Source organism: Loxodonta africana, chromosome 6, assembly GCF_030014295.1.
Source record: "Loxodonta africana isolate mLoxAfr1 chromosome 6, mLoxAfr1.hap2, whole genome shotgun sequence".
Classification (NCBI taxonomy): Eukaryota; Metazoa; Chordata; class Mammalia; order Proboscidea; family Elephantidae; genus Loxodonta; species Loxodonta africana.
In genome coordinates this window covers 1,215,509-1,354,713 of record NC_087347.1, presented here as the reverse complement: position 1 = coordinate 1,354,713, position 139,205 = coordinate 1,215,509, and the positions used below count along the sequence as shown (strand labels likewise).

General features: G+C 51.5%; 5 protein-coding genes across 12 annotated transcripts in view; 4 read left to right on the top strand and 1 right to left on the bottom strand.

Annotated features, from left to right (window-relative positions):
• ING5 (inhibitor of growth family member 5) overlaps window positions 1–17,129 on the top strand; it is a 19,215-nt gene extending 2,086 nt beyond the window's left edge. The window contains exons 2-8 of one of the 2 annotated variants that reach the window (XM_064286354.1): window positions 1,151–1,222; window positions 8,408–8,574; window positions 10,049–10,160; window positions 10,330–10,420; window positions 12,114–12,249; window positions 12,387–12,448; window positions 13,164–17,129. In XM_064286354.1, coding sequence (XP_064142424.1) covers window positions 1,151–1,222; window positions 8,408–8,574; window positions 10,049–10,160; window positions 10,330–10,420; window positions 12,114–12,249; window positions 12,387–12,448; window positions 13,164–13,206 — 683 coding nt within the window. In that variant the 3' untranslated portion in view covers window positions 13,207–17,129. Of the gene's footprint in view, window positions 1–1,150; window positions 1,223–8,407; window positions 8,575–10,048; window positions 10,161–10,326; window positions 10,421–12,113; window positions 12,250–12,386; window positions 12,449–13,163 lie in introns of both variants that reach the window. The other variant, XM_064286353.1, reaches the window with a different exon arrangement.
• A 5,021-nt stretch (window positions 17,130–22,150) lies between these two features.
• On the top strand, window positions 22,151–77,364 carry D2HGDH (D-2-hydroxyglutarate dehydrogenase). Of its 4 annotated transcripts, none has more exons than XM_064286349.1 (11): window positions 22,151–22,229; window positions 22,684–22,782; window positions 24,059–24,467; window positions 27,206–27,263; window positions 30,407–30,546; window positions 31,358–31,551; window positions 33,475–33,643; window positions 55,622–55,765; window positions 58,721–58,863; window positions 65,831–65,996; window positions 74,158–77,362. In XM_064286349.1, the coding sequence occupies exons 3-11, from the start codon at window positions 24,095–24,097 to the stop codon at window positions 74,415–74,417; spliced, it is 1,647 nt and encodes a 548-aa protein (XP_064142419.1). In that variant the 5' UTR covers window positions 22,151–22,229; window positions 22,684–22,782; window positions 24,059–24,094; the 3' UTR covers window positions 74,418–77,362. The 4 variants fall into 4 exon arrangements, with proteins under 4 accessions (XP_064142419.1, XP_064142422.1, XP_064142421.1 ...); XM_064286352.1 differs by having other exon boundaries at window positions 22,157–22,229; window positions 24,086–24,467; window positions 74,158–77,364; XM_064286351.1 differs by lacking the exons at window positions 22,151–22,229; window positions 22,684–22,782 and having other exon boundaries at window positions 23,914–24,467; window positions 65,831–65,932; window positions 74,201–74,357.
• A 23,864-nt stretch (window positions 77,365–101,228) lies between these two features.
• Window positions 101,229–104,621, top strand: GAL3ST2 (galactose-3-O-sulfotransferase 2). The gene is made up of 4 exons (XM_064287377.1): window positions 101,229–101,302; window positions 101,466–101,552; window positions 102,849–103,116; window positions 103,281–104,621. Exons 1-4 carry the CDS (start codon window positions 101,229–101,231, stop codon window positions 104,097–104,099), a joined length of 1,248 nt encoding a protein of 415 aa, XP_064143447.1. The 3' UTR covers window positions 104,100–104,621.
• Window positions 104,622–112,208: 7,587 nt separating this feature from the next.
• NEU4 (neuraminidase 4) lies at window positions 112,209–115,400 on the top strand. The gene is made up of 3 exons (XM_064287374.1): window positions 112,209–112,698; window positions 113,247–113,502; window positions 114,478–115,400. Exons 1-3 carry the CDS (start codon window positions 112,498–112,500, stop codon window positions 115,398–115,400), a joined length of 1,380 nt encoding a protein of 459 aa, XP_064143444.1. The 5' UTR covers window positions 112,209–112,497.
• Window positions 115,401–131,787: 16,387 nt separating this feature from the next.
• Window positions 131,788–139,205, bottom strand: part of PDCD1 (programmed cell death 1) — a 10,731-nt gene continuing 3,313 nt past the window's right edge. Inside the window, exons 2-5 of one of the 4 annotated variants that reach the window (XM_064286345.1) lie at window positions 136,141–136,500; window positions 135,761–135,922; window positions 134,022–134,068; window positions 131,788–132,819 (exon numbers count right to left, since the gene is read on the bottom strand). In XM_064286345.1, the coding sequence (XP_064142415.1) occupies window positions 132,586–132,819; window positions 134,022–134,068; window positions 135,761–135,922; window positions 136,141–136,500 (803 nt within the window). In that variant the 3' untranslated portion in view covers window positions 131,788–132,585. The remainder of the gene's footprint in view (window positions 132,820–134,021; window positions 134,069–135,760; window positions 135,923–136,140; window positions 136,501–139,205) is intronic. The other 3 variants (XM_064286346.1, XM_064286347.1, XM_064286348.1) reach the window with 3 other exon arrangements.

Genomic DNA, 139,205 nt, shown 5'->3' with positions numbered 1-139,205 from the left:
TCAGAGGGCTTGGGGACACGTGTGCCTCCCCTGCGTGGGTACAGGGACAGTTGCCCCTGTTCCCCTCCTGGGCACCATGGTGCGCTGTGCCAGGTGGGGGCCGGGAAGCCCTGAAAACAGACATGGCCTTGTGCTCCTGGAACTTCTCCCACATGGGTAGGACGGGGCTTTAAAATTCGCAGAACCTACAAGGCTACAGGGAACCAGCAGGCGGGAGAGTATGGTGTGGTGGCCCGTCCTGCAGTGTGGAGCTCAGGAGCCTGGGTCGTTGAACAGACTGGTGTGGTGGGAACAGAGGGTGGGATGTAGGGGCATGTTTAGGGAGGATGTGGAGGGGGATATGTAGGTCTGTGGGGGCACTGTGGGAGCAGAGAGGCTGGGGTGGAGGGGGATGTGTAGGGGGGCGTGGAGGGGGACACGTCGGGGGACACGTGGGGGGATGTATATGGGAATGCATAGGCCTGTGGGGGCACAGTGGGAGCAGAGAGGCTGGGGCAGAGGGGGATGCGTCGGGGGGCACACAGGCTGGTGGGCACGCTGGCCCAAAAGCTGAAGAGTGGGGTCCTCTGACCTGCGTGGTCTAGTATTGTAGCCCCCAGCCTCAAGAACCATCTAACCTTAATTATCATTAAGTAAACCTAACGCTTCATTTCCCCAGTGCACTAGCCACATTTTAAGTGCTCAGTAGCTGCTGTGCCAGGCAGTTCAGAGAGAGCATTCCCTCCTTGTAGGAATTCTCTTGGCAGTGGTGGTCTGCACCTGCCTATGCCCAGGGTCTCAGGAAAGTGAAGGCCATATCACGGAGCATGCCGGGTCAGGGGGCGACAGCAGGTCGGGGGGCAATGGCAGGTCCGGGGGCGACGGCCAGGTCCAGGGGTGATGGCAGGTCCATGGGCTGTGATGGGTTTGGCCAATGGGCTGTCTTCCTTGCCCTGCTTTCAACTCGTATCTGCGTCACTGCTAACTTCTCTATTTCTGACAAGTGTCAGCCTCTGCCAGCAGTGTTTGGTGCCTGTTCCTGAAAAAGAGATTTTCATCCTTCTCTTTCCGAAACCCCAACAAAACAGACGGGAATGGCTGTAGAACCTTGTGGGCAGGTCTTGGTCCTGCTATTGAGACTCACACGGAGCCTCCTGTCTTGGTGTTTCAGGTATCGAGAACCTTCCCTGTGAGCTTCAGAGGAACTTCCAGCTGATGCGTGAGCTGGACCAGAGGACGGAAGGTGGGTGCAGGCCTGCTGTGCAGCTGGGAGCTGGACTCTGACAGCTGGGCCTCAAGGCCGCCAAGGCAGCGCACAGAGGCGTAGGGAGGAGACTGGGGATGGCAGAGGGCTTTGGGGGTGGAGCTCAGGGAGGGTGCTGCTGCCTGGCCTAGGCTGTGGGGATGGCACGTACAGGGGCTTAGAGAGCATGCTGATACGTTGTCAATCACCTTTCGCTTCTTGGGTTTTTACTACAAATTTTCATAACCATCATCTGCTCTTTTCTTTTCGAAATACTTGGATACTTTTTTCTTTCCTTTCAAAAAGTGTTCTCATTTTAAATTACGTCCCTAGCTTAGAAATTTAGGTAGTATCTTTGGGCCTCGTGGTGTTGAACTCCCTAACTAAAGAAGAATCTTCTTCTTGCTAGTTTTATTTTTGATTTCCCTTCAGTTTTAGATTTTATCTGTTCGGTGCTGCGACAGGTTGTCAGGCTGAGGGCACATCCTCATGAGACTGCCCTTCTGACGCCAGCCTCCAGGTTGGAGGCTCACAGGGCCACCCTCACACCTGGCCAGCTGGCTACAAATTTGGGGGTCTCCACAATTTGGGGGTCTCCTTCAGGTTCGATAATTGGCCAGAACGACTCACAGAACTCAGGAAGGCACTGTACTGAGGATGGTGGTTTTCTTATAGCAAGGTGACACAGATCAGAGCCGGCCAGAGGGAGAGAGCCGCAGGGTGAGTTTGGAGGCTCCCCGTGTGGAGCTCCCAGCCGTCTTCTCCCTGTGGAGTCAGGATGAGCTACGTCTTCTTGGCCATGATGGGTGACAGCAGGTTCTGGCTGTTGCCAGCAGGGAAGCTCCCTTTAGCTTTGGAGTCCAGAGTTTTTATTGGGTTTTCAGTGCATAGGCATGATTGATTAGATCAGTTCCCCCCATCCCCCCCCCAGCCCTAACCCCCAGTCACGTGGTTGATCTTCCTGGAGTGGCTGTGAGTTACCTGTTAGCATAAAAGATCAGTTATGGGTGGGAAGGTCACTCAGGAAGTTACTTCCAAGGAGCCGGGGGCGAAGGCCGGATAGATCCTTTTTTTTTCTTTTGGTTGTTGTTGTTGTTAGGTTCCGACTCATAGCGACCCTATGTACAACAGAACGAAGTCCCGTCCAGTCCTGTGCCATCAACACAACTGTTGCTGTGTTTGAGTCCATTGTTGCAGCCACTGTGCCGATCCGTCTCATTGAGGGCCTTCTTCTTTTTCGACGACTGTCTGCTTTACCCAGCATGGTATCCTTCTCTAGGGACTGGTCTCTCTGTATACATGTTCAAAGTATGTAAGACGAAGTCTCGCCATCCTCGCTTACAAGGAGCATTCTCACTGTATTTCTTCCAGGACAGATGTGTTTGTTCTGGCATTTCAGGGTATACTGAGTATTCTTCACCAACACCATAATTTAAATAATTTTTCTTCAGTCTCCCTTTTTCATTGTCCAGCTTTCACATGCATATGAGGCTGTCGGAAACAGCATGGCTTGGGTCAGGCCCATCTTAGTCCTTAAAGTGATATCTTTACTTTTCAGTACTTTAAAGAGGTCTCTTACAGCGGATTTGCCCAGTGCAGTAAGTCGTTTGATTTCTTGACTGCTGCTTCCATGGGTGTTGATTGTGGATTGAAGTAAAATGAAATCCTTGACAACTTCAGTCTTTTTCCTGTTTATCACGATGTTGTTTATTGGTGCAGTTGTGAGGATTTTTGTTTTCTTTATGTTGAGGTGTAATCCATACTGAAGGCTGTGGTCTTTGATTTTCATCAATAAGTGCTTCAAGTCCTCTTCACTTTCAGAAATCAAGGTTGTATCATCTGCATATCGCAGGCTGTTAATGGTCTTCCTCCAATTCTTTATTGCACAGTTACACTGTGGAAAGCGATGATTTACCTCTCCAGTGGCATGCCCCCTGCCAGCTTGTGAACCCACCCTCCCCCTCCCCACCTCCCTACCTCATGGGTGTGTCACGTTAGAATTGGTGGTACAACCAGTTATAGTGGCTTCAGCTGGGCAGCCGTGTAGACCTGTACAGACGAGCCACACCAGTGTGTGTGTTTGCATGACCTTTTTCAAATCGCTTTGTGTTTTTCTTGACATAACCAATTGCTTTGTTTGCTCATTGGCTTCCTCGTCCACATTCTAACTCCACCTCTACCCCAAGAGCTCTGGTATGTAGGTTTTTCCTTGGAGACCCCTCTCCTGGAGCCCCTGTCCAGCCTGGATCAGTTGTTTCTAGGTGCTGCCCTGGGATTTTTCTGATGTCCTCCTTCACCTCCCGTCAGTGTTGAACTCTGTTCCTGGGTCTCAGGCGTCCTCTTTCTGGTTTATCCCTTGTCTTTCTGGAGCCTTTCCTCGGTAGTTTGCTGAGAAAAGGGCACGAGGGATGGTGAACTTCTCATAAAGGCGTGTGCCTGGAAATGTGCTTATTCTAGCCACATGTTAGATTGGTGGTTTGTCCGGGTGGAATTCCAGGCTGGTGATCGTGTTCCCCAGGATGTCGAAGGTATGGCTGCATTGTCTTCTAGCTTCTGTGTTGCTTTTGAGAAGTTTGATGCCATTCGGATTTCTGATCTTTTGTATATATTATCTTTTTTTTCCTGCTCTTCTTCAGGAGCTTTTGGGACATTCTCTTTATCCCTGGGGTTTCAGATTTCATGACGATGTGCTTTGCTGTGGGTGGTTTTTCACTTGTGCTGGGTACATGTTTTGCAAGATTGAAATACCTGTGGTTTTTCACTTTGGGATAACGTCTCGACTGTGGAAGACAAAGACTTCTTTTATTGTGAAATACAGCACTACGTCCAGAAACAAGCGTAAGATGTTTGTAGAGAGCGTAATGGTGGTGTTAGGTTAACTGTTTTGCTACCACTGCCAGGGGAGCACCTGGAAGCCTGTGCGACCCTCTGAACCATGACAGGCCCTGCCAGCCACCCTCCTCATTTGGTGACAACCCTGGTCCACCTTCAGCAATAATCTGTCACCTCAGTGGACCACAGGTCAGGTTGTGCCTGTTTCTGTGTTTGAGGTTAATGAGCCCCACAGCATGTTTCCTTGTGTCTTGCTTTTTCTCTCTGTGTTCCTTTCTGTAGGCTCAGTCCATGCTGTCACATGTGGCTGTATTTGCTGTTTCTGCTGCCATGTAAGTGGACCACGGCTTGTTGTTGTTAGGTGCCATGAAGTCAGTTCCAACTCGTAGCGACCCTGTGCACAACAGAACGAAACACTGCCCGGTCCCGTGCCATCCTCACAATCATTGTTATATTTGAGTCCACTGTTGCAGCCACTGTGTTAATCCATCTTGTTGAAGATCTTCCTGTCTTTCACTGACTCTCTGTTTTACCAAGCATGATGTCCTTCTCCAGGGACTGATCCCTCCTGATAACATGTCCAAAGTATGTGAGATAAAGTCTCACCATCTTTTCCTCTAGGGAGCGTTCTGGCTGTACTTCTTCGGAGACATTTGTTTTGGCAGTCCATGGTATATTCGGTATTCTTTGCAAATACCACAATTCAAGGGCCTTAATTTTTCTTCAGCCTTCCTTATTATTCATTGTCTAGCTTTCACATGCATGTGAAGTGGTTGAAAACGCCATGGCTTGGATCAGGTGCACCTTAGTATTCAAGGTGACATCTTTGCTTTTCAACACGTTGAAGTGGTCTTTTACAGCAGATTTGCCTGATATAACATGTCGTTTGATTTCTTGACTGTTGCTTCCGTGGGCGTTGATTGTGGATCCAAGTAAAATGAAATCTTTGACAACTTAAGTCCTTTCTCTCTTTATTACGATGTTGTTTATTGGCTCAGTTGTGAGGATTTTTGTTTTCTTTATGTTGAGGTGTAATCCATACTGAAGGCCATAGTCTTTGATCTTCATCAGTAAGTGCTTCAAGTCCTCTTCACTTTAAGCAAGCGAGGTTGTGTCCTCTGCATAATGCAGGTTAATGAGTCTTCCTCCAATCCTGATGCCCCATTCTTCTTCATATAGTCCAGCTTCTCGGATTATTTGCTCAGCATACAGATTGAATAGGTATGGTGAAAGGATACAACCCTGACACACACCATTCCTGACTTGAGGCCATGTGCTATTACCTTGTTCTGTCTGAACGACTGCTTTTTGGCCTACATATAGGTTCCTCATGAACACAATTAAGTGTTCTGGAATTCCTATTCTTCGCATTGTTATCTGTAGTTTGTTATGATCCACACAGTCGAATGCCTTTGCAGAGTCAATAAAACACAGGTAAAGATCCTTCTGGTATTCTCTGCTTTCAGCCAGGATCCATCTGACATCAGCAATGATATCCCTGGTTCCACGTCCTCTTCTGAATCCAGCTTGAATTTCTGGCAGTTCCCTGTTGATGTACTGCTCCAACTGCTTTTGAATGACCTTGAGCAAAATTTTATTTGCGTGTGATATTAATGATATTGTTCAATAATTTTCATAATCTGTTCGATCACCTTTCTTGGGAATAGGCATAAATATAGGGTCTCTTCCAGTTGGTTGGCCAGGTAGCTGTCTTCCGCATTTCTTGACATAGACGAGTGAGCACCTCCAGTGCTGCATCCATTTGTTGAAACATCTCAGATGGTATTCTGTCAATTCCTGGAGCCTTGTTTTTCGCCAGTGCCTTCAGTGCAGCTTGGACCTTTTCCTTCAGTACCATTAGTTCCCGATCATATGCTACCTCTTGAAATGGTTAAGTGTCGACCAATTCTTTTTGGTATAATGACTGTGTATTCCATTCATCTTCTTTTGATGCTTCCTGTGTCGTTTAATATTTTCCCCATGAAATCCTTCACTATTGCAGCTTAAGGCTTGAATTTTTTCTTCAATTCTTTCAGCTTGAGAAATGCTGAGTGTGTTCTTCCCTTTTGGTTTTTTAACTCTAGATCTTTGCACATGTCATTATAATACTTTAGTTTGTTTTCTCAAGCCGCCTTTTGAAATTTTCTGTTTAGTTCTTTTACTTCATCATTTTTTCTTTTCACTTTAGCTACTTGCGATGTTCAAGAGCAAGTTTTAGAGTTTTATCTGACATCCATTTTGGTCTTTTCTTTCTTTCCTGTCTTTTTAATGACCTTTTGCTTTCTTCATATATGTCCTTGATGTCATTCCATAACTCCTTTGGTTTTTGGTCATTAGCATTCGATGCGTCACATCTATTCTTGAGATGGTTTCCATATTCAGGTGGAATATATTCAAGGTCATGCACCTTGGCTCTCCTGGACTTGTTCTCATTTTCTTCAGCTTCACCTTGAAGTTGCACATGAGCAGTTGATGGTCTGATCTGCAGTTGGCCCCTGGCCTTGTTCTGACTGATAATATTGAGTCTTTTCATCATCTCTTTCCAGAGATATAGTTGATTTGATTCCTGTGTGTTCTATCTGCAAGGTCCGCATGTATAGTCGTTGTTCATGTTGTTGAAGAAAGGTGTTGACTGGTGCTTCCATGGGTGTTGATTATGGATCCAAGTAAAATGAAATCCTTGACAACTTCAGTCCTTTCTCTCTTTATCACGATGTTGTTTATTGGCTCAGTTGTGAGGATTTTTGTTTTCTTTAAGTTGAGGTGCAATCCATACTGAAGGCTGTAGTCTTTGATCTTCATCAATAAGTGCGTCAAGTCCTCTTCACTTTCAGCAAGCAAGGTTGTGTCCTCTGCATAATGCAGGTTATTAATGAGTCTTCCTCCAATTCTGATGCCCCGTTCTTTTTCGTATAGTCCAGCTTCTCGGATTATTTGCTCAGCATACAGATTGAGTAGGTATGGTGAAAGGATACAACCCTGACACACAGCTTTCCTGACTTTAAGCCAAGTCCTTGGTCTTGCAAACTTCTGTCACATGATCTCTGATATCGTTTCTGTCACCAAGGCCACATTTTTCAACTACCAGTCCTTTTTCTTTGTTTCCAATATTCGCATTCCAATCACCAGTAATTACCAGTGCATCCTGATTGCATGTTTGATCAATTCCAGACTGCAGAAGTTGGTAAAAATTCAAATTCTTCATCTTTAGCTTTAGTGGTTGGTGTATAAGTGGAATAATGGTTGTATTATTTGGTCTTCGTTACAGGCATATGGATATTATCCTATTACTGGGAGTGTTGTACTTCAGGATTGATCTCGAAATGTTCTTTTTGACAATGAATACAACGCCATTCCTCTTAAATTTGTTATTCCTGGCATAGTAGATCATATGATTGTCCAATTCAAAATGGCTAGTACAAGTCCATTTCAGTTCACTAATGCCTAGGTTATCGGTGTTTACGCTTTCTATTTCATTTTTGACAATTTCCAATTTTTGTGCATTTCGCGATTCTATCATTAATGGATGTCTGCAGCTGTTTCTTCTCATTTTCAGTGATACCACATCAGCAAATGAAGGTCTTCAAATCTTGACTCCATCCACCTCATTAAGGTCGATTCTACTTTGAGGAGGCAGTCCTTCTCCAGTCATATTTTGGGTACTTTCCAGCCTGAGGGGCTCAACTCTGGCACTGTATCAGACAACGTTCTGCTGCTGTTCATAAGTTTTTTACTGCCTAATTCTTTTCAGAAGTAGACTGCTGGGTTCTTCTTTCTAGTCTGTCTTAGTTTGGAAGCTTTCAGCTGAATCCTGTCCACCATGGGTGACTCTGGTGCTATTTGAATATGGTCACAAAGCTTCCAGCATCACAGCAACATGCAAGCCCCCACAGTATGACTCACTGACAGACACGCGAGGGGGACCATGTTTATTGATCTGTTTTACTGTGGGTTGGACATTTGGTTGTTCCTTATTTTTTGCTGTAATGCACGTTTCCTGACATGTATCTACTCAGATCTTTAGGTGCACACCTTCAAGTAGTGGGCCAGGTCTTAGGAAGGGTGAGCACATAGTTTATTATCCACACAGGGTCCCGTAATAGTCAGAGGGGCACTAGTATACTGATGCTGCATGGCAGGCGGACTGGACTCTCCTGGGCAGCTTGACCCCAGTGACAAGTGTGCACGTCTGAATGATCCCAAGCTGCCCTGCAGAATGGTTGTGGCCGCTGATGTCCATTGGCTGGCATTGTCCATGTCTCTGCCATAGCTTGGTATTGGTGACTTTGTTTTTGCCTCTGTGGGCCTGCAGTGGGATCTCCTTATGGAGGGGCATGTTTCCTCTTTTCTCAGATAAGAAGGCTGAGATCGACATCCTTGCTGCTGAGTACATCTCCACAGTGAAGACCCTCTCCCCAGACCAGCGCGTGGAGCACCTGCAGAAGATCCAGAGCGCCTACAGCAAGTGCAAGGAGTACAGTGATGACAAGGTGCAGCTGGCCATGCAGACCTACGAGATGGTGAGTGCCATGCAGACCTAGGAGATCGTGAGGGCCATGCAGGCCTAGGAGAGGCTAGGGAGCATGCAGACCTAGGAGATGGTGGCGGCCATGCAGACTAGGACAGGCTGGGGGGCATGAGGACCTAGGAAATCGTGGGGGCCATGCAGACCTAGGAGATGGTGGGGGGCAGGGGCCATGCAGACCTAGGAGATGGTGGGGGCCATGCAGACCTAGGAGATTGTGAGGGCCATGCAGACCTAGGAGATCGTGGGGGCCATGCAGACCTAGGAGAGGGAGGGGGGTCATGCAGACCTAGGAGATGGTGGCGGCGACATGCAGACCTAGGAGATGGTGGGGGCCATGCAGACCTAGGAGAGGCTGGGGGGCCATGCAGACCTAGGAGATGGGGGGGGGCCATGCAGACCTAGGAGATGGTGGGGGGCGGGGGCCATGCAGACCTAGGGGATGGTGGGGGCCATGCAGACCTAGAAGAGAGATCGTGAGGGCCATGCAGACCTAGGAGATGGTGGGGGCCATGCAGACCTAGGAGATCGTGGGGGCCATGCAGACCTAGGAGAGGGAGGGGGGCCATGCAGACCTAGGAGATGGTGAGGGGGGCCATGCAGACCTAGGAGAGAGATCGTGAGGGCCATGCAGACCTAGGAGATTGTGAGGGCCATGCAGACCTAGGAGATCGTGGGGGCCGTGCAGACCTAGGAGAGGGAGGGGGGCCATGCAGACCTAGGAGATGGTGAGGGGGGCCATGCAGACCTAGGAGAGAGATCGTGAGGGCCATGCAGACCTAGGAGATTGTGAGGGCCATGCAGACCTAGGAGATGGTGGGGGCCGTGCAGACCTAGGAGAGGGAGGGGGGCCATGCAGACCTAGGAGATGGTGAGGGGGGCCATGCAGACCTAGGAGATGGTGGGGGGAGTGGGGAGGGTGGGGAAGTAGGGTGAAGTGGGGGCAGCAGGGTGCCTTGTTTTGGCAGTTTCGTCAGTTGAAAATTCAATCAAAAGATGAGGATATTTCCTGGTTGGAGTTATATTGCGTCTGTGTTTACTGGTCTTTTTTTGCTGTTGTTTTTATTATTACAGAGTTTTTAGTGTGGAAAATACGTATGATAAAAAACTTGCTGTTTAACCATTTTTAAGCATATGTTTCACTGGCATTAATTACATTCATCATGTTTGCAATCGTCACCATCATCTCTTTCCAAAAGTTTCTCATCTTCCCAAACAGAAACTCTGTTCCCCTTCAGCAGTATCTCCCCACCTGCCTTCTCCCCTTTCTGTCTCTGTGCATTTGCTTGTTCTGGGTATTTCACGTAAGTGGGGCCATACGGTATTGTTCTTTTGTGGCTGACTCACTTCACCCAGCGTAGTGTTTTCTGGGTCATCCGTGTTGTAGCATGTATCAGAGTTTCGTTTCTCTTTAGGGCTGAGTAACGTTTTGCTGTTTTTTATAGTAAGGTCTGTATTCTCCTGTGCAGGTGGACAAGCACATCCGGAGGCTTGATGCAGACCTGGCACGCTTCGAGGCAGACCTCAAGGACAAGATGGAGGGCAGCGACTTTGAGAGTTCTGGAGGACGTGGGTTAAAAAGCAAGTCTGTTGTTCTTTCTTTACGTCATTACTGTTGACTGTGGACTTTGGAAAAAATTTGCCTAGTAAATGTATTAGGGACATTGTGGTAAATATCCTACGTGGGTAAATCCCGCTCTGCTTTAGCGACTAACACAAAAATTGTTTGGTCGTTACTGTTTTTCAGAAGGTCGGGGCCAGAAAGAGAAAAGAGGCTCCCGGGGTCGAGGCAGGAGAACGTCCGAAGAGGATACTCCAAAGAAGAAGAAGCACAAAGGAGGGTACGAAGCTTTTTTTTTTCTTACCGTCTCCTCGTCTCCCCAAAATGACACCACTGATGTTTACTGAGGAGACAGAAACACCAATGAGCGCTAACCCTGAGCGGACCTCAGGAATGGTTCTCAGTGCCTTAGGTATGTTACCTTAGCTGGCCCTCAGCGCAGCCTGGGGGTTAGTGCTGCTGTGAGCTACAGGGAGGGCAGCTTGCCCAGGGCTTGGTAGCTCCTGTGTGGCATGGTTTGGTTTCTACCAGCTGGTTAGAAACCCCGGTGGTGTAGTGTTTAAGACCTATGGCTGCTGACCAAAAGGTCGGCAGTTTGATTCCACCAGGCACTCCTTGGAAACTGTATGGGGCAGTTATTCTCTGTCCTATAGGGTCTCTATGAGTTGGAATCGACTCGACGGCAGCGGGTCTTTTTTCTCAGGTCTGACTCTAGAGCCCACCTCATAGCTGCTGCGTTGTATTGTCTCGAAATATGATGCTGTCTAGGATTTTTATTGACAATTGAACCTAAGTTACTCTTTAGTAGCTGAACTTTTGTGTATCTGTTCATTTTTATACGTGTAGACATAACTTTGGATGTTTGTTGAATTACGTGACTGTATATACTAAACACATGTGTCGTTTAACTTGGACTTGTGTGTATTTCGTTTAAACTGTCCCCCCTGAGGTATTGTAGCCTTGCTTCGTAGAAGTGATCTTTAGACTGAAAAGAAAATGGTGACCTACGAACAGCCTCTGGGGAGGTGCTTGTGACAGTTACGGGGAGCATTGGAGAGTGAACTCTTCTTGGAAGAGGGGGAACTTAGGGTTATTAGACCCAGTGGTTGAGCTCTTATCTCCCCTCAGCCTTTCTGGATTCATCACCCGAGGACACATTTATCTGACGATGGAAACACAGCAAGTCAGAATGTGGCACGTGGGTAGGGGGAGGATGGAGACCGCCACCCAGCTGTGCAATGACTCCAGCAGAAGCCTGATTCCCAAGGGTCTCTGCGGACAGTGCCTCCTGCACCATTCTAGAAATTTCTGTGCTCTTGCAGGCATATATGTGCATGTGTATTCATTTGCTCTCGAGGGTGGGGCAGGGAAGACTTGTTACGTTAGTGGGAATATACTGTCTGCATTACCCTGCAGCTTGCACATTAATTTTTTGAAATAATTGTTTATTTAAAAAATACTGAAAAACACAAAAGGGTAAAATCAAATAGCGTGAGGATGGAAGTGTCAAGTAAGGCCGGCTTAGGGCTGCGATGCCTCCACCTCGCAAGCACCCGATGGCATCCCTCTGAGGGGTGAGGTGTCCTCCCCATCTCCCTTGTTCACGGCTGCCTTGGGCTTTGTGATAATGGTACTGCAGAGACGTCACTCTGTCCCATACTTTGCTGCCGTCCTCCTTGTTTCCTTCTGTGCGTTCTTAGAAAAGAGACTTTGTGGTCAGAGTCGTGGTTTGGATTGAAAATCCCGTGGGACACCTGTGATGAGAGCAGGGCTCCGGTGACAGGCCGTGGAATCGCACGTTTCCAAGGAACGATGAGAACGATGGGAGCGAGTGTGTCACTAATGACTAGGCACACTGTTGGTTTTCCCTTACGAGATGAGATCAGTCTCCACAGTCAGCGTGGGGCACCTGGAGGGCAGGGGCAGTGGCTGGCCCTCGGTGCCCATCGTGCACCGCTGCTGTGCTCCTCCAGGTCCGAGTTTGCGGACACCATCCTGTCGGTGCACCCCTCAGACGTGCTGGATATGCCTGTGGACCCCAATGAGCCCACCTACTGCCTGTGCCATCAGGTGTCCTATGGGGAGATGATCGGCTGTGACAACCCTGATGTGAGTGCCAGTCCCTGGGTGGGCGGGTCTTCCCACCAGGGCACGGGGCACAGGACTGCTGACAGCGCCCAGCCCCAGGGCTGTTGGGTGCCCGTGGAGTGCACAGCTAACTGCCCTCTCTGCTCCTCGACCCACAGTGCCCTATCGAGTGGTTTCACTTCGCGTGCGTGGACCTTACCACGAAGCCAAAAGGAAAATGGTCAGTTTGGGCGCTTAACACTCTTTCCTTCTTTTGCTCGCTGAGTGCCACACTGAGTTGGCACCCACTGCTGCAGAGACTGGGTGTGGTGGCTGGTGCTCTGCGTGGCAGTGGCGTTGCCCTCGGTGTCCAGGGCTGGCTGTGTCCAGTGGGCAGTGCCGCAAACCTTCCCAGGTGGCCTCTATTGGTGCCTTTGTTCCTCGCTCTCCCCTGGCACTCAGTGGTCCTGGGGGACTTGGGGCGCAGGGTGGGCTGGTGGTCCTGGGGGATGTGGGGTGGGTTGGGGCACAGGGTGGGCTGGTGGTCCTGGGGGACGTGGGGCACAGGGTGGGTTGGGGCGTGGGGTGGACTGGTGGTCCTGGGGGACATGGGGCACAGGGTGGGGTGGGACGTGGGGCAGGGTGGCGGTCCTGGAGGACACGGCATGGGGCAGGTCAGCAGTCCTGGGGGACATGGGACGTGGGGTGGTCAGTGGTCTTGGGGCCCACGGGGTGCAGGGTAGGCTGCCGGTTCTGGGGCGTGGGGCGGGATGGAGCGCAGAGTGGGTTGGTAGTCCTGGGGTGGGTTGGGGTGCAGGGCAGGCTGGCCATCCTGGGGGACACGGGGCAGGTTGACGGTCCTGGGGGACATGGGACGTGGGGTGGTTTGGGGCCCGGGTTGGGCTAGTGCTGCTGGCAGCAGGGCAGAGCCTGAGTTCTGTGCCTTTTCTCCACAGGTTCTGTCCACGGTGTGTTCAGGAAAAGAGGAAGAAGAAGTAGGGAGAGGCCGTGTGCCTTGGGTCAGAAGAGCAAGCTAATATTTTCTCCATTCGTGTTACGATATCTTACCTTCATCTGAAAACTACCTTGTTTTGACTGATATTTAATAACTGAGTGGCCAGTTGTCCTTCTCGGTGTTCAAAGCAAACAGGGAATCACCCAAAACTTGTTTACACAGAGGAGTGCTCTCCTGGGAACAGGCCACTGTGACTTTGGTGACGTTTTATGCATCCCTCACCCTGCCCGAGCACGCATGCAGTCACCGCGGCAGCGTGGGCGGTGAGGTCGTCACCTGGTACACTGCCAGCATGCTGCAATCACAGGTGTGAACCTCTGTGGGGTCTGTGTGAGGCTGATAGAACTGTCAAGTGCAGCACAGGGTCCCACACTCCCCACCCCACATGGGGTGTATGTGGGTGCGCATCTGCAGCTTGGCCCTCAACGCAGTGATCGCAGACCCTTGACAAAGACGTGCTTACCAGAGGAGGAACCCTGCGTTCTCGTGCACAACCCCTCAAGTGAGTGTCCACTCCCCATCTGTAGTGAGGAGCGTTGGTCACTGGTGCTGTGTCCCAGGTCTGCTGACCCCGTGTCTCTGGGAACCTTGGTGTTTTTACTGTGAAGGGAGGTGAGTGTGTTGGCATGAAGACAGTTGCCCTGGTGTGTGTTGGAGCCCGGCACCGTGGCCTGGTGTTAGCCATCTGTACGCTCCTTTGTGGAGCAGAAGCTTCCACACAGGAGGCTGTGATTACTTCGTCTGTGACATGGCAGCAGTTCTGGAGCCGCTTTCTGAACCCACTTGCACCAAACTGACTCGGAATGTCTTCGGGGAAGGCTGGGGAGAACCACGTCTGTCTGGCCTGTGCAAGTGTGTGCGACGAAACATGAAGACCAAGTGCAGAGGGCGGTAGCAAGAGCATGCTGGACTGCTGGGAACCCTCCGGCTTGCATCTTGAGAAATGAGAGGACTCCTATCCTCACCCCAGAAAAGAGACCCGTGTGGTGGAATTAAGATATGAAATTCCCACTCTAAGAATTGATGATTTTCTGTGAAAAGGGCAGTAGGGCTGAGCTTGTTGACTTTTTGTTCTGATTTGCCAATGAGGAAGTAAGGGTGATGCTCATGGGGTTGTGTCCAGGCGAGCACCTCTGCGGGGTGAGGGACTGTCCAGTAAGCACCCTCCTCAGGGCAAGCTGGCGCTTGGTGAGGGACTTTGAGTGGGCATCTTCATGGGATGACAGGTTGTGTCCAGTGAGCACCCTCTGAGGGGCTGTGCCTGGGTTACCACCTTGGGTCTGGGCAGTTTAGGGTGGCGCTCAGGGCGAGTTGGCGTTCGGTGAGTGGAAATGAGGTGCCAAGGAACCATCATGTTGGCACCAGCGTAAGAAGGCACCTAGTCTGTGATCCTCATCCAGGGCTTCTCATGGTTGAGACTGGCTCAGTTACGGCAACGAGGCAAAACTGGAACAGACCCGAATTTTTACAATTTAGGTGATATGGAATGGTAACTGGAACGGGAAAAATTACCAGTCAGAGCCCTGGGATGGGAGACTCAGGTGTAGCAAGCCCTTTCGGGGCCTGATGCATGAGATTGGATTATTGGTAGGACAGTGGAGAACAGCACACATTCAGAGCGGGGCACTACTGTTTCTGACTCTGCTTAAAATCTGAGAGCCAAGAGGTTTGGTTGCTATGCAACGCAGATGCTGCCCTTGTTCTCTAGGAGGGAGATGAAGTTTCTAGGAGGGCTTCAACTCAATTTTTCCCATTCTGGTTATTGTTCCAGTTCACCCAAATTTTAAAAATTTGGGTCTGTTCTGGTGTTGCTTCCTTGGCTATGTCTGAACTGGGAAGAACTGGTCTGAAGCCCTGTCCTTAGGAGGTGGTGGACCAAATCCCTTTCTAAATGCCTGTCCTCTGAGAGAAATGAAGAGAGCAGGGTTTGTGCTCAAGTGACTGGCAGGTGTGGGCCAGCTCCAGGTGCTGGCGGGTTCCGGGTGGTTCTGGGTGGGGGTCAGCAGCTGCCGCAGCTCGTCCTGTGCATACCCCTGCCTGAAGGAGCTCCCTGAGAACCGACATACTTCTGACTGCTCAGGGAGTGAATGTGGCCAGCACCCCCATTCCAGTTCGGGCCACATCCACAGAACTGGAGACGCTTGTGACTTACTAACCGGCTTTCTGATAACAGAGGTGTTCAAAGGCTCGGGGATAAACTGTGGGGACATGTGTTTCCCTCACCCTCGTACCAGTTTGTGGAGAGGGATTGGTAAGTACAATAGGTGTTCAATGAGATGATGTATCATGATTCTTTAGAAACTAACTTAAAAATTGTGCTTTGTCTTTGAGCAGATTACACCCAGTGTTATCACTGGAAAAAACTGTGTGGTGTTGTTTCTGATGAATGGTCATGCTTGGTTGTCATTGTGATTCTTGAGGTTGCACAGGTGGACGACGGCTGCCGTGTCTCAGTGTTTTGTGTAAATATGATGGCGTCGTCAGCTTTCCTGTGTAGTGGGTCGCGTGTTGACTTTTTTATGGTTCTGTGGTTATCTGTTTCTAGTGTTTACTTTTGCCAGTTTAAGTAATATCACCAAAACAATACGTATCTAGCTTTGGAGAAAACAGAAAACCTGAGCAAAGTAGGAAAATTCCTTAGAACGTTCCTCGAACAGGACTGCATGCCTTTCTGAGTGTTAACACTGTCAGAGGAGAGCAAGTGGGAAGATGCTGTGGAGAGGCCGTGGCTGGGAGAGTGGCCTGCAGAATGAGCCTGGCTCCTGCTGGGACGCAAGGTGGCTGCGTGGTCAGCACCTTCCAGGGACTGCCTGGAGCCTGGCCACCTTGGGTCTCGACAGCTTAGGATAGTGCTCAGGCCAGAGCCCCCTTGTGCCTGCCCAGTGCCTGAGCTGGGAGCTCGCCAGAGCCGGAGGGACGTCTGGGCTGGACCCGGGGAGACGCGCAGTGCCTCCTGAACCACAGGTACTGGAGCCTCATGTCTTCAGGGTCACCTGTAAGGAAGGAATGTCTGTTCAGGACACAGCCACGCTCCTTGCTCTCAGTGCTGCGGGTCAGAACCAGCAGTTTGAGGGGACCTGCTCCTGTAGGAGAAAACATGCTGCATTTTAGAGTGACACACTCCGCCCAAGTGTGTGCCCAGGTCTGCGCCCCAGTCTCCGCTGTCTCTGGTGGTGTCACTGTCTGGATGTGGACGCTGACAGGCCTGTGTCTGACTGTGCCCCACACTGGCTGGGGTCCTCATGGGCAGGTGGGTCAAGGACTGGCAGTGACTGAGAAGCTGCCCTGTGGCCTGGTCACAGGGGAGGCTTTCTGGGTGGGTGGGGATGATGACAGCCTTACACCCCTTCCCCCCCAAAAGTCCACACTGCGTTTGGCCCTCTGACCCCCCTTTGCCCTCATCAGGGCCTCTGCAGCAATAACTCATCTGCACAGCAACCACTGTGGGCACAGAGCCAGGAGCCTGCAGTGTGGGGGGTGACAGGATGGGGAAGTCCGGGGGGTCAGGCCCACAGTTGTTGCTCAGTGGGGGGGTGGTGTGGGCACTGAAGAGGGGACGTTTTCCTGTGTTTGGTGAACAGCATTGGTCTTCATGACCTGCACTGAGAGGAGCTTTAGAGTGGCAAGTGGGGGGCCAGGAAAGCGTTCCCACTTGAGTGAGTTCTCTTTCCTCACATGTGTGTCGTGTGGTGTCAGCTTTACACATTTCATCCAAAAAGATGGCGCAACTTTAACATGAATGTCATATTTTCTTTTCAAGGAATTGTTATCTATGTTCCCTCTGTAAATGAAAGAGAATATTGTAAATCTTTTTATTAAATAATGTAAAGATGTATATCTGTATTTTTGGATCATGTTATATAGATCATGGATATATTGTAATAAATAAAATATTTTTTGGAGCAAGCGTTGGGAGCGTGTCATTTGGGAAGCTGTTTTAAGTGCCCATGTTGCTCCAGAGATGAGCAGCGGTGCGTCCCATGTCAAGGTTTGAGGGGGATGTGCAGGGTGCAGGAGGGTTGCCGCTCTGGGTGCGAGATGTGCAGGGTGCAGGAGGGTTGCCACTCTGTGCGAGAGTCACTTTGGAGGTGAGATAGTTCTTTAGACCATGCCTTGAGAAGTGTTAACTGTTGGGGCCCAGAAAGTCAACTTGAGTTGCCACAGTGGAGAGCTACAGCCTCTGACTACTGTCTGTGTGTGACTGGTCCACAGACCCAGGTCCTTGGGGGCGAGGTTCCTGAGGAGTCCCTGGTGCCACCCCAGGCACACACAGATGTTCCTCCTGGCTCTGAGGGACCACACAGCTGGAGTGCCTGCAGTGGGGCGTCGTGGGGCAGGGGGAGGAAAGGGCCCATGTGGTGGTGAAGGTTTTGTGTGTCAACTTGGCTGGACCATGATTCTCAGTGATTTGATAGTCGTATGATGGTGTGATCACTTCCATGATGAGATTTGATACTATGTGATGACTTCCATGATGAGATTTGATACTATGTGATCACCTCCATGATGGGATCTGCTATGAGGAGCCAGTCAGTTGAAAGGGAGTTTTCTTGGGTGTGTGGCCTGCATTGAATAAAAGTGGCCCTTCTGGCAAGGCTTGTGGGCTTTTGCTCGTTCTGGACCCTGCAGCTGGCTCCTGTTCATCTGGTCTCTGGTTCTTGGGGCTTGAGCTAGCAGCTTACTTGCGGTCTTGCCTGGTGATCTTTGAGATTCGTCAATCTTCACAGCCTGTGAAGAAGAGCTCTGCTGTCTGACCTGCTGACCTTGGGTTCATCAGCCCCTGTGGCTATGTGCATCAGGAGAAGCCTCTGTTCTGATCCACAGACTTGGGATGTTCCAGCCCCTACAACCACGTGAGCAGTTTCCTTGATATAAATCTACATATTTATATGTTTTACTGGTTTTCCGTCTGTAGAGACCCCAGACTAAGACAGCCCATCTCTACTATATGTGTGTGTGTGATGTTTACGTTCCAGGGATGCAAATGGCCCCTAGTCCACAGTCAGGTGAGGGCTTAGGAAGGTCAGGTGATAAATGACATGTGTCTCAGTGGGTTCACAGGCCCACCGTGGCTATGTTTCCACCTCCATAACATATAACTGAAATGGATATACACTACAACTGGCAGAATTCCCACAAGACTCTGACCTGTGGGCAAGGACCATCTTGGTAGGAAGGGCCATGTGGAAGTCTCTGGAGCTTCGCTCTCTACCGAGATGACAACCCAAAGGCAAAGTCCATCCTTGACTTGGAGGCTTTGGGAGTGGTTTACTTACCTCACCCCCCTTTAATTTCCCTGTGTAGAAGGTGGGTAGATCTTAGATGACATGGCTTATTGAAAATGTAGTCAGGTGATGACCCCACTTGTTCCAGGTATGGTGTCATTACTAGAGCAAGTCAGCACACGTCTGGCATGTAGTATGCTGCTACTCATCTGGAAGATAATTTTTTTTTTCTATACCAGTTTGCAGGGGCCAACAGAATCAGTTTGCTTTTACTTGGCAAAGCCAACACTACACCCTCACAGCCTTGCCTCAGAGTTATGGTAACTCTCCTGCTGTTTGCCATAATCTAGTTTAGAGATCTCCATTATCTTAACATCTGTGTTAGTTCCTTAGGGCTGCCAGGACAAAATATCACAAAGCAGTTGGGTTCATAGAACAGAAATTTATTGTCTCAGTTCTAGGCTCTGAAGGGGCATCTATTCCTGCCTCTCTCCCAGCTTCTGGTGGCTCCAGGTGTTCATTGTCTTGCAGGCGCAGTGTCACATGGCGTCCCTCCTCTGTCTCTGTGTCTCCTCTTTTAAAAGCGTACCACTTGCATGCCACAACATGCATGAATCTTGAAAACATCGTGGTGAGTGAAAAAAGTCACAAAGGGACAAATAATGTATGATCTGACATGAAATCCCCCACGTGTCTGTCAGTTTGTCGTACTGTGGGGGCTTGTGTGTTGTGATGCTGGGTGCTGGACAGTGAATCAGGAAGACCGAAGAATTGATGCCTTTAAATTGTGTTGTTGGTGAAGAATACTGAATATACCATGGACTGTGAGAAGAACGAATAAATCTGTCTTGGAAGAAGTACAACCAGAATGCTCCTTAGAAGCAAGGATGGCGAGACTGTGTCTTACATACTTTGGACATGTTGTCAGGAGGGACCAGTCCCTGGAGAAGGACATCATGCTTCGCAAAATACAGCGTCAGCGGAAAAGAGGAAGACCCTTAAAGAGGTGGATTGACACAGTGGCTGCAACAATGGGCTCAAGCATAAACAACGATTTTAAGGATGGCGCAGGACGAGGTAGTGTTTTGTTCTGTTGTGCATAGGGTCGCTATGAGTCGGAACCGACTCGATGGCACTTAACAACAACAACAACCACCACCACATGAAATGAGCAGATGTATAGAAATCAAAGATTATTTGTGGTTATCAAGGTTGGGAGCCCTGGTGGCACAGTGGTGAAAGTGCTTGGCTGCTAACCAAAAGGTCAGAGGGTCGAACCCACTGGCTGCTCTGAGGGAGAAAGTTGTGGCAGTCTGCTTCCGTAAAGATGACAGCTTTGCGAACCCAATGGGACAGTTCCACCCTGTTGTCTTAGACATCTAGTCCTGCCATAACACAAATACCACATGTGGATGGCTTTAACAAAGAGAAATTTGTTTTCTCACAGTCTAGTAGGTTACAAGTCCAAATTAAGGGGATCAGTTCCAGGGGAAGCCTTTCTCTGTCAGCTCTGTAGGAAGGCTTCTTGTCCTCAATCTTACCCTGGTTGAGGAGCTTCTCAGGCGTGGGGACCCCATGTCCAAAGGACGTGCTCTACTTCTGGTGCTGCTTTCTTGGTGGTATGAGGTCCCCAACTCTCTGCTTGCTTCCCTTTTTCTTTTATCTCTTGAGAGATAAAAGGTGGTGCAGGCCACACCCCAGGGAAACTCCCTTGAATCAGGGAGGTGAGTAAGGGTGGTGTTATAATCCCACCCTAATCCTCTCAACATAAAATTACAATTTACAAAATGGAGGACAACCACACAATACTGAGAATCATGGCCTAACCAAGTTGACACATGTTTTTGGGGGACACAATTCAATCCATGACACCTGTCCTATAGGGTTGCTATGAGTTGGAATCGACTCCATGGCAATGGGTTTTTTTTTTTTAGGGGGGAAGGGGAAGTTTTTGCTTAAGAGGGCAGAGGGTTTATGTTAATGGTGATGGAATAATTTGAAAAAGGATAGCAATGGCTTCACAATTTGAAGGATGTAGTCAACATGACTGAATTATACATGTAGAAATTGTTGAATTGGTGTGTATATATATATATGCTTTGTTGTGTATTATTTCCACTCATGAGATTAGGACTCCTAGTACTCCAGGAGGACCTCATGTTAACTGATAACATCTTCAAAGACCCGAACTCCAAACAAGGTCACATTTACAGGTATCAGGGGTTAGAGCATCAGCACATCTTTTTGGGGATACAATTCAACCCATAACATCCCACAGAATATCACTCCTGTCTACATCACTGATGTTAACGATTGAATTGGACAAGGAGGGGCAAGCACTTTAGATGCCTTGGTAAGACGCATGGGAATCAGCAGGTGGGAAATAAACCCCACACTTCATACCAGTTACTGTGTCAGTGAGGAGAGCAGGAACCATGTTAGTTATTTTAACAATTTAGGGTATTGGAAGGCTGAAGAGGCAAATAACACCCAGGTTTTTTTTTTTAGTGACTGCAGGAAGTGGAGACCACACTGAGGCTGGGGGACAAAAGGAAGATGCTGGAGGAGGAGGGCCCATGAGCTGGGATACAGCACTGAGGAGGGAGAGCAGTGAGGGGTCCCTGGAACCTCTGAGCGGTGTGTGTGCCTGGAGTATCCATGTCTCAGGGGCTCGGGGGAGGGGGCGCTCCACGGGGCTGGGACTCGGAGGTCTGAGGAGAGGGCACTACTGTGGCCACGACAGCTGCTACCAGAGCTCCAGACGGAGCTGGGGGCCAGGTCTCCAGGCTGCGCTGTCTCCTGAGGGGGTGTGATGGTGCTGGTTATGGGGTGTGGATTGGGCTGGGCGGGGGAACCATTGGTACTGGGTGCAGGAGCCCCTCGGCGGCAGGAGCACCCAGCAGGAGTAGCAGGAGGGGCGGCAGAAGGCAGCAGTGGTCGCCTCCCATCGCAGGCCAGTCTGGACAGAGGCAGGAGCACTGCCCGGCCCACGGAGGGGAGTTCGAAGGTGTCGGGGGGAGGGCAGTCCAAGGCGACCCTGGGGCCTGGGCCGGAGGTGAATCCCCGAGTGCAAGCTCGGTCCCTGCTCGGGAGGACGTGCCGCTGCGGGGGCGGTCACAGGTGCGCCCACCAGCCTGCTGGTCCGCCCGTGGGGCCAGAGCCCGTGGGGCCGCACTGGGTGGCCACAGGACGGGGGTGGGGAGGCTCCTCGAGCCCGGTCAGGTGCACACGGGGTCAGCAGAAAAAGGGGTCTGGGTCAAGGTCGCGATGTCCGGACAGGACAAATCCCAGCGCAGGCCGGGCAGAGGGTGGGTGGCGCTGGATGCGAGCCTGGCCGGACTGGGCGGGGCCCGGATCAGAGGGCGGGGCCCGAATCAGGGGGCGGGGCTCAGCGCCCCGGCTCAGTCCGCTCCCAGGCTCTCTGTGGTCCCGGCCGCCCGAGGCCTGCGGCGCTGTTGAAGACTGGGCGGGGCCCGGGCCAGGGGCGGGGCCTGCGACGGGAGGCGGGCCAGGGGCGGGGCCCGCGTCAGCAGGCTCTCTGTGGTCCCGGCCGCCCGAGGCCTGCGGCGCTGTTGAAGACTGGGCGGGGCCCGGGCCAGGGGCGGGGCCTGCGACGGGAGGCGGGCCAGGGGCGGGGCCCGGGCCAGGGGCGGGGCCCGGGCCAGGGGGCGGGGCCTGTGGCGGGAGGCGGGCCAGGGGCGGGGCCCGCGTCAGCAGGCTCGCTGTGGTCCCGGCCGCCCGAGGTCTGCGGCGCCGCGGAGGACGGGGACGGGGACGCGGACGTGAGTGCGTGCGCGCGGGCCCTGGGGCGCGGGCCGTGGGGCCGCGGGCCGAGGGGCAGAGGGCGCGATCGCGGCTGGGGCGTCGGTGTCTCCCCCGGGGAAGCCAGTGCGGCCCGAGCAGCCGGCCGCGTCCCCACGTGACCGCGCAGGACGTGCGCACGCCCGCGGCCTGGGGCACGAGCCTGGGGTCCCCGCGCCCTGTGCCCCACGCGGCGCGCCCTGGCTCTGCGTGGCCCCTGCTCCCCGACAGGCACCCAGGGCCCGGTGGTGTGGGAGTCCCCAGCAGGGCGGCAGCTCGAGCGCCTCCCCGCTGCCCACCTTTTCGGACTCGGCTGTGAGCCGGAGGCGGGAAGGTCCAGTGGGGTCACGGGGCGTCGGGGCGGCCAGGTCCCGCGGTGGGCGCCCTGCGAGCTTCCTTTCCCCACCGCACTCAAATCCCAGCTTTGTCCTGAAGGGAGAAGTGGTGCTTAGGTCGGTTCCGGCTGTTGGCGACCGTGTGTACAGCAGAAGGAAATATTGCCGGCCCTGCGCAATCTTGGAGATCATTGAGGAGGTGTTTGTAAACATTAAAACGTAACCCGAGAGAACGCGCCGGTCACGGGTGTACAGGGCGCTCTCTGAAGTGGATACCGCAACCGCGCGAACCAAGAGCAGATCCTCCCCGGACCCGGTGGCCCCAGGACCCCGCGCCCCCCAGGACCCCGCGCCCCCCAGGCCCCCGCGCCCCCCCAGGACCCCGCGCCCCCCCAGGATCCTGCGCCCATAGGATCCCGCGCTCCTCAGAATTCCGAGCACCTCGGGTCCCCGCGCCCCCCGAGGATCCAGCGCCTCCAGGACCCTGAGCCTCCCCAGGACACCCACGCCCCCCGGAGTCCCGAGCACCCCCGGACCCGGCGTACCCCAGGGCCGCGAGCTTCCCCAGGTTCCCGAGCTTCCCCAGGACCCAGTGTCCCCCCAGGACCCCCGTGCCCCCCGCAGTCCTGAGCACCCCAGGACCCCGTGCCCCCCCGGACCCCGCTCCCCCCCCGGACTCCGCGCCCACCAGGACCCCGCGCCCACCAAGACCCCACTCCCTCCCCAGAGCTCCGACCTTCCCCAGGACCCTGCGCCCATAGGACCCCGCGCTCCTCGGAATTCCGAGCACCTCAGGTCCCCGCGTCCCCCGAGGATCCTGCGCCTCCAGGGCCCCCGCGCCCCCCGGAGTCCCGAGCACCCCAGGACCTGGCCTACCCCAGGGCCGCGAGGTTCCCCAGGTTCCCGAGCTTCCCCAGGTTCCCGAGCTTCCCCAGGACCCCGCGCCCCCCCCAGGACCCTGCGGTCCCCCAGGACCCCGCGCCCCCCCAGGACCCCGCACCCACCAAGACCCGGCTCCTTCCCCAGAGCTCCGACCTTCCCCAGGACCCTGCGCCCATAGGACCCCGCTCCCCTCAGAATTTCGAGCACCTCGGGTCCCCGCTTCCCCCAAGGATCCCGCGCCTCCAGGACCCCGAGCCCCCTAGGACCCCCGCGCCCCCCGGAGTCCTGAGCACCCCAGGACCCGAGGTACCCCAGGGCCGCGAGCTTCCCCAGGACCCAGCGTCCCCCCAGGACCCCCGTGCCCCCCGCAGTCCTGAGCACCCCAGGACCCCACGTCCCCCAAGACCCCACGCCCCACGGATCCCGCCCCCTCCCGGACCCTAAGTCCCGGGAGCTCCTGGCCACCCCTCTAGCCCCACCCGCACGGCCACAGCTCTGCATTCGGTTCTTTCCGAACTCGAGAAGTGAGGTCTGCTGGGGCGCACACCTTGGGTTTGGCTCACCAGTGGATCGGGCTCCGTATCTCGTTACAGAGTGACAATTCCTGATCACGTTTTTAGGACGGATCCATGGGGCCCGGTCTCTTGCCCAGGTGGCCGGCCTGGCTGTTTAAGGTCGCTCCAGGATGGTGGTGGAAGGGCTACTCCCACGCCCTGGTGAGGACCGCGTGCACGCCCGGGGGCACAGTGGAGCAGAGGAGGCGGCCAGGCGGCTCTAGGTGGGTTCGGAGGGCCAGCCCCCTCGCCTGCAGGAGCTTCTCTGCTTCCAAGCACCCATCCGAGGTGATGCTGACCCAGGAGCGCTACCCCGTGCGGCGGCTGCCCTTTGCCGTTGTGTCTGAGGAGGACCTGGCCACCTTTGAGGGCATCCTTCCGGGCAGGGTTGTCACCAGCCCCGAGGAGCTGGCAGCGGTGAACGTGGACTGGCTGAGAACCGTCCGAGGTAGGTCAGGACTGCAGGCCTGTCCTGTGTTGTCGCTGGAGGAAGATGAGGCCAGGAAAAAGTAAGCTTTGAGGGGAGGAGTTGGAGGTAAAGGTGGTGTTTTGGCTTAGCTGAAGAGCTCTTTCTGCCTGGGCCTTTCCTAGACCTTTGAAGAAAAGCAGTGTCCTGGTGATTTACAGTGTTCAGAAAATAAAACTGACCATTGTTTATTGGTGGTGCACCATACCCGCAAGTTAAAAGAAAGGCAGTATGGTGGTTATTCAGTCTTCAGAAAATAAAACTGACTGTTGTTTATTGGTGGTGTACCATACCCGAAAGTTAAAAGACAACTTTTCCGGCTGTGCTGTGGTGTGTGTGTGTGCTGGCTACCACACATACTTCTCAGCTTCTCTTAGGCCGCCCTAATAAGTGACCACAGACAGGGTGGTTTAAACAAATCTATCCCCTTGTAGTTTTGGAGGCTAAAACCAAAACCAACCAACCCAACCAACCAACCCATTGCTGCGAAGTCAATTACAACTCATAGTGACCCTGTAGGACAGAGTGGGACTGCCCCATAGGGTTTCCAAGACTGTAATCCTTACGGAAGCAGACTGCCACATCTTTCTCCCTGGGAGCGGCTAGTGAGTTCGAACTGCCAGCTTTCTGGTTAGCAGCTGAGCACTTAACCACTGTGCCACCCACTGCCGTTGAGTCAATCCTGACTCATAGCAACCCTATAGGGCTTCTAAGACTTGAAGTCTCTATCAAAACTGATTGCCACATCTTTGTCCCTTGGCGCTGCTGGTGGTTTCACACTGTTGACCTTTCAGTTAGCAGTTTCTCGCTTTAACCACTATACCACCAGATCCTTTAACCACTGTGTCAGATGTGAAATCATTCACTACAGATTAGTAAGTAAACACAAATAAGCTGGTGCATACCTTGCTAACTGGTTAATCCGCCCTTGCCTCCTCCCTCTTTTCCACCCTGTGTCCTCTCCTCAGACGGTATTCACAGGGAATACGTACTGCTCACACAATTTCAAAAATCAATGCAGTGTTCTTGCTGTAACGTAGAGGAGAGATAAAAAGCAAGCAGTTTATGACAAAGTAATGTATTTAAACATGGAGTTCCTGGGCATGGCTGGACACCCAGGTCCTTGAACTGGACCTAAATCCCCCAGTAACCACTCAGCAAAAGAGAGAAGTGGGTTGAGGCCTCTTGGTGACTCAGATCCCGCAAGGGCTGTTAGGCTGGTGACAAGACCTTCAGAGGCCGTGGAAAGCTCTAAGTGAAGTTCCAAACCAAAGAGAATATAGCCTGGAAGCGCTACAGTGCACGTTAAAACTGCAGAAATCTGGAACAAATGGAATTTGGATCTCGCTGAGGTAGTGAGGCAGGTTCTTCACCTGCGGAAGGCAGGAGACCCTCGAGGTTGGTCTTCATTATGCTGGCGTCCTTCTGTGAGGGGGCGGTCCCTCCCCGCTCTGCCCCCTAAGTGAAGCCCCGTGGAGAGCCCGCCACCCTCGCACTGGGCTTTGTAGTGTTGTGTGCACAAGGCTGGTGTCCACCAGGGTCAGCCTCACTGGGTCCCAGTCCTGGCTCGGCCGCTGCTGCTGCGTGATTGTACGCAGAAGGACCTCAGTGCCCACACCCCACAATGGGGACCACAGCCCCCATCACTGAGGGATGCTATGCGAGCTAAACGCAGTAAAAGCCTGGGAAACCAGGGCTCAAGTTTTGGATTCTGTCCTCCCACCTGCCCACCATTCTGCTGACACCCAGAAACAACCAGCTGTTGCCCCAAGGCAGGGGGCTTCTGGGAGTGGGGAAGCTGCAGTTGTGTTGGGACTGGCTGTCCATGACTCCTGCCCTCCGCTGCCCGTCCCCTGGAGGCAGTCAGCTTCCCCACAGTGTGGCGGCTGAGCCCGTCCCCTGGAGGCAGTCAGCTTCCCCACAGTGTGGCGGCTGAGCCCGTCCCCTGGAGGCAGTCAGCTTCCCCACAGTGTGGCGGCTGACGACTGCAGGAGAGATTCTCCCAGAGTGCGTAGTGGCTATGTTTTTGTAACACCCTGCCTGCTGTCCTCCAGTGGTTAAATCGGGGCAAAAGTCCCTGCCTCTAGAAGGGAAGAGTTTCAGCGTTGCATTGTGACCAGAGCACGTGGGTGGACGATGCCTTGGTGGCCAGATTGGAAGACGTTCCTGCACAGTGCCCAGCCCTTCATCTCTGTTTATTGATGATTTGTCCTGGGATGAAAGGCTTTTTTTTTTTTTTATTAACATAACCTCAACATTTTATTGCCTTCATAATACAACCAAAGATGAAGTTTAGAACTGGGTCACTTGGCCCTTTCTCTTCTCAGCCCTTGTCAGTTCAAAATCTCTTAATAGTCAACATTCTCTCAGACCTGCAGTTGGTTTCACCTCATTTGAGCCTCAAAACAGTCTTCTTTGTAGTCTTAGCCTTCTTCCGGAAAGTCAGCTTAGTCTGCCCACCAATCCCCCCTGCTTCCTGTCATGACGCTGCTTTCCCTGGGCACACAAGGCACACAGGGCACACTTGCCCTTCTTTGTACTGTGTCACTTTGTGGGGTTGGTGCTTGCCACACTTTCCACGACACTCCTTCCTTCCTCTGGAGAGGGCCCTGCCGTCTGGGCAAGGGTGGGCAGGCGGGCGAGGAGTCCAGGTCCTGGGTTTATCCTTCAGTATCGTCAGCGTGCCTGTGGCTCCTTACTGACTGGCCTTTCTGTCACAGGCTGCAGCAAGGTGCTGCTGAAGCCCCAGACAACAGAGGAGGTGTCGCAGATACTCAGGTAACTGGGGTGGGGGGGGACTCCCAGCCCCACTGTACCCCGCCCTTGAGGCTGGTCCTGTGGCCTTGGCTTCAAGGCTTCCTGTGTCACAGCCATGTGGGTGGACACAGACAGCAGGGTTGGCTTCACGAAAAGACAGGAAGGGTGCCCCAGAGCAGCTGCTTCCCTGAGGCCGTACTGGACAGCCTACCATCTCCAGGGGTGGCTCCAGTCCTACCCCTCCCAACCTGAAAGTGACTCCGAGCAGACTTTTTTTCAGTGAAGGAAAACAGACCTTTTCTTTAAGGGGTCATTTTTCCCTGATTGTTGTAGAAAATTTGGAAACCACATTGTTGCTGTTGGGTGCCATCTAGTTGATTCCGACTCATAGCGACCCCATGTGACAGAGTAGAACTGCCCCATAGGATTTCCTAGGCTGTAATCTTTGCAGGAGCAGATCGCCAGGCTTTCTCTGTCGAAGCTGCTGGGTGGGTTCAAACCAACCTTTAGGTTAGTAGCCAAGTACTTAGCTATTGAGCCACCAGGGCTCCTTTCGAAACCGTAGAAAATTATAAAGAAAAATGTCGGGGTAACCTGTAGTCTCACACCAAAGAGAACCACTGAGAGCATTTGGATTTTGGTTAGCTTCGTATTTTTTCTGAGTATTGGTGTTTTTTAGATGTCATCACTGTATGTCCTATGCTGTGGTCTTTTTTTCTTTTTAATAGACTTCATCTTTATTTTAGGAAATCCTGGTGGTGTAGTGGTTAAGAGCTACGGCTGTTAATCAAAAGGTCAGCCGTCGAATCCACCAGGCGCTCCTTGGAAACCCTGTGGGGCAGCTCTACTCTGTCCCATAGGGTCGCTATGAGTTAGAATCAACTTTACAGCAACTGGTTTGGTTTTTGGTTTATTTTAATTTAATTTTATTTATTTTGTTGTTGTTAGGTGTCATTGAGTTGGTTCTGACTCATAGCGACCCTATAGGACAGGGTAGAACTGCCCCGTAGGGTTTTCCAAGGAGCTGCTGGTGGATTTGAACTGCTGACCTTTTGGTTAGCAGCCGAGTTCTTAACCACTGTGCCACCAGGGCTCCCTTATTAATTTTAATAGGTCTTATTTTTAGAGCAGTTTTAGGTTTACAGAAAAATTGTACAGAAAATACACGGAGTTCCCGTATACCCCCTCATCCCTGGACACTGCTCTCCTGTTGTTAAGGCCTTGCGTTTTTGTGGTACGTTTGTTACAGCTGGTGAACAGGTACTGATACATCATTGTTACTGGAGTCCGTGGTTTACATTAGGGCTCATTCTTGGTGTCCTAGAGTTCTATGGGTTTTGACAAATGTGCAACGTCCTGTGCCCACTGTGACAGTATCATGCAGAATAGTTTCACTGCCCTGAAAATGCCCCGTGCTCCCCCTGTTCAACCCTCTCCTTCCCCGTGAACCCCAGGCAACCACTGCTATAGTTTTGATTTTTTTTCTTTCTTTTTCATTTAAATTAAAAAAAAAAAATTACCGTAGAGTCAATTCCTACTCACAGCGACCCTATAGAACGGAGTAGAACTGCCCCATACGGTTTCCAAGGAGCAGCTGGTGAATTGGAATTGCCGACAGGACAGTTGGGTCAGCAGAGGAATGCTTAACCACTGGCCACCAGGGCTCCTCATTTAGCAGTACACGTGTCCCTTTGTTGCTGTTAAGTACTCTTCTTCAGCATTTTTAACGCACCTAAAAAAATTTTTTATAAGTTACTCCACCCCAGGAAGGCACTGTAATCTCCTAGGCCCCCAGCCGTGTCCACCAAGGCTTTCTGGTGCACATGATGCTTTATGACCACCTCGGTGGGTAAATGTGGGGGCACCCTCTCACTTACCATATCAGAGCCTGTTCCCAGAGGTTCTTTTGATGCACACTGAGGCTTGCCCTCCAGGGCCTCAGAGGGCTGGCTCCCTGAATTCTCTTGGGTCAGGGCTGTCTCCCCTTCAGTCTTTGCAAAGTTAGAACCTGGTTGTGGGGACGGGCACCATGGGATGACGTGATGCACTATCCAAGGGTCTGGGAGGAGGTGAAGGACAAGAACACGCAGCCAGCCAGCCAGCCAGGGACTAACAGGAGAGGGGAGTGAGGGGGAAGGGGACTAGTGGGAGAGGGGAGTGATGGGGAGGGGGCTGATGGGGGAGGGAGTGATGGGGAGGGGAGTGATGAGGAGGGGACTGATGGGGGAGAGGAGTGAGGGGGGAGTGATGGGAGGGGGCTGGTGGGGGAGGGGACTGATGGGGAGAGGAGTGAGGGGGAGGGGCTGATACGGAGGGGAGTGATGGGGAGGGGAGTGATGGGGAGGGGAGTGATGGGGAGGGGAGTGATGGGGAGGGGAGTGATGGGGAGTGACGAGGAGGGGGCTGATGGGGGAGGGGGCTGGTGGGGAGAGGAGTGGGGGAGGGGGCTGATGGGGGAGGGGACTGATGGGTAAGGGGACTGATGGGGAGGGGACTGATGGGGAGGGGACTGATGGGGAGGGGGCTGATGGGAGAGGGGATTGATGGAGGAGGGGAAGGGAGGAGTGGGATGAAGGGGTATACTTGGACCTTTGTGCCTGGCCCCAGCAGGGCCTGTGCTTGCCCTGCCATGCTCGTTGAGAGCAACAGAAAGGGCCGTAGCTGGTCTCAGAAATTGTGCACTTAAAAGATAAAAACTGCTTTCGAGTCGACCCTGACCTGTAGTGACCCCACTGTGTGTCAGAGCATACGTGTGCTCCATAGGTTTTCCAATGGCTGATTTTTCCAAGGTAGATTGCCAGGCCTGCCTTCTGAGGCACCTCTGGGTGGATTCGAACCTCCAACCTTTTGGTTAGCAGCTGAGCGCTTAACCCAGGGACTCCACTTAGAGCATGGGCCTCTTCAGCGGTAGCATCGGTGACCTCCTCTGAGACCTAGGGGAGAATTTCGGCTTCATCTCTCTCTCTCTCTGACGACCACCTGGCCTTCCTGAGAACCTCCTCACACACTGGGCTCAGGGGAATCAGGGTGGGATGGGAGCCAGCTGCTCGGGGCGGCTGGCGCCTCAGCACCAGGGGTCCACTGGTCCCTCAGCTTCAGCCCCTCCCGTGAACGCACATCCCATGCGAGGGGGCCGAGAGCCCTGACGTCCCTGTGCTCCCCAGGTACTGCCATGAGAGGAACCTGGCGGTGACCCCGCAGGGGGGGAACACAAGCATGGTGGGGGGCAGCGTCCCCGTCTTTGATGAGGTCGTTCTCTCCACCGCCCTCATGAACCAGGTGGTCAGCTTCCACAGCGTGTCTGGTAAGCCTGCTCCTGCCTGCATATGCTGACGGTGGTGGGGCAGCAGCTGGGTGTGGGGGGCCTGGACCTGGAAGGAGCCGGTAGCTGCCGTGCCGTGTGCCCAGCTCTGGACGGTGTGTACGTGCGTGTGTGTGCGGGTGTGTGTATGTGTGTGTATGTGTGTGTTTTGCATAGTTGGCTGTTTGGGTGATTTATACTCTGGGCTTGGTGTGAGGGGGATGGGCCAGCTTGTGGCCAAGGTCCCTTCCAATTCAGGCATTTTCTATCTGTCACAGTCCTTTCTGGAGGGGTGCGAGCTATAAACAAATAACCACTGCAGAAGGGGGGGCTTCCAGTCCAAGCAACATAACCACGTTTTCACCTACTTCTCAGCCTCAGCACTGTTGACATTTGGGGCCTGATAATTCTTTGTTATGGGGCTGCCCCGTGAGCTGTAAGGTGTTAAGCAGCAACCCAGGCCTCTACCCACTAGATGGCAGTAGTACCCCCCGTTGTGAAACCAAAAATGTCTCCAGACGTGGCCCAGTGTCCCCGGGTCAGGATGGCCCCTGGGTAAGGAAGGACCTCTGCTCTGTAGCAGTGTGTCTGTCTCTCTTCTCCCTTCTGTAAGCACCTGTGTAAGGTTTTCTCTTCCCTATTGTCACTTTACCATCGTTTTCTTTTTCATTCCTATAAGATAAGTGCAGATGGTTTTGTTCTGGGCGAGGGGTGGCACGCACCCCCTGCTCCCCTGCCGGGTTCCTCAGGTGAACGCTGTCCTTGGGGTCTACACCCGAGGTGTGTGCCCACAGTGGCCCTGGTGCTGTTGCAGGGATCCTGGTGTGCCAGGCTGGGTGCATCCTGGAGGACCTCAGCCAGTATCTGGAGGATCGCGACTTTGTCATGCCTCTGGACCTGGGCGCCAAGGGCAGCTGCCACATCGGGGGGAACGTGGCCACCAACGCGGGTGGCCTGCGAGTCCTGCGGTATGGCTCACTGCACGGGACGGTCCTGGGCCTGGAGGTGGTGAGTGCTGGGCCAAGGCCAGCGCCAGCTGTGCATGGGGCTGGCTGGCTCCTCCCTCACCCTGGCCCATGTCCCGCGTGAAGGGCTTTCTGGACTTCCCAGCCTCTTCTGGTGGCTGTGGACCATCAGAGGCCCCGGGTGGGATGAGTCCTGATTTGACTACCAGCTGCGAGCCTTCGGTGGGTCTCATCTGGACATTGTCTGCCCTTGGGCGGTACAGTGCCTACCCCAGGGTCTCCCTAGGTACAGCCAGACCTAGGTACAACACCAGTTGAGGCCAAAGGATGCGGTGGGGGGGCTGGGCACTGGGGAGGGGACAGACATGGGGAGCGTCCTCTCTGCAGTCCACGGGTGGCTCCCAGGCTCCAGGGGGACGTGTGGCCGAGAGGACCTGAATTCACCTCAGGAGGTCACCTTGGGGGTCTCCCTTGTAGTTGGGGGCCGTATTGCCACTTGGTGTTTGTCTTAGTCATCTAGTACTGCCATAACAGAAATACCATAAGTGGATGGCTTTAACAAAGAGAAATTTATTTCCTCACAGTAAAGTAGGCTGAAAGTCCAAATTCAGGGTGTCAGCTCCAGGGGAGGGCTTTCTCTCTCTGTCGGCTCTGGAGAAAGGTCCTTGACCTCAATCTTCCCATGGCCGAGAAGCTTCTCAGGCAGAGGGACCCCGGGTCCAAAGGACGTGCTCTGCTCCTGGCGCTGCTTTCTTGGTGCTATGAGGTCCCCAACTCTCTGTTTGCTTCCCTTTCTCTCTGTTTGCTTTCCCTATCTCTTGCTTCCCTTTCTCTCTGTTTGCTTTCCCTATCTCTCAAGAGATAAAAGGTGGTGCAGGCCATACCCCAGGGAAACTCCCTTTACCTTGGATTAGGGAGGTGACCTGAGTAAGGGTGGTGTTACAATCCCACCCTAATCCTCTCAACATAAAATTACAATCACAAAATGGAGGACAACCACAGAATACTGGGAATCATGGCCTAACCAAGTTGATACATCATTTTTGAGGGGACATAATTCAACCTATGACAGTGTTCTCAGCCCCTATTGTTACAGCCCCAAGCCTGGGCTCCCGGCCACCTAGGGCAGGCGGTCACAGCGCTGTCTCCCACGAGACTGTGACATCACCCTTGGTGCCCACCCAGTTGGGGCGTATCACCATGGCAGGTCCCCCAACACTGCCAGATCTAAGGGGACCAGAGCGCGAAGGTCAGCCCAAGGTCACACTTGTTCACAGAGGAGGCGCAGGGTCCAGTTAGCCATAGGTGACCATGCCCCTGAACCCCCTCCCAGATGCATGGTGTCCATCCCGGACCTTGACACACCAGGTGCTGCCCAGGAGGATGTGTGATGAGAGGTGTTTTGGGGTTTTGGGTGCAGAGCTTTTGCCTGCTGGCCAGAGTGGCTGGGCCTGGACAGAGCTGCCTGCTTCCTCCTCCTGCCACATCACAGGGTTCCAGTAGCCCGTTTTCTGGCCAGCTGCCACTTCTTTTCACTTGAGTCTGTTCCGTCTTACGAGCTGTATCAGCAAGTCTTCCGGCAAAGGAATAGCAAGTGAGATTCAGGTTCCAGACCAAGAAAGCACCCTGCTGATTGAGGGACGAGGAGTTCAGGGTGGGGGGCACTGTGGGTCTCTTCCCTCTGTTCTGCCCCTCCCCCTCCAGTGTCTGCCTTGTTTCAGGTGCTTCCTTCTGCAGAGGGGGTGGGGCTGGGGAGCTTTGCTCTAGCCAGGAATGAAACACCCTTCCTTCAGCCTGATCGGTGACCCTGGCCCTGTTGCATTTCTGAAGCAAACACTGGGGGTCAGTGGCTCAGGGTGCCCTGGGGCTGGGCTGGGGCCAGAGGAGCCAGGGGTGTGTCTGAAGGAAGATGGCCAGCAGACACCCAGCATCAGACCTGAGACGCCTTCTCCTCTTCCCTTGCCAGGTGCTTGCAGATGGCACCGTCCTGAACTGCTTGACCTCCCTGAGGAAGGACAACACAGGCTATGACCTGAAGCAGCTCTTCATTGGGTCAGAGGGCACGCTGGGGGTCATCACTGCTGTGTCTATTCTGTGTCCAACGAAGCCCAAGGCTGTGAACGTGGCTTTCCTCGGTAGGCTTGGTCGCTTGACCTCCGGAGATGGCCAGGTGTGGGAGGGCCAGACAGCTTTCTGATGGGGACTGCTGGGAGCATGGTGCTCTTGGCTGCTCTGGGTCAGAGGTGGACCTGGTGAGGGCGGGGACAGAGGGAGCGTCGTCGCAGGAGAACACGTCTGCTCCCGTTGCTCCTGGCTTCCTGCTTTGCTTTGGTGTTCGCAGAGGAGAGGCTTGGAGTCACATGCTTTGCCTGTTTGTGCTCAGAACGTACTTTATTCTGGAACAAAACTGAGGTTTCAGTCACCTCTTCCAATCCATTTAATTATTGAAGTAGCTTGCAGGGTAAGACTCTGAGAGAAATGATATCATTTGGCCTAAGACCAAGGGCACCAACCTGTTGACTTCTGTGGGAGTAATTAGCAGGCACCTCCAAAGGCGATGGGACCCACACATCCACCCCGTCTGCCTCTCCTGGGTCGATATCTCGGCAAGCAGCCCTGCTGCAGTATCGCTCGTCTGGAAAGGGGCTCTCCCGATCTCACACCCCTCTGCAGCTTTCCTTCAATCCCTCCACTTCCCTCTACCGCTGATTTTTAAAGAGGAGCTTCTCCTCAGGCTCTTCAGTTCTTCTCCTGCCACAGTCTGTTTTCATCTCCTTTCTCGCCTTTGTTTGGATCGATTAGGTTCAGATGTTGTGCAAACCACCATTATTTTGGGAATGTCAACAGCAGACTTAACTTAAAACCCAGGTGCCATCAAGTTGACTCCAGCTCTTGGTGACCCCATGTATGTCAGAGTAGAACTGTGTTCCATAAAAAAAAAAAAAAAAAATTAAACCCTCTTTATTTTATTTCATTAGTATTTTTTTATATTTATTATTTTTATTGTGCTTTAAGTGAAAGCTTACAAATCAAGTCAGTCTCCCACACAAAAACTTATATACACCTTGCTACATACTCCCAATTACTCTCCCCCTAATGAGACAGCCCACTCTCTCTCTCCACTCTCTCTTTTCATGTCCATTTCAGCAGCTTCTAACCCCCTCCACCCTCTCATCTCCCCTCCAGGCAGGAGATGCCAAGATAGTCTAAAGTGTCCACCTGATCCAAGAAGCTCACTTCTCACCAGCGCCCCTCTCTAACCCGTTGTCCAGTCCAATCCATGCCTGCAGAGTTGGCTTCAGGAATGGTTCCTGTCTTGGGCAAACAGAAGGTCTGGGGGCCATGACCACCGGGGTCCTTCTAGTCTCAGTCAGACCATTAAGTCTGACCTTTTTATGAGAATTTGGGGTCTGCATCCCACTGCTCTCCTGCTCCCTCAGGGGTTCTCTGTTGTGGTCCCTGTCAGGGCAGTCATCGGCTGTAGCCGGGCACCCTCTAGTTCTTCTGGTCTCAGGTTGATGTAGTCTCTGGTTCATGTGGCCCTTTCTGTCTCTTGGGCTGGTAATTACCTTGTGTCCTTGGTGGTCTTCATCCTCCTTTGATCCAGGTGGGTTGAGACCAATCGATGCATCTTGGATAGCTGCTTCCTAGCATTTAAGATCTCAGACGCCACTCTTCAAAGTGGGATGCAGAATGCTTTAATAGATTTTATTATGCCAGTTGACTTAGATGTCCCCTGAAACCATGATCTCCAAACCCCTGCCCCTGCTATGCTGGCCTTCGAAGCATTCAGTTTATTCAGGAAACTTCTTTGCTTTTGGTTTAATCCAGTTGTGCTGACCTCCCTTGTATTGTGTGTTGTCTTTCCCTTTACCTAAAGTAGTTCTTATCTACTATCTATTTAGTGAATATCCCTCTCCCACCCTCCCTCCCCCCTCGTAACCACAAAAGAATGTTTTCGTCTCTGTTTAAACTGTTTCTCAGGTTCTTATAATAGTGGTCTTATAGAATATTTGTCCTTTAAACTGACTAATTTCACTCAGCATAATGCCTTCCAGGTTCCTCCATATTATGAAATGTCTCACAGATTCCTCACTGCTCTTTATCGATGCGTAGTATTCCATTGTGTGAATATACCATTATTTATCCATTCATCCGTTGATGGGCACCTTGGTTGCTTCCATCTTTTTGCTATTGTAAACAGTGCTATTTTATTTTTATTATGCTTTAGGTGAAAGTTTACGGCTCAAGTTAATTTCTCATACAAAAATTTATATACATATTGTTTTGTGACATTAATTGCAATCCCCACACTCCCCTCTTCTACCCTGGGTTCCCTGTGTCCATTCAACTAGTTCCTGTATCTTCCTGCTTTCTCATCCTGCCTCTGGACAGGGGCTACCCATTTGGTCTTGTGTATCTGATTAAACTAACAAGCACAGTCCTCATGTGTATTATTTTTTATTTTATAGCCCTGTCTAACCTTTGTTTGAAGAGTGGGCTTTGGGAATGGTTTCAGTTCTGGGTTAATAGAGCGTCTGGGTGCTATGGCTTGGGGCCTCCTCCAGTCTCTGTGAGATTGTTAAGCCTGGTCTTGTAAAGTCAATTTGAGTTCTGCTCCATATTTTTCTCCCGCTCCATCCGGGACTCTCTGTTGCGTTTTCTGTCAGGGTGGTCATTGGTGGTAGCTGGGCACCATCTAGCTCTTCTGGTCTCAGGCTGGTGGAGTCTCTGGTTTATGTGATCCTTTAGTCTCTTGGACTAGTGTGTGTCTTTGGTGTTCTTCATTCTCTGTCTCTCCAAGTGGGATGGAACCAATTGATGCATTTAGGTGGCTGCTTGCAAGCTTTTAAGACCCCAGACACTACTCACCAAAGCGGGGTGCAGAACATTTTCTTAATAGACACTGTTATGCCAATTGATCTAGATGTTCCCCGAAACTATGGCCCCCAGGCCCCAGCCCCAGCTACTCTGTCCCTTAAAGTGTTTGGATGTGTCCAGGAAACTTCTTAACTTTTGTTTTGGTCCAGTTGTGCTAAGTTCCCCTGTATAGTGTGTTGTTTTTCCTTTCACCAGGGTTGATCCTTGTCCCCTATCTAGTTCCTAAATTTCCCTCATCCTCCTTCCCCACTATCATAACCATCAAAGAATACTTTCTTCTATGTTTAAACCTTTTCTTGAGTTCCTATAATATTTTAATGTTTTGGATTCTGCTAAGTCTTGACCTAATATGTGGTCTATTCTAGAGAATGTTCCATGCGCACTACAAAAGAAAGTATACTTGACTTCTGTTGGGTGGAGTGTTCTGTATATGTCTATGAGGTCAAGTTGGTTGATTGTGGCATTTAGATCTTACATGTCTTTATTGAGCTTCTTTCTGGATGTCCTGTCCTTCACCAAAAGTGGTGTGTTGAAGTCTCCTACTATTATTGTGGAGCCGTCTATCTCATTTTTCAATGCTGATAGAATTTGTTTTATGTAGCTTGCAGCCCTGTCATTGGGTGCATAAATATTTAATATGGTTATATCCTCCTGGTATATTGTCCCTTTAATCATTATATAGTGTCCTTCCTTATCCTTTATGATGGATTTAGCTTTAAAGTCTATTTTGTCAGAAATTAATATTGCCGCTCCTGCTCTTTTTTGATTGTTGTTTACTTGATGTACTTTTTCCCATCTTTTGAGTTTTAGTTTGTGTCTCTAAGTCTAAGGCGTGTCTCTTGTAGGCAGCATGTAGATGGATCGTGTTTTTTAATCCATTCTGCCACGCTCTGTCTCTTTGTTGGTACATTTAGTCCATTTACATTTGGTGTAGTTATGGATAGATATGAATTTAGCGCTATCATTTTGATGTCTTTTTTTGGTGTGTTGTTGAGTTTCTTTTTCCCACTTAATTTTTGCGCTGAGTAGTTTATTTTTAAATATTGTCTTTTCCTCATATTCATCGTTGATTTTGTTTCTGGTGAGTCTCTATTTTTTTCTTATAGTTTATTTTGATGTGTAGGATAGTTCGTCTCCTTTGTGGTTACCTTAATACTTACCCCTATTTTTCTAAATTTAAACCTAACTTTTATTTCTTTGTATCACCTTGTCTTCTTCTCCATATGAGAGATCTATGACTACATTTCTTAGTCCCTTTTTATTGTTTTAATGTTGTCTTCTTTTACATAATAACAATGCTGTTTCCCTTTTTTGAGTGTTTTTTTTATCTTGGTTTATTTTTGTGATTTCCCTGTCTGGGTTGACATCTGATTGCTCTGTCCAGTGTTCTAGTCTTGGGCTGATACCTGATATTATTGATTTTCTAACCAAAGAACTCCCTTTAGTATTTCTTGTAGTTTTGGTTTGGTTTTTGCGAATTCCCTGAGCTTCTGTTTATCTGGAAATGTCCTAATTTCACCTTCATATTTGAGAGACAGTTTTGCTGGATATATGATTCTTGGCTGGCAATTTTTTTCCTTCAAAGCTTTATAGAAGTCATCCCATTGCCTTCTTGCCTGCATGGTTTCTGTCGAGTAGTCCAAGCTTATTCTTATTCATTCTCCTTTGTAGGTGACTTTTCGTTTATCCCTAGCTGCTCTTAAAATTATCTCTTTATCTTTGGTTTTGGCAAGTTTGATTATAATATGTCTTGGTGACTTTCTTTTAAAATCTACTTTATGTGGAGTTCGATGAGCATCTTGGATAGATACCTTCTCATCTTTCATGATATCAGGGAAGTTTTCTGCCAACATATCTTCAACAATTCTCTCTCTTTTCTGTTATCCCTCCCTGTTGTGGTACTCCAGTCACTCGTAGGTTATTTCTCTTGATAGAGTCCTACATGATTCTTAAGGTTTCTTCATTTTTTTTAATTCTTTTATCTGATTTTTCTTCAAATATATTGGTGCCAAGTGCTTTATGTTCAGGTGCAGAAATTCTGCCTTCCACTTGCTCAGTTCTGCTCCTCTGACTTTCTATTGAGTTGTCTACTTATGTAATTTTTTTGTTAATCTTCTGAATTTCTGATTGCTGTCTGTCTATGGATTTTTCCAGCTTATTAAATTTTTCATTATGTTCTTGAATAACCTTTTTAATTTCTTCAAGTGCTTTATCTGTGTGTTCCTTGGCTTGTTCTGCATATTGCCTCATTTCCTTCTTGATGTCTTGAAGGGTTCTGTATATTAATCTTTTGTATTCCACCTCTGGTAATTCCAGGAAGGCACTTTCATCTAGAAGATCCCTTGATTCTTTATTTTGAGAGCTTGTTGAGGCGATCATCGTCTGTTTCTTTATGTGACTTAATATCGACTGTTGTCTCTGAGCCATCTATGTTATTGTATTAATTTATTTTATGTTTGCTTACTGTATCTTAGCTTCTTGCTTTGTTTTGTTTTGATATGCCCAGATGGGTTACCTGAGTGAGCTAGCTTGATTATTTTTTCCTTTGGAGCTCTGATGTCCTGCCCCCAGCTGGCTAGAGCTGTTATCAGGTATATCAGTCTAGGAGTCCATTCACTTTTCTTGTATGAATTCAGCTTAGGTGTCCAGATAGCTTATCATCAAGTGTGTGGTATAGGCTCTGTCCTACAGTCTTAGAGGGGCAGGGGTGATTGGTGTAGGTATCAGTATCTGGTTGCAGCAGGGGATCATGCTTTGAACAAGGCAGTGGGCTGAGAACCATCCCCCAAGTGTCTCTGAGGACAGTGTGTCCTTCTTCCCCAGAGCATACAGGTGGGTGGGTTCTGTGGACCGACCAAGGGCACCCAGCGTTTTTGGTTCTAAGGATTGGGAGGTACCAGTTATCCTTGGACCCCTGTCGTGGGTGGCTGGGTGACCTGAGTGAAGCCACCAGTCCTTAGGCTCCTGATGTGGGTAGGTGAGGACCCCATTTAAAAGGCAAAGCAATGTCAAACATCAAACACCCACCTCTCCACACACAGCTGAAACAGTTGTAGTCTGCCAACAAGGGCCTATTCTCCTGAAATAGGCCCACACAGGTCCATGCAGAGGGAAAAGGTACTCAAAGAAGACCTCAGACTGTTTATGCCTGGCCAGGAGCTGCTTCTGTCCTGAGCTGCCCTGGTTAGTGGAGCTGGCAAATTATCTTTTCCCCCAATTGTGAATTTATTCCTTCTGCAAGGCTGGGAGGATGGCTCTAGGTGCTCAACAGGGCCTACCTCCAAAAAAAAAAAAAAAAAAAAAAACCAAACCCAGTGCCGTTGAGTCGATTCTGACTTATAGCGACCGTGTAGGACAGAGTAGAACTGCCCCATAGAGTTTCCAAGGAGCACCTGGCGGATTCGAACTGCCGAACCTTTGGTTGGCAGCTGTAGCACTTAACCACTATGCTACCAGGGTTTCTGGGCCTACCTCTGGCCTAGGGAAATCAACAGCCACCTGGTTGAGGGTGGGGTGGTGGGGGCACAGTAAAATATATGCAAGTACTTAGTTTTTGCCAAGAGAGAGCGCTGAGAGTTGTGAGTAGGCTGTGCAGCTGGCTGCTTCTGCCTGAGGAAACTGCAGCCAAATGCTGGTATCAGCCCACCGCAGCCGCTCCTGGGAATAGTGCCTGAGGGCTCCTAGTGATTCAGGTCTGGTAACTCCTCTCCACTTCTGAACCGTTTTTTCCTCCCCTGCCATTCAGTTTGTTTTCTAACTTTGCCTTTGATGTTCAGGGCTCCTAGCTTGTCATAAATATACTCATTTCACTTGTGTTTTTTGGTCTTTGTTGTAAGAGGGCTCACTGGAAGCATTTGTCTTTTCTGCCATCTCGGCCCCGCCTCTTGAGTTCTTAAAATAGTGGTCTCATACAAAATTTGTCCTTTTGTGATTGAGTAATTTCACTCAGCATAACGCCCTCCAGATTCATCTGTGTTATGGAAAGTTTCGAGAGTTCTTCATTGTTCATGACCGTTGTGTAGTATTCCATTCTGTGTATGTACCGTAATTTGTTTATCCATTCGTCTGTTAGTGAGCACCTAGGTTGTTTCCACCTTTTTGCTATTGTGAATAATGCTGCAACGAACATAGATGTGCATCTGTTTATTCATGTGACAGCTCTTATTCCTCTAGAATATATTCCTGCAGTGGGATTGCTGAATCATATGGTACTTCTTTTCTAGCTTTTTAAGGAAGCACCAAATTGTTTTCCAAAGTGGTTGTACCATTTTACATTCCCACCAGCAGTGCATAAGGTTCTAGTCGCTGTACAACCTCTCCAACGTTTATTATTTTGTGTTTTTAGATTAGTGCCAGCCTTGTTGGGATGAGATGTTATCTCATGGTAGTTTTGATTTGCATTTCTCTAATGGTTCGTGATCATGAGCATTTCCTCGTATGTCTGTTAGCTTCCTGAACGTCTTTGGTAACGTGTCTGTTCATATCCTTTGCCTATTTTTTAATTGCATTATTTGTCTTTTTGTTGTTGAGGTGTTGCAGTATCTTGTAAGATTTTAGAGGTTAGGCACTTATCAGATATGTCATAGCTGAAAATTTTTTCCCAGTTTGTAGGTCATCTTTTTACTCTTTTGGTGAAATCTTTCGATGAGCATAAGTGTTTGATTTTTAGGAGTTTTTCAGTTATCTAGTTTCTCTTCTGGTATTTGTGCATTGTTAGTTATGGTTCGTATACTATTTATGCCATGTGTTAGGGCTCCCGGTGCCCTGTTTTTTCTTCCATGATCTTTACCATTTTAGATTTTATATTTAGGTCTTTGATCCATTTTGAGTTAGTTTTTGTGCATGGTGTGAGGGATCGGTCTTGTTTCATTCTTTTACTGATGGATATTCAGTTATACCAGCACCATTTGTTAAAGAGACTGTCTTTTCTCCGTTTAATGGACATTGGCCCTTGGTCAAATACCATCTGCTCATAGGTGGATGGATTTAAGTACGGGTTCTCAATTCTGTTCCATTGGTCTATGTATCTGTTGTTGTACCAGTACCAGGCTGTTTTGACTACTCTGGCGGTATAATAGGTTCTAAAATCAGGTAGTGTGAGGCCTCCCAGTTTGTTCTTCTTAAGTAATGCTTATTCGAGGCCTATTTCTTTTCCATATGAAGTTGCTGATTTGTTTCTCCATCTCTTTGAAAAATGTAGTTTGAATTTGAATCAAGATTGCATTGTATCTGTAGATCACTTTGGGTAGAGTTGACATTTTCACAATGTTGAGTCTTCCTATTCATGAACATGGTATGTTTTCCACTTACTTGGGTTTCTTTCTTTTTCTTTTTTTTTTTTTGCGGTAGTGTCTTGTAGTTTTCTTTGTATAGGTCTCTTATGTCTCTGGTTAGATTTATTCCTAAGCACTTGATCTTCTTGGGGGCTATTGTAGATGATATTGATTTGGTGATTTCCTTTTCAAAGTTCTATTTGTTAGTCTAGAGAAATTCAACTGATTTTTCTATGTTTATCTTTATCCTGATACTTTGCTGATATCTTGTATTAGTTCCAGTAGTTTTCTTGTGGATCCTTTGGGGTTTTCTGTGTATAAGATCATATCATCTGCAAATAGGAATACTTTTACTTCCTTACCAATTTGGATGCCCTTTTTTACTTTTTCTTGCCTTATTTCTCCGGCTAGGACCCCCCGCACAGTGTTGAATAAGGGTGGTGATAAAGGGCATCCTTGTCTGGTTCCTGTCCTCAAAGGGAATGCTTTCAGTCTCTTTCCATTTAGGATGATGTTGGCTGTTGGCCTTGTATAAATACCTTTTATTATGTTGAGGAATTGCCCTTCTATTCCTATTTTGCTGAGGTTTTTTTTTAAATCAGGAATGGGTACTGGACTTTGCCAAATGCCTTTTCTGCATCAATTGATAAGATCGTATGGTTCTTATTTTTGTTTTATTTATGTGATGGATTGCATTGATTGATTTTCTAATGTTTATCCATCCCTGCATAATAAACCAGGTATCCTTCCCTGCATACCTGGTTTGAATCCCCCTTGGTCATGATGAGTTATTTTTTTGATATGCTGCTGAATTCTATTGGTTACAATTTTGTTGAGGATGTTTTGCGTCTATGTTCATGAGGGATATTGGTCTGCAATTTTCTTTTTTTTCTGGCGTCTTTACCTGGCTTTGGTATCAAGATTATGCTGGCTTCGTAGAATGAGTTCAGGAATATTCCTTTCCTATGCTCTGAAATACCTTTAGTAGTACTGGTGTTAACTCTTCTCTGAAAGTTTGGTAGAATTCTCCAGTGAAGCCATTCAGGCCAGGGCTTTTTTTTGTTGGAAGTTTTTTTAATTACCACTTCAATCTCTTCTTTCGTTAGGGGTTTAGTTTTTCTACCTCGGTTTGTGTTAGTTTAGGCACGTAGTGTGTTTCTAGAAATTTGTCCATTTCATCTAGGTTTTCAAATTTGTCTCCATAAAGTTTTCAATGGTTCAATTTTCAGAAGTAGATCCTGAGGACTTTCATCCAAGGTGCTTGTTGCTGTTGTTGTTAGGTGCCATCGAGTCAGTTCCAGCTCGTAGTGATGCTATGTACAACAGAATGAAACACTGCCGAGTCCTGTGCCGTCCCCACAATCGTTGCAGCCCATTGTTGCAGCCACTGTGTCAATCCATCCCATCGAGGGTCTTCCTCTTTTTCACTGACCGTCTACTTTACCAAGCATGGTGTCCTTCTCCAGGGACTGGTCCCTCCAGATTAATATGCCCAAAGTGTGTGAGACAAAGTCTCACCATCCTTGCTTCTAAGGAGCATTCTGGCTGTACTTCTTCCAAGACAGGTTTGTTTGCACTTCTGGCAGTCCTGGTGTATTCAGTATTCTTCACCAACACCAAAATCAAAAGCGTCCCTTCTTCTTTGGTCTTCCTTGTTCATTGTCCAGCTTTCATATGCATATGAGGAGATCGAAAACACCATAGCTTGGGTCAGGTGCACCTAAGTCCTCAAAGTGACACCTTGGTTTTTGAACACATTAAAGAGGTCTTTTGCAGCAGATTTGCCCAATGCAATATGTTGTTTGATTTCTTGACAGCTGCTACCATAGGTTTTGATTGTGGATCCAAGCGAAATGAAATCCTTGACAACTTCACTCTTTTCTCTGTTTATCATGATGTTGCTTATTGGTCTAGTTGTGAGGATTTTTGTTTTCTTTATGTTGAGATGTAATCCATACTGAAGACTGTAGTCTTTGATCTTCATCAGTAAATGCTTCAAGACCTCTTCACTTTCAGCAAGCAAGGTTGTGTCATCTGCATAATGCAGGTTGTTAATGAGTCTTCCTCCAATCCTGATGCCCCATTCTTCTTCATACAGTCCAGCTTCTTGGATTATTTGTTTAGCATACAGATTGAATCCAAAAACCTCTTGCCACTGAGTCGGTTTTGACTCATAGTGACCCTACAGATTGAATAAGTATGGTGAAAGGATACAGCCCTGATGCACACCTTTCTTGACTTTAAACCACGCAGTTATCCCCTTGTTCTATTTGAATGACTGCCCCTTGGTCTAAGTACAGGTTCCTCATAAGCACAATTAAGTGTTCTGGAATTCCCATTCTTCATATGTTACCCATAATTTGTAATGACCCATACAGTCGAATGCCTTTGCATAGTCAAAGAAACACAGGCAAACATCTTTCTGGTGCTCTGTGCTTTCAGCCAGGATCTGTCTGACGTCAGCAATGCTATCCCTTGTTCCACGTCCCTTTCTGAATCTGGCTTAAATTTCTGGCAGTTCCCTGTTGATGTACTGCTGCCACCACTTTTGAATGATCTTCAGCAAAATTTTGCTTGTATGTGATGTCAATGATATAGTTTGATAATTTCCACATTCTTTTGGATCACCTGTCTTTGGAATGGATACAGATATGGATCTCTTCCAGTTGGTTGGTCAGGTAGCTGTCTTCCAAATTCCTTAGCGTAGGTGAGTGAGTGCTTCCGGCTCTGCATCCGTTCGTTGAAACATCTCAATTGGTATTCCTTCAGTTCCTGGAGACTTATTTTTCCCCAATGCCTTCAGTGCACCTTGGACTTCTTCCTTCAGTACCATTGGTTCTTGACCATATGCTACCTCTTGAAATGGTTGAATGTCGACCAATTCTTTTTGGTAGAGTGACTCTGTGTATCCCTTTCATCTTCTTTTGATGCTTCTTGTGTCATTTAATATTTTCGCTGTAGAATCCTTCAATATTGAAATTCAAGGCTTGAATTTTTTCTCCATTTCTTTCAGCTTGAGAAATGTTGAGCGTGTTCTTCCCTTTTGATTTTCTATCTCCCAGTCTTTGTGCATTTGATTTTAATACTTTGTCTTCTTGAGCCACCCATTGAAGTCTTTTGTTCAGTTCCTTTACTTTATCATTTCTTCCTTTCGCTTTAGTTACGCTACATTCAAGTGCAACTTTCAGAGCCTCTCCTGACACCCATTTTGGTCTTTTCTTTCTTTCCTGTCTTTTTAATAACCTCTTGGTTCTTCATGTATGATGTCTTTATGTCATTCTACAACTCATCTAGTCTTCAGTCATTAGTGTTTGATGCATCAAATTTATTCTTGAGATGGTCTCTAAATTCAGGTGGAATATACTCAAGGTCATACTTTGGCTCTCATGGACTTGTTCTAATTTTGTTAAGTTTCAACTTGAACTTGGTCATGAGCAATTGGTGTTATGTTCCAGTTGGCCCCTGGCCATGTCCTGACTGTGATATTGAACTTTTCCATTCTCTCTTCCCACAGATGTAGTGGATTTGATTCCTGTGTATTCCGTCTGGCAAGGTCCACGTGTATAGTTGCCGTTTACGTTATTGAAAAAAGGTATTTGCAGTGAAGAAGTCATTGGTCTTGCAAAATTCTGTCATGCAATCTCCGACATCCTTTCTATCACCAAGGCTGTATTTTCCAACTACCAATCCTTCTTCTTTGCAGCTTTCACATTCCAGTCACCAGTAATTTACTGTTGCATCCTGATTGCATGTTCGATCAATTTCAGGCTGCAGAAGTTGGTAAAAATCTTCAATTTCTTCATCTTTGGCCTTGGTAGTTGGTGCATAAATTTGAATAATAGTCATATTAACTGGTCTTGCTTATAGGTATATGGGTATTTTCCTATCACTGACAGCATTGTACTTCAGGATAGATCTTGAAATGTTCTTTTTGACGATGAATGCAACACCATTCCTCTTCAACTTGCCATTCCTGGCATAGTAGACCGTATGATTGTCCAATTCAAAATGGCCAATACCAGCCCACTTCAGCTCACTAATGCATAGTATATTGATGTTTATGCATTCCACTTCATTACCGTTAACATTAAACATCTACATATATGTATACATATAGAGGCAGTCTCTGGGTTGGGGGCATCCAGCTTACCTACAACCCATGGTTATGAACCAACCCCCATAAAAAAAAAAAAATACAACCTAGTATATTAAAAATTACAGACACATAGAATGATTCAGGAGCCCTGGTGGTGCAGTGGTTAAGAGCTCAGCTGCTAACCAAAAGGTCGATAGTTCCTGCCCACCAGCGGCTCCTCAGAAACCCTATGGGGCAGTTCTACTCTGTCCTACAGGGCCAATATGAGTCAGAATCGACTCGATGGCTAGAGGTTTGGTTTTTTTGTGTGTGTGGTTTACAATGGTTAATAATAAACTGGTACTACTTGGCGATGCCCATCAAAACATTATTACTATTACTGTATAATTATGTTAACTATGTTTTAGTGTATCTGAAATTATTTCTTTAATTTTTTTGTGCATAGAAAGGTACAGCATATTCTGTATACTAAGACAAACATTTGACTGACTGGTGTTAGATACGGACTATACCTAACTGTTCTGACTTAGGTACAAATTTGACTTAAAGACAGACTTAGGAACAGAACTCATTTGTAATCTGGGGACTGCCTGTATTTTACTTTCTGAACAATTAGAAAATAAGTTCCAGACCGTATGTCATTTCACCCCTAATGATTTTAGCATGTGTCCTATAAAAAGCAAGGGTATTCTCCTACAGAACTAAAATACCACTATCATTTGTCGTTGTTGTTGGTAGTTGCCATCAAGTCGGTTCTGACTCATAGTGACCCTGTGTACAACAGAACGAAACCCTGCCCCGTCCTGTGCCATCCTCACAATTGTTGCTGTGTTTGAGCCCATTGTCACAACCACTGTGTCAATCCATCTCATTCAGGGTTTTCCTCTTTTTCGCTGACCCTCCACTTTATCAAGCATGATGTCCTTCTCCAAGGATTGGTCCCTTCTGATAACATGTCCAAAGTATGTGAGACGAAGTCTTGCCATCCTCGCTTCTAAGGAGCATTCTGGGTGCACCACTGTCATATATGAGCAATTTCACATTGATTGAAAAATGTCAGATACACAGTCTACATTCAAACATACTCAATCTGTAAGTGGTAATTAAGGTCGACCTTCATTTGCAAATTCACCTCCTCACTAAAATTTGTCACCCCAAAATCCATACTAGCCGCACTTTTGGGGTCATTCATGTGCAAGGCCAGAGCAGTAAAAAACTTGAGACACCTGGCTGAGATGGAACAAGGCGGCGCTCTGCCTTCTTGCTTCAGCTCTCGTGCTGCAAACAAGCATCCTGTTCTCCACCTATTTAGTGCTGCGTTTTTCACATTTTTGTGCTTTTTGGTGGTGGTTTTGCTGCTTAAATAAACCCTGAGCGTAGCACTGAGGTGCTGTCTAGTGTTCCTGAGCACAGGAAGGCTGCGATGTGCCTTAAGGAGAAAATACCCGTGTTAGATAACCCTCCTCCAGGCCTGAGTTATGGCACTGTTGGCTGTGAGTCCAGTGTTAACCAATCAACAGTATATATTAAATAAGGTGTCATAAACAGAAATCCACATAAACGAGGTTCCATGTTGGGCGACCGATGAGAATGTTGTGACCAGAGACTCGCAGGAACCTACCTGCATTTCCCCTGGAGCAGTGGACCAGCACTCGCTAATTCAGTGTTTGCCATGACTTTATGGGACATAACTGCCACAAATAACGAGAAACAAATGTGTAACTTTTTGGGTCCAAGACCCAAATGATGTTCGCACACAGCATTTGATTGCCGTCTCTCTTTAATCTCCGTGAACCTCCAACCTTTCAGTTAGCAGCCGAGCATTTTCACGGGTTGCACCACCCAGGGACACCTAGAGATAGAAATAGAGATTATGTATGTATTATGAGTGTGTGTGTACACACATATGTACTCAATATATATACACACGCATAAGGCGCCCTGGCGATGCAGTTGTTAAGTGTTTGGCTGCTAAACAAAAGGTTGTGGTTCAAACCCACCAGCGACTCTGCAGAAGGAACACCTGGAGATCTATTTCTGTAAAGGTTACAACCAAGAAAACCCAGGGGGGCAGTTCCACTCTGTCACATGGGGGTGTTAGGAGTTAGAATCCACTCAACGTCACCCAACAACAACAACAATTATATATATATAAACGATATGGGTGTATGTGCATATACAGAGGAAGAGAGACTGATTTTAAGGAATTGTCTCATATGAGTGTGGGTCCTGGCACGTCCAGCATTCACAGTTCAGAAGGCAGGCTAGAAACACCAGTGGTCTTGAGTCCAAAGTCCATAGCCATGCTGCTGTCGTTGTTAGGTGCCGCTGCATTGGTTCCATAGCGACCCCGATGTACAAGAGAATGAAACACTGCCTGGTCCTGTGCCATCCTCACAATCGTAATGCTTGAGCATTGTTGAAGCCACTGTGTCAATCCATCTCTTTGGAGGTCTTCTTCTTTTTCGCTGGCCCTCTACAGACAATGTTCTGCTGCTATTCATAAGGTTTTCACTGGTTAATTCTTTTCAGAATGAGACCAATGGGCCCTTCTTCCTAGTCTGTCTTAGTCTGGAGGCTCAGCTGAAACCTCTTCTCCATGGATGAGACTGCTGATATTTGAATACCAGAGGCATATCTTCCACCTTCACAGCAACACACAAGCCCCCACAGTATGACAAACTGACAGACGCATGGGGTAGGCAGTGGGCTGGAAACTGGCAGGGTTTCTGTGTCACAGTCTTGAGGCAGAATTCCTTCTCAGTGGGACCTCAGTTTTTGCTCTTAAGGCCTTCTACTGATTGACGAGGCCCACACACAGATGGAGGGTGATCTGCTTTACCTCAGCCAATTGATTATAGACATGAATCCCATCAGCAAAATGCCTTCACAGCAAACCTAGACTGGGCACCTCTGCCCAGCCAAGGGGGCACATGAAATTCCCCATTGCAGTCACCTGTTGCTTCTCAGAGACAGCTCCATAGGTGAGAGCTTTTATTGGCATTGTGTTCAGTCATTTTTGCCTTGAGATGACACTCCACCTTCAAAGGCGGGGATTGGCTGGGCGAGATTGCTGTGCTCATGGTCTTGTGGGGAGCCTTGTGTTTCTGAGCCCCTGGAGCGCTCTCCCGAGCCCCTCTACTTCTCAAATGTGAGAGAGAGCACTCAGTCTCCATGTCCTTCAGTGTTGCCGAGGTGTCAGCCCCTGGCGCATCCCCACACTCAGAAGCCTGAATCCAGATGTATGTGCAGCGGAAACACCTTCTCCAGGACAATGCTCACAGGTGAACACATGGCCACTCCCTCCACGTCGATGAGTAAGGTTTCTGACCCAAGAAGCTCCATTAATTTCTGTACCTGTTCACCTGTGCTGGTCTCTTCTACTTTCTGATCCTCCCATTATTCATGAAGTCTGCTCTCTTGACCGCTTTTCTAGTCCGTTGGTTCTGCTTTCTCTCATGTCATCCGTTGGTGAAGTTCAGCCGATGCCAGGCCAGTGAGCCTGAGAGATGCTGGCTCAGCACCTCCTCCTGCTCTTGAGACTCCACAGCGATCTCATGTCTTCAACCAGAGAGACAGGCCTGTGGGCTCTCACTTGTGCGGACACAGGCGTGTATGCTGTTTTTAACTGAGATCTGCTCTGAAAATCCTTGTTGTTGTTAGGTGCTATCGAGTCAGTTCCAACTCATAGTGACCCCATGTACAACAGAATGAAACACTGCCTGGCACTGCGCTATCCTCACAATCTTTGTTATGCTTAAGCCCATTGTTGCAGCCACTATGGCAGTCCATCTCATAGAGGGCCTTCCTCTTTTTTGCTGACCCTCTACTTTACCAAGCATGATGTCCTTCTCTGGGAACTGATTCCTGATGACAACCTGTTAAAAGTATGTGAGACATAGTCTCACCATCCTTGCTTCTAAGGAACATTCTGGTTGTACTTCTTCTAAGACAAATTTGTTCGTTCTTTTGGCAGTCCATGGTATATTCAATATTCTTCTCCAACACCACAATTCAAAGGCATCAATTCTTCTTTGGTCTTCTTTTTTCATCGTCCATCTTTCATGTGCACAGAAGGTGATTGAAAATTCCATGGCTTGGGTCACGTGCACCTTAGTCTTCAAGGTGACATCTTTGCTTTTCAACACTTTAAAGAGAGGTCTCTTGCAGCAGATTTGCCTAATGCAACGTGTCTTTTGATTTCATGACTGCTGCTTCCATGGGTGTTGATTGTGGATCCAAGTAAAATGAAATCCTTGGCAACTTCGATCTTTTCCCCATTTACCATGACGTTGCTTATTGATCCAGTTGTGAGGATTTTTGTTTTCATTATGTTGAGGTGTAATCCATACTGAAGGCTGTGGTCTTTGATCTTTATCAGTAAGTGCTTCAAGTCCTCTTCACTTTCAGCAAGCAAGGTTGTGTCATCTGTATAACACAGGTTGTTAATGAGTCTTCCTCGAATCCTGATGCCTCGTTCTTCATATAGTCCAGCTTCTCGGGTTATTTGCTCAGCATACAGATTAAATAGGAGTGGTGAAAGAATACAACCCTGATGCACACCTTTCCTGACTTTAAAACACGCAGTATCCCCTTGTTCGGTTTGAACGCCTGCCTCATGATTTGTGTACAGGTTCCTTATGAGCACAATTAAGTGTCCTGGACTTCCCATTCTTCCCAGTGTTGTCCATAATTTTTTTATGATCCACACAGTCGAATGCCTTTGCATAGTTAATGAAACACAGGTAAACATCTTTTTGATATTGTCTGCATTCAGCCACAATCCATCTGACATCAGCAATGATATCCCTGGTTCCTCGTCCTCTTCTGAATCTGTCTTGAATTTCTGGCAGTTCCCTGTTGACACACTGCTGCAGCCGCTTTTACTTGTATGTGATATTAATGATATCTTTTGATAATTTCTGCATTTGGTGAGATCACCTTTCTTGGGAATAAGCATAAATATAGATCTCCTCCAGTTTGTTGGCCCAGTAGACGTCTTCCAGATTTCTTGGGATAGACGAGTGAGTATTTCCAGGACTGCTTCCGTTTGTTGAAACATCTCAACTGGTATTCCATCAATTCCTGGAGCCTTGTTTTTCACCAATGCCTTCAGTGCAGCTTGGACTTCTTCCTTTAGTACTGTTGGTTCCTGCTCATATGGTACCTCCTGAAATGGTTGATTGTCAACTAATTCTTTTTGGTATAGTGACTCTGTGTATTCCTCCCATCTTCTTTTGGTGCTTTAAGAGTCGTTTAATATTTTCCCTATAAAATCCTGTTGCAGTCAAGTCGATTCTGACTCACAGCAACCCTATAGGACAGAGTAGAACTGCCCCATAGGGTTTCCAAGGAGTGCCTGGTGGATTCAAACTGCTGACCTTTTGGTTAGCACCTGTAGCTCTTAACCACTACCCCACCAGGGTTTCCATTTTCCCTATAGAATCCTGCAGTATTGCAGCTCGAGGGCTTGAATTTTTTCTTCAGTTCTTTCAGCTTGAGAAACACAGAGCATGTTCTTCCCTTTTGGTCCATCTCCAGGTCTTTGCACATGTCATTATAATATTTTGTCTTCTTGAGCCATCCTTTGAAATCTTCTTTTATTCATCTCTTTTACTTCATCATTTCTTCCTTTCGCTTTAGCTACACTATGTTCAAGAGCAAATTCTGAAAATCCTTAGCTGTACCTTTTATTGGTCATCTTACTGCTTTTCCTTCTGCGCTTCCTTGAGAGCCCGGAGTAGAGTTTTCATCATTGGGACCTTCTTTCTGTAGTCTCTAATTTGTTCTTCCCTGGAGATGTTCCATTTTTCTGTTGGGGACAGAGTGTTTTTTAACAAATTGCTCGTTTTGGCCCTTTATCTGCTCACCGCTCTGTTGCTCTTTCCCTGGGTTTGAGGTGAGCCGGTGCTCTTGACCAAAGACCTCAGGAGCTGACAGCAAACACGTGTGAAGCTACAGAACGTCCGATGACACACCAAAGAGCTTTGGTTCCAGCTTAGGCTTGTACAGAGCTGAGAAATAAAGACTCTTGTCCTTAAGCACTAGTCTTCTACAGCACCAGTACTGGCACCAGTACCAGTACCAGTGCCAGTACCAGTGGCCACCAAGTTGACTCTGATTCATGGAGTCTTCAAGTGTGTCAGAGTAGAAATGTGCTCCACTGGGTTTTCACTGGCTGGTTTTCTGGAAATAGGTCACCAGGCCTCTCTTCTCCAGCACTTCTGGATGGACTGGAACCTCCAACCTTTTGTTTAGCAGCTGAGCACATTAGCCATCTGCACCACGCAGTGACTCCTATAATTGACTTACTAAATCTAAATCCAATCAATACATTTGTCTTCTGAAGTTTTGAGAATCTTAGAATATTTTAACTCTGTTTACCCCCTCCCAACTTGCATGTTATTCTTGTCATGTTTTTAATTCTATCTAGTTTTTTTTTTTTTTTTTTAGTTCGTCTGATCGTAATTTTTATTTTACTGACCACTTTCTTTGCTCTTCATTCCTTCTAGCATCAGGTCTTCCATTTGGAATCCTGGTCTGTATTGGCATTTACCTTCTTTCATCCCATTGAAAACACATTCCAGTGTTTTCTGGCTTCCACTGTTGTTGGTGGGAAGTCAGCTGTCACCTAACTGCTACTGCTTCAAAGGTATTCGTTTTTTTTTTTTTTGGAGGGGGGAGCCACTTTAAAGATTTTCCTCTTTATCTTAGGTTTACTACAGTTTTCATTATGTTGTGTATGAGTATACATTTCTTTTTATCTCTGCCTTGGAATTTGTTGAATTTCTTAAATACTTGGATGGATGCCTTTTGTTAGTTCCAGAAACTTCTTAGCTATTACCTCTTTGAATATGGCCCATTCCCCGCCCTGCTTTTGGGCCGTAATTAAACATATGTTGGAAGTTTTTAGTCTGTCCTCTCTCATAACCTCCCTTCTGTATTTTCCATCTTTTCTTTTACTTTGTGTTGCATTCTGGGTCATTTCTTCTGATCTGTCTTCTAGTTCATGAAGGTTCCCTTCTACTGTGTTTAATATACTGCCAAACCCATCCATGGAGGGTTTTTTTTTCCTGTCTTTTGAATTCTTAATATAATTATAGTTTTCATTTCTAGACATTTTATTTGGTTGTTTTACAAATTTTCAATATTTTTTATAGTTTTCTATTCCTTTCAGATATTTTTAAAATAATTTTTATTGTGCTTTGAAAGTTTACAAATCAAGTCAGTCTCTCACACAAAAACCCATATACACCTTGCTACACACTCCCAATTACTCTCCCCCTAATGAGACAGCCCGCTCCCTCCCTCCACTCTCTCTTTTCGTGTCCATTTTGCCAGCTTCTAACCCCCTCCACCCTCTCCTCTCCCCTCCAGGCAGGAGATACCAACATAGTTTCAAGTGTCCACCTGATCCAAGAAGCTCACTCCTCACCAGCATCCCTCTCCAACCCATTGTCCAGTCCAATCCATGTCTTCTTTCAGATGCTTTTAAGCTCATCATTTCTTTCTTTAAACATAATTAGTGTAACTATTTTATAATATGATGAACCCTTTTTTTCAAGTATCTGTGGTCTGTTTTAACTGTCTGTTGTCTCTGCTTGTTCTTCCTCATGGTGCCTATTTCCTTGTGTGCTTTGTTATCTTTGGTAGTATGCGGCTCATTGCCATTGAAGAATTATTTGTGGGGATTCTGAGAGGCTGAGGGTGAAGGTTCCTTCCCCCAGAGAGGATTCACATTTGCTTCTGCTAGGTGGCTGTGGATCCTACCAGTCTGGAAGCATCCAGACCAAGTTCATGGCCTTGACTTTCTATGAACCACACAGGGAACGAGAACCTACTCTGCAGTCAGCACAAGGGCCAATCCATGGTCACAATTTATCGGTAGAAAGTTTTTCTTTTTCCCTTTCTTTTTCTCTCTTGTTCTGTTCAGCACTAAGACAACTTCCCCTGCAGTCTTTTGGGATGGGTGAGAATCAGGCTTATTTCCGGTTCACCCTTACCCAGAGGATGTAGTCCTGTGGGAAGGATCTCCTGTTAGATTCCTCACCTTGAGCAAGTTGTTGAAGCCCAAAGCTAACTCTTCTTGGTGTGGCACGTGCCGTCTGGGCAAGAGTGGCTCTGGTCATGGTGCTGGCCCTGCCCCCCATGGCACTGAGTTTCTCCAAATTGAGCCTTCATTTCTTTTCTCTCTTGGCATTCTTCAATGCTTTTAGTTTTGATTTTTTTGTCCAGCAATTCTCACTGTTTTCAGTGGGCATGGGACCAAATAGCCTAGTTCCCCTTCACAGGACAGAAGCCTTTTCCCCTGTCTTTACTCAGGGTTTGGCTCCACTTCTCCACCAACCATTAATCCTGCTCTTGCCAGGGCCCATAAAGCCCTCCCCATTGCCCGCCCAGTGGTCAGTTCTCACAGCTCCTGCTTATTCAGCCTCTGGCATGACCCTGTCTCTTTGGTGCTCCTCTTCCTCCTCACCACCCCCTCAGGCCTCCTTTCCTCACCGCCTTCCCCCCCCGCGCCCCGCCACCGGGTTCCTTTCCTTCGCCTCCCCTTCCTGACCTGGCATGCAAGGATCCCCGGCTCAGTCCTGACATTCCTCTCTCCAGACTGCCTTTCTGGGGAAGTCATCCAGATTGATGGCTCACATTCCATCTGCAGCTTCATTTCCTGCCAGAGCTCACCCTGAACCTATTCTCATCTGTCTGGCCACCCCTGGGCAGCACCATGGAGCTGTCTGAAAGACTCTCAAACTGAATACTTAGAGTCCAAATCGACTCCTGAGAGTCCTGCCAAACCTGTTTCTCCCAGCCCCCATCTCGGTGAACAGTGGCCGGTGCTTCCTGCTGCTTTTGCCTCCTTGTGCTCTCACCTCCTTCTTTCCTTCATACCCCATGTTTGAACCATCCTTAACTGCATCTTCAGAGCTGGTCCCTTCTCTGACTGCCTGCCACTGCCCTGTTGTTCCTGCACACCTGGCTGGCCTTGGCCTCTGCACTTGCTGGATCTTCTCTGGAGCACTCTTCTCATGTCCTGTAACTCTCTCACTTCCTTCCATCTGACTCTGAAAGGCCATGTGAAGGACCACCCCGGCCCACATAAGCCTGCCGGGCACTGGCCTGAAGGTATTCCAGCCCTGCCACATGCTGACACGTGCCCTTGTTTCCTCATTTCCTTTCGGCCTTGCTTCTCCATGGTGCTCCCCAGGGCGGGGGCTCTGCTGATGCCTCACCAGCACGTGGGGCATTGCTACCTCGTGGAAGCTCAGCAAATGTTTGTTGAATGCATTAATAAAAAAATAGACCAAACCAGTTGTGATGGAGTCAATTCCAACTCATGATGACCTCATGGGTGTCAGAGTTGAACTGCTCCATAGAGTTTTCAATGGCTGATATTTTGGAAGGCCTTTCTTCTGAGGTGCCTCTGGTGGACTTGAACCTCCAACCTTTAGGTTAGCAGGTGAATGTGTTAACTGTTTGCAACATCCAGAGACTCCAAGTGCATTAAGAGCCCAGTAAAACTTCAGCACTGACTCTGCTAAGAGAATTCCGTTCTGACCCGTCTCTAAGGACTTGCCACAAGACTGCTCCACACACCTGGGTCCTTCCTTTCTGTCTGACTACTGTTCACCTTCCCAAGCACTTTGGGATGATTTTCAGGTGACCACTTTCTTAATCTGAGACACAAGCAGGCAGCGGGTGTCCCCACGTGGCACCCCTCCCACCCGTGGCAAGGACTCTGTCCACACAGGTTGGGCTCTTGTCCTGCTCTCAAGGCACCTGTCTGGGGGCTGCTGACCACGTCTCATCTGGCCTTGTGTCCCCTTGTCCTGCATGCCAACGTGGTGTTGTCTGACCTTTTGTAGGTTGTCCTGGCTTCGCTGAAGTTCTGCAGGCTTTCACGTCCTGCAAGAAGATGCTGGGCGAGATCCTGTCTGCCTTCGAGTTCATGGACGCCGAGTGCATGCGGCTGGTGGGGCAGCACCTGCACCTTGCCTGCCCTGTCCGAGGTACTGACCCGCAGGGCACAGAGACACCGCTGCTGCCACCCTTTCTGCCTGCCACACACCGGACCACCCAGAGTCCGGAGACTTTGTCCCATCTTCAAGGTCAGGAGGCAGTCGCAGCACCATAACCCTGGTTATTGTTACCATTACCAGCTGCCATCAAGTCGATTCTGACTCATTGAGACCCTCTATGAGCTGGTAGTCACTGTAATCAGATGAGTAGGGAATTCTTGGTTGCATTCATTTTAAAACACTCCCTCTGCATTAGTTTAGCTGAGTGCTGCCGGTTGTGCCATTGCTCTGGGTCTTTGGGACAGCTGCAGCGTGTCCATCAGAAACGTTTGCCCCAAGGACAGGCCTGCCCGTCTTCTCACCTAGTAGCATCGTCCAGGAGGTGCGTAGGCTGTGGTCTTGGCGTCGCTTTCTGAGTGAGCAGATAAAAGCCCGGCACAGCCAGCCCTCCTGTCCCCTGAGTGGGGAGTGTAGACCAATCCACTGCTTTGGAAAGCAGGTTGGCTTTATGAATGTAGAGTCTTCAAAATGTTCACCTGTAGGTCTAGGCAATTACTATTCTGGAAATCTGCCCTCAAGAACTAATCCTAAATATGGAGCAATCCTTATATCCTAAATTTCGAACGAGGTGCTGTTTTTAATGTAATAAAAAAGAAAACAACCTAAATATCCAATGGTAAAGAAATAAGCCAGGATACAACCATTGGACAGATGGTGGGTCTGCTGGGTGGGGGAGGGGGCTGCTGGGTGGATGGGGGTCTGCTGGGTGGGGGAGGGGTCCGCTGGGTGGGCGGGTGGGGGTCTGCCGGGTGGGTAAGGGTCTGCTAGGAGGGTGGGCGGGGTTCTGCCGGGGGGACAGGTGGGGGTCTGCTGGGGGGGTGAGGGTCTGCCAGGGCAAGGGTGGGTGGGGGTCAGCCAGGTGGGTGAGGGTCTGTTGAGGGGTGGGAGAAGTCTGCCGGGTGGGTGAGGGTCTGCTGGAGGGGCACCATGTGGCCAGTGGGCATCGTGTTAGGAAAGCTTCTCTTAACATCATGTTTTGGGGAAAGACCAGGGCACGGCTCTGTCCTTCATTAGGTTTGTGGTTTGGCAAATCTCCTTGCCTGTACAGAAGAAAGACAGGAAGGACCTAAGTTGAAATATGAACAGGGGCTGTTTTTGGCAAATCCTAGGTAGAGCCGGCGGATTCTCAGCCCGTGTGCCCCGTCTATCAGTGCAGGCTTGTGCATTGCCGTGCTGCTGGCTAGGCTTCAGCAGAGCTTCTAGATGAAGATGAGCTAGGAAGAAAGGCCTTGCGACCTCGTTCTGAAATCGGTCAGTGAGAACCCTGAGTCTCAGTGGTCCAGACCACAACCCGTCACGGGGACGATGCAGGACGGGGCAGCGTTCTGTTCACCGTGCACAGGGTCATTGTGAGTCAGGGGCCCATTCGAATGACAACTGAGGACAACAACAACATTTTTGGCAAGCTGGGAGATTTTTCTTTTTCAATTTTACTTTTTTTTGTTTTCTAAATCTCTTTTATATGCATATTTTACTTCTACAATGGGAAAAAGAGCCAGTGACTTACCAAAACCTCCTAGGGTCCTGTGGGACCTGTGACATGTTCAAGAGCAGAATTTCTGTGTCAGCGAGGAAAAATGGCAGCGTCTGAACTGTGGGGTCATTGTAGGAGGGTATCACGTTTTCCTGGGAGAAATCTCAACAGAATGCTGCAGGAGAGGACTGTGCATCAGTACGCTCTCATCTGTTGATTTCAATCCATGTAGAAAAGAAACTCACGGGAGGCTTGAAAAAAAAAAAAACTTACTAAGTTTAATACGTTAAGTATATATTTATATAAATATGCTAATGTTTAAAATATTAAAAACATTCACAGTAGCCTTGAAAAAAATAAATTCACTGAGTTTAATATGTTAAATATATATTTAAGTAAAATATTCTAATTTTTAAAAAATATTAAAAACATTTCTAAATAACTTAGTAATGCATGTTTCAATTTTTAAACTTTCCAAGTAGTTTAAATATAAAAATAGTTTAAAAATAACTTTTTAAATTAAGAAAAACAGACAATGAGGTAAAAAGTATGACCTTTTGCATGAGGTATTCCAGCCTCGGGGGCCATAGACCCTCTAACCCCATTCTCCCAGCGTCTCCCTGTGACTGCCATGTGGTCATGGTGGAGTCAGCCCATTGGAAGGAAGCTCCCTAGGCCAGGAACCCACTGTGAGGGGTGACGGAAGGGGGGGGGCTTCATAATGTCACTTTTGGGGTTGGGTGTGGATTTACAGGGGGTTCCTTTTCTGATGAGGACTCCCCCCCGCTCACGTGAGAAGTTTGTTGGATCCACACAGTAAGAGGCCTGTAGACAGGTGTCCTGGATGGGCACAGCAGCCCCATGTGGTCATCGTGACCCAGAGCCCTTCCATCCAGCACCCGCTCTCCAGGTGGAGTTTACCCTCATGGCTGCAACTGTGCACGGCCAGGTATTTATGCGGCTATGGAGTTGTATGTAAGGTGTCTTTCCCATGTGGAGGCTGCTTTAGGGTTGGGTATGGTCATGATGTAATAGTTGTGAATTGGGGAACATACCAAGGTGAGGATTTTGAGGTAAGAGGCTGAAACAATTCAGGGGTGTAAACTGTTTGATGCTTCCTATGGAAGAGTTGATGAGTCATCCAGGAAGTTCCTGAGATGATCTTTGACCTTCCTGGAAAGACTTACCTTTTCCACTGTCTGACGTTCAGCCAGAGCGAGGGCTTCCTGCCCCCAGAGACTTCCGCTGGCATTAAGGGAGAGTAATGGATGCTAAGGCCTAGAGATGCTGGGGTTGGGGGGTGTGCGAGGTGGTGTGAGGGACACAGGGGTGGATTTTAAAGAGCTGCTCTGGCCTCTGACCTCTGATCCATGCCCAGACCTCGGCTCACTGGCTTTTCTTGTTCATTCCAGAAAGTCCGTTCTACGTCTTGGTGGAGACCTCAGGCTCCAGTGGGGAGCATGATGGCGAGAAGCTGGACGGCTTTCTGGAGCACGCCATGGGCTCTGGCATGGTGACTGATGGGACTGTGGCTACAGACCAGAGGAAGATGAAGGTGCTCTGAGGGCTGCTTTACGTGCCCTTGGGTCCCTCCTTCCCTTTCCAACCGCTCCACCCTCATCTGGGGACCCCTAGAAGGTACAGCCAGTCCAGCATGGGCAGTGCAGGCACTGCTGAGTCTGACTGGATCCTCGGCTTTGATGGGGTCTGGGCTGGATGGGAAAACCAAGCTCACTACCGTTAAGTTGATTTTGACTCATAGCGGCCCTGTAGAACAGAGTACACTGCCTCATAGGATTTCCAAGGCTGTCATCTTTATGGAAGCTGACTGCCACGTGTTTCTCCGCAGAGCAGCTGGTGGGTTCAAACCACCAACCTTTCGGTTAGCAGCCGAGTGCTTTAACCACTGTGCTACCAGGGCTCCTGGGCTGGAAGGGAACCTGGGACCATCGTCCAGTCTCCCACCTAGTCTCCAAGCCGCAGTGGGAAGGGTGGACAGCAGGTGGCCGGAGTGCAGCGGGAGAGGCCCCTGATGGTGGGGCGGGCATTTGAAATGGAAGGTGCTGGATTTTGGCCCATCTCAGGATAAGTGGGAGGTCGAAGGTGAGGTCAGGTCCCAAGCTTGAGCCCCTGGCTACTCTCAAGGTTCTGAACATTCACTCTCTTTTCCTACTTTATTACAAAAACTTTAACAGTTAACTTGCTTTTTTTTTTCCCGTCCAAGATGAGGGCCAAGCCCCGACTTCCACCGTGGCTCAAATCCTCATCTCCCCCTGCCCCCTTAGTCAGTCCCACACTTCTGGTCACTCCCACCAGCACCCAGTCATGGGCTTTTCCTTCCCCCACATTCCCCCACCTCTCCCCTCACCCCCACCACCTCCCATGTTTCCCCCACCTCTCCCCTCACCCCCATGTCCCCCAACCCCCACATCTCCCCTCCCCCTACCTCCTCCATGTCTCCCCCACCTCTCACTTCAACCCCTACCTCTTGACCCCACCCACCTCCCCCCACTGCGTCTGCTCTTGTCGAGAATCCCAGGGCTGGTCCATGCCACCTGGAGCCTCCATTCCTGGCCCCTCTGCCCTGCCTCTACTCCCTCAGTACCTGCAGGGCCCCCACACCCCTTGGTTTTCTAGGTTCATGCCTGTTGGGCTCCACGCTCACTCTCAAGTCTCCCCTCCATGGGTTTAGACGCTTTGGCACCCTGAATCTCCTGCCTGGCCCTTCTGCGCCCGGCCAAGCCCCTTCCCTCCTCAGTACCTGAGTGCTGTCTGTAGGGCCAGCAGAGTCCCAGAACATGGTCCTGTGGCTCCTTCCATTGCAGGCCCCCCAACCCCCCTACAAACACTCTTCTATCTGGAACTCCAAGACTTGGGTGTTAGGCCTCTGGACGACCTCCACTTGTCTTATGTTTTCTCTTCTCTTGCCTATTTACTCATTTTGTTTTCTTTCTAGAAGATTTCCTTTTTTTTTCTCCCAATCCTTCTACCAAGTTATTTTGTTTTATCATTTTGTTGTTAAGTGCTGTTGAGTCGGTTCTGACTCATAGTGACCCTATGGACAAAAAACAAAACACTGCCCGGTCCTGCGCCAATCGTTGTTATGCTTGAGCTCGTTGTTACAGCCACTGTGTCAATCCATCTCATTGAGGGTCTTCCTCGCTTTCACTGACTCTCTACCTTACCAAGCATGATGTCCTTCTCCAGGGACTAATCCCTCCTGACAACACGTTCAAAGTATGTGAGATGAAGTTTTGCCATCCTTGCTTTTAAGGAGCATTCTTGCTGTACTTACTCCAAGACATATTTGTTCCTTCTTCTGGCAGTCCATGGTATATTCAATATTCTTTGCCAACACCACAGTTCAAAGGTGTCAATTCTTCTTTGATCATTCTTCCTTATTCATTGTCCAGCTTTCGCATGCATATGAGGAGATTGAAAACACCATGGCTTGGATCAGGCACCGCTTAGTCTTCAAAGTGACATCTTTGCTTTTCAACACTTTAAACAGGTCTTCTACAGCAGGTTTGCCCAGTGCAATGCATCATTTGGCTTCTTGACTGCAGCTTCCATGGGTGTTGATTGTGGATCCAAGTAAAATGAAATCCTTGACAACTTCAATCTTTTCTCTGTTTATCATGATGTTGCATATTGGACTAGTTGTGAGGATTTTTGCTTTCTTTATGTTGAGGTGTAATCCATACTGAAGGCTATAGTCTTTGAAATCTTCATCAGTGTTTCAAGTCGTCTTCACCTTCAGCAAGCAAGGTGGGGTCATCTGCATATCGCATGTTGTTAATGAGTTTTTCTCCAATCCTGATGCCCTGTTCTTTTTCATATAGTCCAGCTTCTCACCTTATTTGCTCAACATACTGTGGTGAAAGGATACAACCCTGATGCACACCTTTCTTTACTTTAAACCACACAGTATCCTCTTGGTCTGTTTGAACATCTGCCTCTTGGTCTATGTACAAGTTCCTCATGAGGACAATTAAGTGTTGGAATTCCCATTCTTCACAATGTTATCCATAATTTGACATGATCCACACATTCGAATGCTTTTGCATAGTCAATAAAATGCAGGTAAACATCTTTCTGGTATTCTCTGCTTTTAGCCAAGATTCATCTGAGATCAGCAATGGTATCCCTCATTCCATGTCCTCTTCTCAGTCCAGGTTGAATTTCTGGCAGTTCCCTGTCGCTATACTGCTGCAACTGCTTTTGAATGATCTTCAGCAAAATTTTACTTGTGTGTGATATTAATGGTGTTGTTCCATAATTTCGGCATTCTGTAGGATCACCTTTCTTTGGAATGGCCAGGAAGCTGTCTTCCAAATTTCTTGACATAGATGAGTGAGTACCTCCAGTGCTACATCCATTGTTGAAACATTTCAGTTGGTATTCTGTCAATTCCTGGAGCTTTGTTTTTCACCATTCCCTTCAGTGCAGCTTTGACTTCCTCCCTCAGTACCATTGGTTCTTGGTAATATGCTAGGAAGAAGGACCTGGTGGCTTACTTCTGAAAAAATTAGCCAGTAAAAACCTGATGAATAGCAGTGTGGAACATAGTCTGGAAGATGAACCCCTGAGGTTGGACTCCAGGAATAGCAGTGTGGAACATAGTCTGGAAGATGAACCCCTGAGGTTGGAAGCCACTCAAAATACAACTGGGGAAGAGCTGCCTCCTCGAAGTAGAGTCGACTTTAATGACGTGAATGGAGTCAAGCTTTTGGGATCTTCGTTTCCTGATGTGGAATGACTCAAAATGAGAAGAAACAGCTGCTAACATCCATTAATAATTGGAACATGGAATGTATGAAGTATGAATCTAGGAAAATTGGAAGTTGTCAGAAATGAAATGGACTACAGAAGGCTCAATTTCCTAGGCATTAATGAGCTGAAATGTACTGGTATTGGCCATTTTGAACTGGACAGTCATATGGTCTACTATGCCAGGAATGACAAAGAGGGAATGGCGTCACATTCATTGCCAAAAAGAGCATTTCAAGATCTATCCTGAAGTACAAGGCTGTGTCAGTGATAGGGTAGTATCCATATGCCCACAAGGATGACCAGTTAACAAGACTATTATTCAAATTTATGCACCAATCACTAATGCCAAAGGTGAGGAAATTGAAGATTTTTACCAACTTCTGCAGTCTGAAATTGTTTAAACATGCAATCAAGATGTACTGATAATAACCGGTGATTGGAACGTGAAAGTTGGAAACAAAGGATTGGTAGTTGGAAAATGCGACCTTTGTGATAGAAGTGGCGCCTGAGATTAAATGATAGAATTTTGTAAAACCAACAACTTCTTCACTGCAAATACCTTTTCTCAACAACATAAACAGCGACTATACACATGGACCTCACCATGTGCAATACACAGTAATCAAATTGACTACATCTGTGGAAAGAGATGATGGAAAAGCTCAATATCATCATTGAGAACAAGGCCAGGGGCTGACTGCAGAATAAGCTGTCAATTGCTCATCTGCAAGTTGAAGAAAATTAGAACAAGTCCACAAGAGCCAAAATATGACCTTGAGTGTATCCCACCTGAATTTAGAGACCATCTCAAGAATAGATTTGACACACTGGACACTAATAACTGAACACCAGACGAGTTATGGAATGACATAAAGGAAATCATCCATGAAGAAAGCAAGAGGTCATTAAAAAGACAGGAAAGAAAGAAAAGACCAAAATGGATGTCAGGAGAGACTCTGAAACTTGCTCTTGAATGTCGAGTAGCTAAAGCAAAAGGAAGAAATGATGAAGTAGAAGAGCTGAACAGAAGATTCCAAAGGGCAGCTCAAGAAGACAAAGTAAAGTATTATGATGACACGTACAAAGACCTGGAGTCAGAAAACCAAAAGGGAGGAACAGGCTCAGCATTTCTCAAGCTGAAAGAACTGAAGAAAAAATTCAAGCCCAGAGTTGCAATATTGAAGGTTTCTAAGAATCGACTCAATGGCACTGGATTTACTGGGATAGGGAAAATATTGAATGATGCAGGAAGCCTCAAAAGAAGATGGAAGAAATACAGAGTCACTATACCGAAAAGAATTGGTCGACGTTGTTTTAGCTCGGATGAGTTTAATTTTGACGAGCTCTTTGGTCATTGCTTGTTTGCACGCTGTTCTTCTTTTACGGATGTGGTAGCCCATCCTGTCTGTCTTTCTCGAAGTCTGCTCCCTTCATTACAGTCTCGCTCTGTTACCGGAGAATGGCCTCGGTTCTTGTCTTCGGTGTAGGAAAGAATTCAAACACTGCGACAAACGGTGCCAAGCAAGCAGAGGTTTATTAGCAAGCTGGGGGTTAGTTGTAAAAGTCCACTTGACTAGGAAGCCTCAAGCAGGCTACTCAGGTAGAGAAAGAATCTGAGTGCCCCATAGACGTTTTCTAAGGGTTTTATACCCTTTTTTCTCTTTGTCTGTCTCTATTAACATTTAAAAGCCAGGACAAGACCCCCCTATGAAGACTATTTCCTTGGCTTAAGGTTTAATTACCAAGTTAGAGATCTTATCAAATTAGGGACTTTATCGAGTTAAGGATTTTATCAAATCAAAGACCCTTGTAAAGATCATTTCCTTGGCTTAAAGTTTAACTATGTAGGGACCATCTTATTGAGGAATGTCACCACCCCCTGCCTCTTCCTTTGTAGGGATTGTCTTATTGAGGAATGTCACCACCCTCTGCTTCTTCCTCTTCCCGAGTGCAAGGTCTCCCCCTCCCCCTTTTTTCTCTCCCAGGGTCTCCTTTTGGGGGCTGTCCTCAAATGTCTGCTGCCCACGGCCATTCACTCAGATTTCTGAGGAGGCATCCAAGGCTCGTGGGAGCTCTTGGGGACTGGGAGAGCCCTGGGGTGGTGGAAGGCAGGTTTCCCACTGAACTTTCTTGTTTTTCCGGAGACTTCTCCATGGCCCTGGCTTGGAGGGAAGGGAAGGGGGGCTGGCGTTTGCATTTGGACCACTTTTCTTTAAGCCCCTTGGGCTCCCAGAACCCCACTGGTGAACTGTGGTGGTGGGCAAGGGGGGTCTTTGCTTGCACCGCCTTTTGGAGGAAGTTTTTGACCAGCCCTCTGAGGTCAGCCCGAGGCCTGGGGGCTGTGGGGGGGAGGCAGCAGGGGGGTTCCCTGCTTCTAATGTCCCCCTCTGCAGACCCCAGTGTCTGCTCTGTGGGTCGGCGCTCTTCTCCTTCTGAACTCTGTTTTCCAAAGACTCGTTTGGCCTCCTGGTGTCCTCTGCAGCTCCTCCGCTCCCTGTTTTTGGATTTATGGCCTCTTCATTCCTTTACTGTTGTCTTTTAATGGAGTTTTTGGAGGGAGTGGAGCTAAAGGCATGTTTTCAACCTACCATCTTTACAAGGAGAAAACTCATCTATTTTGGTGTACAGTTGGGTGGTTCTGACAAATATGAATGCTCACACCTTTGTCAAGACACCAAATTTCCATCACTCCAGAAAGTTCCTATAAAAATGGTGTGAGGGTGGCATCATGTGACCTTCTCCATCTTCACAAGGTGGAAGGAGAATCAAGATTAACAGTCCAAGGCTGATTTCTATGAGGCGGAGTTCAGACATGCCTCCTCTCTCTGCCACCTTTACCAAGTCTGACACCAACTGTCCCTCCCACGTCACTCTCCCCTCTGCTGGGTTCGATAATTGACTGCAGTGGCCACACAGAACTCACAGACAATACTCACGATTATGGGGTTTATTAGGGAAGTAACAGGTTACAATTCAGGTTCAGGAACGCTCAGGATACAGTTCTTCCATTGGGGCAACCTCTTCTCAGCTGTGCCTGCAGGCATGCCTCTCTCTGGCCCTTTGGCCACTGCCCTGCTAGGGGAAGTGTTACAAAGCTCTTTTAGCTCTGCTGATAAATGCCCTCAGGTACCCCATCCCACCAGTAAGCCTCCGCCTGGAGGCACTTGGCTCTAGCTCAATGGGTTGGCAAACCTAGCTCCACCAAGTGCCTGGAGACACCCTACTCTGCCAACAAGCCTCCTGCCCGAAGGCACTCAGCGTTCTCACTCTGTTGGCTGGGAAGTCCACCATGCTATCTCCTGCCAGTTTCTCCTGCCCCACCGTTTCTCTTCTACTGCTTTGTCCGTCTTCAGTGTTACAGCTCTCTCTAGAGCTCCTGGTTCCAGGAGCTTCTCAGCACGAGGGTCCCAGATCCAAAGGACACACCCTGCTCTTGGCTTCTCTTCCTTGGTGGTGGTGAGATCCTTTTCCCACCTCTGGGATAGCACATTTTAAGCCTAGAGGGATGGCAAACTGACCAGTCCTCTTGGTGGGCCACAGTTACCCTATTTGCAGAGTTCCAGCCAGCCACTTGGGTGGGAGTTACAAGACCATGGAGAGAAAGGGCACACAAAAGCATTCCATGGCACTGCAGTTCCCTCGTGCCTCTTCCCAGTCACCGCCCCCACCAAGTGATGGCAGTTGTGATTACTGTCGCCATCAGAGTTCCCTGGCTGGGATATGTTAACTCCATCTCACCTTCTCGACAGACACTATGGGCCCTGCGTGAGAGGATCACGGAGGCACTGAGCCGGGACGGCTACGTGTACAAGTACGACATCTCCCTGCCAGTGGAGCGGCTCTATGACCTGGTAACGGACCTGCGTGCCCGCCTCGGGGCCAGTGCCAAGACCGTGGTGGGCTACGGCCACCTGGGTGAGCAGTCTGGGGCAGGAGGGGACCCTCTGGGTTGGCAGACCTGTCTCGGTCGGGCAGCGGATGCCGCTGGCACCAAGCCCACCGCATGGATGAGGCAAACCGCCGTGGTCGGAGGTGGAACAGGGAACCTGCTGTTTTACAATCAAGATTGTGCGATCAGTTGTTGTACAGTTAGTGTTGTTGTTGTTAGTTGCCATGGAGTTGACTCCAACTCGTGGAGACCCCATGCGTGCAGAGTAGAACCGAGCTCCACAGGGTTTTTAAGGCCTTTCAGAAGCAGATCGCCAGGCCTGCCTTTTGAGGTGCCTCTGGGTGGGTTTGAACCACCAACCCTTTGGTTAGTAGTCAAGTACTTAACCATTTGCTCTACCCAGGGATGGCTGAAAAATCAAGATTGAATGTTGAATACATTAAATGCTGCTTCTGCACCTATCGAAGCAACCAGGGGTTTGTTTTCTTCTGCTTTGTTAACACGGTAAATTATATCGATTGGTCTTTCCAAAGCCAAATGATTCCTGTATTCCCGGGATAAGCCCAGTTTGGTCACCGTCCTTTTATATCTTGTTTGATTCGTTTTGTGCATATTCTGTTCAGATTTCTTGCAGGTGTCTTTATGGATGGTATTATCTGGTGATAATCTTTTTTTGTCTATGTTGGACTTGGAAACCCCAGTAGCATAGTGGTTAAGAGCTACAGCTGCTAACCAAAAGGTTGGCAGTTCAAATCCACCAGGCGCTCCTTGGAAACCCAGTGGGGCAGTTTTACTCTCTCCTATAGGTTCCTATAGGGTCGCTATGAGTCGGAATCAACTCGACGGCACTGGGTTTTTTTTTTTTTTTATAGGTTCGCTATGAGTCAAAATTGACTCGATGGCTATGGGTTTGGTTTTGGTTTGGTGTTGGACTTTGGTATCAAAATCATAAAATGAGTTGCAGAATAGCCACTCTTCCAGTATCTCTGGAGGAATTAGTGTAAGTTCGGAATTACTTTTACCTTGAATGTTTGGTTATTGTTGTTGTTAGGTGCCGTTAAGTCGGTTCCAACTCACAGAGACTCTGTTTACAACAGATGAAACACTGCCTGGTCCTGCGTCATCCTCACAATCGTTGCTATGCTTGAGCCCCTTGTTGCAGCCGCTGTCAGTCCATCTCATTGAGGGTCCTTCTCTTTTTCTTATCTCTTTTTCTCTTGATCAGGTCTTCCAATTCTATGATCCTTTCAAAGAATCAGCACTTGTCTCTGTTGATCATTTCTGTTGTATGTTTTTTTACTTCATTAGTGCCTGCTTTTATCTTTATTCTTTCTTTCCTTCTTCATTTTTTTAAAGTTTGTTCTGTTCTTTTCCTAACTTTATATATTGAGCCTTTGGCTCACTGGTTTTATGCCTTTTCTTTTCTAAGTATCCAGATCTTTAAATTTATCTCTCAGTAGCACTTTAGCTGATCCCTCAAGTTTTTGTAGTTAGTGTCTTAGTTACCTAGTGCTGCTATACAGAAATACCACAAGCGGATGGCTTTAACGAAGAGAATTTTATTCTTTCACAGTTTAGGAAGCTAGAAGTCTGAATTCAGGGCACCAGCTCCAGGGGAAGGCTTTCTTTCTCTGTTGGCTCTGGAGGAAGGTCCTTGTCATCAATCTTCTCCTGGTCTAGGAGCTTCTCAGCACGGGGACCCCGGGTACAAAGGATATGCTATGCTCCTGGCACTTCTTTCTTGGTGAATGAGGTCCCCTTGTCTCTTTGCTCACTTCTTTCTTTTATATCTGAAAAGAGATTGACTCTAGATACAACCTAATCTTGTAGATTGAGCCCTGCCTCATTAGTATAACTGCCTCTAATCCTGCCTCACTAACATCACAGAGATAGGATTAACAATCACATAAGAAAATCACATCAGATCACAAAATGGTGGACAACCACACAATACTAGGAATCATGGCCTAACCAAGTTGACACACATTTTGGGGGGACACAATTCAATCCATAACAGTATTTTTTAAAAATAGTTTATTTTATTTTTGTTGTTGTTTTTGTGAAGATACACAGCAGAAGATATACCAGTCCAACAATTTCTACACGTATATTCAGTGACATTGATAGTGTGTGGCCATTCTCACCCTCCTTTTCTGAGTTGTTCCTCCTCTGTTAACATAAACTCATGCCCTCTAAATTTCCTATCTAATGTTCCACGTTGTGGTTGTCAGTTTGATCCCATATAGATAGATCTTAAAAGAGCTCAATGCTCAAGGCAGACATTCTCTACATAGTATGTATTTTTATTATCTCAGTTCTAAATGTTTTTTTAATTTCCATAATAATTTCTTCTTTGACTTACAAGTTATACAGAAACTTTTTTTTTTTAATTATTGATTTTTATGTAGTTGTATTGTAGCCAGAGACCTTGGTTTGTGTCAGATCAGTTTGTTTAAGCTTGATAAATCGCCTAGTATGTGGTCGGTTTCATAACTGTTTAATGAGTCCTTGAGAGGAATGTACTGTCTGCTGTTGGCAGTCAGTGCTTTGTACAGGTTCCTTAGATCAAATATGTACACTGTGTTGTTTAATCTTTTGTATCCTGCTTGGGCTGCCAATTACAGAGACGTGCCAACAGTCCCCCACGTGACGGTCCCCTGATCTTTTTCCCCTTGTAGCTCTGTCAGTTTGGACAGTATTTTCTTAGGGGAATGACCATTGACCATTGACCACTGCCATCGAGTTGATTCTGACTCATAGTTACCCTATAGGACAGTGTAGAACTTCCCGTAGGGTTTCCAAGGAGCACCTGGTGGATTCAAACTGCTGACCTTTTGGTTAGCAGCTGTATCTCTTAACCACTACACCATGAGGGTTTCCTGTTAGGGGGATAGGAGATTAAAATTATCATTTCATTCTGGTAAGCTGCATCTTTTATCATGATGAACTGACTCTTTTTATCTCTAGAATCGCTTTTTTGCCTAAAGCCTGTTTTGCTTGGTATTATACAGCCACACTCACTTCCTTTTGCTTAGTACTTGCCCGACATATTGTTTTTCCTCCTGTGACTTTCAGCCCCTCTCTATCCCTGTGATTTAGAGGTGTCTCTTTTCAACAGCATGTAGCTAGGTTTTTCTTTTCATTCATTTTGAAATTCACTGTCTTTTAACTGGAGCGTTGTGTTTATTGACACACGCTGCAGTTGCTTAGCTATTTGGATTTATTTATTTCATTCTACTTTGGTCCTTCTATTTGTCTCTCACTTCTTTTTGATTTCTTTTTCTTTAATTCATTACCTTCTTTTGGCCCATGCTTTTTCTCATCTAAGTTTTAGCAGTTACTATTTTAATCAGGAAGTTGTAACTGACCCAAGCCATGGTCTTTTCAATCACCTCATATGCACATGAAAGCTGGACAGTGAACGAAGATCCAAGGCAAACTGACATGTTTGAATTGTGGTATTGACAAAGAATACTGACTGTACCAGGAATGCCAGAACAAACAAATCCGTCTTGGAGCAAGTACAGCCGGAATGGTCCTTAGAAGTGAGGATGGCAAGAAGTCAGCTTGCTTACTTTGGATACATCATCAGAAAAAACCAATCACTAGAAAAGGACATGTTTGGTAAAGTGAGGGTCTGCGAAAATGAAGGAAACCCTCCATGAGGTGGATTGACATGGTGGCTGCAACAATGGGCTCAAACACACGTGTGGTTGTGAAGATGACACAGGGCTGGGCAACGTTTCATTCTGTTGTACGTAAGGTTGCCTTGAGTTGGAGCTGACTCGACGGCAGCTGACAGCAATACAAACCTGTTATTTTTGTGGTAACCCTAGAATTGTCACGTGCATCCCTAACTTACCATGGTTTGAAGTTAATCAGTGTTGTTACCCTCCTCCCAAATGATACAAGGACCCTTTAGAGGGAGAGTGGTGGTTCAGTGGTAGATTCTCACCCTCCATTTGGAAGACACGGGTTTGATTCCTGGCCAGGGCACTTCATGTGCAGCCACCACCCACCTGTCGTTGGAGGCTCGAGTGTTGCTGTGATGCTGAACAGGTTTCAGCGGAGCTTCCGGACTAAGATGGACTAGGAAGAAGGACCTGGCAATCGACTTCTGAAAATCAGTCAGTGAAAACTGTATAGAGCACAACAGTCTGATCCCATTGTGCGTGGGATCGCCAACTCGGTGGCAGCTTAATGACAGCAGGACCCGTTAACTTTGATTGTCACCTCCTGCTGGTTTATATGCTATTTTTGAAGTATATTTTAGTTCTACCCTTTTTTTTTTTAGCCCCATATAACATTATTATTACTAACATTTAATGTACTCAGCACTTGTCCAGGTTTACCCACATCTCTGTTCCTTCCTTCGTTTGTTGTAACTGCTTGTACCTCAGACGTTCTGTCTCATTTCCCTCACTCTGCCTGAAGTCCAACCTTTAGAACTTACCCTCCCGAAGGAAGATAGGTGACAGAATCACTCAGGTTTTTTTTTTGTCTGGAAGTGCTTTTATTTTGTTCTTAAAATGTTTTTTCATTCCAGTGAATTTCCGCTATGCTAGGTGGACAGTTACTTTCTCTTAGCAAAGTGAAGAAATCTGGATTAGTCAGAGTTCTCCAGAGAAGCAGGAACAACAGGTCTCTCTCTCTGTCTCTGTGTAGGGAGATTTGTTTTAAGGATTTGGGTCACGGGTTATGGGGGCTGGTGAGCATGTAATCTGTAGACCGGGCATGGGACTGGACACTCAAGGAGGCTTTTTATGATGCTACAGGTCTTGAGGCAGAATTCTTCTTCTCTGGGAAACCTCAGTTTTTGCTCTTAAGTCTTTAATGCCTGGATGAGGCCCACCCACCTTGTCAAGGATAATCTCCTTGACTTAGAGTCAGCAGATTGTAGATGTCAATCACACCAACAAAATACCTTCACAGCAACACCTAGACTCGTGTTTGACCAACTAACAACACAGCTTATGCAGCCAAGTTGACACATAAAATAATCATCGCGACCTCATTCTGCTGCCTTCTGATTTCTGTCACTGGGAAGTCAGCTGTTGGTGTAATTGTTGTTCCAGTGAAAGGAATCTGTTTTTTCTTACTTGCTGCCTTTAAGACTTTTTTTTTTTTTTTTTTGTCTTTGGGGTTCTTCAGCTTCACTGTGATTGTCTAGGTGAGCGTTTATCTTGTCTGTCCTGCTTGGGATGTGTTGTGCTGTGGTTTCCTCAGTTTTAGAAAATGCTCAGCCATTGTCTCTTCAAATAGTTCTTCTCACCTATCCCCTCTCTTCTTTCTGTCTGGAACTTCTCTCTCTCTCTTTTTTTTTTTTTAATTTTTATTGTGCTTTAAGTGAAAGTTTACAAATCAAGTCAGTCTCTCATACAGAAATTTATATACACCTTGCTACATACTCCTAATTGCTCTCCCCCTAATGAGACAGCCCGCTCCTTCCCTCCACTCTCTTTTCGTGTCCTTTCCACCAGCTTCTAACCCCCTCTGCCCTCTCATCTCCCCTCCAGATGGGAGATGCCAACATAGTCTGAAGTGTCTACTTGATCCAAAAAGCTCATTCTTCACCAGCATCTTTTTCTATCCCATTGTCCGGTCCAATCCCTCTATGAAGAGTTGGCTTTGGGAATGGTTCCTGTCCTGGGCTAACAGAAGGTCTGGGGGCCAAGACCACTGGGGTCCTTCTAGTCTCAGTGAGACCATTAAGTCTGGTCTTTTTTCGAGAATTTGGGGTCTGCATCCCACTGCTTTCCTGCTCCTTCTGGGGTTCTCTGTTGTGTTCCCTGTCAGGGCAGTCATCGGTTGTAGCCAGGCACCATCTAGTTCTTCTGGTCTCAGGCTGAAGTAGTCTCTGGTTTATGTGGCCTTTTCTGTCTCTTGGGCTCATAATTACCTTGTGTCCTTGGTGTCCTTCATTCTCCTTTGGTCCAGGTGGGTTGAGACCAATCGATGGATCTTAGATGGCAGCTTGCTAGCATTTAAGACCCCAGATGCCACTTCCAAAGTGGGATGCAGAATGTTTTCTTAATAGATTTTATTATGTGGAACTTCTCTTCAGTACTCATGTTATTTGCCACACCTCTTAACCCTCTCACATTGTCTGTGTCTCCGATTCTCTATGTTGCATTGGTTGGATTTGTTCAATTTATGCATCTTTGAGTTCATTAATCCATTTTTGCTGTGTGTGATATGCTGTGAAACCTGTATTGAGTTTTACATTTCAATGATGCAATATTTGATTTCTAGAGGATTCATTTGAGTATTCAAAACCTTGTCAGTTTTTGTGGTGACCAGATTTTTTATGTCTTGTTTCTTCAGACATACTAAATATATTTTATGTCCTGTTTCTGGAAATTACCATATCTGAAGTCTTCATGGGTCTGATTGTGGTGGCTTTTGCTCATGGTGGCTTGTCTTCTTGTGCGTATGTAATTTTTGATAGGGGTATATTTCTTGCACTTTTATCTGTGGGACTTACTTGGGGCCTGGGCTGGAGTGATTCTTCAAGAGAGTATTTGGTTGCCTCTGCCAGGGGCCTCCAGCTGGACCCTCTTTAATCTTCATATTTTTAGCTTGGAGTCTTTCTGACCACCGAGGCAGGGGGAATCCTGGCTGTAAAGCTGCATGGAGCTGGTTGATGGTTGTGAATTGCTGGCAGAGCTGTGTTTTCTCCTTCCATAGTCAGGTTCCTTTGTGGTGGTTTCCCTTGATGAAGGTTGTTTCCAATTCACCTGTACCCTGACAGTATTTCAGGTGGGCTTTACTTTTAGTGTTAGAGGGGTCTCTGTCAGGCTCCTCACCTTTGGCAGACCCTGTGTCTTTGGTACCCAGTATCCACAGATCGGCGGCATGAGAAGCTCAAAGCCCCGTCAGGGCCTCCAGGGAAAGTGTGTCAGGGCTCCATGTGCCTGTTCTGTTTACTTTCTCTCAGGGTTAGTTTGGCCACTGAGCCCACTTTGTTAATGTGGACCTCACCAGTGCACTAGACAGCCTCTCTTTTATTCTGTCCGGCATTTGACCAGCTCTCCCAGCCTTCTCAGCTACTGCCATCAGAGGTCAGCCCCTGCCCCTGGGCACCATCCTCACTGGGTTCTGAGACTCTCAGTCTCCTGCCCCTTCTTCCTACATGGACCCTTTCAGCTTCTTGGCCTGTGAATCCTCTCTGGGTCTCTGCCCCTGCCTCTTCTCTTTATGACCTACACTCACCCTGTCCTGGGGCTGTGCACACCCACATCCATCCACCCCTTCTCTGTGACCTACACTCACCCTGTCCCAGGGCTGTGCACACCCACATTCATCCACTCCTTCTCTGTGACCTACACTCACCCTATCCCAGGGCTGTGCACACCCACATTCATCCACCCCTTCTCTGTGACCTACACTCACCCTGTCCCAGGGCTGTGCACACCCACATTCATCCACTCCTTCTCTGTGACCTACACTCACCCTGTCCTGGGGCTGAGCACACCCACGTCTATCTGCCCCTGGATGTCCACCTTGGTGGCTCACTTCTTCCTGACAGCTCTGAACACTTCAGTGGGAGGTGTTGCAGGTCCCACACTTGACCCCCAGCCCCAATGATTCAGCCAATGTTTTCTGGTCCAGCCCTGACCTCTAGTGTGGGGCACTCTGGTCAGTCAGGGGCTTCTGTCCAGGCTTTGGGACACCTGATGGGGGGAGGGGTGCTTGTGAGTCTGGTGAACCTGAGCAGATGAATCTGGCATCGGTGGGGGTCTCGAGTGGGAAGCCTGAGGCAGGAGAGTGAGTCTGTTGTTCACCCACCAACATGGTCCCCCGCCTGTCTCTGCCCCAGACCCTTACTGGTGGGGGTGGATGAGGTCAGGCAGGGGTGTGGTGAGGGCCCAGGGACAATCTCTAAGTTGCACTTCCCCCCGCAATTTCAAGATGAATAGCCATTGATAGCCGCAGTGGGGCAGCAGAAATGCCTCTCCCCCAGTCAGGACCTTTCAGACTTGTGGCCCTCTGCATGTCATTCCGCACCTCGTCTGGTGCCCCCTCGGGCTTGTGCTTGGGAGGAAGTGCCCTGTGAACCCCCGCCCATGTCTCTGGTCTCGGGGAAGGCTATGGGGCAGGGAGGGGCCTGGGAGAGGAAGGACTGGGGCTCTGTGGGGTCTCGGAGTCCGCCCCAGCCACCCCGCACCATCTACTGTGTGCTTACAGGGGATGGTAACCTGCACCTGAACGTGACGGGGGAGGCCTTCAGCCCACAGCTCCTGGGCGCCCTGGAGCCCTACGTGTATGAGTGGACGGCTGCGCAGCGGGGCAGCGTTAGCGCCGAGCACGGCCTGGGCTTCCGCAAGCGAGACGTCATCAGCTACAGCAAGCCACCGGCCGCCGTGCAGCTCATGTCGGGGCTCAAGGCTCTGATGGACCCCAAGGGCATCCTGAACCCCTACAAGACGCTGCCCTCCCAGGCCTGAGGGTGCCAGGCTGGGGGTCTGGGGCAGCCTGGGGACCTGGGGCGGGGCCCACTGTTTCACCCAGACGCCTGCTCTGGTCTGCACTCCCGTCTCCAGGTGGGAGCGTGCGCGGTGTCGCCCTCTCTGTGCTCCTTGTTCTGTGTCCTCTGGAGGCTGGCTGGGCCTGGGAAGAATCAAGAGGGGCCCAAGGTGCTTTGCCCACTTGGGTGGGGTGGCAGGGCTGGAGCAGGCAGGCAGGAGCCTCTGCCTGTTGGAGCCGGTATTGGCCTGCGGGGCCAGAAGGAGCACAGGCGCTGGGCTTCCTCGGGGTCCCTAGTGCAGCGCTCTGTTGGCCACGCAGCGAGGCTTGGGGACATCCCCTCTCTTCACAGGGTCGGGGAGCCTGACCTCCTCCGCACACATCCTGGGCAGGCGGTCCACTCAGGAACAGGGAACAAGCCGGGCTTCTCCCACTTGTCCCTGGGGGCACCTGTCACCGTTGTGGCCCTCCACCATCCACCTTCCAGAGGGGGCACAGGCTTGAGGTGGTCCTGCAGGGTGCTGTCACAGGGTGGGGATTGCAACTGATGTCACATAACAGTGTGTGTGCAAGTTTTCATATGAGAAATTGACTTGACCTAGGTGAAAGTTTACAGTTTACAGCTCACCGTCTGTGCCAGCTGGCACCACCTTGTCACACGTCCAGTGTTTGCCTGGCTGGCCCTGGGGTCCCAGCTCTGGGTGACCTGCAGAATGTATCTGCCCAGCCACACAGGTGTGTCCTCTCCCCCATGGCTGTCTGTGCCAGTTGACACCATCTTGTCACACGTCCAGTGTTCGCCTGTGTGGCCCTGGGGTCCCAGCCCTGGGTGACCTGCAGGATGTACTTGCCCACCCACACAGGTGTGTCCTCTCCCCCACAGCCGTCTGTGCCAGCTGGCACCATCTTGTCACATGTCCAGTGTTCACCTGGCTGGCCCTGGGGTCCCAGCTCTGGGTGACCTGCAGAATGTACCTGCCCACCCACACAGATGTGTCCTCTCCACAGCCATCTGTGCCAGTTGGCACCATCTTGTCACATCGTCCAGTGTTTGCCTGGCTGGCCCTGGGGTCCCAGCTCTGGATGACCTGCAGGATGTACCTGCCCACCCACACAGGTGTGTCCCCTCACCCATGACAGCCAGTCTGCAGCAGAGCATGCTGGAACCCTCCAGGACAGCCATTGGAGGGGAGGCTGTGCTCTGAGCAGGGTGTGGGAGGAGCAGGGTGCGGGGGTGCGTGGCACTACACGGACGCCCCTGTGCGGCAGAGATGCGGGCTGGGAGGGGAGGGTGCCTGGGGGCTGGGGTAGGAAGGAGACTAATTTCTACATTTTTGGAAGGTTTGGATTTTTATTTTCGCCAAGTACACATTAACAAACCAGGTAACAAGATGATTCAGGCACCCCGGTAGGAGGCAAGCTGCTGCTGTGCCAGGCAGGACAGCTACACTTACCTGGCCCAGGTGGTACATGAGGTGGCCTGTGAGGTGGCCATGTTTGCTGGCTCCTGAGTCAGGTGATTGCCTCTGTCCACCTCCTGCCACCCAGGATGGTTGCAGACCCCAGGCGAAGCCTGCCCAGAGGAGGAAACACACCCCTGCACCTGGACCCTGTAACCCCTCCCCCCACCCCCAACTGTCCCCCAGAGGCCCTTTTCCTGGCCAGAGTCCTAGGGCCCCAGCTGGCTGTGGGTGGGCCACCCTGGCGGGGTTGGGGGGGTCTTAGCCCCAGCTTGATTTAAGGACACCGGTACTGGCCCAGCAAGGTGGGTGGGTCAGGATGCCTGTGACGCCCGCCCCCCTGGATTGTGTGGCCTGTCCCCACTGCCCCAGAACCACTGTCTACAGAACTGGTCTCGCCAGCCCCCCATTCTCTGCTGGGATTTAAAACAAGCCCACTCTGGGCAAAGGCCCTCAGCAGTCCTGGCAGGGGTCTGGCTGGGCCTGGGCTGTGCCCCCCATGGGCCGCCCGTGCTCCGAGGGCCCCTTCTGCCATGTGGCTCTGTGGGTCCCTGTGAGCACCCCATGGCTGAGACGCCACCCTGCTGCAGCAGTCTTCCCTGTCCACCCCGGCCTGGGCACCACAGCCTTCCTGGTCAGTTGCAGCCCCTGAAGCCAGCCTTTTCCAGCTGTTTGCCCTGGCTCTGCCCTGCCCCTGGCTGTGGGTCACCTGCCAAGGGCACCTCAAAGAACAGTGCAGCCAGTACAGAAAGTGGGCTCCCAGGCCACTTTCTCCAGCCAAGCCCACCTGCTGCTGAACAGGATAAAGAGAAAAACCCGACCAATCAGGGTGTCCACCTGCAGACAAGAGGGGAGGGGCCCTGCCAGGACCTTCCTGGAGCCTTGAGGGGTGGGAGGGACAGCCTTTGTGTCTGGATTAGGGGGAGCTCAGAATTTCACCTTCAGGGTGCTGAGCCTGGAACGTGAGAAGATGTTAGTTACATAAGAGGGGTTGGGAGAGTGGGAAGGAGCCCTGGTGGCACAGTGATCCAGCGCTTTGCTGCTAACCAAAAACTGGCCCTCGGGAGAACGATGTGACAGTCTGCTTCCATAAAGATTTACAGCCTTGAAAACCCTATGTGGCCGTTCTGCTCTGTCCTGTAGGGTCGCTATGAGTTGAAATCCACTTGAGGGCAATGGGTTTTGGATAAATGGGGGGATTTGGAGGGGATGAGGGATGGCATGGGGCTCAGGTCTCAGCCCAAAGGAACAGATTATTTCAAGAGAAAGGGTGGGCGGGGAACAGTCACCCCTCCAGACCCCAGGGTTGAGGTGGGGATCAGGAGTGCCCTTGCCCCGTCTGGTTATAGCTGAGGACCCAGGAGGCTCACAAGAAGGTTGGGTTCAAAGGGTAGAGGATCCAGGAGCAATATCATAGTGTTGTTGCCCTGTGCTCCACAGGTGGACCCTGGGGCAACTTGCCTCACGTGTGGGGTGTGCTCTTCCCATGTGGGGCGTGCTCCTCCCCTGTGGGGTGTGCTCTGGGGGTGGACCCTGGGGCAACGTGCCTCACGTGTGGGGTGTGCTCTTCCCATGTGGGGTGTGCTCCTCCCCTGTGGGGCGTGCTCCTCCCCTGTGGGGCGTGCTCCTCCCCTGTGGGGTGTGCCCCAGGGGTGGACCCTGGGGCAAGGCGCCTCACGTGTGGGGTGTACAGGGGCTTCAGGGACAGTGTGGGGGCATGGAGCACAGGTGCTGAGGCCTGGGGCGGCGTGGGGTGGTACCAGGCCTGTGTCCCACCCTGGTGCCTCCCTTGCAACGGAGTCCCAAGCCAAGGTCCTCAGTTCTGGTCCCGAGCGCAGGGGAGACCATGGCCCTGTGGTACTTCCCTTCCTGCACAGCCTGGGTGGCTGCAGACAACACACAGTGCCTGTCTCACAGATGCCCAGCTAAGATCGAGGCCTCGCAGGGCTACTTCCTTCTGGAGGCCTTGGGCGAATCTGTCTCCCGCCTTGCCAGATTCTGAGGCTACAGCATTCCGGGTCTCGCAGCCACTCCCCCACCTTCAAGGCCAGCAGCGGCTGGTCAAGTCCACACGTCACTCTGGCCCTACACATCCGAGGCCCCTGTGATTGCACTGGGTCCACCCCCACAGTCCAGGGTGGCCTTCCTATTTGATTAGCTGACTTCATCTGCCACCTTCATCCCCCCTTTCTCATGGAAACTGACATATTCACAGGTTCCAGGGTTAGGACACCGACATTTTGGGGGCCCTTGTTCTGTCAGCCATGCACCAAATGCCAACCAGTCTCAGTCGAGGAACCCTAAGGGCGAGGGGAGGTTCACTGTCCTTGGGAGGTACTTGCGTGCATGCGAGGATGTGTGTGTGAGTGCGTGCATCTGTGTGAGCATGTATGTATGTGTGTCTGTGTCCCTGTGGGTTGTGTGTGTGTGTGAGCGTGTCTATGTTCTTGAGTGTATGTGTGTCTGTGGGTGTGTGCATGTGTGTGTGTGAGCGTGTCTGTGTTCATCTGTGTATGGGTGTCTATGGACTGTGTGTGTATGTGAGCATGTCCGTGTGTCTGGGGGTGTGTGTGTGTGTGTCTGAGCGTCTGTTTATGTGCCTGTGTGTGTCTGGGTGTGTGTAAGTGTGCATATGTCTGTGGTCATGTGTGTCTGTGTGTGTACCTCTGGGTGTGTGAATATGTGTGTAAAGGTGAGCATGGGTGTGTGAGTGTGTCCGTGTTCATGTGTGCCTGTGTGTGTACCTCTGGGTGTGTGAATGTGTATGTGTGTGTAAAGGTGTGCATTTGTGTATGTGTGTGCATGTTCATGTGTGTGTGTGTATCTCTGGGTTGTGAACGTGTGTAAAGGTGTGCATGGGTGTGTGTGAGTGTGTCTGTGTTCATGTGTGTCTGTTTGTTCCCCTGATGTATGTGTGCAGTTGTGTGTGCAGGTGTGTTCTCTATGAACTCAGAAGGCTGTCACCAGCTCCTTCCTATGGATAGGCTTGGGAAGTGCCTGGGCTGGGGTGGTCGGAGCCTCCGACTCTGCCCTGCAGCCCCCTTCATGGGGTAGCGTGAACCACCTGGCCCAGGCTCTGAGGGGCTACAGGGCCTGTGGATGGTGCTGGAGGGCTGAGCCCAGGGCAGAGCCTGGCTGGGGTGGGAGGATCCACAGGTGGGCCTGGAAAGGGAGTGGTTCCCTTGGAAGGGTCCAGGCGAGGCCTCCAGCTTCTCTGAGTCGGCACAAGGCCAAGCCCAGCCGGAGCTTTGGGGTGGCGGGTGTACCTGTTCTTTCTCAACCCACGGTGACTCCTTCTAGAGCCCCAACCCCAGCCTCCCTGAGAATGCCCACGGCTCTGCCATCATGTTGCACTCATGACATGTTGGCTGCGCCTGAATGGCCTCCCCAAGTGGCCAGCACCCACCTTTGCAGTCAAAGGGGACTGAAGTGTTGGGAGGCCCCTCCCCGGGTCACTGGCAGAGACCCTTGATGGTGGGCAGGGATGGCCACACAGGGTTCCTGACGGAAGGACAGCACACTGAGTGTGGGTGATCAGGCTGTCCCTGATGGACCATCCAAGGGAGAGGGTGGGCCTGGTGTCCTGCAGCCCTGGGGGTGGCCGCTCCATGGCCCCTCTGTGGTTGAGCCGTGGGAGCCCCAGGAAGACGCATGCAGCCTGAGGCTCAGGGATGGCCTGAGTGGGGTCAGGGTGCTTGTTGCTGTGCCCAAAGAGGCAGCCGTGGGAACAGACCCTCAGGCGGGTGCCTGGGAGTGCCCCTTACACGCGATGGATTCTGGGAGAGTGGGGCAGCTGTGCAGGAGGTGGGCGCCTGGGATGGAGCCTCCAGCCTGAGGAGGGGTCCCTGCTGGGCCATGGGCTCAGTCCACCATGACAGCTGGTGCAGGACAGGTGCAGAGCTTGGGCCGCAGGAGGGACAGGGCCCAGTGCTGGGTCCCCGTCTCCAGGAGGCGGTTACCCTACTGCCCGCTTGGCTGCCACATGGGTGTTTTGGGTTGGAGGATGCTGTCCATGGCTTGCTGAGGCTCCTTCTCTCTGGCCAAGCTCTATGTGTGTGTGTGTGTGTGTGTGTGTGTGTGTCAGAGAGAGAGAGGGAGAGATGTCCCTCTCTGTACTTGGGCCTCCCTGTGTGTATGGAGGGTGATCAGCGTTAAGTCCCTGAGCTGTACCAGAGGTGTGGTGAGAGCACTGGGGAGGAGCCATGGCTGGACCAGACCTGGGGACTGTCCAGGAACTTGGTGGCTGTGTGCCTTGGTGCCTGAGGGCAGGTCCATGGCTGACTTATGGGTGCCCTTCCTTCCGTCAGGTGTGCAGATGGGTGTTCCAGGTGGGGCGGGAGGTCAAGGTGATCCCTCTCGTCGCCCTGCTGTCTGGGGTTCTAGAAACATACTGAGGGCTGGGAACCACCTTCCGGGTTCTGCAGTGGCCATGGGGCCCTTGGATAGGGGAGGGTGGTGGGACATCTGGCGGGGACAGAGATGGTCAAGGGGACCGGGGGAACGGGGGGGAGAGAACCACTCAGTGCCTGGAAGCAGGAGTGGGGGCAGTGGATCCTTGGTGGCTGTGCCCTCACCCCTGGCCTGGCCCACTACCCAACTCAGTTCTGGGGGTTTCATGTGCACGGACCAGAGGCTTGGGGCCCAGGGGTGTCAGGCATGGGAGTGTTGGGCACTGAAGTGGGTGTGGAGGTGTGGGGCACAGGGGTCTGCAGTGCAGGGGTGTCAAGGCACAGGGGTGTGGGGTGCAGGGTCCTGGGATGCAGGGATATTGAGGTGGATGTGTGTGGGTTGTAGGAGTGTGGGGTGCAGGGGTGTAGTGGTGTAAGGTGCAGTAGTGTGGGATGCAGAGATGTTGGGGAGCAGGTGGGGTGCAGGGGTGTGGGGTGCAGCAGAGTGGGGTGCAGAGGCGTTGGGGAGTAGGGGTGTCAAAGCAAAGGGTTGTGGGGTGCAGGGGTATGGGACATTGGGATGTGGGGTGCAGCAGTGTTGAGGCACAAGGGTGTGGGGTATAGGTGTGTGGGGCATAGAGGTGTAGGGTGTGGGGTTAGGGGTGTGGGGTGCAGGCGTGTGGGGTGCAGGGATGTGGGGCTCAGGGGCAGCTGAGGGCAATCATAGGACAGTGGTGGCTGCTGCCCAGTGGGGCTCTCTCTGAATGTGTGTGGCTGGTCAGCTGGCCAAGGTCCTCACACTGGTCCCTGATCCTGGGGTTGGTGAAGAAGGGGTCTGTGAACATGGCCCCTCCTGCCCGCCCACAGCCCCCTGCCCACCCCCCTTGGCTTGGGGCAGAGGCTGTCCTTCTGAAGTCTCCTGAACCCGGTTCACAGGGCCTTCCAGTGACTGGCCTGGGGTCTGGGCCCTCAAAGCCAGGAATGAACTGTCTTCCTTGGCTTCAATATCTGGGTGATCGTGGGCAGCTGGCTGGGCCACAGGGAGGGGAGACACGTGAAGACGTGGCTCCCTGGGTCGCTCGCCCCCAAGCTCTCACCCACGGGACCCCAGGCCACACGTCCGATAGGGTACACGGACCAGTGAGGTGGATGGGGACCCTCTGTAGAGGGCAGGAGGGGCCATGAGGCCAGTGAGTTGGAGTCTTGACCCTGGTATCTGTCAGTGTGACCTTGTTTGGAAATAGGGTGAAGGAACACGCAGGTCAGGGAACACCGGAACCAGAAGAGACGAGGAAGTATCTTCCCCTAGAGCCGTTAGAGGGAGCACAGCCCTGCCGACACCATGAATTCAGACACCAGCGTCCAAAACTGTCAGGGGATACATTCCTGCTCCTATCAGCCCCCAGCATGTGGCAATTGTTATGAGGCCTCGGGAGAGCAATACAGGCAGAGCCAGAGGCGCTCAGAGCTCTGTCTCATCAGGGGCTCCAGACCCAGGCCCCAGACACAGGGCTGCCTCCCCCTGGCCCGGTGGGACATCAGCTGCCCGGTGGGACATAAGCTGCACGGGAGCCTGGGGAGGCAGGCCTTGGACAATCCCCGTCCCATGGTCCCCCGTCCCGTCCGAGCCAGGAGGGCATACAGGTGACAGCAGATGGCCCATAACAGATGCATGGGGCCCAGATCCATGCCTGGACTCCTCCCCCTGTGCCCTGGCCCCAAAGTCAGCGGGGTCTGGGGTGTTGGGGTCCTGACCTGGAGCTAGGTCCTGGTGGCTGGGCACCCTGAGCAAGTCACTCTGCTTGGGTGACCGCTCCTCTGTGATCAGTGGACCCGCCAGAGGACTGAGGATGCCCTGGGGATCACAGCAGATGGTGCAGCCACCCACCTTGTTTCTGGGCTGTGGTGAAGAGCCAAATGGAGAAGGGGAAGTTCCCTTTAGAAGGTCCAAGTGGCCCCCACCTCCCCTGATTCCCAGATGAGGAACGCACGAGGGAGTGCCAGGTGAAGGCTGCTGCCAGCCAGCGCGCCACACCCGTGTCTGCTGTGTTAGCATGGGGCGGGACTGCTCCCTGTCCTCCCTCTGCACCCAGTCCTGGGGCCCTTGAGGTCCATCCAGGTGGTGATACCAGTGGGGAGCAGAGCTGAGGGCTGGGGAGACTGGATGCGCCATGACCATGGGCTGCAGATGGAGGTAAGCAGGGGCTCCAGAGCTCCCACTGCAGCTGGACAGAGGGCCGTGACCAGGCGGCAGGGGCTGTGGGCTTCCCCATGGGGAAGGGTCATGTGGCTGGCCATCCATCCAGGGCCTCCATGGAATGTTACTTGTGGTGCTCTGACACCTGGGGCATTTCTTTTTGGGGCAGGGTGTCCTCTGTCTGCCCAGGCCCGTCCTCAGGATGGAGTCTATGCTGACCAGACACCAGGGCCAAGCTCCTTCCTAGCTGGCTGTCCCTGCCCAGCTGTGGATGTCCTCTGCCTAGGTCTGTGCCCACCTAGTACTGCCTGCAATGTCACTCTGGCCACAGGGTGAGAGGCCTGGGGGAGATAAGCCCCCACCTGGGCAAAGGCCAGGCCGACCTGGACCCTCCACCCCACACCCCAGAGGGGGCGGAGGGGCATTGAGAGTGGGCCTGGCCCAGAACCCTCCAGCAGCTACGTGGGAGGGGAGGAGATGGGCTTTACAGGGGCTTCGAGATGGGCTTTGGATGTGTGGGGGACAGGAAAGGGGACAACGTGGCCCTGGATGCTGCCCGAGGGGTCCCCGAACCCTGGCGTGACAGAGGGGGTGGGGTCTCGGACACAGGAACCTGGGTCAGCTCGTGGTTGACAATAAACCGAAGGAGTGGTGCTCTTATCTGGCCAGGGAGCTGTGCCTGTCACCACCCCTAGCAAGGCGTGGCCGAGGGGCATGGGGCAGAAGGAAAAGGAGAGAGGAGCGTTCTCTGCCGGCCTCCTCGGGACACAGACCAGTGCCTGCAGCCTTCCTGCTATGGGGAGGGTTGTGTGGGGGTCACGCAGCAGGTATGCACCCGCAGAGGCACTGCTGACTGACTCAGATGTGCAGGGAGTAAGCTTGAATGCTGGTGGGCACTTGGGAAGACCATGTGTTCTGGGGCTGCCCTGGCCCCTAGCCTGAGCCTTCGTGAGAGACAGGGCTGCTTGATAGAGACTGGTGGCCGTGACACGGAGCCCTGTGGTTCCCATAAAGGCTCTGGGCAGTCACTGAGGGAGGCAGTGTGGTCCATGGGCAAGGACAGGCCGCAGCCTAGGCACTGGGCAGCCTGGTGGCTTCCTACTGTCCTGTCCCCTCGGTGGCCACTTCCCCGAGCTCTGAGCCCAGCCTTGGTGAGAAGATGTGTCCTGCCAACATGCCTGGGTTCACCTGGTCCCCACACGCCTGGGGCTACTGCTGCCTCCGCTGTCTCTGGCTACACTTTCCTCACCTGGGTGTGGGGAGGAAGGTGGGGCGGGGTGCCCCCAGGGCATGGCCTTCCCCCACCAGGTCAGCTGGACCACAGCCAGATCCAGACCCCACTGCTAGGCCCCGGGAGGGAAAAGAATATTCTGGTCCCCCAAGTTTATAGAGTCAGGTAGGGGGCCCCAGAGTGGGTACAGGGCCTGCAGTGCCCCCAGCCTGAGGCCAGCATGAATGGGGATCCCCCAGGGGTCAGTTGAGTTAGGCAGGGTCTGGCAGTGGCCAGTCCGGAGACAGGATTGGGAGAGGTGGGGAGGTAGGCAGAAGAAGAGCCAGCACGGGGATCAAGGCTGCAGTCCTGCCCAGCCCCCAAGACTCACTCCCTGTCCACAGGGGCCTGTCTCCTCTTTCCTTCCCCTGCTAGGTGAGGGCTGTTGGGGGGTGCACCCCCTGCCCTCTGGCTGTGGTTCCTTGGCCCAGTGATCTCCCTATGGGCCCTGGAGAGAAGGACGCACTGATGGGGGCGAGACTGAACATTTGGGCCAGAGTGTTCTCGGCCAGGCTATCTGGAAATGGTCAGAAAGGGTGTGTCTGTGTGCTACGGGCCGAGTTGTCTCCCCTGTCTCAGTTATCAAGTGCTGCTATAACAAAAATGCCTTTTCTTTTTAAACAAATTTAACAGATTTATTCTCTCACAGTTTAGGAGGCTAGAAGTCCAAATTCAGGGTGCCAGCTCTAGGGGAAGGCTTTCTCTGTTCTGGGGGAATATCCTTGTCATCAATCTTCCTCTGGTCAAGGAGCTTCTCAGCACAGGGGCCCCAGGCCCGAAGGACACACTCTGCTCCCGGCTCTGCTTTCTTGGTGGTAAGGAGGCCCCCTGTCTCTCTGCTTGCTTCTCTCTTTTATATCTCAGAAGAGATTAACTCAAATTGCAACCTGCCTCAATAACATAACTACCTCTAATCCTACCTCATTAACATCATACAGTTAGAATTTACAACACAAGAAAATCACATCAGATGACAAAATGGTAGACAACCGCACAATACTGGGAATCACGGCCTAGCGAAGTTGACACACATTTTTGGGTGACACAATTTAACCCATAACATTCCATCCTTTGGCCCCCCAAAATTCATGTCCTTGCCACATGTAAAACACATTCACCCCATCATATGATAGGAAAAGCCTTAATTCACCTCCAAGTCCAAAATCCGAAAATTCCTCTTCATTTGAGAAATCTAGAATACAAGTTATCTGTTTATAAAGTACAATGGTGGAACAGACACAAGCTAGACATTTCCATTACAAATGGGAGAAACTGGAGGGAAAGAAGGGATAATAGGCGCCAAGCAAGTCAGCAGAACATCTTACATTAGTTCTCAAGACTTGAAAATAATCCTCTCTTCTCTGAGACCATTTAGGCAATGGCCCTGCCCTCCAGACTCTGGGTGTTGGCCACACTCTCCGGATTTTGGGTGGCAGCCCCTTGGCCCTGGGCTTCAGCTCCACTTTCCAGGCCCACTGGAGTGACAATTCTGCTCCCTCGAATTTGGGTAGCCCCATTCTCCTAGTCCATCTGAGTGGCAACTCCATCCTTTGAGAACCCAGAAGCTCTATCCTTTGAGACTGAGGCAGTTCTGCTTCCTTTGTTCTTTGTTTCTTCCGCTTCTGCTTCCTGGTTCCTTGGCTTCTCAGCCCTTCCAGGCTCATCATCCACGTCTGCTCTGCTGGGGCAAGTGTTCCAAAGCTCTTTAGCTCTACAAATGAGTGCCTGGAGGCATGCTACTCCACCAGTAAACTTCTGCCAGAAGGCACTCAGCTGTCTTGCTTTGTGGGTTGACAAGCCTAGCTCCACCAATAAGTGCTCAGAGGCACCCCACTCTACCAGGAAGCCGCCTGACAAAGGCACTCAGCTCTCTCACTCCATGGGTCAAGTCTGTGCTGTCTCACTCCGGTCTGGTTCTGTTACTGCCGTTTTCCTACTGCTACTGCACATCGTCTGCACTGTCTCCCGTGTAGCAGCCCTCCTCCCTTCCTTCTGAGTCCTCACCAGAATTTTCTTTGACGTTCGTAATTCCACCAATGGTCTCTTCAAGGCAACCTAAGATTAGGCACTTTAAAATTCTTCCAGCCCCTATCCATTCACAATTTCAAAACTGCTTCTACGTTATAGGAGCCTGTTAGAGCAGCACCCCACTCTCAGTAACAGATTCTGTCTAATGCTGCTGTAACGAAAATATCACAAGCGGAGCCTTAACAAACAAATTTATTCTCTCTCAGTTTAGGAGGCTAGAAGTGCCAGTTCAGTGTGCCAGCTCTAGGGGAAGGCTTTATCTGTCTGTTCTGGGGGAAGGTCCTTGTCATCAATCTTCCTCTGGTCCAGGAGTTTCTCAGCACAGGGATCCCACGTCCAAAGGATGTGCTCCTCTCCTGGCTTTTGTTTCTTGTTGGTATGAGATCCTCTGTCTCTCTGCTTGCTTCTCTTTTATATCTCAAAAGAGATTGACTCAAAATACAACCTAATCTTGTAGATTGAATCCTGCCTTAATAACACAACTGCCTCTAATCCTGCCTCATTAACATCACAGAGATTGGATTTACAACACATGGGACAAACACAGCAGATGACAAAATGGAGGACAACCACACAATACTGGGCATCATGGCCTAGCCAAGTCGACACACATTTTTTGAGGGAAGCAATTTTATCTTGAAGTCCTAATCCCAGTATCTGTGAACGTGACCTAGTGTGGAAATGGGGTCTTTTCAGATGCTGTCGAGTTTAGATGAGAACATGCTGTTGTCAGGGCCATCAAGTTAGCCTCTGACTCATGGTGACCCCAGGCACAAGGGGACTGGACCATTGTGACCCATAGGATTTTCACTGGCTGATTTTTGGAAGTAGATATTCAGGGCTTTCTTCCTGGTCCATCTGAGTCTGAAAGCTCCATTGAAACCGGTGCAGCAGCGTAGCACACGCGAGCCTCCACGGACGGACAGGCGGTAGCTGCGCCTGAGGTGTGTTGGCTGGGAATTGAACCCAGGTCTCCTGCGTGGAAGGCGAGAATTCTACCACTGAACCACCACTGTCCCCATACTGGAGCTAGGTGGCCCTAATCGAGTGACAGATGTTCTTAATATAAGAAGAGGAGAGAGACTCAGACTGACAGATGGACAGAGGGAAGGTGGCCAAGTGGGGACGGAGACAGAGACTGGAGAAATTCGGCCACAAGCCAAGAACACAAAGGATGGCTGGGAGTACCAGAAGCTGGGAGAGGGAATAGAACAGGTTCTCCCTTGGAGCCTCAGGAGGAATCAACATGGCTGACACCCTGATCTCTGACTCCCAGCCTGCAGACTGGGAGACAGTACGCTCCTGTTCTTTTCAGCTCTCCGTCTGTGGAGATTTGTTACTGCAGCCAACGGGTTCGGATACAGGGTGGAACAGAGGGTCCTCACAGGGTGCCTGCAGAGCAAGAGGGGCCAGTGGAAGGGCCATCTGGCTCCCTCTCTTTCCTCCAACCCTCAGTCCATCCCTCTATTTCCATCTCTTTGGCCACATCAGGCACGTACCCACCCCCATGCCTGTCGCTGGTAGAGGCGGGGAATGGGTGGGCTCCACCTGATCACGTGCCAGCTCCTGGGATTGGAGCTCAGCTGATTTGGGAGAAGGTGCTGTCCATGGAGACTGGCCGGGCCTAGAGGAAGGTGGGCAGGATCCACACACAGGCAAAAGGGAGAACCCAGACCAGGACCCAAAGGCAGGCCAGGAGGACAGAGTTCAACACCTGGACCTTGGCAGAGAGTGAGCAGAGTGCCCACGCTCAGCAGCCCCTGCAGCTGGCTGTTGTGAGGGTAGGGGGGCTGATCCTTCCTCGTAGTCCTGCAGAGACCGCTCCTCTGTGTGGATAACACCTGACAGCATGATGGAAACATTTCCCTGTTTAGCTGTCTTTGAGTCATACTGACTCTCATGCCATAAAATCTACAGTACTCGGTTTATTTTCTCCTCCACGTCCTCTATGGAGAGCTCTTTTTCAGCCCAAGATTTTAAAAAAATGAAGGGGGAAAAAAAGCTGTTATCTGGTCCCATACTCCCCGTGTTTCTCCTCAAAATTACCGACTGGTTCTCCCTTATTTCACACTCAGATGCGGACTAGAATATTTGCTCATGACTTGTCCTTATTTCTGGGCCCACTGAGCCTGGTCCCAAAGGGGCAGCTCCCTCCAAGGCCCCCTGAGGGGAGACTGTCAGTGGGGTGGGGTGAAGCAAGCAGGTGGGAGCTGCGAAGTGGGCCTTCCACGGTGCTGACCTCACCCCTGCGAGGGTCTCCACTGGGCGCCCCCCCTGCCCTGGATAAATGGGCAGGGAGAGGCCTACAGAACAAGCCCCAGGTTCCTCGCTGCTGCCGTGCTGAGCTGGGAGGAGGTCCAGTTCCTTCCAAGAAGAGAATGGTTAAACCCTCTGACTTGGGGTTAGGTGGAGGGAGGGGCCTCTCACCTGAGCTGGCAGGTGAGCTCCTTCAGGGATCCAAGTTTATACTCTGCACCGCTGACTATACCCTGGTTGGTGCTGTGCCTAGGCCAGCCTAGACCCTTTGGGGACTCGAAGCAGCCAGGCAGTGGCTGGGCACTGGACCTTGACTGCTGGCTGCTGGCCAAGGGCCAGCATGCCGTCGGCGGGTGGCACACAGAGGTAAGGCGGAGGGGCTGGTGGTTTGGACAAAGGCATTTTAATTCTTAGAGATTCTGAGAAGTAGGAAGAGATGAGCTGTTCTGTGTTTGTCTTTCAAATGAGGTTGTTTTGGGTTCGGGTGCCATTTCCACCAGCCCTCCCCTGAACCCAGCCTTCTCTGGCTTGGTTTCAGACCACGGGCGGTGTTTCTGGGGCATTCTGTGTGGGGGGGAGCTGTGTCCCTCTGAGTGGGACAGCTATGTAGGTTAGGTGTGGGATGAGGGTCTGGGCCGGCAGGGGTAGTGGGGACAGTCTGGCCAGCCCCTGCGCCCACTGTCCTGTGGCAGTAGATTGTGTGGAAACAATCTGGCCACTTCCTCACAGTGCTGACCCTCAGTGAGCTGGCCATGCTCCTGGCCTTTCCAGTCTATGCCTACAGGGTATTTTAGGATGCTCAACGGCAAGAGGGGAGAGGACCCCCGTGGCTATAGAGCAAGCCCCCCTGGAGGCCAGTGGTCCCTGCCTCCAGGCAAGCAGGGGTGCCTGTGAGCTGGACTGGCTGTTTTCCTTGAAGGGTGAGCAAGGGTCATCTCTGAGGTGGGAGGGAGGAAGGTGTGGGTTGCCAATGCCTTACATTTCCCTGACCTGGCTCGTTGGTGGTTTTGGGAGGTCCTGCCAACTCTGATGTGCGTGGCTGCCCCTCCCTCCCCTGTGCCTCTGCTTTTCCTGGTGGGAACATGGAGGCCAGGGAAGCCCAGGAACTGTGCCCGGTAGGAGCCTCCTGTGAGGATGTTCACCCCCTCGTGGATGCTGTCACCCCATTTTAAAGATGTGGCCCCAGGGCTCCTGAGGGTCAGGTTGCTGTGCTGCCCCAGGCCCCTGATGGTCAGCTGGTGCCCTGGATGACCCATCCGCAGCACAGCCTGGGTGGGTGGGTGACTTTTGGCGGAGAGCTGCAGGATGGCGGTGCCCCCCAAGACCGCTCCAGCGTCTGTGTTCCCTTGTGACCGCAGAGGGTAAGGGCTCAGCTCAAAGCCAGTGGCAGTGAAGCCCACACCCTCTCCAGTGCTGAGTCACCCACCTCCAGCAGATGCCACCCGCACAGCCACCTGCTGTGTTGTTTACTCTCCTTGAGTTGCACAAACACTTGGGGGCTCATCTCTCACTGGCCAGTATGGTGGGCCGCAGGATGAACAGATGCAGAGGAGATGAGGGACCCCTGGGATAGAGGGACCCTGGGGGCAGAGGCACCACAGGGCAGAGTCCTGTGGGGAATAAGCCTGCATACAGCCCCTCCTCTGCTGCCTACATGGCTCAGGGCTGCTGGACGTGGGGCATCCCCATCCAGCCCAAGTGATGCAGTCTGCATCTGTTGAACAGGCACCCAGGTGTCCCCAAGGCTGAACTCTGCATCCTGGCCTCAGTGGCTGGGGCCTCAGGAACATGCACTTCCCATTGGGTGAGGCTAGGGTCCCATTTCAGGGAAGAAACCTTCCCTGGAGTGTGAGCTGTGGAGCCACACTAGGCAACAGATGAGCTGCTGTGTCACCGGTGTTCCCCAGCAAGGTAGGGGTGACCTAGGCTCTAGGCCCGGGGATGGGGGTGCCTGCCCACTCCCCGCTGGGCTGGACTGCAGTGGCCACGTGTCGACCAAACGGCAGGTTCAGGAACACACCTGTTGGGGATGTAGCTGCAGGTAGAGGGAAGCCTGGGCACCACACTGGGGCCGGCTCCAGGGCCGTATCTAGCAGCAGGACCCATGGGAGTCTGGGCCATCCCCACAGTGGGCTACGGAGGGGCAGCAGACAAGGTGGGAACTTGTGGGGGGAGGCGTCAGACTGTGGGCTCAGGATTGTGCCTCTGATGTGAGGGCCTGTAATGGTAGGGGCACCCTTTGGCCAGTTGGCAGGCTCTGGCATGTAGGAGCAGGACAGGCCTGTGTGGGAGACTCGGAGGCTGAGCACTCCCTGTAAGCCTGGAGGTGGGAAGGGTTGGTGGGAGGGGGGCAGGGACAAGGCTGTGTTTGCCCAGGTTACTGCGAGGGCCTGGGGTGGGCTTCCTTCTGGGGGCAGAGATTGATAGAGGTCCTGGAACTGCCTGGGAGGCTGGAGGCCTGAGTAGGTGATGGTACCCATCTGGGAGGCTTAGGGAGCGTGGTGGGCTCTGACTTTGTTTGGGTCAGCTGAGGGGCAGGAGTGACTGGCGTGCTGAGAAGTGGCACCTCTGTGGGGCAAGGAGGCCCTGGGGAAGGGAAAGGGCCTGGACTAAATGGGACATGCCGCCCACCAGCGCAGGTCCTGATGCACTGCCGCTTGCCTGGGAAACCCAGGGCTGTGTGTGGAGTGGATACAGCAGGGTCTGTGGGTCTGAAGCTAAGGCCACCAGCAGGCCATGCGCCTGGGCCAGCGTGGGCCAGTGGGGGCCTGAGGGCACTGGCCAGCTAGAGAGGTATGGGTCTGCAAAACAGGGGCCAAGGGGCCGAGGGCAGGGGCCCTGGATGGTGGCTGCCCCATATCCCATCTTAGTCTGGGCTCTCTAGAGGGGCAAAACCAGTAACCTGCTGCTGTTGAGTCGACTCTGACCCATGGCGACCCTATAAGACAGCATAGAACTGCCCCATGGGGTTTCCATGGCACTAATTTCGGTGCCATAATGGTTAAGTGTTACGGCTGCTAACCAAAGGGTCGGCAGTTCAAATCCAGCAGGCGCTCCTTGGAAGTTCTACGGGGCAGTTCTGCTCTGTCCTATAGGGTTGTCGTGAGTCAGAGTCCACTCTACGGCACTGGGTTTGGGTTGGTTTTGGAATGTTCACACAAGCAGACCGCCACGTCTTTCTCCCGCAGAGGGGCTGGCGGGTTGGAACTGCCAACCTTTTGTTTAGCAGCCGAGCACTTAAGCACTATGCCACCAGGGCTCCTTAAAACCACTGAAGCGTATATAAATGTATATATAGAGAGGTTGACTTCAAGAAAATGGCTCACACAATTGTGGGGGCTGGCAAGTCCCAAATCTGTGGGTCAGGCTACAGGCTGAAGATCTCTGCTGGCTAACGTGGTTGCAGGGGCTGATGAACCCAAAATCTGCAGCTCAGGGGGCAGGCCAAAGATTTCTGCAGGTCCGTGTCCCGAGACCTGGAGGTCAGGTGACCAGAGGAGTGCAGGGTTGAAACAGGGAGCTTTGCCAGAACATCCATTTATATCCTGGAGGCAGGCCACACCCGCAAGGAAACGCTCCTTTCAACTGATTGGCTGCTTATAGTAGATCACAAAATGGAAGATGATCACAGTGTCTGCCAAACCGCTGAGAATCATGGCCTAGCCGAGTTGGCACATAGCATTAACCATCACCCCCCTACCCCCAGTTTGCCGTTCCTTGGCGATCTTGCCGTGAGGTGGCATCTGTCTTCCCTTGTCCAGCCCCACCCTGAGGTTCTATATAGAGACAAGCCCAATAGCTTGTCTACCTAGTGGGCAGACTCCAGTGGCTGGCACTCCTTGCCGTCACCAGTTCTACGCTCCACAGAGGACCTTTTGCTTAAGCAGAAAGGGCCTCAGGGCCATTAGGAAGCCTCCTTCTAGCTAAAAGCCCTCTGAAGGAATGTCGGTTTATAATTTTCATCTGTATTTAATGATTTTTACCATAGTCATTGACTTTCACTTTTTTTTTTAACAGCTGAACTCTTCAAAATTAATTAAAAAACTTACAAAAAGCAAACAGCTTTGTTGAGATAGAATGCGCATACCAAACAACTCACCCATTTAGTGTACAGGTCAGTGGTTTTCATTGTGTTCTTGGAATTATGCAGCCATCGAATCTTACAGAATGAGTGTTGATGGGCAGCTCCTGTCTGTGAGACAGACACAGCCAGGAAGGGCTCCCCAGACACCTGCAAGTCTGTCTGGGAGGGACCCCCTGCAGCAGGGTTGACTGCTCACAGGCTGATGACCCGGCTTCCCTGCTTCATCCTTGGCTGTTTCTCACACTGAAGGCCCTGCCCGATCCCTCCCCCTGTCTGAGGTTCTGGGAGGCTCAGAGGAAGTGGCTGCTGGGAGCTTTCACTGAGGACTCTGTCATTCCAGTTGAGCAGCTGCAAACAGCAAGGACTAATTCACGTGGCTTCAGGGCCGAGGGAGCTCACTGCAAAAGTCAGAGTAAGGTTTTCAAGCAGATCATCAGTGTAGCTGCCTTAGCCATCTAGTGTTGCTGTAACAGAAATAGCACAAGTGGGTGGCTTTAACAAGCAGAAATTTATTTTCTCACACTTTAGGAGGCTGGAAGTCCGAATTCAGGGCGCCAGCTCTAGGGGAAGGCTTTCTCTTTCTGTTGGCTCTGAAGGAAGGTCCTTATCTCTTCAGTGTGTTTCCTGGTTCCTTGGAGATCTCCATGTGGCTTGGCATCAGTCTTGCCCCATCTCTACTTTCTTGTTTAACCTCTTTTATATCTCAAAAGAAGACCACAGCCTTGAGTATGGATTACACCTCAACATAAGAAAACAAAAAACCTCACAATTGGACCAATAAAGCAATACCATGATAAATGGAGAAAATATTGAAGTTGTTAAGGATTTCATTTTACTTGAACCCACAATCAACATCCATGGAAACAGTCAAAAAATCAAACGATGTATTGCTTTGGGCAGATCTGTTGCAAAAGACACCTTTAAAGTGTTAAAAAGCAAAGGTGATTTTGAGGACTAAGGTGCGCCTGACCCAAGCCATGATATTTTCAATTGCCTCATATGCATGTGAAAGCTGGACAATGAATAAGGAGGACTGAAGAAGAATTGATGCCTTTGAATCATGGTGTTGGCAAAGAATATTGAATACACCATGGGCTGCCAGAAGAACAAACAAATCTGTCTTGGAAGAAGTACAGCCAGAATGCTCCTTAGAAGCAAGGATGGCAAGACTTCATGTCACTTACTTTGGACATGTTATCAAGGGGCCAGTCCCTGGAGAAGGAGAGGGTGAGTGTAAAGAAGAAGACCCTCAAGGAGATGGATTGACACAGTGGCAGCAGCAATGGGCTCAAACATAGAAATGATTGTGAGGATGGCGCAAGACCAGGCAGTGTTTTGTTCTGTTGTACGTAGGGTCTCTATGAGCCAGAACTGACTCAACAGCATCTAACAACAACAACAACAACTTATCTCAAAAGAGATTGACTTAAGACACCCTACTTGAATCCTGTCTCATTAACATAACAAAGACAAACCATTTGCAAATGGGATTATAACCACAGCCATAGAGGTTAGGATTTACAATACTTATTTTTGGGAGATATAATTCAATCCGTAACAGTAGCCATTTTATTAAGCTCCTTTTTTTTTTTTTTTTTTTAATCAGGGAGCTCATAAAAGTCCCAAGTGTTTGAAGAAGGGATCCAGAGGTAGTAAACAAAGAATGGGAGCTCATAAAAGTCCCAAGTGTTTGAAGAAGGGAGCCAGAGGTAGTAAACAAAGAATGCCCAATAGGAATCCTCATTGAGAGACAGGCCTGGTTAATGTTCTACTCTGGGTTTATGGGGTCAGAGATTGATTCAGGTCTAATTCCCCGCTGTAAACAAGCCGTCTCAGATACACGGGAATGACACACCGCCTTCATAACTCCATAACAGGCTAAGGCAGTTAGCCCAGAAAAGCCCGCTGGTTCCAAACTCAAACTTGTACACATCCAACTGTTTTTAATAATAGCTCAAATAAGTAGATTTTTAGCCACTTATGGCCTCTCAGCTTTACGTATCCAGCCAAACATGATGCCTAACTACAGGGTTTGTTTTATTGCTATCTGTTAAAAAAAAAAAGGTAAGATAAATCCTGTAGCCGTAAGAATCCCAGGCCATGTCTGCCCTTGGGAGCTCTCTGACTCAGACTCCCCATCTGGCCTCAGAGGAACGTTGTCTAGATACATGTAGCCCCCCCTCCTCTTCCTGGGGTTTTCACGCCCACTTCCCCTTCTGCTGCTTCTGGAAGACCTACTGCTGTGGAGATTGCCCCCTGAATGTGGCTGTCAGTGTATTGTCCCAATTAAAAAAAAACATTTTTTTTTTTTTAATTTATAGCTTGTGGTGCAACGCTGCTCTCTTTTGGTCATATCCTTTTCCTTGATCAGCCTCAAACTCTCTTGAATGCACTGTAAGAGGCTAAGGTAAGAAGTAGTCTTGATTTGAACTGGAAGTATCTGTGTGCACTCATGTGCCATCTTTATGTATCAGTCCCCAGCTCTGTCTGTGAAAGGCCAGAAGCTCTTACCTACCCAGCAGCCTTGGGCTCCCCTGGTGCTGGTTATGGTCTTTAGAGCCCATTCCTACCAATATGACCAGGGCCTCTTAGAGAAGAGGTAGCTTCAGGCCTAGGGGAGGAATATCCGTCACGCTAGGTAGCTAGGAACCCACCAAAGTCCCTAGGGCACTGCCCTCTGCAAGCTGGACTCTAGGTTGACAAGTTGTCCAATGACAGGAAACAGAGTCACGGCCACATTCCGTGAGATCCTGGAAGATCATGGAAGGTGTAAGTTGGCTTCTGCGGGGGCAGAGCTGTCTTTTCCTCTGTTAAGAGATTTCACTGTCAGAGGGACAAGGTATAACGGCCTTAGCCACCTACTTCCCTGTGTCCTATTGTACTTCCATGTTCTAAGGGAGGAGGGCCAGCTCAAGACTTGTCTGATGGGGGAGGCATAGAGCTGGGGCAGTCTGAGTGGGCCTAGGGAATGAATGAGGGAGGCAGGTGAAACCGGAAGCCAGAGAGAGCTTGGCTGGTGGTGAAGGGCCAAGAGCAAGGGGCAGGTGGTCACTGGGAAGAATTGGCTCCAGTTGGGGCTGGGCTGTTGGATGACCAGGCTTCCCATGTGCTGGGGTCAGCCAGTGGCTGGGTGGGGTGAGGCTCTGGCCAGTCTTGCAAAGCCAGGTCCACCCCTATAGGAGGTGAGGCTGTGGATCCCCCTCCCTATCCCCACTCCTTCCTCCTCTCCCACCCACCACTCCTGGGTCCTCGCTTGTCTTGGGCCAGGGTGCCCCAAGGGCCGGTTCTCAGCCAGGAGGCTTTGAGGAGTACTGTCCAGGCCAGGCCAGGCTCGAGCTGCACCTTCACCCCCAAGTGAGGAGAGACTGTTGGAGCAGGTGAAAGGTCTGTCACAGGTTGCACTGGGCAGGCTGTGCCAACCTTCCCATACCACAAGGAAGTGGGGGCCACTGCTCACCAGACATAGGACATGGGTATCTCTCGTGGCTGGGCCGGTAGCTCCCACCCCATGGCTTCTCCTCAGCGGCAACCGTCAGGGCTCTGTGGGGCTTGGCCTTGAGATCTGGTGCTTGTGCCTGATGAAGCCAAGGCCACTGGGAATGGACAGAACTTAATGTAGAGACCTTCAGCAAAGACTCAGCAATGTGTCATGAGTGAGAAAGAAACACCACCAAATCCACGAGACTGAAATTGGAAGCTGCCTAGGACACCTTCCTCCCATGCCACTTCCAGTCACCTTGGAGGTCCTGGCCACCAGGGCGCTGTGGAAAGTGGACATGGCCAGAAAGAGGAAAGGCTGCACACTCGCTGCTGACGTAACTCTGACTAGTAAAAATAACTCTGGATCAGATACAGCAATTTGGTAAAATCCCTGAATGGACTTCGTTGTTGTTGTGAGCTGTTGAGTCAGCTCCAACTAGTAGTGACCTGAATGAATAATTTATTTTATAAGGATCAGCACAAAGCTGATTCCTATGAGGTGGAGGTTAATGTTGAGAACTGCTGTACCTCTCTGTCATCTGTAACGTCAATTACTTCTCCTCCCTCACATCTCAGTCATCTGAGTGCTGCTGTAACAAAAATACCACAAGTGGACGCCTTTAACAAACAGAAATTTATTCTCTCAAAGTTTAGGAGGCTAGAAGTCGAAATTCAGGGTGCCAGCTCCAGGGGAAGGCCTTCTGTCTCTGTCGGCTCTGGAGGAAGGTCCTTGTCATCAATCTTCTCCTGGTCCAGGAGCTTCTCAGTGCAGGGACCCCAGGTCAAGAGGATGCACTATGCTCCCAGTGCTTCTTTCTTGGTGGTGGGAGGTCCCTTTGTCTCTCAGCTCGCTTCCCTTTTATATCTCAAAAGAGATTGACTCAAGACACAACCTAATCTTGTAGATTGAGTCCTGCCTCATTAAAGTAACTGCCGCTAATCCTGTCTCATTATCGTCATGTTGTCTTTGTTGTTAGGGGCCCTTGAGTCAGTTCCGACTCACAGCGACCCTGTGCACAGCAAAACAAAACACTGCCCAGTCCTGCGCCACCCTCAAAATCGTTGCTGTGCTTGAGCCCATTGTTGCAGCCACTGTGTCAATCCACCTGGTTGAGGATCTTCCTCTTTTTTGCTGACCCTCTGCTCTACCAAGCATGATGTCCTTCTCCAGGGACTGATGCCTCCTGATAACATGTCCAAAGTATGTGAGATGTAGTCTTGCCATCCTTGCTTCTAAGGAACATTCTGGTTTTACTTCTTCATTCTTTTGGCAATACATGTTATATTCAATATTCTTCGCCAACATCATAATTCAAAGGCGTCAATTCTTCTTTGGTCTTCCTTATTCATTGTCCAGCTTTCCCTTGCACATGAGGTGATTGAAAACACCATGGCTTGGGTCAGGTGCACCTTAGTCCTCAAGGTGACATCTTTGCTTTTCAACACTTTTAAGAGATCTTTTGCAGATTTGCCCAATGCAACGGGTGTTTTGATTTCTTGGCCACTCCTATGTCATAAAGGTAGGATTTATAATGCATAGGAAAATCACATCGGATGACAAAATGGTGGACAATCACTCAATGCTGGGAACTATGGCCTGGCCAAGTTTACACATATTTTTGGGGGGAAACAATTCAATCTATAACACCTCAGTATTCTCCTTCCTGTCTTTGAGTTCTGTAGTTTGAGCAATGTCTCACAGAAACCATGAACCCTATCAAGGAAATGGCTCAGGCAGTAGTGGAGGCTGTCAAGTCCCAGATCCATGGGTCAGGCATAGGCTCCTCCTGACTCATGTGGCCACAGGGGCTGACAAACCCAAATCAGCAGGTCAAATGGCAAGCTGCTGGCTCAAGTCCCAAGAACCAGAGGTTGGATAGTGACAAGCCAGATGCAGGACCCCGATGCAGAGAAAGAGAGAGCCCCCAAGAGCACCCGCACGTATACACTGGATGCAAGCCACATCCCAGGGAATGGGGTGATTGAGTAAGGGTGAGACTTGAGTCACCTCCTCCTGCAAGGCTGTGACTCAAGATACAGCCCACACTAATCCTACCTCATGAACGTATAGAGGTTAGAATGTACAACAGATAAGATGGAGGATAATTAGGATAATTACATCAGATCATAAAATGGAAGTCAGCCACACAATACTGGGAATCATGGCCTAGTCAAGCCAACGCACAACACCAATCATCACAGGTTCCATACATATTTGTATAGTCCCACTCAATCACTGTGTGTGAGTCACAAAGACTATGGCTAGAAGGGCCACATTAAGTGATTCATTGCACTGCATGACTCTGTACAACAGGACAAAACACTGCCCGGTCCTGTGCCACTCTCATGATCATTGTTACGATTGAGCACACTGTTGCAGTCACTGTGTCAATCCATCTCTTTGAGGGTCTTCCTCTTTTTCACTGACCCACTACCAAGCATGATGTCCTTTTCCAGGAACTGGTCCCTCCTGGTAACATGTCCTAAGTACATGAGACAAAGTCTCACCATCCTTGCTTCTAAGGAACATCCTGGCTGTACTTCTTCCAAGACAGATTCATTTGTTCTTTCGGCAGTCCATGCCATGTTCAGTATTCTTTGCCAACATTTTACCCTGGATCTTTTACATAGGGCTTTTCAGAGTGCTTAGGTGTTCCCTGAGTGGAAGACCCTGTAGCTGTCCAAAGCCAAGGCACATATGCCCCCATGCTGTCACCCTCACTCTTGCTGGTGTGTGGACTGGTACAGCCTTTGCAAAGCACTTTGGAATCTCTGAGTAAAAGGCACAGAGCCTTTGGCACAGTGAGGACATATCTAGATTTATCCTGGCCATATTGCCATCATAAACTCTTTCCTGCAATTCCTCTAGATTCTAGGCTTTTTGAGTCCAAGTACAGTGCCTGGTCTACTTGGCCCTGCATCTCAACTTCCTGCATTGAGGGGTCTAACCCCATCCCTCAGCCACATGGTCCATTTCCACCCTTTAGGGGCCACCTGGGGTACCAACTCCCTCTCCCAGTCACTGGAGCCACAGGGTGCCTGCCAGGCAGGGGCCAGAGGCCCTGCTGTGGACACTTATACCACAGCAGATGGGGTCCAGACCCCTCTTTTCTTTCTCCTTCAAACACAGGGGGTCTGAAGCCTACCTGGCCCATCTCAGATCTTTCCCAAGGAGCAGCCTCAGGAGGCAGCTCACTTTCCAGGGTGTTTACCAGCTGCCCAGCTAATCTCCTCAGGTTTCACTTTGGAGAAGATACTTTGGTCTAAAGGCTGTGAAACTCAGAACTGCCTTTGAAAGGACAATTGCGCAACATTCCTAGATGTGTCTGGGGACTGGTGAGCTCACCAACTGAAGGTCACCAAGAAGGGGAGCTTTCACTGTGACAAGCAGTGTGCGCATGATGAAGGTGGGGGTGAGAAAGGGGTGGCTGTGCTCAGATGACCTCTGACCCACCTGGGGAAGGCAAAAGGCCCTTGCAGCCACCTCCGCACTTGTTCCTGTGTCCAGGTGGCAAAGGGGCCAGGTGAGATGCATTGGTGACTGTGCCATGCCCTCCTGGGCATTGGATGTGGTCTGCTCAATGGAATATCTGGGGCCAAAAATACTTCGCATGCAAGAGTGACCTTAGTGTGCGGGGCTGGGATCCGTAATGAGACTACAAGACAGTGGGCATTTATCGAAGATGGAGGGACAATAACTAAATGCCACTATGCCCTGTGGCCTGAGCCCCTAGGACAGTGTTTATCCCTATACCCCTGAGTGTCGGCTCAGGCTCCACATCCCAGAACGGTCTGGTTCACAAATCCCACATGCAGAACCCAGTAGCTGTGGGTGGAGCTCACGAGCTCCCCCGGGGGCTACCAGCTGTGAGGAGCCCCCAGACGCGCAGCCCGGGAGCCACCCCAGTAGGCATATCCAGGTGGGATGTGGGCAGATGGTTGCATGCGTAGTTCTGATTTCAGGGTTGCTGGTGAGATAAGGACAGCGGAGATGGGCACTGGGAGCTTGGGAAGCAATGGTTGTACAGGGACCCTGCCTGGGATGAAACCTGGGCACTCGGCACTCCTGAGGACAAGGTCCCATGCCGTAAGGACTGGAGGGGCTGCCCTGCTCACTGGGGTGGCAGGCTCACCTCCAGCTCCCTTGGGCTGCTTGCTGGCCTGGGACTGGGCAGAGCACTGGGACTGGCTGTAGGGCAAATGCACTGGGACCAGCGATGGCGGCACTCGCTGCCACAAGTGGTGCAGGTGTGTCCTCTGGGCCTCGCTGCCGCATGGCCCACATGTGAGTGTGGCACTTGTAAGACCTTCAGAGACACATCTGCCTCCAGCCCAGCCCCCTGTTCCCTTGGGCTTATGTGAACATAACAAAGGGCAGAACGCCCTCTGCCTTGCCCCCACAGAGACTCTGAAAACAGAGTTGGTGCTTTCTCACCCCTGTGCAGCTAGGGGTGGCCATGAAGCTGAGTCTGGCCAACGAGATATAAGTGGAGGCTTGCTAGGGGCTTCTGGAAGGGCTTGACTCCTTGTTGTGGCTGGCCCCGACCCTGCCTCTTCTTGCAGACCCAAATGGTGGTGAGATGTCTGGAGCACGGCAGCTATCTTGTGACTATGAAGGAGCAAGCAAGCATGGTGCTCAAGACACCAACACCCTCAACATAATGGGCTGAATCCTCGAGAACTGGGTCCTTGAGCCAGTACCTGCAGCCTCCTCTCTCCAGAATCCTAGATTTGTGAGGAAAACCCATGCTGGGTTTTCTGATTCTTTCAGCTGGGTGGCCAAGGTCCTCAGAGATAAGCCATTTTTATGCTGATGATGTGGCAAATGGGTGTCCCAGTACTAGCATCTCCCCTGAGCTCCAAACCCCTTTTTCAGTGGCTGCTTGATGTCCCCATGAGACGTCTCAGCATGTTTCACACTCAGCCTGTCCTTGCCTGCTCCATCTCAACAATTGGCTTCTCCAGTTGGAAACCCTTCCCTCCACCTCACACCTGCTCATACCTGAGGCCTGTGAGGGGGTGGGGGTGTGTGTGTACTTGCTTTTGTTTATTCATTCATTCAGCAGCTATGAAGTGAGCAGCCAGCACGTGTAGCTGTTCTCCCCAGGGGATGTCAGCATGCCCCTGGAGCTTGCCTGGTAGCGGGCAGACCTATCAGGTGGCCGTGAGGCTGAGGGAAACACAAGGCAGGGAGGGTCAGCATTTCATGTTTAGGAGGTCAGGGAGGGCCCCTAGGGAAGGTGAGAACCAAGCAGAGGTCAGACCAAGAGGGTGAGCTGTGTGAAGAACTGGTGGTCCTGGCCAAAGGCATAGCACTTGAAAAGGCCCTGAGGTCAGAACAGTGAGGAAGAGGAGGTGGCTGGAGCTGAGGGAGGGGGACAGAGGTGAGCAGGGAGCTGCTGTGAATTCTTTAGGCGTCTGGGCCAGGGACCTTTGCCTGTGCACACCGGCTGAGTTCCTGGCACCCAGGCCTGGCCGTCCAGGCCCTCTGTCCCTGCTGCCATCTGCTGGCCCCTCCTCTTCAGCCCCGATGTGCCGAGCTCTGGGTATCACTTGGTCGTCAGTCTCCTGGGGGTCCTGTGTGGGCCGAGCATCTTTAATCCACTCTCCCCTCCACTCCTGTCAGCCCATGGAGCTCCCACCCCCACGCCTAGTGTGGGGGCTCGGCCAGCTGCTCGGCTTCTGGCTCCTGAGCTATGAGCAGTGGGTCAGGTGGCTGAGGGGGGTCAGGTTCTGATTCATGCCCGTCCTGGTCCCTTTTCTGGCCCTGCCTGGGCGCACAGTGGGTGTTGGGGCCTGTGGAGGTGGGGGCTGGCATGAAGCTGCCCCTCCTGTGCCCCTGACTTGGGACTGTCCCTGCCCACAGGTACTTCCAGGGCACTCTCATCCTGCTGGTCCTGACTCTGTTCCTACTGGTCGGCTTTCTGCACCTGGACTTGGGTTTGTTCACACCGTAAGTCCTGCACTGGCCCCCAGGCTCTGGGAGGCCACCACCCTGGTGTCCCCTGCCCTGACAGCCCTGGGAGCAGGCCCTGGGAGCAGGGCCAGGACTTCTGGCCCACCTGCCTCAGTGGCCCCTACCTGTTCTGGTGGGGTGACCCTGGGAGCTTACACCTCCCTGCTGTGCCTCAGTTTCCCCTCTATCAGAGGAGGTGTGAGCCCTTCCCTGCTGGGACCCATTATCCTCCTGGGGGACTGCCCTCCTGCCCTCCTGGCCCCCTTCCCACATTTTATGGGTGCCAGAGGTGCTGCATGGGCCCTTGAGTGAGGTTGCCAAAGAAGGACCCTAAGGTCTCTGATTATTCAATGGGTGGTCACGGAGCCTCTGCTGGGGGCAGGGCCAGCCTCCTGTGGTCTCCTCTGGGAGGTGGGGTCTGGTCCATGGGATAGTCGGAGGGCATCAGATGCTGGGAGCAGGGCCAGCCTCTGGGTGCTCTACCAGGCTCCAAGAACAGAGGGGCCCGTGCTGTCTCAGCCCAGGGGTGAGGTCTGGAGGACCAAGGTCAGTGCCTGTCCTGGAGCTCCATGCATCCCCATAGCCAACCACGCTGCCAGGTCCGACCTGCTGGGGTCTCTTGGCCCAGCCCCCAGCCAGGTCCCCTTCCAGTGGGATTTCCACGGAAGGAAGGGGGCGCCAACACCCTTTGGGCCAGGCTGGGTGGGGGGAGGCCCCAAGGGCAGCCAGTCACCCTCTGTGGCACTGCACAGGGGCAGGAGGATGGGCTCAGGGGCTGGACATAGGGACCCAGAGTGGCCTCAGCCCAGAGCCCCTGGACCACAAGGGGTGGGTTGGGGAAGCCTGCAGCTCCAGGCCAGATGTGCACATTCGTGTGATGCTGTGATGGCCTACAGGAGTAGGCACCAGTGTCCACTCCATCCTGCACGAAGGGTCAGCCAAGAAAGGCCTCTGGGGGCAACTGAGAGCCAGGCTGGTGTCCTAGGAGCCAAGGAGGACATTGGGGGGGGGGTTGAGCTACCATGCTGGTCTCCATTTCTTTGGGGGTGAGAGCTCCTCAAACAGTGACTCCCCCACTCCCAACACCCCCAGGCAGAGGACAGAGGAAGGAATCCCATCCTGTGCCCAGTGGGTCCCTTGGGGCTGCAGGGTTGGGTGTTGCTGGGTTGGGGCACAGGGTTGGGGACACAAGGCTAGGGGTCTTGGGTTGGGGGCTGCTGAGTTAGGGCACAGGTCTGGGGGTCTCCGGTGGGGGCACGCACTGCCTCGATAAAGGGTGCTGTCCTTCCCTAGCCTGGCCCGGGGGACTGCAAAGTCGCCTGTCACCAACATCATGTTCCTCAAAACGCACAAGACAGCCAGCAGCACCGTGTTCAACGTGCTCTTGCGCTTCGCGGAAAAGCACAACCTGTCGGTGGCGCTGCCCGAAGGCGCGCACTTCCACCTGGGCTACCCCTGGCTCTTCCTGGCGCGCTACGTGGAGGGCAGCGAGCAGGAGGGTCCCGGCCAGCAGAGACGCTTCAACATCATGTGCAACCACCTGAGGTTCAACCCGCCAGAGGTGCGGCTGCAGGGGAGGGGCCTCTTGGCTGGGGGGGCGGAGCCTCCCAGGGGCCACGGCAGGGGTCGGCGCTGGGCTCAGGGGTGCCCTCTGCCCCTGGCAGGTGTGACTACTGGGAGCACCGCCCAGGAGAGTCACGCACCCTCTCCTCTGTCCCCAAACAGGTGCAGAAAGTCATGCCTGAGGACACCTTCTACTTCTCCATCCTCCGGAACCCGGTCTTCCAGCTGGAGTCGTCTTTCATCTACTACAAAAGCTACGTGCCCGCCTTCCAGGCCGCGAGGAACCTGAGCGCCTTCCTGGCCTCCCCGTGGACCTACTACAATAGGAGCGCAAGCCTGAACAACGCCTACGCCAGGAACAACATGTGGTTCGACTTCGGCTTCGACAACAACGCCTGGCCGGAGGACGGCTACGTGCGCGCGCGCATCGCGGCGGTGGAGCGGCACTTCCAGCTGGTCCTCATTGCAGAGTACTTCGACGAGTCCATGGTGCTGCTGAGCCACGTCCTGCACTGGACGCTGGACGACGTGGCCTACTTCAAGCTCAACTCTCGCAGCCAGAGCAGCGTCACCAGTCTGACTCCCCAGGACCAGGAGCGCGCCAAGCGGTGGTGCGCGCTCGACTGGCACCTCTACCAGTACTTCAACCGCACCTTCTGGGCCAGGATTCACACAGAGCTGGGCCCACGGCGGCTGCGCAACCAGGTGGCGCTGCTGCAGGAGCGGCGGCACCAGCTCACCGACCTGTGCGTGCAGGACGGGGCACCCAAGAAGCAGTCTCAGATCAAGGACCTCCAGCTGAAGCCCTACCAGTCCGGGGAGGCTGACATCCTGGGCTACAACCTGCGGCTGGGCCTGGACAATGCGACGCTGCAGCTGTGCCAGAGAATGGTCATGCCCGAGCTCCAATACATGGCTCGCCTGTACGCCCTGCAGTTCCCGGGAAAGCCCCCCAAGACCATCACATTTCTGAAGGGGTAGGGCTGGCTCGGGGCAGAGCGCCTGGGACAACGCCCCTATCTCCGTGCCCCTCTACCCCCTACCGCCTACCCGCCAGTCCGGAGCACCGCCTGGTGCTCAGAGCAGGGCTCTGGGCAGTTGGAAGACCCAGACCTGGCCGAACTGCTGCCCTTTAGGGTGAAGGCACCTATGAGAGACACTCCCCAGGGTCTTCCCCCTGTGGGCGACCTCTTGGGGAAGGCCTTCCATCTAGGACGGCATGCATGCTGGCCTGGGAATGTGCTGCCTTGTGTAGTATCCGTTACAGGTCTCACAAGAAAACAAAAATGAGTTACATGTTCACACACTGTCCATTGAAAGAACTTGGACCCAGGAAACCTGGAGAGGTGTGGACGCCTGGGGCTCAGGTCCTGGGAGGATGTGACCCCTGGCAGCTGGGACCTTGCTGTTGGCGCAGAGGTTCACAGGCAGAGTAGGACCATCCAGTAAGCAAGGTGTGCACCAGCTTGCATTAAAGAAGCTACAAACGGGCTTGGCTGTATTTACTCGCTAATCTGTGGTGAGCAATTTCATACGGGTTTCACCACATTTTTGATTGTGTACTGCCGATTGGTGGGAAAGCACAGCTGGGCCCATGCATACCTTGCTTATTGGGCAATCTGGCCCTGCCATACCCAGCACCAGGCTCTGGAAAAAGCAGGGTGCCTGGAGCAACTGAGGAACGGAGCTGCCCCCACACGCTGTCCTGGAGGCTCAGCCTGGGGCGGAAGCTCCCTACTTCCATCTGGCTGTATGGCCTCTCAGCCCTGAGGTCCCCGCAGGGGGGCTGGTGAACTGCTGAGGTTGCTCTGTGTCTAGGAGTGTCCCCACAGGAGGGTGACAGAGGGAAACCCTCTGGGCTTTTTAGGGAAATTAGCATTGCAAAGAGGGGGGGACCCCAGATAGTCAGAACAGGTGGCTACCTGGGATGCTGATTTAACGGAGGGGACTTTAGAAAGAGCGCTTCAAGGAGCTTAGCAGAGATATTACTGAGTCAATCTGAGAATAAAAGTATTTGGAGATTGAAGAAATGGCTTCCAAAAAATGGAATAGAGACAGTAAAGAGTAGATGGACACTGACTGCTGACAGCCGAGCTCAGCCAGGGCACCACCCCAAGGAGCAACTGCCCTCTGCCCAGGGACAGCACACAGGGGAATCCCAAGAGGAAGTAGATTAGGGAAGCACAGCCGGGGTAACCAACTAAGGGGAATGGATAAGAAACTAGTCAAACAAAGAGAAGAAAAAATTGTCCCGAATAGAAGAAAGACTTCAGCTCTTCAGCCCCAGTGAGCTTGCTGGGCGTCAGGCAGGATCAGCCAACTCTCAAAGAAAACAGGACCTTAGCTACTGTGGGTGTTATGGATTGAATTGAGTCCCCCCACTAGAATTTATGTTGAAGTCCTTATCTCTGGAACCCATAAATGTGATCTTGTTTGGAAATGAGGTCTTTGAATATGTTATTAATTAGTATGAAGTCATACCAGAATAGAAACAAAACGAAACAACAAAATCCATTGCCATTGAGACGATTCTGACTCATAATGACTTTGTAGGACAGAAGTAGACCTGCCTCACAGGATTTCCAAGAAGGGGCTAATGGATTTGAACAGTGGACCTTTTGGTTAGCAGCTGAGCTCTTAACCATTGAGCCAGAAAAAAGAGCCAGGGTGAGTACTAATCCCACGTGAATCGTGTCCATATAAAATGAGAGACAGGGAGAGACAGGAGAGATGGCCATGTGAGGATGGAAGCAACCACAAGCCAAAGAATGCCTGGTGCCCCTGGAAACTGGGCGATCCAAGGGAGGATTTCTTAGAGCTAACACACAGAGAGAACATGGCCCTGCTGACACCCCGAATTCAGATGTCCAGGCTCCAGAACTGGGAGGAGGTTAATTTCTGTTCTTATGAGCCCCCCACATCGTGGTGCTTTGTTACAGCCACCACAGGGAACCAGTGCAGTGGGCAGTGTGTCAATCTGAGGACAAAGAGAAAACTTTGATGCTCCTGAATACAGAGGTGTTATCAGGGACAGAACAAGCCAGCGCCATGAACAGTTCAAAAAGTAAAAGGATAATATTCTCAACTGCACAGGAATCAAGGAAATTAAATTGCAATGTAAAGATAGTATCAGTTTTGTTTTTGCATTTGAGGCTGGTGGGAATGTAAGCTGATACCACTTTTCTGGAGGGAAACCAGGGATGTTTAATAAAATGTGAGATTATGTGTTGGTGTTTGTAGTGTTGGAAACGATCCATCTGGGTTGTTCATCAAAAAGGAACGTTTAAAACTTCAAGATCCTATGCAGTCCACAACCTCGGAGCCCACTCTGGTGGAAACGCCCTTCAGGAGTGGCATTTCCGAGCCTGATTTGTGATGTTGGGGCTCAGTGTCATCGGTTTGGAGCTGCGTGTCTACTGACCATCCAAGGGGGCGGGGAGACAGGGGCAGCCGTGGACCAGTGGGTGGGGAGCTGCCCCCTCATTAAGGAGCACCCAGGAAATGGTTCCTTCTTCACAGCGTGTAGACCATCAGACTCAACCTCAAATGTCCCAGCAGGTGACACATCTGGGGGAGCCGGGCTTCAGGGACGACGGGGCAGGTGTATGAGTCTGAGTCTCCTGAGGCTGCCATAAAAAAATGCCACAGTGGGTGCCTTTACAGAACAAGAATTTGTTTTCCCAGGGTTCAGGAGGCTGGAAGACCAAGTTCAGGCTGTGGCTCTGGGAGGAGGCCTTCCTTTGTGCATTTCAGCTGCTGGTAGTCCTTGGCACCCCTGGGCCTGTGATGGGTCTATCGTGTGTTCATCTTTATGTGGCGTCTTCCCCCTGTGCAGGGTGGACTACCCAGTGAGCATGGTACATACCAGCTTACAGCTAGCACAGTGCTTTGATGTGGTGAAAAACAGGTGAAATTGTGTACTGTAGGTTGGTAAGTAAGCACAAGTAAGCCCGAGCAGCCCCCTGTGTGTGCCTCTGTGTCTATTCTGCCCTTTTTATAACTCAGCCAGGATTAGGGTTAGGACCCACAGTACTCAGACATGACCTCGTTACCATAACAAAAGAAAACACCATTTCCAAACAGGTACAGGGGTTAGGACTTCCACATATCTTTTTGGGGGGCACAACTGAACTCATAACAGCGTGTGTGTGCTTGGTCCGAGGTAGCGATACATGATGGGGATGAGGGCAGCCTGGGGAGACCGACTGAACTGATGTTTCCAGAGAAGCTGGAAATGGAGGTTTTTATGTGAAATCTCCCCATTAAAAAAAAAAAAGCTGGCAACTAATTGAAAATGTGTCAAGACACAGAGCAGTGGGAACAAGACATATCTGTGGCTCCTCCTAGGTCAGCCGCCCTGGGGAGACGCCCTGCCTGGGCACCTGACTTCACCTTTGGGTGGACATGGGGACTTCACACAGATGATGGGGGTCTTGGAGGCCCCGCTTCCCTGTGGGGACAGGGAAAGGGAGGAGGATCCCCTCCCTCAGTCTGGTTGTGTTGGCCGAGAGTGCTAACTGTCCTTGGGGTCCCCTCCCTCTCCTCTAACAGGAGATCCTGGGAGTTTTACTGGACAAACTGCCACCCCCCCCCCCCCGCAACAGGAGGCCGACTGGCCCTGGCCGTTGGTGTAAGCACTGTCTGAGTCCTTCCCTAGAAAGTGGGTCCATCCTTCTTCCCTCTCCCTCCCTGGGCTGGGGCTTGGGGTGGCCACAGAGAGAAGGACGGACGAGAGGATGCCCAGAGACAAGGATGGGTTGCACAGAGCCTGGTCCTGAGCTGCCGCCCCTTATGGGCTCTCTGCTGGGGGGCAGTGTGCCTGTCCCGCTGGCGTCGCTGGGATTTAGGGTTCTTCTCGGGCCACTTCATCTCCCCTCAATGAGCACAGAGGGCTGAGACACCTCAAGGCAGGGGTGCAGTCAGGGGCTCACGGGTGCCCCTCACAGGGCAGCTTCTGCAGCAAGCTCCCAGAAGGGGAGTCCACCTCCCACCCCAGCTCTCCTGTGGGGCCTTTCGGCTTGGGGGCCAGGAGGCACTGGTTTCCAATAAAATACGTTCAAGCATGAATTTCAGACACCTTTGTTTTCTTTAGTCTGACTGGGGGAGGCAGGAGGGGCGGCCGTGAAACACTCTTCTGGGATATTTGAGTGTCGAAGCCAGCGCTGACCCTTGGTCTCCAGGTGGAATCCACCACCAGGACTGGAGGCCCCTTGGCCCTGGAGCTCCCAGCCACGCCAAGCCCACACACCACAGCAGGCTGTTCCCAGGTGCAGGGGACTCCATGGCTCTGCCCGAACTTTCTTAGAATTTCTTAGAACAGCCTACATTTCCAATCCCCCCGCCAACTCCTCTCTGTAGGGAGGAGGTCAGCCCTCCACCTGCCCCTCCTCAGTACCCCAGTGAGCTAATCCCACAAGGTCTCCCAGGGCCTGAGCTGACAAATGGATTTACATCTCAGTGTCCACATTTGCTGTGAAATCACACGATTTCTTACTGTTTCAGAGCTTGTTTTCCATTTGAAGCCCCGTGTTTAGGACTCGAGGAGGATGCCCTTCATTTCCTTGCATTCACTCCCTGCCCCGCTCCCAGCACAGAAATCCTCTGGCTCACACCTATGGTCCTACCCCTTCCAACTGATCGGTTACTCTGGGAGCAGGTTTGAGGTTCATGTATTTTTAAGGAATTGTTGGAAATTAGTTCTTAAGTCATGATTTGCCTGCAACACTCTGCTTTGAAGGAGCGTTTTGGTCCATCCCATTGTCTTGATTCCCAAACCACGTTCAGGATCAGGACATGATGGATGGGCCAGCACCCCCGCCTTCACCAGGCACGCCTGCTAGGAGCAGTTTATGGACCCAGTGGGTGGACCGTGGCCTTGCTCTGAGCGCTGGCTGAAAGTGGGGGCTTGCTTTGTTCACAAATAATCGCAACCACAGGAAAGAAGCTACAGCCACCGTGATGGATTGACTTGTGTTCCCCAAAAGATAAGCTGAAGTTGAAACCTCTCTTTGAATGTGACCTTGTTTGGAAATAAGGTCTTCGAGGGTGTCATCTGTTAACATAAGGCCACACTGGAGGAGGATTGATCCTAATCCCATCCAGTTGGTGCCATTAAAAAGAGAAGACGCAGAGAGACAGAGGGAAGAGGGCCAGGTGAAGAGGGAGGCCAGACTGGAGTGAAGCATCCGTAAGCCAAGGAACCACCAGACGCTGGAGGCTAGGAAGGGTCTGCTGACACCCGAATCTGGACTTGTGGCCTCAGAGCTGTGACAGTGTACATCCCTGTTCTCTTTAAGCCCCAGAGTGTGGTGCTTTACTACGGCAGTCCTGACACCATCCAGGTGCCCTGGGCAGGAGGGGCCATGGGAAAGAACCCTCCCCATGCGCTGGGCGTGCAGGGCGGGGGGATGGGGCTGCGGGCATCTGCTGTGTCCACAGGTGCAGGCGGGGCCTCCCGAGGAGTCACACCCAGCACTGTGGCTTCGCCTTCCTACTTGATGGAGTGGGCTGTCGACCACATTTCTGTCCCAGCAGAGAGCAAACTGAACGTCTCAGCATACACAAGGCACTGGCTGACTTCACAAGCTTCGTTTGCTCTAGTCGTTTCTGTGTGAACTTGGGCGTTTTGTTTTCATTTAAAGATTCGAAGTGTACATTCAGTGGCATTAGTTATTTTTGCTGTGTTGTGCAGCCATTGCCCCAACAGAAGCTCTGCCCTCTGGCACTGTCTCCTCAGGCAGCAGGACTTTCCGTCACTCACCTCCTTCCTGGCTGTTAGCGTGTCCCCTACACGAGGTCACGGTGAATGGCCCGTCGCCCTTCACCCCACAGGCCATCCCTGAGGCTATCGAGGCTGGCAGCTGTCCGGTCCCCCAGAGGCACCCGGGGCGGAACATCCCCGCCTGTCTGGGGTCTGCGTGTCCATTCTACATAAGCGCCTCCTGGCTCCTTGCAGGTGAGGTCGTCCAACCTGCCACCTGTCTGGTGGGGGAGGTGGCTCAGTCCCCAAATGAAGGTACAGACCGCCTTTCCTTCTCACAGGAACCTCTGTGCTCAATCAGCTGACCTTGAAAGACTTCCCACTTGCGGCCAGCAGAGCACAATTGGGCAGGCTGTGGGGGCTTCTCGGCTGAAGAGGGGTAGGGGCGGGGGTGTCCACACAGCAGGCACGGATGGGAGGCAAAGTCTACGTGGTCCACTCGGGCTCTCATGCGAGGGCGTCTCTGGGTGGAATTGGGGCAGCTGACATGGTGCCCCTGCCAAGGTCAACGGTGGCCCTCCCCACAGCACAACACTTGTTGGGGAGCCCCCCCAAATCCCTGGGCTGCCACTGGGCCACCTGTTCCTGACACGCCCCCCTGTCCCTTCTGGACTCCTGCCCCTGGCCCCCTCTACGATACTGAAGCTGCAGACCCACCAGGAAGGCCTTGACGCAGCCCTGGATGTGGCCAGCTGCCGGCTCGACACCCAGACAGTGGGGCCTTGTCCGCTCTGCCCGGGGGGTTGGCCAGGCAGATATTTCCTGCAGATAAACCACCTCTGGCTCTGTAGCAGCTGCACAGCCAGGAAGCCCTTTCCTGGTCTCCCTGCATCGGGCCTGGGGGCCAGGGCAGTGAGGCCGGTGAGTACCCCCCTCCTCACCCCGCATCAGGCCTGGGGGCCAGGGCAGTGAGGCCGGTGAGTACCCCCCCTCCTCACCCCTGCACCTGAGCCTGGGGGCCAGGGCAGCTGAGTCCCCTCCCTACTCCCCCCTGTACCTGAGGTCCTGCAGTAAACTGAGCCGTCCAAGCCCTGGAAGATCCAATACAAGACGCGCTGGCCGTGGAGTCTGGGGGCTGGGGCTGGCCCAGAGTGTCCAGAGGAGCCCAGGCAGGATGGCGGGGAGGGGGGAAGGAGCTGCAGAATGACTCCAGCTGCCCAGCCAAGGGTCGGGCGCCAGGACAGCATGGGTCTCTTCCTTTGTCCTAGAACATCCATACCAGGGAAGCCACCCCATCCCTGCGGAGGGCCTGCCTGGGAAGGTGAATGGGCATTTGGCCATAGACGCCTGGGTCACTTTGCAAAGAGTCACAGTTCTGGTCATGCAAAGCCTGGAACTCTGCTTCTTTTAAAGTGAGGTGGCAGAGCCAGGGAAGGTTCCCCTGGGCCTCCGGAGCTCCATGGAAAACCGTGGCCTCGGCAAGGATGCTCTGAGTGCCTGCAGCCCTGTTCTCATGGTGGGCCTCAGTTTCCCCCCGTACAGTGAAAGGCTGACCAGCTGGTCTGTCTCTGAGCCTGTGGTGGCCTGGCTCCCTGCCTGCTTCTGCAGGCTGCGCTGACACCCGGCTCGAGGCAGGCAGGTGGCCCAGCTCTGGGGAGGGAGCCAAGCATGCAGAGAAGGTCCCACTTGTGCCCAGGCAGCCCCAGGCGATGTGTGGCATCTGCACCTGTGTCCAGCTTGGACACAATTGCCCTTTGACTGCAGAGCCCAGGGCTTCCAGGAGACAGGATACTGCTCTCAGAGCCCCAGAGGTGGTGGTGGTGGGTAGGAGTCTCCAGCCAGGGTGAATCTGGGTCATGCTGGGGGATCTGCTGGGGCTTGGTGGGCAGCAGGGATGGACCTGTGAGCTGCCTTCCAGGGGCAGGAGGTCCTAGACTAAGAGTGGAATGAGGTGGAGGTCTTGTCTGGCTTGGGGATCTCAGGTGTGGGGCTCCCTCGGGTGCGGGGTGGTGGATCTCCTGTGTGTCCTTGTCAATGTGGGGGGTGTGCAGCTTTGATCCTTGCCAAGGAGTGGTGGGGAATACCGTTCATCCCCCCTCCCCACTCATGTCTCCATCCCCACACATCACAGCACCCCCTGGCCCCGACGACCCTCCAGATCCTCCATGTGGCCGGAGGTGCCTTCTTCTAGTGAGAGCTGTGTGTCCCTGTGTGCACATGTGTCTGTGTGCTCATTTCTGTGCCAGCATGTGCACACGCGCGCGTCTCTGTGTCTGTGTGCATGTGTGTCCTTGTCTCTCTGTGTGTCAAGCATCTCTTTCCATGTGCCATGTGTGTTCCTCTGTGTATCAGTTCTGAGTGTTTCTCTCTTTCTGTGGGTGCCTCGGGTGTCTTGTGGGTCTGTTTGTCCACTGTGGCTGCCATGCTGGTGGTGGGGCCTTAGGAGGGGTCACTGAGCCCCTCCTTGTCTGGAGCTCTGGGCTCTCATGTCCACTTGGGCCATCTCCTGCTGGGCAGGTTCTATGATGACCCTAACACCGCCTTGAGAGGAGGAGAGAGCCAATCCCACAGACACTTGGGGACTCAGTGGCTGTGGGTGAGGGAGGGAGGAAGGATGCTGGGTAGGCACAGGGTAGAGGGCTGGCCCCCTTCGCCACTGACTGCGCCCATCCTGCAGAGATGGGAGCCCCACATACCCCTGCGCGCTCGGTGCTCTTCCAGCGGGAAAGGACCGGCTTGACGTACCGTGTGCCTGCGCTGCTCCCCGTGCCCTCTGGGCCCACCTTGCTGGCCTTTGCTGAGCAGCGACTCAGCCCCGATGACTCTCATGCCCACCGCCTGGTGCTTCGGAGGGGGACACTGGCTGGGGGATCTGTGCAGGTGAGGAAGGCTGGGGGGCTCTGTGCAGGTGGATGGGGATGCTGGGGAGATCTGTGCAAGTGGAGGGAGATGCTGGGGGCTTTGTGAAGGTGAGGGGGGCTGGGGGAGGTGAGGGGGATGCTGGGGAGCTCTGCACAGGTGAGGGGGCCTGGGGGGCTCTGTGCAGGTGGGGGGATGCTGGGGACCTCTGTGCAGGTGAGGGGACCCTGGGGAGCTCTGTGCAGGTGAGGGAGATGCTGGGGGACTCTGTGCAGGTGAGGGAGGTCTGGGGTCTCCGTGCAGGTGAAGGGGTGCTGAAGGGCTTGGTACAGGTGAAGGGGAATCTGTGAAGATCAGGAGGGGTTCCATGCAGGTAAGGAGGGTTTCTGCACGTGAGGGGCTCCAGGAAGTTGAGGGAGGATGCTAGGGGGACTCCTTGTAGGTGAGGGAGGTTATAGGCTCAGTGCAGGTGGTATCCCATCTTAGAGAAAGACGCAAAAGGGTCTGACGCTGTGGCAGTGTCCACTGGGCAGACCCAGGTCTGAGTCTGGCCGTGGCCACCTCTGCAGTGGGGCAGCCTGCATGTGCTGGGGACAGCGGCGCTGGAAGAGCACCGTTCCATGAACCCCTGCCCTGTGCATGAGGCACGCACGGGGACTGTCTTCCTCTTCTTCATTGCGGTGCTCGGCCACACGCCTGAGGCTGTGCAGATTGCCACTGGCCGCAATGCCGCCCGCCTCTGCTGCGTGACCAGCCGCGACGCGGGCCTCACCTGGGGTGGTGCCCGAGACCTCACCGAGGAGGCCGTGGGCAGCGATGAGCAGGGTAGGCTGGTGGGTTGGGAGCAGGGAGGGCAAGGGGGGAGGATGGTGGGCGCAGAAGGCAGGACAGGCAGGGCGGGGGTGGGGGGATGGGTGTGGGGGACTGGCAACTAGAGGCCAGCAGCCTCCACTGGAAAAAGTGGGCCTGCCACTCCCTGAGGACGTGAGCCCAGCTGCCCACATCCCTGAGGTCTCGGCCCCACCTTCTTCATCTGACCCTCGCCATCTCTCCCCTTCCTGGGCTCATTTCTTGGCCCAGGAGAGGGTAGATGCTGAGGTCCCTCTTGGCCTCCAAATAACAGCTTCTGTCCTGCCTCCTCACCATGTCCTCTTCCTCCTCCCCCTCCTTGTCCCTGTTTTGAGGGCCCAGGCACGAATCACAGGGCAGGTGGCCAACCCCAAAGCCGGGCTTTCCTTCCATTCCTGCTGACCCCCAGCCTGACCACCCACTGCCCTCCTGGACTTGGGTGCCTCATTGAGGGGCGTGGACATGACACACCAAAGCCGACCCAAAAAGTGAATACTGCCCACTTGTGTGGACCCTCCCAGGGGACACAGCCAGGGCTGGCTGTCTCCAGACCCTGTCCCTGAGGGCTGACCTGAGGGCTGTCCCCATATCCCACCCCGAAGGTCCCCTCACTTCCACCACCCTCCCTTGCTGCCTTGTCTGCCATAGCAACTGGGCAGTGCCCCCGCATGGCCATTTGTCCACTTGCTCTGGGGGCTGGCGGCTTTTCCAGAACTCTGGCTAAGGGGGCTGCCTGGGATCCTGCTGGGATGGGGGCTTCCGGCAGATGTCTTTTTAATGGCCTCGAGTGCTGTGTCCAGCTTGTGAAGAAAGAACAGTGAGGGCCCAGGGCAGCGGATGAGCCAAGGGAAGCAATGGTCAGTGGGCGGCTGTTCCCTGAGGCCCCGCACACGCTGTCCTGGCTGGCGTGGCCACGGCTCCAGCCTCAGTTGGCCCTCTCTGTCTCCCTAGACTGGGCCACGTTTGCTGTGGGCCCTGGCCATGGGGTACAGCTGCGCTCGGGCCGCCTGCTGGTGCCAGCCTATACCTACCACGTGGACCGCCGCGAGTGCTTTGGCCGCATCTGCCGGACCTCCCCCCACGCCTTCGTCTTCTACAGTGACGACCTCGGCCAAAGCTGGCGCCATGGGGGCCTCGTGCCCAACCTTCGCTCAGGCGAGTGCCAGCTAGCGGCTGTGGAGGGTGGCCCGGGTGGCCCTGTGCTTTACTGCAATGCGCGGAGTTCCCTGGGCAGCCGCGTGCAGGCGCTCAGCGCTGATGAGGGCACTTCCTTCCTGCCTGGGCAGCTGGTGCCCCCACTAGCAGAGACCTCCCGTGGCTGCCAGGGCAGCGTGGTGGGCTTTCCAGCCCCCTTCCCCAGCTGGCTTTGGGCAGGCACCCAGCTGGTGGGTGCCAAGAGCCACCCCCAACCTCCAAGCTCTGGTCCCAGAGTCCAAGGGTCCCTGAAAGAGGGTGACGAAGACCCCTGTGGGGCAGCAGTGGTCTGTGGGGATGGCCCTGGGGAGCTTGGCCCAGGGCCTGGGCTTGGTGGGGATAGTGCAGCCTCTGAGGCCCCTACTCCGAGCCCCACGTGGCTGCTCTATTCCCACCCGACGGGGCGCCGGGCTCGCCTTCACATGGGTGTCCGCCTAAGCAGGGCTCCCCTGGACCTGCACAGCTGGACAGAGCCCTGGGTGATTCATGAGGGGCCCAGCGGCTATTCTGACCTGGCTGCTCTCCCAGGCCGGCACATGGGGGGCCTGGCCTTTGCCTGCCTCTACGAGAGTGGGGTGCGGGTCTCTTATGAGGAGATTTCCTTCTGCCTATTCTCCCTGCGTGACGTGTTGGACAACATCCCCCCACGGAAGCAGCATGCGCACTGCCTGCCTTCCTGACGGTCAGCAGGGACCAAGCATGGGTCGGCTGCTTGGGGTGCCTGTGGGGAGCAGCCTGGGTATGGCTCCAGTGTCTCTGCCCCTGTATCTGGAGCCGCTGAGAGTGTCTTTGTCAAGGATCCTGCTGGATATAGAGAAAAGGCTGAGCTTTCTCACTTTCATACAAGCTTGGCGGGTCTCCAGGAAGAGGCACAGCCTTGGGTGGGGGGCAGATGTGGGCTCTGAACTGTCACGGTCCCCCCTGTCCTGCAAGGATGTACCTAAGGCTCCTGCCCACCCTGGGCTGGACTGTGGGACTATGGATTCCATCAGGTGCTTCCTGCCCCAGGAGCTTTCCCATCTTAACCCTTGCTGTGCTGGTTCTTTCCCAGTTCATGCATGAGAGATAAAAGGGACTGTGACCTCATGTCCAAGTTTACGTCTCTGTCTTTTCTTCTCATGTCAGAGCTGCTTCTTGGCCATAATACATGGCATAAACGCTATACAAAACATCACTAACAATGCACAAACACCAGAAGAGACACTGGATAACTGGGAGCTTCTAAAAATCAAACACTTATGCTCACCCAAAGACATCACCGAAAGAGTAAAAAGATTACCTGCAGACTGGGAAAAAATTTTGGCTATGATAAATCTGATCAGTGTCTAATCTCTAAAATCTACAAAATACTGCAAAACCTCAACAACAAAAAAGACAAATTAGCCCAATTAAAAAATGGGCAAAGAATAAGAACAGGCACTTCACCAAAGAAGACATTCAGGCAGCAAACAGATACATGAGGAGATGCTCACGATCATTAGCCATTAGAGAAATGTAAATCAAAACTACAATGAGATACAATCTCACCCCAACAAGGCTACTATTAATTAACAAAAAACACAAAACACCAAATAATAAATGTTGGAGAGGTTGTGGAGAGACTGGAACACTTATACACTGCTGGTGGGAATGTAAAATGGTACAACCACTTTGGAAATCGATTTGGTGCTTCCTTAAAAAGCTAGAAATAGAACTACCATATGATCCAGCAATCCCACTCCTTGGAATATACCCTGGAGAAATAAGAGCCCTCACATGAATAGATATATGCACACCCATGTTCATTGCAGCATTCTTCACAATAGCAAAAGGATGGAAACGACCAAAATGATCATCAACGAATGAATGGGTAAGCAAATTATGGTATATTCACACAATGGAATACTACTCAATGATAAAGAACAACGATGAAGGTGTGAAATATTTCATAACATGGAGGAATCTGGAAGGCATTATGTTGAGTGAAATTAGTCAGTCACAAAAGGACAAATATTGTATGAGACCACTATTATAGGAACTCAAGAAAAGGTTTAAACACAGAAGAAAGCATTCTTTGATGGTTACAAGGGTGGGGAGGGAGGGAGAAGTGTATTCACTGACTAAAAAAAAAAAAAAAAGATAGTAGATAAGAACTTTTTTAGGTGAAGGGAAGAACAACACATAATACAGGGGAAGTCAGAACAACTGGACTAAACCAAAAGCTAAGAAGTTTCCTGAACACAACCAAACACTTCGAGGGACAGAGTAGCAGGGCAGGGGTCTGAGGACCATGGTTTCAGGGGACATCTAGGTCAATTGGCATAACAAAGTATATTAAGAAAACTTTCTGATTCCCACTTTGGTGAGTGGCTTCTGGGGCCTTAAAAGGTAGCAAGCAGCCATCTAAGATGCATCAAGTGGTCCCAACCCACCTGGAGCAAAGGAGAATGAAGAGTACCAAAGACACAACGGAAATATGATCCCAGGAGACAGATTAGGGCCACATAAATCAGAGACTCCATCAGCCTGAGACTAGAAGAGCTAGATGGTGCCCAGCTACCACCGATGACTGCCCTGACAGGGAACAAAACAGAGAGTCCCTGATGGAGAAAGAGAAAAGGAAGGACCCCAGAGGACATGGCCTTTGGACTCTCTGTTAGCCCAAAACTAAAACCATTCCTGAAGTCAACTTTTCAGACAAAGATTAGACTGGACTATAAGACGTAAAATGATACTGGTGAGGAGTGTACTTCTTGGCTCAAGTAGACACATAAGACTATGTGGGCAGCTCCTGTATGGAGAGGAGATGAGAAGGCAGAGGGGGACAGGAGCTGGTTGGATGGACATGGGGAATACAGGGTGGAGAGGAGGAGCGTGCTGTCACAATATAGTGAGAGCAACAAGGGTCACATAACAATGTGTGTATAAGTTTTTGTATGAGAAACTGACTTGAATTGTAAACTTTCACTTAAAGCAAAAAAAAAAAAAAAAGCTGCTTCTGGGACCTTCTACCCAAACTCAGCCCTGGCCTGGCCCCCCTCAGCCAGATTCCGCTCACCAAGGTGGCCAGAAGGAGGATGGGTTGAGAGAGAAAACTCGCCTCACAAACATGGTTTTCTAAGTGTCTGAGGCACCTCCTCTCTGGCTGCCCCACCTCTGTCTGGGTTTGCAAATGGGCAAGGTCTGCCCATCCCTGAATTTCCTGCTGAAGGAGCAAGTGTTTGGCAGTCAGCTCCGTGAAGCCAGCGGGCTGAGCAAGAAGGAGCTGCTCTTAGGACACACACATTCACCGCATCCTGACCTACTCTGGAGGGGCCACAGGCTCTGTCTTAATTTTTCTCCAGGGAATAAGAATAGAAAGAAGTTAGAAAGAAGCACCAAAGTGGTAGCAGTGATGTGGAGAGAGAGGGACATTTGAATTCATGGTCGCCTTCCAACCTAGGGGCTCATTTTCCATCACTATACTGCACAGTGTTCTGTTGTGATGCATAGAGTTTTTATTGGTTAATTTCTGGAAGTAGATCACCAGGCCTTTCTTCGTAGTGTCTTGGTCTGGAAGCTCTGCTGAAACCTGTCCACCATGGGTGAACCTGAAGTATGGGAAATACCACTGACATAGCTTCTAGCACCATGTTATTAGGTCCAGTCAAGTCAGCTCTGACTCCTAGTGACCATATGCACAGCAGAACAAAACACTGCCCTGTCTTGTGCCCTCCTCACAACCGTTGTTATACTTGAGCCCATTGTCGCAGACACTATGTCAATCCATCTTGTTGAGGATCTTCCTCTTTTTTACTGACCCTCTACTTTACCAAGCATGATGTCCTTCTCAAAAGACTGAAACCTACTGACAACATGTCCAAAGTATTTGAGACGTAGTCTCGCCATCCTTGCCTCTAAGGAGTATTCTGGTTATACTTCTTCCAAAGCAGTTTTGTTCATTCTTTTGGCACTCCATGGTATATTCAATATTCTTTGCCAACACCACAATTCAAAGGCGTCAATTCTTCTTCGGTCTACCTTATTCATTGTCCAGCTTTCACATGCATATGATGCGATTGAAAACACCATGGCTTGAGTCTAGCACACCTTAGTCTTCAAGGTGACATCTTTGCTTTTCAACACTTTAAAGAGGTCCTTTGCAGCAGATTTGCCCAATGCAATGTGTCTTTTGCTTCCTTTACTGCTGCTTCCATGGGTGTTGATTGTGGACCCAAGTAAAATGAAATCCTTTACAACTTCTGTCTTTTCAATCTTATCATGACATTGCTCATTGGTACAGTTGTGAGGATTTTTGTTTTCTTTATGATGACGTATAATCCATACTGAAGGCTGTGGTCTTTGATCTTCATCAGTAAGTGCTTCAAGTTCTCTTCATTTCAGCAAGCAAAGTCATGTCATCTGGATATTTCAGGTTGTTAATGAGTCTTCCTCCAATCCTGATGCCCCGTTCTTCTTCATATAGTCCAGTTTCTCGAATTATTTGCTCAGCATACACATTGAATAGGTATGGTGAAAAGATACAACCCTGACACACACCTTTCCTGACTTTAAACCATGCAGTGTCTCCTTGTTCTGTTCAAATGACTGCCTCTTAATCTATGCACAGGTTCCTCAGGAGCCCAATGAAGTGCTGTGGAATTCCCATTCTTCACAATGTCATCCAGCATTATAGCAACACGCAAATCACCATAGTATGACGCACTGACAGACGTGTTGTGATGATATATTCTGTAACATCAGTGTGCTACAATTTGCTCGACATTGTCTTATTTAGGGACGTTCAGATTGTTCTTACTCGCTTTGCCGTTACAAACAAACAAACAAAAAAGAAACAAAGCTGCATTAAATACCCTGGAACATACAGCTGCACAAACCGGAGCTTTGGTTTCTGTGAGGTAGATTCCTGAATGTAGGGCAAATGAGCAAAGGGTCTTTAATTTTTATTTTAATAGATAATAACAGACTGTTTTCTCAAAAAGACTAGCAATTCACACCCTATCAGTAGCATATGAGAGGGCTTGCTTTCTCGCACCCTTGCCAGCCCTTCGTGTTGTCTATCGTCTTACTTTTTCCAGTTTCCATCAGGGCATGTACTGGGCATGTACTGGGTGACAGTGAGCTTTGCCCTGTGCTTATCGTCCTGGGTGTAGATTCAGAAAGGACCGACAGCTGCATGGGCAAGCAGCGGGATCTGAACTTTCCCATCTGTGCCTGATAATTTCCTCCCTCCTCCTTGCCAGAAAACACCATTCTGCCAGGCTCTATGCCATGTGGACTCTCTGCTGCCATATTGGGTAGGGACAGGGCATCCTTACGAGGTGGAATCTGTGAAGGAAAGGAAAACAAAACTGGGTTCTGGGTTGTGAACAGCTCAGGGCTGTACTAAGAACAAAGTGGTAGACAAGTATGGAGTAAGGTAGGTTTTTATCTTCATTCAGCTTCAAGCTCTGAGCCATTATCAAGAATGGTTGGGAGATGGAAGAAAGGGAGGACTACCAGCCTGAGCAGGGAACTCTGACTGGGGGTCTCTTGCAAGGTGCCCAGGTTAAACAGTGACCTTTAGTAGGTATCCATGAAAAAGTAGAACAACCATAATATATGGAGTTAGAAGTTCTAGAAGAAGTCAAGCTGTGCTGCCATTTACTCCTCAGAGTCTTTTTCTTCATCTAGGTTGGTGGGCCAGGGAAAAGTACAAGACGTTTTCACAGATAGTTGGGGTGCAAGGCTGTGCTGGGACTCCACACCTTTTCTGGGTAGACCTAAGTGTGGTGGCTAGTGTCTGGGGTCAGAGAGTTTTGGCACAGGGATATATGTGGCTGCCTATGAACTCCAAGCAGAATAAACCAAAAGAAAACCACACCTAAGCATATTGTAGTGAAACCACTGAAACCAAAGATAAGAGAAAAACCTTAAAATCAGTCAGAGAAATGGATTAACTTGAAAGGAGCAACGTTTAGATTGGCAGTTGACTTCTCAGTGGAAACGGTGAAAGCTGGAAAATAATGGAAAAGTGCTGAAAGAAAATAGCTACCAGCCAAGAATTCTATACCTGGCAAAAATATCCTTCAAGAATGAAAATAATGACATTTTCAAATAAGCAACAATTGACTGAATTTGTCACCAGCACATTCCCCCAACGGAAATATGAAGGGGCATTCTTTAAGTAGAAGAAAAATGATGCCAGATGGAAGGTCAAATGGTGAGCAATGATATACATAGATAATGGGTAAATCTAAATGAATATTAACTGCATAAAATAACAACAACAATAATAACGTGTGGGATTTCAAGTAACATAGACTTAAAATGCATAGTAAAAATCGCATTTAAGTTAGGAAGGGGATAAATGGGATGAAAGTGTTCTAAGGTCCTTATATTGTCCAAAAAAAGGTAAAAGCACCAGTTTATATTAGCTAACAGTACATATTGTAATCTCTAGTGTAAACATTAAAAGAATAGCAAAATTGTATAACCACCAAATTAGTAGAGGTGACAAATATAAAAATATTAATCTAAAGGCAAGGAACGAGAGAAAATATACATAGAACTAGCCAGATAGATAGAAATCAAATATTAAGTAGTTGACTTAAACTCAAAAAATCAAAATTATATTAAACACACATTGACTAGAAAAAAATTGCCATGCTGACAAAAAACAAAAACAAACCAGAAACAACCAACTGTATTCTATTGACTATAGAAAATGCAGAAAGTTTGAAAGAGAAAAACGTTGTTGTTGTTGTTGTTGTTAGGTGCCATCAAGTTGGTTCTGGCTCATAGCAACCCCATGTACAACAGAATGAAACACTGCCCAGTCCTGTGTCATCCTCACAATCATTGTTATGTTTGAACCCATTGTTACAGCCACTGTATCAATCTACCTCTTGACCAGGGTCTTCCTCTTTTTCACTGACCCTCTGCTTTACCAAGCATGATGTCCTTCTCCAGGGACTGGTCCCTCCTGATAACATGTCCGGAGTACATGAGACAAAGTCTCTCCAACCTTGCATCTAAGAAGCATTCTGACTGTACTTCCTCCAAGACAGATTTGTCCGTTCTTCTGGCAGTCCACAGTACATTCAATATTCTTTGCCAGTGCCATAATTCAAAGGGATAGACCATGAAAATATAAACATGAGACAACTGATGTAGCTATTGGTTGTATCAGGCAAAGAAGAGCTGAGACCAAAATATTACTAGTGATAAAGGGGTATATTTCAATATGATAAAAGTTTCAATTCACCAGGAAGTTATAACAATTCTAAATTGGTATGTACTTAACATTATGCCTGAAAATATAAAGCAAAAACTGACAAATCTATAAAGAAAAATATGGACCCCTGGTGGCTCAGTGGTTAAGAGCTTGGCTGCTAACCAAAACGTCGGCAGCTCAAATCCGTCAGCCTGTCCTTGGAAACCATATGGGGCAGTTATACTCTGTTCTATAGGGTTGTTATGAGTTGGAATTGACTTGACGGCAACAGGTTTGGATTTTTGGTTTATAAAGAAAGATAGACAAATTCACAATTAGAGTAGAAAGTTTTAAACACAGGTGTCTTAGTAACTGATAGAGCAAGCAGACAAAAATATAAGCAAGGGTATAGATTTGAACAATTTGATTAATAAACTTGGTCTAATTGACATACGTAGAACACTGCATAAAACACAGTATGCACAGAGCATGCGTTCTATTCATATACATTCAGACATTTATAGGAACTGACATTATACTGGACCATAAAAGCAAATTTTTACAAGCCTCTAAAGATTAAAATTTATAGTGCAATTGAGATAGAAATAAAAACAAAAGATAATTAAAAACCTTCACATACTTGGAAGTTAAACACAATTCAAAATAACTCATGGTTCAAAAAAGAAGTCGTAGTGAAAATTAGGAAAGATTTTGAAATTAATTATGCAAATACTACATTAAACTTTTGGATACAGCTAAAGCCAGGCTTAGGGGAAAATGTGTAGCCTTAAAATGCATGTATTAGAAAAGAAGGAAGGCTGACAATCATTGATTTCAAGAGGTTTTAGGTTTACAGAAAAGGAGCACAGAAATAGGACAGAAAATTAAGCGTGAAGAAAGTAGAAGGCAGGTGTCTTAGTTGTCTAGAGTTGCTGTAACACAGATACCAGAAGTGGGTGGCTTTAAAGAACAGACATTGATTTTCGCACAGTTCTGGAGGATGAAAATCCAAATCAGGGTCTTGGCCATGTTGATTCCTTCCTTGTTGGTAGCTCCGGGCCTTCCTTTGTTCTTTGGAGTCATCACATGGCACCTGTCTTCCCCATACATGCTTGTCTCTGTGTCTTTTTGGTTCTTTTCATAACTCAGAACTGAATCAGTTTACGACACACCCTACACTGGTATAACACCATTAACATAGCATTAGATTGCATTATGGAAGGAGATTACATTGAGATTAGGACCCCCACTCATTTTTTTTTAGGGGGGGGACACACAATCCAATCCATAACAGAAGGGAATAATAAAGATGAGGGCACAACTAATGGAATGAGAAAACTCATACAACAGAGGACATAAACCAAGGTGAAAGTTGGTTTTCAAAAATAGATAAACCCTGGTGAGTCTGATAAAAAAAAAAAGGGAATAAAATACAAACAACCAAGACAAGAACAAAAAAGAAAACCACTAGAGATCCTAAAGACATAAGAAGATTTTATGAGTACCTTTACACGAATACACTTAAAAAGTAGGCAAATGGCCAGTTCTTAGGAAAACATGACTTATTCAAGCTGATACAAGATGAAATAGAAAATCTGAAAAATCCTATTAAAGAAATTGAACCCATAATTTGGAGTCTAAGCACTAAGAAAACTCTAGGTCTGCACAGCGTTCCTAGTGACTTATCCCAAACATTTAAGGAAGGAATAGCAGACATCTTGCAAAACAGAGGCACCACAGACTCTGAGGGGCTGCCCCAGGGGCCCCCACAGGCTCCCTCCTCCCTCCTGTGCCACAGGAACTCTGTGCCCCCAACAGGGAGGGGAGGCCTTCACAATGCTGAGTGTCCCCCGGCAGGGCAGGGGCTCACGAGGAACATTGGGTACGCTATGGAAAATCCAGCTCACAAAGAATAGCTGTAAAAACCCTAAGTTATGAGAAGAGAAAGAAGAACATGGGTGGGAATATCTGTGTAATCTGAGCTCGCCACATGACGGGTGAGTTTACCAAACTGTGATAGGCCTATTTAATGATCAGGAAGATGGAAATAGAAACCACAGGGAGGCAGCGGTCCACTCCCACGTGAACGGCTGAGATGACAAGGATGGAGAGTGGTTGGGGTCATAAGCTAGAGGACACTAATACGTGGCCAGGGAGCAGGTTAACACAGGACACAGCCCAGCCACTTTGGTAGCCAGTTTGGCCTGAGGTAGGCAAGTGTCTACCTCCTGGCCACACAAGGACTTCACAGCAGGACAGAGCCCCCAACTGGCTCCCCACACCATGTCCCAGAACCTCTCTTGAGGCCGTCTTTGTCCCCTGGAGGCCCATCCCAGCCCTGCGGCCCCTTGGGGAGGGAAGTGCCTGGGTGAACCCCAGCCCTTAGAAATCCTTCAGGGCCTCCTTCAAACCCCACCCGCCCTCCATATTTGGCCGTGGGGAGTTCCCGGGCTCTGTCCAGTAGCGGAAGTGATGGGTGTGTGTCTGCCAGGCCCCACTGACCACTGGTGTACAGAACCATGGGAAGGTACTGGGGTACCAGGGAGTGGCTGGGAGAGGCAGGGGCTGGGAGTCCACCCTCACTGAACACCTCTCCCCCCAGGCCCTGACAGCAACCGGCACTTCCTGGCAATCAGATAAGCAGGGCCAGCAGGGACTGAGGGCTGTAGGGAGGTGATGCCATCTTTCCACTCAGAGTGGTTCTCAGAGGGTGCCTCCAATGTCCTAGTGAGCCTGGGACAGTCCCAATCTGCCCATGCCAAACACTGTGGGGAACCCACACCCCTGCCCTTACCCCTGCCCAGCTCTGGGCTCCCTGGGACTGGGCCAGCTGGGCAGGGTTGGGCGATGCAGGGGACAGAGTCCAGGGCGGGGAATGTCCAGACCCAGCTGAGGGTGGGTGTGATGGGGCAACAGTCGACTTGCTTCAGCAGTTGGGGTGCAGACAGTGCTGGCCACACCTCCGGGGCTCCCCCTAGGACTCCCTACACCCTTAGCCTTCCCAAACCTCAGGATCTTGTCCTGGACCCAAAGGGGTGTCTGTCCGTCCACACCGAGCCACCCTGACACTTGACTGCCTAAAGGGCCTTACTCCGCAGGCCCAGCCCAAGCTCCTGCAGGCCCCACCAGCTGCCAGCCTCACCTCTGCCCCTCCCAGTCCCTGGTGAGCCAGGTCAGCAGCCCTGGCTCCTGCTCCCAAGGGTTAGAGGCCTTTTGACACCCTGTTGTCATCCTGAAGCTTTTCCTGTTGGAGACCTTGGCCTGCACCCCTCCCCCATCCTGCAGGCCTTGACCCCTGAACGGGGGTCCCCAGTGGAGTTTGGACTCTTGGCCCCCTCAGCCCCACAAGACCTTGGACTCCTCTTTTAAAGATGTCCAACCCCCGTCCCAGCTGCGCAGACGAGGGTAGGGAGTTTTGGGTAGGGCCTCCAGAGGTCTGGGGCAGGGGACAGCTCCACTGACTCTCCCAGGGCAAGGAGGACCCCCCACTAGCAAGTTCAGGCACTCACAAACCCACTCGCACATCAGCAGCATCAGCGAGGACACATGCATGATGGTGAAGTTAAAGATGGGGGGGAGGGGGAAGGCCAGAGGGGGAGGGGGAGGGGAGGGTGTGGGGCTAGGGCAACAGGGGAGAAGGTGGGAAGCTGAAGGGGGCAGTGGGGGAGCCATGGGCCTGGAGGGGACTGGGGGAGGCAGCGGGGGAGAAGGGGGGCTGAGAGGACATCAGAGGAGGAAGCCGTGGTGGGGGGGCAGGAGAGTCTTGGGCAGTTTGCACGGCTCCACCGCAGTGGGGAGTCTTTGTCTGTTCCAGAAGGGGGAAGAGGAGGATGGTGTCCTGGTTTCTGGTCGGAACATCTGGATGGTGGTGGGAGTTCCATTCCATAAAATAGAAAACACTGAAATGGACCTGGCTTGTAGGAAAATTCTCCGATTTCAGTTGTAGAGGGGCTGGGTTTGGGGTCCTGAGGTCAGGGAGGGCTGGATGTAGGGCTATGGGGCTGTTGGCACCAAGGCCTCTAGGTGGGGAACTAGGCTATGAGAGCACCCTGAGAGGGTCCCATAGGGCAGGACCTCAGGGCGGGGGCCCCAGAGGACCCACAGATGAGACTGAGAGGAAGGAGTGGCTGGACAGGCAGCAGTGGGAGGCACACCTCAGAGACTGACCCGGGCAGCACGCTCTGGACTGAACGATGAGGGAAGACAGGTTCTGGTGGCATTCAGGCATGGCTCGATCAGGGCTCCGACTCTGCTTCTCTGTGTTTCTCTCCTCCATGAGCTGGCTTGATTTCTGGCTGGGAGCACAGACACAGGCCTTGTGATCTGAGCCCAGGAACATTGGGAAAAAGATTGCCCGGCTTTCCCTGCGAGTGAGAACAGCTCTGCCGGCACCCGCATGCCTCATCAGCCTGGGCTGGGCCATGGACAATTCCAGAACCCCCCCTGTGCCCTGTGGAGCTGGGCACTATGTGGCTTAGTCAGGGCCTGGCCTAGTCAGTGAAGGGCTGACCCTAAACCCGTCCCACCCTCCACTGGGGCTGAGGACTGCAGCATCCCCCCAAGAACATGGACGGATGCGGGGCAGAAATATGAATGAAAATTGGGGTGCTGTGGGGAGGAGGAAACAGATGCTAAGTGCCCCCACCCTGGCACGAGGGAAAAGCAAGGCTGGGGTTCCAGCACCCCTGAGAGGTCACTGTGGAGTTAGCCAGACCTGTCCTGGTGAGAATGGGAGCAGAACCAAGGAGTGTGGAGATGAGGAGGGGCCAGGACGCAGGCAGTGCTCTCCATGTGGGGCCAGAGAAGACTTAGATCGCCACTGGGCAAGGTATGTTACTGGTGTTTAGATTCAGGCTCCTCCAGCAGGCACCCACTTGAAGGGCTCTGGAAGCCAACAGAGGATACAAGCAATGTGGGGGTTGAAGGCTGGGGGAGCCCAGGGCTGGGGGCACTTCTGGGCCTGGTGCCCAAAGTGGGAAGGACGGGCTGGGGGCCCAAGGTCAGTGGTCAGCTCCAGGAGGGAAGCAGCGACAGAACCCCCTTGGCTTGGAAGACTGAAGGACCCGCCCAGGGAGGAGGACTTGGTGACCCCTGGGCAGATCTGTCCAGCCTCCTTTCTCCCCTGGGTAATCAGCAGAAGGGACTGCCACATCCTGTCCAGGTAAGACTGCATGTTCTGGACTCCTCACCTACTGGATAATTGTCTACTGTGGTGGGCACTGGGTTGTCCACCAGGTCAGCATGTCCAACATGGGGGAACATTCTCGAGTGTCCTGACCTATGGGGTGTACCCTGCCTGTTTGGCCCACTGAGTGTCCCCCAGCCCTGCTGCTGAGCTGGCCAGGGGTGGCCTCCTGGAGCCCCTAACCCCGGAGCCACCTGCAGGGTGCAGTCCTCGGTCTTAGTCCTGGATGGACTGTCTCCCAGACAGGCAGGGAGGAAGCTGCTGGTGTTGCCCCTCCCCCACCCGGCCAACCTGCCAGCGAGGTCTGGCTCAGCCCTGGTCCCCATGGGCACCATTTCCTGGCAGTGTCTGGAATAGGCCTTCCAGTTCTCAGAGCTGAGCCTGACCAGGCTGGGTCCCCAGGGCTCTAGGCTGGCCGGGATGGGGACAGTGGTCAGCAGGACCCACACAGGGAGATGGACATCTCACAGTGCCAGGTGGGAGATGGCTGGCTGAGCTGTCCCTGAGGGTCCATACAAGTGATGGGGAGAGGGCAGGTGGTCAGGAAGAGGGCACTGAGGACCAGGGCAGATAGGAGTACTGGTGGTGGAGAGGCTGGACAGAGGGAGGTGGTGGGACAGGACCCTGGGGGCCTGGGGGTCAGTCGGTGGGGTGGTCACTCCTGCCACTGGGCTCACCTGCCTTATTGGGAAGAGCCTGGCTGGGGTGGCAGCAGCCAGAGCCCAGGCACCTCCCAAAGCCGCCACTGCCACCTAGAGAAATGCGCAGAGGCCGCGGTGAGAGTTGACACAGAGCGTGGGTGGTGGGACATGCCGCCCCAGCTTCGCTAGTGACACATGGGACCAGGGGCACGGCAAGAAGAACGGAAACAGTGAGTGTGGCAGGCTGTGGCGGGAGGTGGCTTTACGGGAAGGCAAGATGCAAAGTGCTGACTCCGGCGCCACCCGCCCGCGTGGCTCTCTGTTCTATCTGAGCAGGTGGCCGCTGGTGCGAGTCACAGCTGGGCTCAAAGCAGACAGGGGCTCGCTTCCTCCACCCAGCTGGTGCTTCTTTCTTCTTTTTGAGTATCAATATGAACTTTGTGCTCTTTTATGTAAACTCAGAGTGAACTAATCAGTTAGCTTTCTGATGTTTATTTTAGTGCTTTTTGATGCTCATATTGCTCCGGTGTCATTTTTTACACTAGTAACTTCTTTTTTTTAGAACAGCTTTGGCTTTACAGAGAAACCCTGCAGAAAGCACAGGGCGCTCCCCTTACCCTCTGCCTGCCACACGGTTTCTCCTGCTGCTGACCTCTTGCACTGGTGTGCTACGTTTTTTACAGCTGAAGGACAGATATGGATACACTGCTATTAACTAAAGTCCACGGTTCACATCGGTTTTGCTCTTTGTGCTGCACAGTCCTCCGGGTTTTGACAAAGGTGTGTCACGTGTCCGCCGTTACAGCATCACGTACAATAGCTTCCCTCCCTGTGTCATCATGACTTGACTCTAACGAGCCTACTGTAGCTTTCCTGCCTTTGGGAACATCAGTTTGTTCTCGATACCCCCCTGGACTTCCCACCATGACTTAGAATGAGCTGTCCATCCAACGAGCCCTAGTCCCTTTTCAAAGCTAATAGGGTTGTCCCCGCATCCAGCTCTTTCCCAGGGGCAGGGCTAGGTAATACAATTTTAAAAAAGGAGAAGAAGAATGAGTTCACCCTATTTCCATTATAAACAGGAAATCACGGAATTGTGCTTTTTTTATTTATTTTTATTTTAGTTTTCGTGTTTTATACTTACGCTAAAAATTAATTACTTGGCTTATTTTACAAAATACATTTAATAGTTCTGAAATATCAGTGCCAACATTTCTACCAACAGCAATGCTGCGTCCATTCAAGAGTGTGAAGCTGTCCTTTGAGTGCTTAGGGGCGTCCCGCAACCATGGTGTGAAGTTGGAACCCTGTGTTCTAAGTTCAGCTGGAAGTGATACCTTTTTCTTGGGGTGGTTATGCCATCAAGGTGATACATAGTTAACTTGATACATGTTTGTTTCAGTTTGTTGAAAAGTTTTAGGGGTTGCTCTTCTTTTGGATATAATGTCTTTAATCATGTTAAAACATTTCCTCTATTCCTCTGTAACATTGCCCGAACTAGGACCATTCAGAGAAGGCTCGCTCCCTTTCCTGGTCTCCTCTCACCTGTAAGTTACCATTTTGCACTTGGCTGCTAACTGAAAGGCTGGAGTTCGAGTCCACCCAGAGGTGCCTTGGAAGAAAGGCCTGGCCATCTACCACCAACAAAGCAGCCATTGAAAACCTGTGGAGCACAGTCCTCCTGAAACACAAGGGGCCGCCATGAGTCAGAGCTGACTGGTGGGCAGCTGTTTATCTTTCCGTTGTTTCTCATCACAAGCAAACACTGCGGTGTGTTTCCTAGTCCTCCCTTCCTTACTCTCTCCACCGGGCTGCCCATCTTGAAAGTCAGTCTGTGTTCAAGCCCAGAGGATCCAGGGGCTCTGATAAATACCTGCCTTACTGCTTTCGGTCCTTCTGTCTTTTGCTGTTGCAAGCCCAGCCCATGGCCGCCTGCCATTTCACATTTTTGCCCATTACCCTGGGGAAGTATTTCTATGGGGGTTTGACCGGTCAAAGGGGAAAAGCTTCCCTGAAGTGACTCAAAAGTGCCCAGCTCTCTTCCTGGTCAGCATGTCTACCAGTGACGCAGGCGAGGCCTCTTTCCCCCAGGGCCTCAGACAGGTGAGAAACGGTATCTCTGTGTGGCCTTAATTTGTATTATCTTACTGTGAGTAATACTGAACATCCTTTAATTCCACTACACATATATGCATCTGTGTGTATGTATCTATATGTATATGTGTGTACATAAATAGGCATTTTTTAATTAAAAAAAATTTGTGAACTGTCTGGTCGTAGTTCTGCTCACATCTCTACTGTGTTTTGGCTTTGTTCTTCCTGCATTTTAGGAGATCGTCATATAACAGGGACATCAGCATTTTGTGTGATATATTGGAAGTATTTCCCCCCATTTAAGTATGGTTATTTTATCATGCTAACATCTTTTCTTCAATTTATAGAGTTGAATGTATTTTTTTTCTTTACCTGTCCTTTGATTTTTTGTTTTGTTTTGGTTTTGCCCTTTGATTACGAGTTATGCTTAGGGAGGCTTTCCCTGACCCTGTCCTACAAAGGAATCCACCCACATTTTCTTTGACTGCTGGCGTGGTTTCATTATTTTACGTTTGTGTCTCTGCTGCTTTGGGATTTGTGCTGGCGTACGGCATAAGATATGTGTCCAAGCCAATCTTTTCTGAAACAGGTGTCAGTGTCCCAACACCACCTAGGGAAAAGCCCATCTTTTCCCCACTGAGTGGAAGCCTCTGACATCAGCTGCCCTTCTGGTCTTTCCGTGGGCTAACACCGCACTGCCCTGACCACGGGAAGCTTTACTGTCGGGTAAGGCTGTCTGTTTTCCCTTCTGTTTCAGGATGTTCTTGACTGTTAGTAATTTGTTTCTTTTTCCATATGAAGTTTATAATGAACTTATCTAGTTCTGGAAATGCGGATTTTTATTGGTGTCATGGTAAATTTGTAAATGAACTTGGGAGGAAGTGACAGCTTTAGAATGTTGACTCAGCCTAACTGAGAATGCTGTGTGTCCACTAATCAAATCTCGTCTTGGGGTCGAAGGTCTCCTCGCAGAGGCTCTGTACCCGTCTCCTTCAATTTATGCCCAAGCACTTTCTCCTTCCTGATGCTGCTGTGGATGGGATATTCCCTGCCACTTTGTCTTCTCGTGGTTCTTGGAATTATGAAAGTCACCTATTCTGCATGCCAATTTTGCATTCTCTTCTTGACTAGGTTTTCTCATTGCTTGTGGTGGTATTTCCGTGGAGTCCACTGGGCTTTCCAGCTCACGGGACCATGGCCTCTGCAGGGTCCTCCTCCTGGTTCCTCTGGCCCTGGGTCCCTCTCACCTTGTCTCAGCTTGCTCCTCCAGGACCACATGTAGATGGCAGCATTTCACCTTCTTCCACCTCTTGCCTCAGGCACCAGAGGTGATGAGGGCTGTGTCTGAGGGCCTTGGCCAGGCTCACTACACCGGGTGTGTGTGAAGGATGGGCTGGGGAGGGGTGTCTGCCATTGTTGTTAAGGATGGAGGCCAAGGTCCCTCCAGCATCAATGCCCCACCCCCCAGCCACATCTGTCTGGAGGAGGAGAGCAGCATCTCCCGTGCACTCAGGACAGGGACCTCGTTTCCCCATTCGGTTGTGTCCTGCCCCCTACCTGGCCCCCGCCCTGCCCTGGAGGGACCCCAGGACCAGGGTTGGAGCAGGGCAGTCACAGGTCTGAGCACTCTTGGGACACCCGCCTGTGAAGCTGACTTGGTCTGGTGAGGGGCCGTGGGACCCCCTGGCTCAAAGCCTGGAAGTTTGAGAGATTTCATACTTCTGGGTGTGTGGTGTGGGGGTTGTGTGAACACGAACAAGGAGTCCTCAGAGGGGCTGTGTGTTTCTGGGGACAGTGAAGGTGTGGGGGCCACGGAGTCAGGCCAGACCCCTGGGCCTGACTCAGCTGGGGTTTCAGCGGGCAGGCACATTTCCCCCCCAGGGTCTCAGCTCACCCGCGGAGGCTGGCTCTCTTCTCCCTCCCACCCATCCCTTCAACCACCCTAACGGACAGTCTTAGGCCCTTTTGCAGAGATTCCATTATTATTTAATTATAATATATAATATAATAAACCCTAGTGGGGAGGGGTTGCCCAGCCTGTGAGTGCTGTACCTAGGATGGGGGCACTTGCTCCTGGGCCCCAACCACCTGGTGGCCACTGGCCACAGGGACTCCAGGCACCCTGCTCTATGGACAGCAGACAGCCGTGCCCGGACGGAAAGACGAGCTGCCAGTCTCGCCATTGGCACCCAGCAGAAGGGCACCTGCCCCCAGAAGGGGCTCTGTCCCCTGCTCCCCACAGGTGGGTGGCAGAGATGGTTACACAACGCTGGGATGAGCAGTGAGGCTGCAGCCCCTCAGGGCGGCCCTGACCCTGTTGGGTGTGCCTGTCTCCTCCATTATGGGGCACCCCCGGGCCCCTTCCATGCAGCTTCTGCCACAGCCCAGGCCTTGCCTGTGGGGAGGAGCTGGCGGGCCCTGGTGGGTGGGTGTTGGAGGTGCGAGGAGCCCAGCTGTGCCGCAGCTGTGATTACAGGGGCCAGCTCTGCCCACACAAGGCCTGTGGCTGGGGCTGTCCCATCCTCCTGAGTCCTGTCTTCCTCAGCCTGGGGCGACAGAGGTACTACCTGCTGCCCAGGCTTGCTGTGAGCACTGGAGAGTCCAGTGTGACTTCAGCCACCATGCAGGGCAGGAGCAGGGCAGTCCTGTGGGGACAGGGCTCACCCCTCAAGTGGCCCCACTGTTCCCTGACCTGCATGCTCTCCAGAGTGAAGGAGCTGGCCTTAGCTCTCAGCGGGGGCCTCAAGGCCATGGGGGACCGAGGCCAGTGGTCAGAGGGGCCAGGAGCAGTGAGTGTCCTCTGGCCTCAGAGGCCGGGGTCCCCACAGGCCATCGGCTGAGCCCCTGCGGCCCATGTGGGACACGCCATCTGGGAAAACAATGGTGGCGTACTCTGTCTGCTCGGGTAAGCAGGCACCGGGGGGCTCTGGGGTCTTCTCCCTTCGCTGGAAGTCCAGCTCGCCGTAGTCCACAGTGAACACAGGTGTGGCCGAAGGGTCCTCCTTCTTCCAGGAGAAGAAAGAGGGGGAGGTCAGCTGCTTCTCTGAGTGACCGATGCAGCTGTGCTGCTGCGGGGACCCAGACACCCACCCGGTTCCTGACTGCGACTGAGTGTGCGGGTTCTTATTTACAGAGGGGCTGTCCCTAGGTGGGATGGCACTAGAAAAAAAAAAAGTCCCTAGGTGTGGAGCCACAGAACACACACATTCACACGTGTCCACGGTTGTGTGCGCAGGTACTCACCACACACTCATACAAGGGTGCACACAGGTGCTCAATCAACATGCACACGTGCAAGCGTGCTCACATGCCAACACATGCATGCCCACACTTTCACACAATGTGCTCGCACCTACGCACACACACTCACACATGTGCACACATGCTGACATACACACTCACAGTGGGTCATGGGGAGGGTGGCGGCTACCGTAGGTGGCCTGGGTGGAAGCTGGGGTGAGGTCCCTTCTCCCAGCACCAAGCTGCTGGGTGAGCCACGGGGTCAACACCACAGCTGGAGGAATCAAGCTCTGTGGGGGCAACAGGAATGAGGCACAGAGGCCTGCCCAGGGGCCCAGGCCGGGGAGATCCTGGATGGAGGGGCTGTGAGTGGGGCCTCACTCCCTCTGCCACTGCAGGTAGGGCTTACTCCTTCCTGGGGTCCAGCATCCCCATCTCCCAAACATGGGGACATGGGTGGTGACGCAAGGCCTCTGAGCTGACAGGGCCGGGGCTGTGCCTACGGCCTTTTACTTCTGGTCCCACAGGCTAATGACTGTTCCAACTCTGCCCAGCGCTGCTAGGTGACGGGCTTGGGGTGGGGTGGGGGGTGGGGGCTTGTCTGAGGGGGTGGGGGAAGCGGCTCATCTCCTCTGGTCAGCATCTCTTCCCTCCCCCAGCACAGGAAAAGCAATGACGGTGCCCAGCAGCTGTCCACAGACGCGCATGTACACGTGCACACAACACACAGCCTTTACGTGCACACACGTACACACATGCACTCTCTGCTGACAGTGTGGGTCCACCGCCCTGGGAAACAACGGGAGTGCCCTGGGGACGTCAGGATGAGGGATGGAGGCAATGCTGCTTGGAGTCTGGGTCCCAGGCTGCAGCCCCTCGGGTCGCCCTCCCTGTGCCAGCCCCTCCACCTGCCCCCCCGCAGAGCCAGGCACACAGGGAGCGGTGGCAGGAGGGGAAGGGGGCTCACCGCAGGCTGGCCGTCGCTCCGTGCTCCGCTGGCTCCTGCAGAGCGACCTGGGCATCAGGTGCAGAAGTGCTAAGGTGTCCTTCAGGGCCGCCGCCCCGAGGGCTCCACCCGCCTCTCCTGGGGGCTCTGTGTGCCGGGTGGGCGAGCACTGCCCCGCTTCCTGACTGTCTGGTTAACCTGCCCCCACCCCCTGCAGCTGTGTAGTGAATAGGAGCCTCCCACCCGCATTCACTCGAGTGTCTGTTTGGACTGTGAGTTATCAGGTGCACAACTGCATCTACGGCCTGGTTTCACGCTTCCGGGCAAGGGGCCTGCTGTCTGCACCTCAGTGTCCTCTGGCAAGGTCAAGAAGCACGCAGTCAGGTGTGTGTGTGGGGGGAGACAGGGGTGTCTGCAGTGGTCCCCTCACATGGTCGGGGTGTGTGTGGTGTCGGGGGGGGGACAGAGGTGTCCGTAGTGGACCCCTCACATGGTCGGGGTGTGTGTGGTGTCGGGGGGAGACAGGGGTGTCTGCAGTGGTCCCCTCACATGGTCAGGGTGTGTGTGGTGTGGGGGGAGACAGGGGTGTCTGCAGTGGTCCCCTCACATGGTCAGGGTGTGTGTGGTGTGGGGGGAGACAGGGGTGTCTGCAGTGGTCCCCTCACATGGTCAGGGTGTGTGTGGTGTGGGGGGAGACAGGGGTGTCTGCAGTGGTCCCCTCACATGGTCAGGGTGTGTGTGGTGTGGGGGGAGACAGGGGTGTCTGCAGTGGTCCCCTCACATGGTCAGGGTGTGTGTGGTGTCGGGGGGGGGACAGAGGTGTCCGTAGTGGACCCCTCACATGGTCGGGGTGTGTGTGGTGTCGGGGGAGACAGGGGTGTCTGCAGTGGTCCCCTCACGTGGTCAGGGTGTGTGTGGTCTGGGGGGAGACAGGGGTGTCTGCAGTGGTCCCCTCACATGGTCGGGGTATGTGTGGTGTGGGGGGAGACAGGGGTGTCTGCAGTGGTCCCCTCACATGGTCGGGGTATGTGTGGTGTGGGGGGAGACAGGGGTGTCTGCAGTGGTCCCCTCACATGGTCGGGGTGTGTGTGGTGTGGGGGGAGACAGGGGTGTCTGCAGTGGTCCCCTCACATGGTCAGGGTGTTTGAGGGGGTTGAGGGCAGGCATCCACAGCAGGGCGCCTCACGGGTGGTCAGGGTGTGAGGGGGCAGAGGCGTCAGGAAACACCTCCCTCAGCTCTGTGGCTGAGCAGCCCTGACCACAGGCCTCACACATTGCTGCTTACAAAGCACTTTCACAAAGTCCCCGGCCCAAGGCCTATGAGGTGCAGCCTGAGTTGGGGGGCGTGAAAAGAGGCTGCCCAGGCAGAAGGTGGGGAGCGTCTCGGAGGTGGCCTTTCTGTGTGACCTTGAGAAAGGCCTCACCTCTCTCCCCAGAGAAAGTGCCCTGGAAGGAAGTGACCAGGGTCTTTGAGAGACACGATGAGGTGGGGGGGCCCTCCGGTCCAGCTCTTTAAGCAGCAGGGTGGGGGTCGAGGGGAGGTGGAGGGGTGGGGGTGCAGAGGAATGGAGGAAGGAAGAGAGGTGTACAAGAGGGGTGAGGAGGGAGGAGGGATGGATGGAAGTATAGAGAGATGGAGGGTGTGGGAGGGAGGAGGATGGAGGGGTGGAAGATGGGTGGGGGATGAGGGAGGGTGGGGAGGGGTCATGGAGGGAGATGTTTGGGGAGCGAAGCCACATGGGGCTGCAGGAGGGCATTACCTTGAGTGCCCCTGGGAAGGACAGTGGCCAGGACCCAGGCCAGCAACAGCAGCACCAGGACACCCACTAGGACACTCGTGATGCTGATGACCAGGGCCTGGAACTGGCCCTTGGGCCCAGGTGCAGGGCTGGGGTGTGTGGTGGGTGATTCTGAGACTCTGTCTGGAGGGAAGACACAGATGGATGGGACCTCAGGCCTCGAAGCTGACCAAGGCCTGATGGGGGCTGGGGCAGAGGCCCCCTTTGGGAGAGGCCCCACCTCCCCGCAGACCCCCCCAGATGAGTGACCTGCCTGGCCTGGGGCTGCATAGACCCCCTGCCCCGGCTGCCCCCGACGCCCCTGGGTGCCCCTCTGCCCCCTGCCTGGCCTGAGGCCTCACCCGTCACTGTGAGCTCCGCACAGGGGCTCTCAGTGATCTGCGTCTCAGGGGGCAGGTTGATGGCCCCGCAGTAGTAGGTGTTGCTGTCGTTGCGCAGGACGGTGCTGATGTGCAGACGGAAGGCCTGCTTGCCCGCCAGCTGCGTGATGCTGAAGCGCTGGTCCCGGGCTGGCTCGCCGTGGTCCTTGGGGAAGGCGGCCAGCTTGACCGACTGGTTGCTGGGGCTGCTCCGGTACCAGTTCAGCATGGTGGGCGCTGTCATGTTGGGGTAGCTGCAGAAGAAGGTGGCTTCCCCGCCCTCAGGCACTGTCAGCTGGGCTGGCAAGAAAGTGAGGGGGCTCCCGGGCCTTTCGGGGCAGACTGGGGAGAGAAGGGCCAGCCATGAGGGAGGGGCCCAGGCAGTCTGTGAGACCCTCTGAGACTTCTGCAACCCACCCCATGCAGTATGTCTGTCAAGGGGCCTTTCAGCTTCTTCTTGCATGCCCCAGCGATGCGGCACTCACTCCTGCCAGGTGGCCCCTCACTTTGGCAGCTCTCGTGATGGGACTTTTCCCTTTGACTTTACTGAGATCTGACACTGGGGGCTTCTGTCCACTGCTCTGGCTCTGACCCTGGGTCCCCCATTTGTCTCCCAAGGGAGATCATAAGGGCCTTCACTGCCCCCTGTGACTCCAGAGCTCTGCCCACTCCTGGGCGTCCTGGTTCCGTGTCCACTGGCCAGCCAGCCTTGAAACACCTCAGTGGAGCAGGGGGCTCTAAGGTTGGGCTGGGCGGGGGTTGGGTTCCCATGGAGATCCCTAGCCTTGGGCTGAGCTTGGCCCTCAGCAGACTAAGGGTTTGGCCTTTGCTACCGTCTCTGACGGGTCAGAACTGGGACCAGCCAAGGCCTATTGGGGTCACCGTGTATAGGCATCACTGGCCAGCTCCACCACCCACATACACTGTCAAGACCAGGCTCACAATGAGAGCAAGGAGGCCTTGGAGACCATGGCCCACCTTCCCTTATATGGACCAGGAAACAGGCCTGACCATCCTGTGTCTATCCACCCCAAGTTACATCTGGCCAGCCCCCCAACAAGGACTCGCCAGACCATGTTACTGCAAGAGCCCTGGTCCTGCCAGGCGCACTGAGGCCACGGGCTCTTGGTCATCACTGGGCTCCAGGCCTCTTCCTGCCAAGGACCTTCCTCACTGGCCCACAGCTCATATACACCTGCGTATGCACACATACTCACGGTCCCACACACCCATGCACAGTCACACTCACAGATGCACACACATGCACATGCACTCACACACACTCACACAGCCACATTCATGCACACGCACATATATGTACACACACAGCCACACGCACACATAGGTACACACAGCCACATGCGCACACACACACAGCCACGTCCATGCACAGCACACACATGTGTACACACACACACTCACAGCCACATGCACACACGTGCACACACATGTGCACACACACATTAGGCTTGCTGGCGCTGGTGGAGGGAGCCCCCCGACCCCCCAGCGAGACCCATGTAACACACAGTGGGAGGCTCCTGGCACCCTGCACTGAGGTCATCTTGATGGCCAGTGTTAAACGACACGACAACCTTGGGAACATAGCTCAGAGCCCAAAGGTTATTGGAAGGTGGGTCCCTCTCCCCACCCCCACACGTACCCCACTGACTCCCACGTTGGTGCCAGACAGACTCAGTGATGGGGGTCCCAGGGCAAGTGCCCCTCAAACCACGTCCCTCTGGCTCTGCCTGAGCTGTCTTTGCCACCCCAGGTGAGTGTCTAGTTTCTAGGTGCCCACCCACCTCCAAGCAGTGACACAAACAGGCCTTGGAGGGACCTTAATGAACGTGCTTGTTGCAGTGGACGCCTTGTCCTCACAGATGCACAGCCTGGGTTGCCATGGCTACGGGTTCCTCTGCTCCTAGGGACAGGCTGGCCTCTGGTGGGTCACAATGACCTGTTTGCGGCATGATGCCAGGCTCTGAGGGGGAACCATGCCTGTGCTCAGTGCCTTTCCTGGTGCAGTCAGAAGCCCACCCGGCGAGGGCTCAGAAGGAAGGACAGCCACTCCAGGGCTCCTGTGACCAGGATGACCTCTCCCATCACTGAGGAGCCGAAGGAGGTATTCAGAATGACCCCCATTTGCTTAAGACATCACAGATTTTAAAGGGCCCGTTGGCCTTGAGGTGGCTGGGCCAGTGTGCTTCTGTGGTCCTGCGTTGTCACAGCAGTGCTCAGGGACAAATGCAGGACTATCCCACCTCCGCAGGGCAGGCAGGGCTAGCACTGTCACCCGTTGCAAACTAGGAAGCCAGCCTGGGCCCCCACCACTTTCCCACCCTGCAGCTTCTCTGGCCTCTGACAGTGGACAGTGCCCAGCCCATGGTGGTCAGTTCGGCCCTATTGTATCTACTGGTCCCGTCTGAGCATTACACTGGGCTTGAGTGTGGTCACGACCCTGTGAGGCAGGCCTCGAGGCCATCTTCAGGCTGGGGCCCCGTGGAGGGGTTAGTGGGCCTGTCCTGGCAGTTCTGTGGGGGAAGGGGTGTCCACGGAGCCTGGCAGGCTGTCTGTACCGGCCACAGCCTAGGCCGGGAGGGGTGGCAGGCCAGCTGTCTGAGCCCTAACTGAGCCCTAATGACCCGTGGAGCAGGGCGGTGCTGGGCCCCACGGGGGGTGGTGACATTGGTGCCAGATGGTGCCCTGGAGGGAGCAGAGGAAGCAGCCAGCTCTCGGCCAGTGCTGGGCACAACAGAGCATCGCAGACAGCCACACGTTGCGAACATCTAAAGCAGCCAGTGCCCCTGGGGCTATGGGGGCCATACTGGGGTCCCCGCTGCTGGAGAGGAGAGTCTGTGCACAAGGATACCACGTGGGTGAAACACCAGAAGGAGCTTCAAATGCCTGTAGCAGATGGTGATGCAGTGGTTAAGTGCTCAGCTGCTAATGGAACGATCAGTGGTTCGAACCCACCCGCCGCTCCTCGGGAAAAAGATGTGGCTGTCGGCTTCCGTAAAGATTAAAAAAAAAACCCAGAAACCAAACCC

What these genes read in the sequence shown, in the direction of transcription:
- NEU4 (XM_064287374.1), top strand. Translation starts at nt 112,498, where the DNA reads ATGGGAGCCCCACATACCCCTGCGCGCTCGGTGCTCTTCCAGCGGGAA. An exon ending in TGGCTGGGGGATCTGTGCAG is followed by an intron (nt 112,699 to 113,246) that starts GTGAGGAAGGCT and finishes CCACCTCTGCAG; the next exon opens with TGGGGCAGCCTGCATGTGCT. An exon ending in CGTGGGCAGCGATGAGCAGG is followed by an intron (nt 113,503 to 114,477) that starts GTAGGCTGGTGG and finishes CTGTCTCCCTAG; the next exon opens with ACTGGGCCACGTTTGCTGTG.
- GAL3ST2 (XM_064287377.1), top strand. Translation starts at nt 101,229, where the DNA reads ATGGAGCTCCCACCCCCACGCCTAGTGTGGGGGCTCGGCCAGCTGCTC. An exon ending in GACTTGGGTTTGTTCACACC is followed by an intron (nt 101,553 to 102,848) that starts GTAAGTCCTGCA and finishes GTCCTTCCCTAG; the next exon opens with CCTGGCCCGGGGGACTGCAA. An exon ending in TGAGGTTCAACCCGCCAGAG is followed by an intron (nt 103,117 to 103,280) that starts GTGCGGCTGCAG and finishes GTCCCCAAACAG; the next exon opens with GTGCAGAAAGTCATGCCTGA.
- D2HGDH (XM_064286352.1), top strand. Translation starts at nt 24,095, where the DNA reads ATGGGGCCCGGTCTCTTGCCCAGGTGGCCGGCCTGGCTGTTTAAGGTC. An exon ending in CTGGCTGAGAACCGTCCGAG is followed by an intron (nt 24,468 to 27,205) that starts GTAGGTCAGGAC and finishes TTTCTGTCACAG; the next exon opens with GCTGCAGCAAGGTGCTGCTG. An exon ending in CCTTGCCTGCCCTGTCCGAG is followed by an intron (nt 55,766 to 58,720) that starts GTACTGACCCGC and finishes TGTTCATTCCAG; the next exon opens with AAAGTCCGTTCTACGTCTTG.